At 40.1% G+C, this 144179-nt stretch overlaps 6 protein-coding genes across 15 annotated transcripts in view; 3 read left to right on the forward strand and 3 right to left on the reverse strand.

The window, feature by feature from the left end:
- The window catches only part of hps5 (HPS5 biogenesis of lysosomal organelles complex 2 subunit 2), a 47528-nt gene extending 27340 nt beyond the window's left edge, over positions 1-20188 (forward strand). For all 4 annotated transcript variants that reach the window (XM_062035940.1, XM_062035941.1, XM_062035939.1 and 1 more), the window contains 12 exons: positions 5275-5434; positions 5775-5892; positions 6158-6298; positions 6375-6443; positions 10090-10568; positions 11766-11886; positions 11951-12100; positions 12173-12292; positions 13971-14084; positions 14165-14271; positions 19626-19911; positions 19989-20188. In XM_062035940.1, coding sequence (XP_061891924.1) covers positions 5275-5434; positions 5775-5892; positions 6158-6298; positions 6375-6443; positions 10090-10568; positions 11766-11886; positions 11951-12100; positions 12173-12292; positions 13971-14084; positions 14165-14271; positions 19626-19911; positions 19989-20049 — 1926 coding nt within the window. In that variant the 3' untranslated portion in view covers positions 20050-20188. The remainder of the gene's footprint in view (positions 1-5274; positions 5435-5774; positions 5893-6157; positions 6299-6374; positions 6444-10089; positions 10569-11765; positions 11887-11950; positions 12101-12172; positions 12293-13970; positions 14085-14164; positions 14272-19625; positions 19912-19988) is intronic.
- A 23059-nt stretch (positions 20189-43247) lies between these two features.
- epx (eosinophil peroxidase) lies at positions 43248-56907 on the forward strand. Its single transcript, XM_062036021.1, is given in 17 exon segments — positions 43248-43339; positions 47318-47372; positions 47440-47524; positions 47600-47775; positions 47945-48077; positions 51012-51141; positions 51228-51507; positions 51510-51854; positions 51918-52078; positions 53857-54115; positions 54221-54391; positions 54462-54699; positions 54764-54975; positions 55051-55215; positions 55295-55378; positions 55587-55683; positions 55753-56907. Coding segments are annotated over 17 exon segments (2733 nt in total). The 5' UTR covers positions 43248-43255; the 3' UTR covers positions 55811-56907.
- rab3il1 (RAB3A interacting protein (rabin3)-like 1) lies at positions 56288-80379 on the reverse strand. Of its 3 annotated transcripts, XM_062036024.1 has the most exons (12): positions 71906-72334; positions 68178-68275; positions 67371-67554; positions 67169-67264; positions 63033-63110; positions 62494-62730; positions 61958-62086; positions 61741-61853; positions 57799-57822; positions 57358-57457; positions 57194-57260; positions 56290-57121 (listed from the first exon to the last, which is right to left on the reverse strand). In XM_062036024.1, the coding sequence occupies exons 2-12, from the start codon at positions 68213-68215 to the stop codon at positions 57036-57038; spliced, it is 1152 nt and encodes a 383-aa protein (XP_061892008.1). In that variant the 5' UTR covers positions 68216-68275; positions 71906-72334; the 3' UTR covers positions 56290-57035. The 3 variants fall into 3 exon arrangements, with proteins under 3 accessions (XP_061892007.1, XP_061892006.1, XP_061892008.1); XM_062036022.1 differs by lacking the exons at positions 68178-68275; positions 71906-72334 and adding an exon at positions 80162-80379 and having other exon boundaries at positions 56289-57121; XM_062036023.1 differs by lacking the exons at positions 57799-57822; positions 68178-68275; positions 71906-72334 and adding an exon at positions 80162-80379 and having other exon boundaries at positions 56288-57121.
- A 723-nt stretch (positions 80380-81102) lies between these two features.
- Positions 81103-87368, forward strand: best1 (bestrophin 1). Of its 2 annotated transcripts, none has more exons than XM_062036097.1 (10): positions 81103-81201; positions 81293-81549; positions 83688-83782; positions 84336-84569; positions 84905-85059; positions 85125-85202; positions 85464-85616; positions 85687-85767; positions 85836-85987; positions 86057-87368. In XM_062036097.1, the coding sequence occupies exons 2-10, from the start codon at positions 81398-81400 to the stop codon at positions 87108-87110; spliced, it is 2154 nt and encodes a 717-aa protein (XP_061892081.1). In that variant the 5' UTR covers positions 81103-81201; positions 81293-81397; the 3' UTR covers positions 87111-87368. The 2 variants fall into 2 exon arrangements, with proteins under 2 accessions (XP_061892081.1, XP_061892080.1); XM_062036096.1 differs by having other exon boundaries at positions 81114-81201; positions 81296-81549.
- A 534-nt stretch (positions 87369-87902) lies between these two features.
- Positions 87903-101800, reverse strand: fth1b (ferritin, heavy polypeptide 1b). The gene is made up of 5 exons (XM_062036037.1): positions 101478-101800; positions 94654-94757; positions 94434-94580; positions 92462-92587; positions 87903-88373 (listed from the first exon to the last, which is right to left on the reverse strand). Exons 2-5 carry the CDS (start codon positions 94753-94755, stop codon positions 88209-88211), a joined length of 540 nt encoding a protein of 179 aa, XP_061892021.1. The 5' UTR covers positions 94756-94757; positions 101478-101800; the 3' UTR covers positions 87903-88208.
- A 7447-nt stretch (positions 101801-109247) lies between these two features.
- Positions 109248-137916, reverse strand: LOC133641561 (inner centromere protein-like). Of its 4 annotated transcripts, none has more exons than XM_062035366.1 (21): positions 137718-137916; positions 135001-135170; positions 132237-132344; positions 129394-129974; positions 128313-128349; positions 128198-128231; positions 127982-128093; positions 127852-127891; positions 126055-126139; positions 125825-125965; positions 120707-120724; positions 118985-119094; positions 118784-118904; positions 118588-118698; positions 118224-118381; positions 118011-118128; positions 114726-114815; positions 114492-114530; positions 110389-110451; positions 110132-110288; positions 109248-109637 (listed from the first exon to the last, which is right to left on the reverse strand). In XM_062035366.1, exons 2-21 carry the CDS (start codon positions 135138-135140, stop codon positions 109462-109464), a joined length of 2439 nt encoding a protein of 812 aa, XP_061891350.1. In that variant the 5' UTR covers positions 135141-135170; positions 137718-137916; the 3' UTR covers positions 109248-109461. The 4 variants fall into 4 exon arrangements, with proteins under 4 accessions (XP_061891350.1, XP_061891348.1, XP_061891349.1 ...); XM_062035364.1 differs by having other exon boundaries at positions 128313-128352; positions 137718-137915; XM_062035365.1 differs by having other exon boundaries at positions 114726-114812; positions 128313-128352; positions 137718-137914.
- Positions 137917-144179: the final 6263 nt, after the last annotated feature.

Raw genomic sequence — 144179 nt, forward strand, 5'->3', positions numbered from 1 at the left:
TATAATTTTTGTTTTGAAAAATGTTTTCAATATGCAAACAGCGTTTATAATTGTAAAATACTAGATGTACAATATCTTTCAAATCAGCTCACACTTTCATAGAGCTGAGGAAATATGTAATTCTAACACATTTAGTAATCAGTAAAGTGATTTACATTACGTGTGCAGTGGAGTGTACATCTTATTTCTCATAAGACCCCAGCCCCACCATTGCTGAAGACACTGAACCCTGTCGGCCAGCAGACCACCTGTAGCCAGGGTTTGTACTTCCGAGCTGCCGCTATTTTTCGGATGTGTGATTGCCAGCAAAATACAACAATATCACTACACTCTTGTACACACTGATAGATGGAAATAAAGACATAAGAGTCACTACTGATTTAAGGATGTGCTGTTCGTTCTACATAAATAGTGATGTCATGTTTTGGTTTGGACAAATTTACAAGTACAGTTTGTCATATCTCTAGGAATGGGTTACGAATTTGGTACTTCTTTAGGCACCGACCAAATTCTGTCAGTACTATCGGGTATCGATTCACATAAAATCGAACAGCACCATATTTTGATACCTTTGTTGCACTTCACATAACATCCAGTTGCAGACTGCTCAAGGAAACAATCACTCAAGCAGGAATATAAATATTTGGGTTTTGGCACCAGCCGCTAGACTAGATCAGACCAATCTAAGCCTATGAGCAGGAACTGATGAAACCTACTCGGATGAGCGGCGAAACGTCTTCCAAGACAAACCAAACAGTCCAGTTGCGATGGATTGAATACCCTGAGATGACAACGACCTGGATGAATGAGAACATTCACAGACAATCACTCAAGCAGTACTTTGGGCGGACGCGGCCACACTCCCTCTAAGTAATGTTGCAATTTCGAACACCAACAAAGCAAGTATACTTGGTAGAAAACACTCAAACGTAAAGTAATGCGCTAGCTTGATGCTAATGTACATTGGATTTGTCATACACAGGCTACTATTAGCATCAGTGATTTTACGTGGCGATTTCACAACCTCCAAACTTGGTAATGAAAACTACAACTAAGATGAATGTTACAATCAAACAGCTGGTGTGTAATAAGCACTATATTTACAGTATAGACACTTTGTAGGGCGCAACATAACACAGCTTCATTGAAAAAGCTACTGCCTAGTTAGACAACATGCCATAAATAGCTTATACCAGGGGTGTCAAACGTTGGGCCCACGGGCCGTATCAGGCCAGCGAACAAGTTTAATCCGGCCTGCGTCCCGCAAAATCAGTTTGCTAAATGTAAAAATGAGCTTAATTTTTTTAATGAAGGAAACTGCTGTTAGAAATGTGTCCATTGGGTGTCGCAATAGCAATTCAAGTGTAACCCACGTCACACATGACAGTGTTTAAAGAGGACATGTCAGCTGACTTTAAATGCCCTCTGGATTGGCTGGCGCTTCTCCAATCAGCACAGGTGCAAGCAATCAGCTGCTCCTGTTGTGGCGGCAGTAGCAACGCACAATACCTTCTTTCAATGTAAATTATCCACTCAACAGATAAAATAACGAAACGGTAAGATGCAAAGACTTAAATCAACATGACCATCATCTTTGTAGTTCGAGTTTTGTGCAGCGCTTGCTATTGGTTGACAGCACGATGTGCACCCTGAGCTCCGTTGTAAAAATGTATTTCTACATTTGTTGTGTTTGTTCTATTTTTTTTTATACTTAAATCTACCATGTTCACATTGGTTAAGTTGATAGTTATGTTATATTATAATTGTAATATTTGAATGATGATAAATGAATGTGTTGTGGCAGTTGCGGATTTCACCAATGCGGCAGCGAGGAAACACTCGATAACTTTTCCAAACGTTTTTAATTAACTGCCAACATGAGAATCCTCAACAGGAAGTGCTTAAAGTTTAATGGCTTTGTAAAAACACTGCGACAAAGTGTAAGTTCATTGTGTTCTTCATGGTGTTTCTGAAACTGCACCATTTTTTTCCATCAGAATTTACAACTAACTTGAAATGTTTTGCCAAGAGGATCATTTGTAATGTGTAGATTTTCAGAATGTGCTTGATCTATTTTTGGCCAAAGTAAGACAAAAAAAAAAACAATCTGAAGTTGTCTTTTTTTAAAGTTTTAATGCTTTTCCTCCATGCGCCCCTGAGCTAAAAGGAGTTTGACACCCCTGGCTTCTACAGTTCTGCCATCTAATGTCTTGGAAGTGTAACTGCAGTACAAATTAGTTTTAAATGTAACAAGAAAACAAGATATGACAACCGGACTGACAAACTGTGTATATGTATGTGTGTGTGTATGTATGTATGTATGTATGTATGTATGTATGTATGTATGTATGTATGTATGTATGTATGTATGTATGTATGTATGTATATATATGTGTATGTGTATGCATGTGTATGTGTGTGTATGTGTACATGTGTATGTTTATGTGTATGTATATATATATGTATGTATATTTCTGGGGGTACGTTCTGGGCCTGCCTGTCGGGTGGGGGTCGGCGCCTCAGGCTACTGCATCCGGGCTGCGTGTCTGGAGCTCCTGGGTCCCGCCGTCCATCCCTTCCGGGTGCCCGTCTTGGTTGGGGCCTGCTGGGTCTGGTCCCTGCGTCTACTGTGGTGGCTTGGTGCTGCAGGGTATTCCGAGGTGCTGCGAGTCGGCCAGTTGTTGGGGTAGCGACCTTGTGTGTCAGCATGTCTGTGATCTTCTTTTAATTCTTTTTTTTAAATTTTTTAATTTATTATTATTATTTTTTTTCATAAATAGATTTAATTATTTTATTTTTTTTTTTTTTTTTTTTTTTTTTTTTAAATTTTTAAAAATATATTTTATTAATATTATTATTATTATTATGTATTTATTTATTTTATTTATTTATTCCCCTACCTCAGGGGGGGAACTCGGCGGGGCGGTTGCTGGTTGTTCCATCTCCATCGTTGGGGTCCCTGCGGGTGGGGTGGGTGGTTCCTGTGGCCCCGTGCTGGGTGGTCCTGTGGCGGCCGGCTTGGGTGGGGTGGCCGTGGGCTGGCCTCGCCGCGCTCTCCGGCGGTGGGGGGGTGGGGGGGCTCGTGGGGGCCCTGTTGCCGGTGGGGCGGGGGCGGTCTTCCCGTCCGGTTGCGGGGGGTCTCCGGGCCCCTCGGGCGGGGCGTCCCGCCTTTCTGTCCGTGTGGGGTGTGGTCTCTCGCTGGCTTGGGGTCTGGCTGCCCCCTGCTTTTCTCGTGCCTTGTCCTCTGCCGGGTGCGTCTGTCTGCGGCCTGCTGCTGGCCCTTGTGGGCGGCGTGGTGGGCCAGGCTCTGGGGTTCCTGTCGCTGTCCGGCTTGGCTGCGTGGGGGCGGTGGCCCCTGGTTCCCTGGGCACCACACCTACTGTTTGTGGGATGGGTTCTCGGGGAGGCTGGGGCCGTACTCTGGCTCCCGCACACACTGGGAGTCAAATGTATTGTACATGCAAATTCACATATACTCACACACATACATACAGACATACATAGGTACCTACGCTCCCACATACATATACAAATAAATACAGTACATATTTACACACTCAAAGTTCGTACATCCACACGCACATTCATTACACAAACATACTGTATACACATACTGTACATATACATTCACTGTAAAAACATACATGAACACATACTGTACATATACACTCACTGTACAAACACACACATACACATACATTCACTGTACAAACACACACATACATATACTGTACATATACATTCACTGTACAAACACACATATACACATACTGTACATATACATTCACTGTACACACATATACACATACTGTACATATACATTCACTGTACAAGCACACATACACATACTGTACATATACAAGTACATATGCACACATACACTCATGCACATAATCACGTTTCATCAAACATATATTAACGTTGTTGCCCTAGGGTAAACTGGGTATAACACATGGCACACTGACAAAGCTTAACCTATTGTTACTATAACAATCTACTAGGTTAATGTAGGTTGTTTCTCTTTCTTCCCCTCCATTTTTCTGCATTCTTTCGTATCTCAAGTTATCATTACGTATATGTATTGTTGCATTTGAACAATTGTATTGTTGATAATAAAGGTAAAGTACTGGTATTGTTTATTATCAATAGCACTATTTCTATTGATATTCATATTGCTCCATTTTTAGTGTAATAATGATCATTGTCATTTCTGTATTTTTTTTTAAAATTTTCGCTAACTGCTTATTTGCTATTACTTTTACCATCATATTTGTACATGTCGTATTTGCTGATGTTGCTCTGTTGTTGTTGTTGTTGTTGTTGTGTTTGCTGTTGTTGTTTTTGTCTCTCTGTCTAATCCCCCTCTTGTCCCCACAATTCCCCCCTCTGTCTTCCTTTTTCTCTCTTTCTATCCCCTCCTGCTCCGGCCCGGCTGCACCAAATGATAATATAAATACATTTAATAAAGTCAAAATACAAGTAAGGCAACAAGAGAAGTATCCTACACTTCTCTTTTGTAAAGTAAATGTGAACAGCCGATATGGGCATCTACATCTGCTATATGATCATCTACATCTACATCTACATCAACTATATGATTTGCCCGAGAAGCTGGGCAGGACATTATAAAAAAAAAAAAAAAAAAGATATGACAACCGGACAGCAAAGTTATCAGCACCAGCTAATTTTCAAATGTTACACAAAAAAAATAGTAAAAAGTTTTATCATCAAACAGTTAACATTTATTAACAGGGAATCTGTACCATGAACAAAAGCCATCCCTATCATATACACTTTTGTTTGAGTCGTTCTTACCTTCAGCTGTTCACACACTACATTTAAATCTAGACTAAAAAAAAAAGCGGTAAATAAGTTATCGATATCAGTCCTGAAAAGAAAAGGAGAAAAAGAAGAAATAAGAAAAAAAAAGTTGTGCATCCCTATCAATAACACACAATAGTCAGTGTTCTTATTTTCATTTTTCATTGTATTAGTTTATTTGAACAGGGACAACTCACATTGATCAACATTGCTGTAAATGTGCAAGTTTTAGCCACAAAGCTAGTTTCCAACCATAGTCCCTGGGCAAGATGTAGATCGCCAGGAGCAAACAATAGATGATCAATAATTGATTATTATGCCCATCCCTCATTGTACCTTGTTGGGAAGCTGGTCAACGTTCGGTAAGCTGTTATTTAAACACAAAATACAAATTCAGTGCTGGTGCTGATAGGTCCTAGTTTGAGCCTCAACACTTGTCGTTTCCTCTAACAGGAGAGCTTCAATGTCCTGGACTGTGGGATCTACCGAGTGATTAGTCGCAGAGGAAGCCAGTCTGACGAGGAGACCTGCTCCCTCATTAACCCTTCCACGTCTGAGGAGGAGCGGCTCAAGGAATTCAGCTTTGTGCAAGAAGAAGACCAAGTGGAGCACGGTAAGCCATGGACAATGAAACTATTGCTGGAATGACTTTATTACTAATTGAGTGGTTTATTTGTACATTTTAGAAAAATGTGATATTCTTTATGAATTCCCCTTTCCCACACGATTAATATCAAATATCTTCTGTCATTGTGTCCTACACACATCATCATGTGTTCAGTTTTATTTATATCGCTCAACAACCATGTATCCACCTCCTCCTCTTCATCGTCTTCCTCCCTCCTACCGATGCTGCAGCTGCTTGCATGTTGTGTCCTCCCTCTGATCACACACCACCAGTGCTCCATCCATCTTTGTGTTTCTCCTCTGGCGTTGTCCCCACTCTCCATCAGATCCACAGAGCAGCGAGCGTACAGAAGCTGAGCGATCCGAGCAGGGCCTGCAGTTCCACCTGCCCCTCTCCTTCCGACCCCGACCCCCTCGCATGGCGCTGCAGGCCGTCAAAGACAGGTGAACACACCCACGTGTCCACAAACCGAAAGGAGGCTCTCAGCAGCTGCGTTGCGTGCTCTTAAATGGGGATTATTTTGGACATTTAGTGTGAACTGAAACCTTGACGATAACTGAGGTGCAATGGAGCATTTTTAACTTCCCTTTTCTAGTGAAGACACACACACCGCTTTGGTTTTCTGCAGCATTCACGTCATTTTGGACAGGTTTCGTTTCCAAACACTTGCGCTGCTCGTTACTCATTCAGGCTTTTTGTTTCTCCCAGTGTTTCTAGTTTTGTTAAGAAGACAACTGAGAAGATCAATACGCTGCAGATGAACTCTGAGCTTTGGCAACGACCCGACTCCAGCTCGCCGGCGGACATGTCTGCCACCTCTGCTCCTTTCTCAGAGGACGGCGATACTGAGTGAGTACACGGAACATTCCACCACAAACTAATCAGACTTTTGGTGCCATGATTGAAACTACTGATGTCTTCACAGGGTTTATGTTGACATGCCCAACACAGAGTGTGACCTACTGGAGCTTCAGTCGGCCACAGAGCGAGCGATGTAAGTACGGAGCATCGTTAAAAATGAAGTGTATGTACAGAAGTACCTCCACTTACGAGCTTAATGGGTTCTGTGAAAGAGCTCTTAACTCAAAACACTTGTATCTCAAATTAATGTCGCCCATTACAATTAATTGAAATCAATTTATCTGATGCTTGATCCACCCGAAACAGCACAATTTAACATTTAACATGGATTTTAAAAAGAAAAACAGACTTGTATAACTATTGTGTAAAAACAATATACTTGTTAGAATTAACTTAACAAATACAGTACTTTTATGAAGTAATGTAATTATGACGTACAGTATTAACCTTGAAGAGTGGCTTCAATGGTATTTCTGTAAAGATGCTTCTCCGTCAAACACACCATCAGCAGCTTTTCCATATTTTCATAGATAAATGTCAGCCACCTAGATATAATTTTAACATGGTGCAGAATAGTAGTGACATGCTCAAATTGTAATTTTTCTGATGATTTCTGTCTTTAATTCAGAGAATAACATCCATTTTTTTTTCTTCTTTCCCATGGTTGGAAAACAAATTAATGTTGCTCTTTAGTTATAAGCTAATACATACTTGCCAACCCTGAGACCTCCTTGGGAGATGGGGGGGGTTTGAGGTGGGCGGGGAAGGGGGAGGAGTATTTATAGCTAGAATTCACTGAAATTCAAATATTTCTTTTATTTGTATATATATATATATATATATATATATATATATATATAAATATATAAAATAAATATTTGAAATTCAAGTATTTCTTTTATTTATTTTTATATATATATATATATATATATATATATATATATATATATATATATATATATATATATATATATATATATATATATATATATATATATATATATATATATATATATATATATATAAAATACATACTTGAATCTCAGTGTTCATTTATTTACACGTATACACACACACATAACACTCCTCTCTACTACTTGCCGTAGTTTTGAAGCAATGCATGATAGGAATCCGGATGTTGTTTGTCAGTGTATTAACGTGCAGGCTGCAATAAACACACGCTGAGCAATAGCTCCGTGCCTGCCTACTTTATGGGTTATAGATAAATCTATGGATAACGGACACATATAAAATAGTCTCCTTCTTGTTGTGTGTGCAGTTGCGCACTGAGCTCCAAAAGCCGTAGATGTTATAACGTGACTGGGCCGGTGTTGTACCGAAATCTGTTACCTATCGGAATTTGTAACTCCAGGGGGCGATGTTCCCATGGCGTTTGTTTGATGGTTAAACGGCAAGCCCAAAGAGGAGAAGAAGAACGCGTGCGTAAATGGCGTAAACTATCCTTAATGCTGAAACGTCAGTTGTCAGAATTTCAGCATTAATAAATTACACATATTCTGGAAATCAATGACTTACTTTCATTATAGTATGAGTCCATTGTATCAGCTGTTGATTATGCAGAATTTCAGCATTAATAAATTACGCATATTATACTATACTATAATGAAAGTAAGTCATTAATTTCCAGAATATGTGTAATTTATTAATGCTGAAATTCTGACAACTGACGTTTCAGCATTAAGGATAGTTTACGCCATTTACGCACGCGTTCTTCTTCTCCTCCTCTTTGGGCTTGCCGTTTAACCATCAAACAAACGCCATGGGAACATCGCCCCCTGGAGTTACAAATTCCGATGGGTAACAGATTTCGGTACAACACCGGCACGCTCTTTATATGGAGGACAGGTGGACGTGACGACAGGCTGTCTTCACTCAGGTCTGGCTGGAAATCGGGAGAAATTCAGGAGAATGGTTGAATGGTAGAAGCACTGAAATTCGTGAGTCTTCCGGAAAATTTAGGAGGGTTGGCAAGCATGAGCTAATGCTAGTAAGACCAATGATCTGAGTGGATCATACAGGGTTCACTGCGACATTTGCCACAGCAACTCATGGCGGGGATGCTGAGAGACTGCTCTTGCTGACTCTCAAAACATTCTTAAGTGGAGGTACCGTTGTAATATTAAGTGTCTGTATCAACTATTGTATGCATTTTTACAAATTTACTTGAACAAGTTGATGTTCCATTTTTAAAAAATTTTCAATTGATTTTTAAAGGAAGAAAATATGTCGTTTATTCCACAAGACACAAAATGTGTATTTCAACCATCAAATTAGCAATTGGACATTAAATTACTTCACAATATACCATATTTTTCGGACTGTAAGGCGCACTTAAAATTATTTTTTTCTCCTCAAAACTCGACAATGCGCCTTATAACCCGGTGCGCCTAATGTACGGAATAATTCTGGTTTTGCTTACCGACCTCGATGCAGTTTTATTTGGTCCATGGTGTAATGTAATAAGTGTGACCAGTAGATAGCAGTCAAACATAAGAGATATGTGTAGACTGCAGTATGATGGCAATTACTCAAGTAAACAACACCAACATTTTATATGTTCCATTGAAAATATAGTACATTACACACGGCGCTAAAAAATCCATCAAAATGTTTTAGTACGACTTTGGTAAGCTATGAAGCCGCACCGTATTATTATGGTGTGTGTATAAGGTAAGACATATTATCTGGCGTTTTGTTTCGCAATATTATACAAAAGCATCTTCTCTTACCTTCTGGTACCTGCTGATCTATATATGAGATGTGCATGAATCCTGAAAAATTGCGCGCTTTGTAGTCGATAAGCTTCTTCTTTTTCTCTATCTTCTTCTTATGTGACATTCATCCTCCGCTGTTGCCATTTCTAACAAAAAGTAGTGTAAAGTTCTTACTTATATCTGTCAGTAAACTCGCCATGAAAGCGCTAAAACATACCGGTGTAGTGAGTGTACATTATTCACCCAAGGAACTTTAGTTATTAGAGAGTTCCGGTCGGACGGTTTTTCACGGGACACATTTCCGGTGTTGTTGTTTCTGGATGAGGAGATGCTGCTCCGTTATTGATTTAGGAAAGTCCATCTTTACTTAAAGACACTTCTTCCACTCCCATCCTTGCACGCTACACCGCTACAACAAAGATGACGGGGAGAAGACGCTGCCGAAGGTGAGCCATGTAAATAAGAGCGCCCACAAAACGGCGCATCCTGAATCAACTGTCAGAAAGCTACTTGAAGATGATCTGTAAAACATCATCTATGCAACATTTTGACAAAGAACCACCATTACATGTTATGTAGACCACAAGGAAGTGTTTTCAATTTAGAAAAAAATATATATAATATGACTCCTTTAATGCGCCCTATGATCCAATGCGCCTTATATTTAAAAAATGATCAAAAATAGACCACTCATCGGCAGTGCGCCTTATAATCAGGGCCGCTCTATGGTCCGGAAAATACGATAATCATAATAGATAAATAACACAATTAGACGTATTTTGGTTTTATTTAACGTTACAATTTATTTAATGCTTTTAGATAGGCTCTGGCACCCCCTGCGACACTGAAAGGGACAAGCGGTAGAAAATGGATGGATGTTCAAAATGGTCTTTCAGCAAACTTTTCAGTTAAATAGCGTTAGGATCAGCAGCTTTCATGCAGCAAAACTACTGTAGACTGCCTCATTGCTAGCTACCACTACTATTTCATTATAAGTTTCATCTGACTGACAATATTCTTAGTTGCTTTTTTTTGGTTCATCAGCTCTCAGAGCCAAGATCCCTTGATGCTGCTGGATCCAGATGTCCTGGTAGAAACTCTGCAAGAGTGGTTGAAGGTGCTGGAGCGCGTCTTCGGGCCCGCTGAGCTTGTTGAGTCAGCTGCTGGAGGTCCTTCAGATGTGGACCCAGCAGAGGAGTGTGAGAGAGGAGGAGCTGCAGAGAACCTTCCACAAGTGGAGCGTGACAGTCTGCTGACCTCAGAGAGCAAGACTCCTCCCCCAGAATCTATACGAGTGGTCTCACCTAAACCTGTACCACCTGATCTGCTGGCTCATCTCACCCAGCTGGCAACACTTTACACAGAAGTGAGCTGCTTCAGGAAGCAGGCAGACGAGCAAACACTCAGCTGCACAACCTTCATGCGACGTTACTTCTTCCTGCTGGACCAGCAGCGTGTTAGAAACATGTGTCTGATGCAGGAGAAGCAGGAAGTGTACGCCTCCTTCATTGAAGCCATGATAGGTCAGTCAATATCAATCTGTCCAAAGATCTTTATCACTATTTATTTGTCTCTATCTTCAGCTATCTATACCTGTCATCCTATCTAAATTTCCATTTATCTTTATATCTCCATCTACAGCTATATATCTAACACTCTATATCATTATTTATATCTATTTATAGCCTTATACTGTATCTTATATATCTTTATAGAGTATCTATATTATCTATTTATATCTGTATCCATTTATATATTGTATCTTTAGCTCTATAAATCTATCTATACCATATATCTTGCTTTATTTCTGTATCTTTATCTCTATATCTATAACTTTATAGTTATTTATACCTCTATCTTTAACTATAGCTCTCTATTGCTCTATAACTCTATTTACAACTTTATCTGTATCTCTATTTATATTTATATATCAATCAATATAGTTACAATATTTTATTAAGTATATAAATACGTTTGTAATAAGAATTTACTGTACAATGACTGTTGAATTATTTTGAGTGCAACTTACAGTATGTAAACATTTGAAGACTATGATAGTGACCACTAAAGAGATTACAGATTTAAATATGTAAATTGTATGCAGTAAAATTTAAATTAGTATATTCAATAAGAATAATATATTTCCCTATATTAAAGGGGTCATAAAATGTTTTTTTTTTCTACATTTAAAACACTTAGAAATAGCATCAGTGGAGGATGCATGTGTGAGCCAGTCTGCCCCACAACAAGAGGATAGAGCAAAATGAGCTTATTAACTCACGCAAAGCTCTTTGGGCAAATCTCTACCATATATGGAGATATCCGCTGATGTCACCAATTGAAAAAAAACGTAAAATTGGGCAAATTTCTAAATTTCAAAAAGCACGTTGTGAAGGAAGGTAAGATTTTAAAAATACTGTAAATAACTACTCCATGGTTTGATTTTCTGCACTTATGCAGATCCCAAATACACAAAAACAGGTACCAATAAAAAGGTTTTGCTTTATGGGCAACAAATTAACATTTTAGACTAATAGTATTCATATCTTGGTAACTTAAAACCTTTTAATCAAATATCTATAACATTTACTGTCAGAACTTTGCAATATAAAATAACTGAGGTGTGAACTAATCTAATTTACACATTTTAGAAAATGGTGCGAATGTTTAGTACAATTATTTTGCTTGGAGTCTCAAAAGAACGTGTTTATTTCCTACAGCTGTCACTCAGTCCAGTAAGGTGGCAGAAGTCATTCAGAGAGGAGATTTGCTGAAATCACTTCGCTATCTGAGAGAACTGCATCCATGGAGTGCTCCTCATCTCCTGGCTCACTGCCACAGGTCAGTAAGAACTTGTTTGAAGTACCAGCACAAGTCATGTAGACTAAAAGACGTTGACATGTAGGTTGTATGAGAAACATGGCGAGGCAGCTGTACGCTCCTTTCCACGGTTCTATCCCACCATCATGCCTGCAGATGTGAAGGTGATGTCCCACAGAAGTCACTTTGTGGCCTACCTGAATAACTTGGTTCTGGCCCAAGCTGAGGAGCACAAGTAAAGTCTCAGATTTACACTTCCCTCAAAATACATTTATAAACATTATTTTATATGTGCGACCTCCTTTAGGTTGCCATTCCTGCAGTCTCTTCTTGAACCTGAATCACTGCGGCAGGAGTGGCTGGAGCTGGCACTTACCCATGATGCTCCTCAGCGCTGTGACACCCTCACACCTGACGGACACCCCAGGTCTGATATTCCACACCCTTTAAAGGCCTACTGAAATGCCTTTTTTTTTTTTAAACGGGGATAGCAGATCCATTCTATGTGTCATACTTGATCATTTCGCGATATTGCCATATTTTTGCTGAAAGGATTTAGTAGAGAACATCGACGATAAAGGTCGCAACTTTTGGTCGCTGATAAAAAAAAGTCTTGCCTGTACCGGAAGTAGCGTGACGTCACAGGTTGAAAGGCTCCTCACATTTGCACATTGTTTACACCAGCAGCGAGAGCGATTCGGACCGAGAAAGCGACGATTACCCCATTAATTTGAGCAAGGATGAAAGATTTGTGGATGAGGTACGTGAAAGTGAAAGACTAGAGTGCAGTGCAGGACGTATCTTTTTTCGCTCTGACCGTAACTTAGGTACAAGGGTTCATTGGGACGGTATAGCTCAGGTGGTAGAGTGGCCGTGCCAGCAACTTGAGGGTTGCAGGTTCGATCCCCGCTTCCGCCATCCTGGTCAGTGCCGTTGTGTCCTTGGGCAAGACACTTTACCCACCTGCTCCCAGTGCCACCCACACTGGTTTAAATGTAGCTTAGATATTGGGTTTCACAATGTAAAGCGCTTTGAATCACTTGAGAAAAAGCGCTATATAAATGTAATTCACTTCACTTCATTGGATTCCACACTTTCTCCTTTTTCTATTGTGGATCACGGATTTGTATTTTAAACCACCTGGGATACTATATCCTCTTGAAAATGAGAGTCGAGAACGCGAAATGGACATTCACAGTGACTTTTATCTCCACGACAATACATCGGCGAAGCTCTTTAGCTACGGAGCTAACGTGATAGCATCGTGCTTAAATGCAGATAGAAACAAAATAAATAAACCCCTGACTGGAAGGATAGACAGAAGATCAACAATACTATTAAACCATGGACATGTAACTACACGGTTAATGCTTTCCAGGCTGGCGAAGCTTAACAATGCTGTTGCTAACGACGCCATTGAAGCTAACTTAGCAACGGGACCTCACAGAGCTATGCTAAAAACATTAGCTATCCACCTACGCCAGCCCTCATCTGCTCATCAACACCCGTGCTCACCTGCGTTCCAGCGATCGACGGAGCGACGAAGGACTTCACCCGATCATAGATGCGGTCGGCGACCCGGACACGGAGGAAGTCAAGGTGAGGTCGGCGGCTAGCGCGTCTGCTATCCATCTCAAAGTCCTCCTGGTTGTGTTGCTGTAGTCTGCCGCTAATACACTGATCCCACCTACAACTTTCTTCTTTGCAGTCTTCATTGTTCATTAAACAAATTGCAAAAGATTCACCAACACAGATGTCCAGAATACTGTGGAATTTTGAGATGAAAACAGAGCTTTTTTGTATTGGATTTAATGGGGTCCGAATACTTCCGTTTCAACGATTGACGTCACGCGCATACGTCATCATGCATAGACGTTTTCAACCGGAAGTTTAGCGGGAAATTTAAAATTGCACTTTATAAGTTAACCGTAGTGTCATGTGTTGCAATGTTAAGATTTCATCATTGATATATAAACTATCAGACTGCGTGGTCGCTAGTAGTGGCTTTCAGTAGGCCTTTAAATAGTGTTGATGATGGAGCTCACATGGTTGTGCAGGACTGCCTCTTCACTGGTGTAAATGTCAACTAACCACGTCTGTTCCAGGTGTAACGCTCATTGTTTCACCTGGGGTTATGGCCGCTTCCTGTCTCTGCTGATCCGACTCCCTGCAGACTTGGCGTCCAAGCAGAAGATGGCGGAGACCTGCCGCAGTCACGGGTACTTTGTTTATCTCCTTGTTGACAGCACAGGTGAACGCAGAATTGAACGCTACGTGGCTGGTGTTTGTGTGCGAGCAGGTACTGGACAGGATATCTCTCTCTCTGCTGTCAACTGCAACACTGCTCTGAAGCTTTTGCAACTATTTGTCAGCTGGATGACATCAGCCTGCTGAAGGAGCCTGAAGGTGAGTCGGGGAAGGTCTCACCTTTTCTGACACACCTATCTAGCAAACACCCATGGAGAAAATATAAAGCTCATTCAGGCGGTGACCACTTTTGCAATTATTGTACCTTATTGTCCTAAAAAAGTGTTTGGGGTCGTTTATTTACTCGATAGTGGATGGATGGACGTATATTTCTGGTCTTGTCATCCTCGTCCGGACAGAAGGATGACACGGCAGTGTGGCTGGATCAAAAGAGACGTCGGAGATGCTTTACTGAACCAAAAGTTGCTTTGTTACAAGCGAGCGTCACTACTCAGGACTGCAGTTCCTGCTAGTAGGTCAGGTCAAATATAGAGGACTCCTAATTAGGGCTGGGCGATATATGGAATATACTCGATATATCGCGAGTTTGTCTCTGTGCGATATAGAAATTGACTATATGGTGATATTGGAGTATACGTCCTCACGCAGTTGCTTTTAGCGGCTGGCATTACACTACAGGCTCTTCTCACTCTTTCTTGTCTCTGCTTCTCACAAAGACTTAAAACAAGCGCACCTTCTTACATACTGACACGCGTGCAACGTCACACGCCCTCCTGAGCAGAGAGGTAGCGACATGAGTAACGTTAGCAGTGGTGCTAGTGGTAATACGAGAGAAAGAGAAAAGTAGCAGTACTACTAATTTGTAGCACCATTTGAAAAGTCACCCGCTAGAGAATGAAGAGTGCTTGAAACTCCGCATGTCAACATCTCGGCCGGTATCACACCAACAAAATGCCCAAGCAACCATTTCCAGATCAACACCGTATGAAACAAATAGTCAACAACAGAAGGAGATAACGTCCGCAGGAACCTACCACATAGTGAAGGACATACACTATTTGATCTCCTATTAAGCAGCTCATTTTTATTTGACAGTTATTGAAATATCTTGTGTGACATCATGCACAAAAGTGCACTTTATATGTTTTAAACTATTGTAGTGGCGTTCTGTACAAAAAGTACACCTTAATTTAGTGTTGTTTTGGTATGTCATCTTAGTGACATCATGCACAAAAGTGCACTAATAGCTTGTTTTAAAATGTCTCTGACAATCTTACACTTTCTGTTTTGGAATTTACATGAATGTTTGTGCCACTGCTTAATAACTGTTTAATAAATACAGTTTTGCTAAATTGACTTAGTTGTGATTTCCCTCTCTGCATGAAAGTTTAAAAGTAGCATATATTAATGCAGTATGAAGAAGAATGTTTGAATGTAGACACATAGAATCATCATACTGCTGGGATTATATGCATCAAGTGTGCATTCAAGGCTAACGCAAAATATCGAGATATATATTGTGTATCGTGACATGGACTAAATATATCAAGATATTAATAAAAGGCCATATCGCCCAGCCCTACTCCTAACTAGAGAAGCCAAACCACCAGTCTTATATTCCTACTGTGTGTGTGTGTGTGTGAGAGAGAGAGAGAGCTGGTCCATTAAAGGTAAGGTCTTTGTTGGTCCGTAAGATACTGTCAGAATCAAATGAAAGGAAAAAAAAGAGTACAAAGATATGTCATGAGAAAAAGCTGATATTTTCATCCTAATGAATAGGGGAGTGAATCTTTGGGCACGTCACAATTCAAATCTGATTCTTGGGGTAACGATTCGATTTAGAATTGATTCTCGATTCACAAACAATACTTTTTTAACAAAGGGTGCCAGTTCTATTATTGACTACATTCTACATTCTATTATTGACTACATTCCTTCATAAAATAAACAACTCTGAGTTGTTGAGCTGGAGTTTATTTGGAACATGCATGCATACAACATGATACGTCACAATTTCCAGTTTCTCTATTCAACATGTTCGAAAAGGAGTAGGAAGAAGCAGAGCTTATTTAATCCTACCCCTTTTCCTTTACATAGCATTTGCTAAAACTTTTGTTCACTTCCTGTTCTCAATTTATTCACAATATACTCCATGAGTAATAACAATAAAAATAAATAAATATTAATTAGTGAAGTCAGTTATATTTCATATGGTGAGATGAGTAAAATAATCTTGAAAATGAATGGATGGATGAAATAAATTCAGAATGTTTATCATGGTTCTTCTCAGGGCTGGGCGATATGGCCTTTTATTTATATCTCAATATATTTAGTCCATGTCACGATACACGATATATATCTCCATATTTTGCCTTAGCCTTGAATGCACACTTGATGCATATAATCCCAGCAGTATGATGATTCTATGTGTCTACATTCAAACATTCTTCTTCATACTGCATTAATATATACTACTTTTAAACTTTCATGCAGAGAGGGAAATCACAACTAAGTCATTTTAAAACAAGCTATTAGTGCACTTTTGTGCATGATGTCACTAAGATGACATATCAAAACAACACAAAATTAAAGTGAACTTTTTGTAAAGAAAGCCACTACAATAGTTTAAAACAAATAAAGTGCACTTTTGTGCATGATGTCACAAAAGATATTTAAAAAACTGTCAAATAAAAATGAGCTGCATGATAGGAAATCAAATAGTGTATGTCCTTCACTATGTGGTAGGTTCCTGCGGATGTTATCTCCTTCTGTTGTTGACTATTTTTTGTTGATGTGGAAATGGAAGGCGCCAGGCTGATTTGGGTCAGGGCTGGTTGATTCGGCATTTTGTTGGTGTGGCACCGACCGGAGATGTTGACATGCAGAGTTTTAAGCACTCTTTAGCGGGTGACTTTTCAAATGATGCTACAAATTAGTAGCTCTGCTACTTTTTGTAGCAACGCTTTTGCCGCATACTTGACATATTACGGTTGTCTGTTCGACATCTTCCCGCTTGAAGCCAAACCACCGCCAGACGATGGACCCAGTGCTGTTTTTCTCGGGAATGAATTCTTCCTCCATTTGTTACCAGATTTGCATATTTCTCTCTCTCCTATTACTGTGAGAACGTATACTCGAATACTCACGATATAGTCATTTTCTACATCGCACAGAGATAAACCTGCGATATATCGAGTATATTCCATATATCGCCCAGCCTTAGTTCTTCTTTGTACTTTGTAAACACTTGAAGTTTGAAGAGTTTCTTGAAGTGGATCATATTAGTACATTGTTAGATTTCTTTGCTTAATCCATTCCATCATTTAATTCCACATACTGATATACTGAAGGTCTTAAGTGTTGTACGTGCGTACAAATGTTTTAAATTACATTTTTCTCTAAGATTATATTTCTCCTCTTTTGTTGAGAATAATTGTTGTATATTCTTGGGTAGCAGATTATAGTTTGTTTTGTGCATAATTTTAGCTGTTTGCAAATTCACTATGTTGTGGAATTTCAGTATTTTCGATTCAATAAATAAAGGCTTTGAATGTTCTCTATATCCAACATTATGTATTATTCTAACTGATCTTTTTTGTTACAAGGTTAAAGAATGAAGTGTACTTTTGTAATTATTTCCCCATATTTCTACACAATAACTCAGATATGGTAACACTAGTGAGCAGTAGAGAATGTGGAGTGATTTTTAATCTAGAACATGGGTGTCAAACTCTGGCCCGCCGTGTAATTTCACTTGGCCCTTTAGGCGATATGAAATGAACACTAGAGCTGGCCCGCCGATTATATACAGCGGCTGTGTCACGGTAACACTGCATTCACCGCTAATTCTCATACTTGCCAACCCTCCCGGGAGACTCCCAAATTTCAGTGCCCCTCCCGAAAATCGTCACGTCCGCTTTTCATCCAGTCCAACAAGTGCTGGCCCAGTCACATAATATGTGCGGCTTTTGCACGCACACACAAGTGAATGCAACGCATACTTGATCAACAGCGATACAGGTCACACTGAGGGTTGACTTGTGTGTGCGTACAGAAGCCGCACATATCTTGTGATTGGGCCGGCTTGTTGTTAGAATGGATGAAAAGCGGACGTGACGACATCTCGTAGAGGACGTTAAAGGCAGTGCCTTTAAGGCACGCCCCCAAGACTGTGGTCCGGGTGGACTACGAGATATAATGACTGATGAACAACTTCGTTCGATAATGAAGGTTGCCTCAGCTCAAAGCCTGAGCCCCGACATGAATGAACTAGCATCCAAGAAAAGATGGCAGGTATCTGGCTTGGGCACATCACATTAGATCAGTGTGTTGCAAACTGAGCAGTTTAAAGTCCTGAATGGTTGCTTTATTCATTATTTTATTTTCAAATGTATTAGCCTGTGGAAAAAGTTAATGTTGATATTTACCTCAAAAGGTGCAAATAGAAAAGAGGCATTCAACTTTTATTTAAATTGTATTTGATATGCCAATGATATTTTTTAATTATTATTATTATTTGAAACTGGATTTTGCATGTCACTATAAAGTTATATAAGCCTTGCTTGTTCAATATTCAATGCAAAACTTGTTGGTCCCTATTAAAAGGTTACTTTTTTCAACATTGGCCCGCGGCTTTGTTCACTTTTAAATTTTGGCCCACTCTGTATTTGAGTTTGACACCCCTGCTCTAGAAAATGTTTTGCTTTATTCATTATTGACGTGTTTCTTGCTACTTTATGATTTCCAGTTCAATTTATCATCAATCCTTATACCTAGAAATTTGGTTTCATTTACTCTTTCAATTTCTATTCCGTCTATTTGTATTTGTGTTTTTTCTTATATTACATTTTTATTAATTGTTTTACTTCAATGAATATCACTAGCTTCTTCTTCTCAGCACTTCTTTCACACCGACTCTTCCTTCAAATGGTTGGAAAATCAAAGTCATGTCATTGTAGCTTTTGGAGCATGGAGTTCAAATCCCAGCCGAGTCATGCCAAAGACTATAAAAATGGGAGCCATTACCTCCCTGCTTGGCACTCAGCATCAAGGGTTGGAGTTGGGGGTTAAATCACCAAAATGATTCCCGGGCGCGGCGCCGCTGCTGCCCACTGCTCCCCAAGGGGATGGGTCAAATGCAGAGGACAAATTTCACCACATCTAGTGTGTGTGTGACAATCTATTGGTACTTCAATCTTAATCAAAAACTAGCCAGGAGACAGCTCATAGCTCAAAACAACGAAGGCCACTATGTGAGAAAATGTGTTAATTTCCCTATCAGTGAGTCAGTAGGAATAAAGGTTTGGAAATAGTGTTTTACACCAGATGTCCCTCCTGACACACATCTGTATGGAAATGGAACCCATGTGCTCTGCCATGAAAGGCAGGCCAGGGATATTGTGTGTGTGTGTGTGTGTGTGTGTGTATATGTCAATGTTATTAGTACTGTAGGCAACCTCCCCAAAATGGAGTTTTAATACACAAGTTCACCCGGAAGCAACTAGGTAAATACATCAATCATGTCCTCACCATAATTGTATCTTCGTGTCCAGGTGTGACACCTCAGAACTTGGACGAGTGGAGGCTCCTTATTCAGTTGGCTCAGGACAGCAGCCGTGCAGCACAACAACTCGCCAATGTCAACGGAGGCACTTTATCCAACGGTTCAGCCGACTCGGCCAGAAAGGTCAGCCTGGAGAACCTGACCCTGCGTCTGGCCGGCACAGTCGGACCGCAGAGAGCCATGGCCGTCCTGGAGGAGTGTGGACTTCACTTGGTACTTTCTTCTCACTCGCAACTGGTGTGTGAGCTGCTCAAGGTTGCTGAGAAAAGGCAGCGGTGAGTCAAGCTAATATGATAAGGTTTGATGCAAAAAGATAATCAGATATTCATGTCACTCGTATGTTGTTTCACAGAGCGACCATTCAGACTTTGCTTGAGCGCTGTGATCGCTTCTTGTGGTCTCAACATGCATGAAGATGATCAACAATGCCAACATCTTACCTTCTAGTAAAGCTGTGCATTCATTTATTTGAATGAAGGTACTCGCCCATAAAACTTTCATTATTTGCAGTGACAATTTTCTTTTTGTTTGCAAATAAATGAATGTACAGTTGCTGAAATGCTGGCTTTAAAAGTTGCGCACAAGACAAAATGTCTAAATTTTAATCAATATCGATGCCACAAAAAAAAAATTCTAATGTTATTCATCAGGTATTATTTAAATAAAAAATATATAAACTACTTGTTTCATTCATGTTGAACTTTGTTCCACCTGAAGTCTTAAAAGGTGAATAACAGCTGCCTCATTAAAGTTAAAGTACCAATGATTGTCACACACACACACACACCAGGTGTGGTGACATTCATCCTCTGCATTTGACCCATCCCCTTGTTCACCCCCTGGGAGGTGAGGGGAGCAGTGGGCAGCAGCGGTGCCGCGCCATTAAACTTGGCTACGGACATGTCATTTACAGTAGAATAGTAATATGCAAGGCAGCACGGTGGAACCAGTGGTCAGTGTTGGTGCATCACAATAAGAAGATCCTGGGTTTGATTCCTGGTCTCAGGGTCTTTCTGTGTGGCGTTTGCATGTTCTCCTCGTGACTGCGTGGCTTCCTCCCACATCCACAGTAATTATTAGACGGACAACATTCACACTCACAGTCACACACTAGGGACCATTTAGTGTTGCCAATCAACCTATCCCCAGGTGCATGTCTTTGGAGGTGGGAGGGGCCTATCCCCAGGTGCATGTCTTTGGAAGTGGGAGGGGCCTATCCCCAGGTGCATGTCTTTGGAGGTGGGAGGGGCCTATCCCCAGGTGCATGTCTTTGGAGGTGGGAGGGGCCTATCCCCAGGTGCATGTCTTTGGAAGTGGGAGGAAGCCGGAGTACCCGGAGGGAACCCACGCAGTCACGGGGAGAACATGCAAACTCCACACAAAGATCCCGAGCTTGGGATTGAACTCAGGACCTTCGTATTGTGAGGCACATGCACTAACCCCTGTTCCACCGTGCTGCCAGATTATATATATATTAGGGGTGGGCAAATTAATGCGTTAATTTTGAGTTAACCCATCAATCTATTAACGCCGACAAATATTTTATCGCACGTTATTGAATGTTTTTTTACATGCTTTTATTTTGTTAACGCCTATTGCTGGCTCCTGCGGAAAAGGAAGGAGAACGCGGAAGAAAACAAAACAAGCATGGAGAAGAAGGGTAACTCAACAGAACTTTTACAGGGTCATTTTCATTATAAATTACTTCTAGGCGGCGGAATTGACAGAAGCAAAGTGGTTTGTAGCCACTGCCAAGCTGAATGTTCTTATCACAGGAGTACTTCCAGTCTAAAATATCACCTTAACGCGAAGCACACTGTTGATGCGAGCAAACCATCCAACAAAGCAGAAAGTGGAGCCAGGCTTCGGCAGACTACGTTAAATGCAGCGTGCGGGAGAAATATAGATAAACCAGAGCAAGAGAAGCTAACAAATGCCATAGCGAAGTGGATAGTTACAGACTGTAGGCCCATTAGTGTTGTGGAAGACGCCCGCCATCGCAACAAGTGACAGCACGTGTGAGCCGCCATCAAGACGCACCAAGAATACACGACTTGTATGAAAAGGAGAGGACTGTAAAAGTGACAAGTTTACAACGTGCAGCTGTAGTTGCTCTCAGTGGGGACTACTGGACATCAATCGGTAAGCATAATTACCTCGGAGTTACAGTGCATTATATTGATGAAAGGTGGGTGCTGCATTCACATATAATGAAAACAGAGGAGAGGCATTATGGAAAGGAAAATTAGAGGAAAATGTTTCTGCTGTTACCTCAGAAATTGCCTGTTCGGATGTTATGATTGTGGCTCAGGGATTTGTATGTAGATTATATTTATTTTCCATAACAAACAGGATAACTAAAATACCCTGGCAGTGGCAAAAAACTTGAATGTTTCTATTGACATTTTTTGAGTTGATTTTCAAAATATGCTATTTAACTGCTACTGTTTAACAAGTACTGATTTAAATTGTGTTTGCACAACAAATGTATATATATATATATATATATATATATATATATATATATATATATATATATATATATATATATACACATATATATATATATATATATATATATATATACATATATATATATGTGTATATATATACATATATATATATATATATACTGTGTATTTATATACATATATATATATATATATATATATATATATATATATATATATATATATATATATATATATATATATATATATATATATACTGCAGGGGTCACCAACGCGGTGCCCGCGGGCACCAGGTCGCCCGTAAGGACCAGATGAGTCGCCCGCGGGCCTGTTCTAAAAAAAAAAAAATTTTTTTTTTTTTTTTTTTTTTTAAATTAAATCTACATAGAAAAAACACAAGATACACTTTCAATCAGTGCATCAACCCAAACAACCTCCCCCATGCACACTCATCCACACCCACTCACACAAAAGGGGTTATTTGTTTCTGCTACCAATATTCTGGTTCCCACAACATAGACAACACATCTGCAAGGGACACAGTCCCTGAACACAACATAGACAACACATCTGCAAGGGACACAGTCCCTGAACACAACATAGACAACACATCTGCAAGGGACACAGTCCCTGAACACAACATAGACAACACATCTGCAAGGGACACAGTCCCTGAACACAACATAGACAACACATCTGCAAGGGACACAGTCCCTGAACACAACATAGACAACACATCTGCAAGGGACACAGTCCCTGAACACAACATAGACAACACATCTGCAAGGGACACAGTCCCTGAAGCACACATGATTGTATAGGCTGCTGGTCCACTAACATTTTCATTAATTACTATTTTTTATGTAATTATTTTTATATTGTTTTACTTTCTTTTTTATCCAAGAAAATGTTTTTTATTTATTTATCTTATTTTATTTTATTTTTTTAAAAAGGGCCTTATCTTCAACAGACCAAGTTGTCAATGAAATTAGATTTGTTTGCACAGTGAAGTACATATTCCGTACAATTGACCACTAAATGGTAACACCCCAATAAGTTTTTCCACTTGTTTAAGTCCGGGTCCACTTAAATCAATTCATGATACAGATATATACTATCATCATAATACATTCATCACACAAGATAATCATCAGAGTATATATATTGAATTATTTACATTCTGGGATGGGGGGGTTAGGTTTGATTGATATCAACACTTCAGTCATCAACAATTGTATCATCAGAGAAATGGACATTGAAACAGTGTAGGTGTGACTTGGTAGGATATGTACAGCAAGTAGTGGACACACAGAGAGATCAGAAAGCATAAGAAAAAGTATCTACCTTTGATTGTTAACATTTGATTTTTTTTAAATGAATTTATTAATCAACAAAACAATACACAACAATGCAATCCAATTCCAAAAGCAAACCCGCCCCAGCAACACTAAGAACAACAATAAACAGCAATTGAGGACACAAACATGACACGGAACAATCCAAATGTAGTGAAACAAAAATGAACATCGACAACAGCAATACTAATAATTTCAACATAGTGATTAAAAATCCCTCATTGATATTAAAAACATGAATCAAAAATAATAAAATGAGAAAAGAACAATAGTGTGACAGTGGCTTACACTTGCATCACATCTCATAAACTTGACAACACACTGTGTCCAATATTTTCCACAATGATATAATAAGTCATATTTTGGTTCATTTAGTAGTTGAAACAAATTGAAATAATGGATCCCATATTCCAATATATGACTCATTATCTAAACTAAATGCAGTTTGTTCTACTGACATCTCCATAGCTTGTGTGCACCAGTCAGTATGAGTTGGACTATCAACATCGATCCATTTTTTAAATATTACCCTTTTTGTTATGATGCATATTGAAAGAAAAGCATTTTTACTCTTTGATGACACGTTACTAAATTGATGGAGATCCCCAAGAATACAAGTTTGCAGTGTCATTGGGATGTTTATATTAAGGACTGTGATTGCTTCTTTTGTTGTTTTCAACCATAACTCTTTTATTCTCTGACATTCCCACAATAAATGAACAAGAGTTGCCTCACTTCATACATAACTTGCTATCTACCACACTAATTTTAAACAGCTGAGAAGATGTCAAATACAATCTATTCAATATCTTAAATTGAGTCAGCTTATCTTTAATGCTTCTAAAGGGCTTGTGTGTCAGCATGTCTGTGATCTTTTAATTCTTTTTTTTTTTTTTTTTTTTTTTTTTATAAATAGATTTAATTATTTATTTATTCTTATTTTTTTTTAAATATATTTTATTAATATTATTATTATTATTATTATTATGTATTTATTTATTTTATTTATTTAATCCCCTACCTCAGGGGGGGGACTCGGCGGGGCGGTTGCTGGTTGTTCCATCTCCATCGTTGGGGTCCCTGCGGGTGGGGTGGGTGGTTCCTGTGGCCCCGTGCTGGGTGGTCCTGTGGCGGCCGGCTTGGGTGGGGTGGCCGTGGGCTGGCCTCGCCGCGCTCTCCGGGGGGGGGCTCGTGGGGGCTCTGTTGCCGGTGGGGCGGGGGCGGTCTTCCCGTCCGGTTGCGGGGGGTCTCCGGGCCCCTCGGGCGGGGCATCCCGCCTTTCTGTCCGTGTGGGGTGTGGTCTCTCGCTGGCTTGGGGTCTGGCTGCCCCCTGCTTTTCTCGTGCCTTGTCCTCTGCCGGGTGCGTCTGTCTGCGGCCTGCTGCTGGCCCTTGTGGGCGGCACGGTGGGCCAGGCTCTGGGGTTCCTGTCGCTGTCCGGCTTGGCTGCGTGGGGGCGGTGGCCCCTGGTTCCCTGGGCACCACACCTACTGTTTGTGGGATGGGTTCTCGGGGAGGCTGGGGCCGTACTCTGGCTCCCGCACACACTGGGAGTCAAATGTATTGTACATGCAAATTCACATATACTCACACACATACATACACACATACATAGGTACCTACGCTCCCACATACATATACAAATAAATACAGTACATATTTACACACTCAAAGTTCGTACATCCACACGCACATTCATTATACAAACATACTGTATACACATACTGTACATATACATTCACTGTAAAAACATACATATACACATACTGTACATATACATTCACTGTTCAAACACACATACTGTATACACATACTGTACATATACATTCACTGTACAAGCACACATATACACATACTGTACATATACATTCACTGTACAAACACACATATACACATACTGTACATATACATTCACTGTACAAGCACACATACACATACTGTACATATACATTCACTGTACAAACACACATACTGTATACACATACTGTACATATACATTCACTGTACAAACACACATATACACATACTGTACATATACATTCACTTTACAAGCACACATATACACATACTGTACATATACATTCACTGTACAAGCACACATACACATACTGTACATATACAAGTACATATGCACACATACACTCATGCACATAATCACGTTTCATCAAACATATATTAACGTTGTTGCCCTAGGGTAAACTGGGTATAACACATGGCACACTGACAAAGCTTAACCTATTGTTACTATAACAATCTACTAGGTTAATGTAGGTTGCTTCTCTTTCTTCCCCTCCATTTTTCTGCATTCTTTCGTATCTCAAGTTATCATGACGTATATGTATTGTTGCATTTGAACAATTGTATTGTTGATAATAAAGGTAAAGTACTGGTATTGTTTATTATCAATAGCACTATTTCTATTGATATTCATATTGCTCCATTTTTAGTGTAATAATGCTCATTGTCATTTCTGTATTTTTTTTTTAAATTTTCGCTAACTGCTTATTTGCTATTACTTTTACCATCATATTTGTACATGTCGTATTTGCTGATGTTGCTCTGTTGTTGTTGTTGTTGTGTTTGCTGTTGTTGTTTTTGTCTCTCTGTCTCAATCAATCAATCAATGTTTATTTATATAGCCCTAAATCACAAGTGTCTCAAAGGGCTGTCTAATCCCCCTCTTGTCCCCACAATTCCCCCCTCTGTCTTCCTTTTTCTCTCTTTCTATCCCCTCCTGCTCCGGCCCGGCTGCACCAAATGATAATATAAATACATTTAATAAAGTCAAAATACAAGTAAGGCAACAAGAGAAGTATCCTACACTTCTCTTTTGTAAAGTCAATCTGAACAGCCGATACGGGCATCTACATCTACTATATGATTTGCCCGAGAAGCTGGACAGGACATTATTAAAAAAAAAAAAAAAATTAAAAAAAAAAAAAAAAATTGTATTGGGCTTGTAACCTTGCCTGGTTGGTAAAGTAGGAGTTGTTGATTGAAAAAATGGCAGCCTGTGGACATAAGTGGACCCCGACTTAAACAAGTTGAAAAACTTATTGGGGTGTTACCATTTAGTGGTCAATTGTATGTAATATGTACTTCACTGTGCAATCTACTAATAAAGTTTCAATCATTGATTGAAACATTTGGAGTATCAGTTGTGTGTCTATATTTGGTCATTGCTACACACCTGCTTGTGTGCTTTCCTTCAAATGTCATCTGGACAACAAACATATCTTTGGAGAGACAGTGTGTATTGTAACCTTTTCTGACCGTGATGAGGTGTTCATTTTGTTGAGAGTTCTCACTGTTAACTATTTTGATGAACACCTTCACACTTATGTGATTAAAAAGACTCATTTCAAGTGATGAATCTGAAAGATGCAACTGATGCTTTGCCACTTGATGTATATGAGCTAGAGATGTCCGATAATATCGGTCTGCCGATATTATCGGCCGAAAAATGCGTTAAAATGTAATATAGAAAATTATCGGTATCGGTTTTTTTATTAGTATCGGTGTTTTTTTTTTGTTTTTGTTTTTTTTTATTAAATCCACATAAAAAACACAAGATACACTTACAATTAGTGCACCAACCCAAAAAACCTCCCCCATTTACACTCATTCACACAAAAGGGTTGTTTCTTTCTGTTATTAATATTCTGTTTCCTACATTATATATCAATATATATCAATACAATCTGCAAGGGATACAGTCCGTAAGCACACATGATTGTGCGTGCTGCTGCTCCACTAATAGTACTAACCTTTAACAGTTAATTTTACAAATTTTCATTAATTACTAGTTTCTATGTAACTGTTTTTATATTGTTTTACTTTCTTTTTTATTCAAGAAAATGTTTTTAATTTATCTTATTTTATTTGATTCATTTTTTTTAAAAAGTACCTTATCTTCACCATACCTGGTTGTCCAAATTAGGCATAATAATGTGTTAATTCCACGACTGTATATATCGGTTGATATCGGTATCGGTAATTAAAGAGTTGGACAATATCGGCATATCGGATATCGGCAAAAAGCCATTATCGGACATCCCTAATATGAGCTGAGAGATTCTGAATTGCACTTACTGACAAGATACAGACTTATTTCCTAAATGTTGTGACTTGTAATGAATAGAAGGAATTTTTGAATTAAATGCCAATTAAATTTCAATTATGTTGTTTTTTTATATAGCATAGCATGCACACACACACAAGTGTTGCCAATATACACAAAATGTGTTTAATTTGAGTAACACAAACATTTGTTACTAAAACCTACACATTTACTGTGTTAATATAAGTAACAAAGTTAATGTGTTAAAATTGACAAATTGAGTTGTCCCCCTCTGGACATGGAGATGTGTAAAAAAACAACACAAATTGTGTTATTTCCTACACATTCGTTTTAAGAGTGCACCTCTGGCTATTGCGCAAGTGTCTTTTAATGGCAGCAATAGACTCTGGAAGGGAACGTGCGCCCTCCTGTGGACTTCTGCCGCAATTGCACACAAAGAAATTCATTATTTCCAAGTGTGCCTTATTTAGCTTCTCAGACTTCACAGTACTTATATAGCCCTAAATCACGAGTGTCTCAAAGGGCTGCACAAGCCACACCAACATCCTGAACTCACATCCCACATCTGGGCATAGTGTTGCATCATCCCACGCATCACTCCGTCACCCCACATTATATATATATGTATATATATATATACATATATATATCACTCCGTCACCCCATATATATATATATATGAAAGTGGGAATAGAACCCACACAGTCACAGGGAGAACATGCAAACTCCACACAGAAAGATCCAGAGCGCAGGATCGAACCCAGGACCTTCGTATTGTGAGGCAGACGCACTAACCCCTCTTCCACCGTGCTGTTCCTCAGTCGCTGTTGGTAAATTGCAGCTCCTCTTCAGTGGATCTTTCTGATCGCCTAAAAAAAAAAAGATCAAAAAAGCTCTTGAACTTGAGGTTTGAGAGGCTTAAGCGCGTTTGTCCTAATAACAGGCCTCACTTATATTATCCCGGCCGACCTTCGGTGGGTACTCCAGATTGTTCCAAAACAGCAAATGAGGAAAACATGAAGGATTAGAGAGATGTTGTAATTGTATGTCACATTTTCCCACACCCCTAATATATATATATATATATATATATATATATATATATATATATATATATATATATATATATATATATATATATATATAATTAAAAAAAATGCTAGAAAAATAATCTGTGATTAATCACAGATCTAGAGTGTGATTAATCTGATTAAAACAAATTAATCACTTGACAACCCTTAGATATACGGTGTAAATGTTAATTTTTGTATATGTATATATACATATACAGTATGTACAGTATATATATGTAGCTGAGTGGTTAACACTGGTAACTGTGCACCAAGGGGTACTGGGTACAAATCCTGGTCAGGTTACAAGACTCCAGCCAAAAGAGTCAGTGTTTTTTTACACGTCCATTTGTAGTTAACTGAGACAGGTTCTCATTTAATATGTCATTGGGGCACGACAAAGGGTAGCTGAGTGGTTAAAGCAGCTAGCTTCCGATCAAAGAGGACTGGGTTCAAATCTCAGTCATGGCCGAGCAGTGACTGGGTAAACTCCGGCTGGAGGAGTTACTTTTTTGTATCATAGTTTACTGAGACAGTTTCTCAATTAAATATGTCATTGGGGCCCGAAGTCTTGGCTCCAGCAGACCAATGATAGTTGAGTGGTTAAGGCAGCTAGCTGTCACTCAAAGGGGATTGGTTTCAAATCCAAGTCATGTCGTGCAGTGACTAGGAAAGCTCCAACTGGAAGAGTTGCTGTTTTATATCCTAGTTTACTAGGACAGGTTATGTCATTGGGGCCTGAAAACTGTGAAATGGCAGACAAAAGATAGCTGAGTGGTTATAGCAGCTAGCTCCCAATCAAAGGGTACTAGGTTCAAATCCAAGTCATGGTCCCGCAGTGACTAGGAAGGCTCCAGCTGGGGAGTTATTGTTTTATATCAAAATTTTCTGAGACAGCTTCTCAAATAAATATGTCATTGGGGCCTGAAATCTTGCCTCAAGAATAATTTGTTTCAACTATTAAATAAACCAAAATATGACTTATTTTATCTTTGTGAAAATATTGGACACAGTGTGTTGTCAAGCTTATGAGATGCGATGCAAGTGTAAGCCACTGTCACACTATTGTTCTTTTTTTTATATATATAAATGTCTAATGATAATGTCAATGAGGGATTGTTAATCACTGCTGTTTTGAAATTGTTACTAGTATTGATGCTGTTGTCCATAATGTTCATTTTTTTTTCACTACTTTTGGATTGTTCCGTGTCATGTTTGTGTGTCCTCAATTGCTGTTTACTGTTGTTCTTAGTGTTGCTGGGGCGGCTTTGCTTTTGGAATTGGATTGCATTGTTGTGTATTGTTTTGTTGATTGATTAATAAATTCATAAAAATATTTAAAAAATAAACATATATAAATCAAATGTTAACAATCAAATGTAGATACTTTTTCTTATGCTTTCTTTTACACCTGTTGGGAGCGCATTCCACATTGATGTGGCATAGAAAGAGAATGAGTTAAGACCTTTGTTAGATGGGAATCTGGGTTTAACGTGGTTAGTGGAGCTCCCCCTGGTGTTGCGGTTATGGCGGTCATTTACGTTATGGAAGTAGTTTGACATGTACTTCGGTATCAGGGAGGTGTAGCGGATTTTATAGACTAGGCTCAGTGCAAGTTGTTTTACTCTGTCCTCCACCTTGAGCCAGCCCACTTTGGAGAAGTGGGTAGGAGTGAGGTGGGATCTGGGGTGGAAGTCTAGAAGTAATCTGACTAGCTTGTTCTGGGATGTTTGGAGTTTAGATTTGAGGGTTTTAGAGGTGCTAGGGTACCAGGAGGTGCATGCGTAATCAAAAAAGGGTTGAACGAGAGTTCCCACCAGAATCCTCAAGGTGCTTTTGTTGACCAGAGAGGACATTCTATAGAGAAATCTCGTTCGTTGGTTGACCTTTTTGATTACCTTGGTTGCCATTTTATCACAGGAAAGATTAGCCTCTAGAATGGAACCTAGGTAGGTGACCTCATCTTTCCTGGTGAGAACAACGTCACCCACTTTTACAGTGAAGTCATTGACTTTCTTAAGGTTGATGTGGGACCCAAACAGGATGGATTCCGTTTTACCCAAGTGGATGGATAGCTTGTTGTCAGCGAGCCAGGTGCAAGTTCTACAGAGTTCAGCACTGAGGATTTTCTCCACCTGTGACTTGTCCTTGCCGGATACCAGCAGGGTCGAGTCATCCGCAAACAAAAACAATTCACAGTCGCATGCCGATGACAAGTCGTTTATGTATACCAGGAACAGTAAAGGCCCCAATATACTGCCTTGGGGGACTCCACAGCTCACTGAGAGGGGGGGGGACACGGTGCCGTTCACCTCTACCACCTGTTTCCTCCCCTCCAAGTAAGATTGCATCCAGCTCCATGAGGTTTTGTTAAATCCGATTGCTCTGAGCTTATCCAACAGTATCTGTTAGTCTGTCTCTACCCCCCTCGGTGAAGCGACATCCGGTGGTCCATGTATCCCAGAGTAAGCCTGTCTCCAGTTCTCCACTCTCTTCCCCTGACCCTACCCCTCCTAGAATTCTGGATAACGGTGACCCAGTTTGGACCGTCAAGGAGATCCTTGGGGTCCGTCGGCAAGGTAGGGGCCTGGTATTTTTGGTACATTGGGAGGGTAATGGTCCAGAGGATAGATCCTGGGTGTCGGCCTCCTACCTTGCTGACCCCACCCTTCTGGAGGACTTCTATCATGTCAACCCTGGAGCTCTCCGGCGCTCGTCGAGAGCCTCGCATAAGAGGGGGGGCACTGTTACGGCGCTCGCGCAGTCTGCTTCTCCCTCCTCGGCAGGAGCTCCTCGAAGCTACGCTGCAAGCACCGCAGGACACGCCCCCGCACACGCCACGCAGACCGCGGCCACGCGCCTCCACAGCCGGCGGCAATCATCAATCAACGCACCTGGTCTTGACGAGAAGCAGCAGCATAAAGGCTCACTCCACTGACTACTCCACGCCGGAACAAAGCCCTGATTCAGTAAGCTTCACGTCTCTGGCTCCTCACCTGTGTCTCTCTCTTTTGCTCGCTTTGTCTCCCTCGTGCCTAGTCCTTATTTGTCCTTGTCATCTCCTGTTCCCACAGTACCTCCGTGTCTCCGCAGTGAGCCGTGCGCCTCACCTGCCGATCTTCCCCCTGGACTCTGACTGCCTTCCTCGACCTCCGCACTCGGACCTGGACTTCTGGACGCCTCTCTCCTGCCCCCACGGACCTCGCTCGGATCACGAACCTCTTTTGCTTCGCCCCTCTGGACTTCTTTGCTGCCACAACCAACACACACTTACAATAACCTCTGGTAACTTATATCTGGTTAACTTCTACACATAGCCCTGCATCCACACACATAGTAGCATACACACCCGACGTAATCATCAAGTTTAAATAAAACCTGTTGAGCTAGACCTCCTGCTGTCGTACCGTCTCCTTCCCCCTTCGTCTTACGTAACAGTACCGGTACCAAAATGTATTTTGATACTTTTCTAAAAAAAGGGTACCACAAAAAATTGCATTATTAGCTTTATTTGAACAAAACATCTTAGTGTACATGAAACATATGTTTATTATTGTCATTTAGTCCTCAAATAAAATAGTGAACATACTAGACAACTTGTCTTTTAGTAATAAGTAAACAAACAAAGACTCCTATTTAGTCTGCTGACGTATGCATTAACATATTGTGTCATTTATACACCTATTATTTTGTACACATTATGAGGGACAAACTGCAAAAATTGATTATTAATCTACTTGTTCATTTGCTGTTAAAATCTGCTTATTTTCTGTTTCAACATTTTCTATCTACACTTTTGTTCAAATGTAATAATCACTTATTCTTCTCTTCTTTGATACTTTACATTAGTTTTGGATGATACCACACATTTAGGTATCGATCTGATACCAAGTAGTTACAGGATCATACATTGGTCATATTCAAAGTCCTCATGTGTCCAGGGACATATTTACTGACTTTATAAACATAATATACATTTACAAAAAAAAGGAAAAAAGATTTTGTGACGATAAAAAATATCGATGTAATCATAGTAGTATCGACTAGATACGCTCTTGTACTTGGTATCATTACAGTGGATGTCAGGTGTAGATCCACCCATGGCATTTGTTTACATTGTGACGGCGGTGAGATATTGTATCCTCCTACGGTGTGTAGTGAAGCATGTTTAGGTATTCCTCGTCCTCCAGTGATAATGCTACTTGTAAAAAACGTACTTTATTTGTCGCCATGGAGGCCAGGATTAGTGATTTAGAAGTAGCTGAAACACTGTGGATGTGTGTTAGCTGTGAGCTAGTTAGCCATGTCTTAAAGCAGCTCTTCCTGAGGGTGTTTCAGTGTTATAACTTCACCTTTATCTTGACTTTTTACATCAAAATGCGTCCATTCTCCCTTTTCTGTCTACACACTGTGTCTGCTTGTAAGTACTCTGTGTGTGTGCGCTGCCCAACAGCAGTAAAACCAGCAATGTCATGATTGACTATTTGCTTGATCAGTAACTTAACAAAGCTCCAAAGTTTTGGTTCACCTCCATCGTAGTTCACTAAGACGGGTCCTTGATTATATTTGTCATTAGGGCCTAGAATCTAGCTCTGCAAGACCTGGGATAGCTGAGTGGTTAACACTGTTGGCCACCAAGCAAGGGGTACTGGGTTCAAATCCCAGTAGGGAGTTAGTGTTTTGTTTCACTATCATTGTGATTTAGTGAGACAGGTTCTCAATTAAATATGTCATTGGGGCCCGAAATCTAGCTTCAAGAAGAACAAGAATAGCTTAGGGGTCAAAGCAGCTAGTGCCCAATCAAATGGGACTGGGTTCAGATCCCAGTCAGATCGTTTGGTGACTAGGAAAGATCCAGTCAGAGAAATTACTCTTTTATATCATAGTTTACTGAGACAGGTTCTCAACTAAATATGTCATTGGGGACGGAAATCTCCTTTCAAGAAGACCACAGATAGCTGAATGGTTAAAGCAGCTACTTCCCAATCAAAGGGTTCTGGGTTCAAATCCCAGTCAGGTCACTCTGAAGGTAGTAAAGATCTAGTCAGAGGAATAAATCTTTTGTATGATAGTTTAAAGAATCTCAATTATATATGTCATTGGGGCCCAAAATCTAGTAACAAAAGGACTAAGGATAGCTGAATGGTTAAACAGCTAGCTCCCAATCATAGGGTTCTGCGTTCAATCCCAGTCAGATCAATGATCTTTGATTTGTGTTTTGTAACATGTATTTAAAACAACAGAGTGCTCCTGTCACAGAAAGGATCTTTGACCTGCATTTTTCCACAGTACAGTGCTCCCGTCAAACAAGATCTTTGATTAGTGTTCTGTGACAGGAGCACTCCACTGTATTATCCTGAATCAGATGCACCTGTGTGAGGTCGTTAGCTGCATAAAGACACCTGTCCACCCCATACAATCAGTAAGAGCCAAACATTCAGCATGGCTAAGAGCAAAGAGCTGTCCAAAGACACCAGAGACAAAATGGTACAACTCCACAAGGATGGAAAGGGCTACGGAGAAATTGCCAAGCAGCTTGGTGAAAAAAGGTCCACTGTTGGAGCAATCATTAGAAAATGGAAGAAGCTAAACATGACGGTCAATCTCAATGGGAGTGGAGCCCCATGCAAGATATCACCTGGTGGGGTCTCAATGATGCTAAGAAAGGTGAGGAATCAGCCCAGGACTACACGGCAGGACTTGGTCAATGACCTGAAAAGAGCTGGGACCACTGTTTCCATGGTCACTGTTGGTAATAACGTCATGGTTTGAAATCATGCATGGCCCGGAAGGTTCCCCTGCTTAAACCAGAACATGTTAAGGCCCGTCTTAAGTTTGCCAATGACCATTTGGATGATCCAGAGGAGTCATAGTAGAAAGTGTTGTGGACAGTGTTTTATCACATCTCTATCATAGTTTACAGACAGGTTCACCATTAAATCTGGTCTTAAGAAAACCCAAGGTAGCTCAGTGGGTAACATCAATACTGTTAGCCAAGGGGTACTGGGTTCAAGTCCCACTTACAGTTTTATATCATAGTTTACTGAGACAGGTTCTCAATTAAATGTTTCATTGGGACCCGAAAACTTTGTTCTAGAAGACCAAAGATAGCTGAAGGGTTAAACAGCTACCTCCCACTCAAAGGGTTCTGGGTTCAATCCCAGTCTGGTCACTCTACAACTAGTAAATATCGAGTCAGAGCAATTAGTCTTTTAAATGAAAGTTTACTGAGACAGTTCTCAATTATATATGTCATTGGGGCCCGGAAATCTGGTAATTGTATGGCCGAGGATAGCTGAATGGTTAAACAGCTAGCTCCCAACAAAGGGTTCATGGGTTCAATCCCAGTCCAAGGTCCAAGCAAGGGTGGGGAGTAGCGTTATGTGGGGGTGTATCACCTCCCCCACACAGAGTAAAGTCAAGTGGTAGCTGGTTAATTAACTTATAGTTAAAAAGGTAAGTATGAGTAATAATAATAACAAATAGTCTATAGTCCAAAAGTCAAGGGTAACCTCGGGGGTTAGCTCCTCCTCCTTGCCGAGGCTAAAGTTGGCTGGGATGGGCGGGAATAGAAAGATAGATAATTAATTCATTGTGAGTGTTGACCAATCAGCTCTCCTGGTCTGACTAATTGCAGTTGAGATAATAAAAAAAACAAAAAAAACTGCAATTGATACAATAAAAAAAAATAATAATTGGATAATAAAAAAACAAGATTAATAAAAACATGTCTGTCATGTAATTGCAATTGAGATAATTACAATTGAGTTAATTGAGATAATTGGAATGGAGATAATTAATTTTAATTATCTCAATTGAGATAATTAATTTTAATTATCTCAATTAATTGAGATAATTGCAATTGAGATAATTAATTATCATAATTAATTGAGATAATTAATTATCTCAATTGAGATAATTAAAATTAATTATCTCCATTCCAATTATCTCAATTATCTCAATTGCAATTGCATGACAGACATGTTTTTATTAATCTTGTTTTTTTATTATCCAATTATTATTTTTTTTATTGTATCAATTGCAGTTTTTTTATTTTTTTATTATCTCAACTGCAATTAGTCAGACCAGGAGAGCTGATTGGTCAACACTCACAATGAATTAATTATCTATCTTTCTATTCCCGCCCATCCCAGCCAACTTTAGCCTCGGCAAGGAGGAGGAGCTAACCCCCGAGGTTACCCTTGACTTTTGGACTATAGACTATTTGTTATTATTATTACTCATACTTACCTTTTTAACTATAAGTTAATTAATCAGCTACCACTTGACTTTACTCTGTGTGGGGGAGGTGATACACCCCCACATAACGCTACTCCCCACCCTTGCTTGGACCTTGGACTGGGATTGAACCCATGAACCCTTTGTTGGGAGCTAGATGTTTAACCATTCAGCTATCCTCGGCCATACAATTACCAGATTTCCGGGCCCCAATGACATATATAATTGAGAACTGTCTCAGTAAACTTTCATTTAAAAGATTAATTGCTCTGAGTGGATATTTAGTAGTTGTACAGTGACCAGACTGGGATTGAACCCAGAACCCTTTGATTGTAAGCTAGCTGTTTAACCATTCAGCCATCCTTGCTCTCTTTGTTACCAGATTTCCGGGCCCCAATGACATATATAATTGAGAACTGTCTCAGTAAACTTTCATTTAAAAGACTAATTGCTCTGACTCGATATTTACTAGTTTTAGAGTGACCTGACTGGGATTGAACCCAGAACCCTTTGATTGGGAGGTAGCTGTTTAACCCTTCAGCTATCTTTGGTCTTCTAGAATAAAGTTTTAGGGCCCCAATGAAACATTTAATTGAGAACCTGTCTCAGTAAACTATGATATAAAACTGTAAGTGGGACTTGAACCCAGTACCCCTTGGTTAACAGTATTGATGTTACCCACTGAGCTACCTTGGGTTTTCTTAAAACCAGATTTAATGGTGAACCTGTGTCTGTAAACTATGATAGAGATGTGATAAAACACTGTCCACAACACTTTCTACTATGACTCCTCTGGATCATCCAAATGGTCATTGGCAAACTTAAGACGGGCCTTAACATGTTCTGGTTTAAGCAGGGGAACCTTCCGTGCCATGCATGATTTCAAACCATGACGTTATTACCAACAGTGACCATGGAAACAGTGGTCCCAGCTCTTTTCAGGTCATTGACCAAGTCCTGCCGTGTAGTCCTGGGCTGATTCCTCACCTTTCTTAGCATCATTGAGACCCCACCAGGTGATATCTTGCATGGGGCTCCACTCCCATTGAGATTGACCGTCATGTTTAGCTTCTTACATTTTCTAATGATTGCTCCAACAGTGGACCTTTTTTCACCAAGCTGCTTGGCAATTTCTCCGTAGCCCTTTCCATCCTTGTGGAGTTGTACCATTTTGTCTCTGGTGTCTTTGGACAGCTCTTTGCTCTTAGCCATGCTGAATGTTTGGCTCTTACTGATTGTATGGGGTGGACAGGTGTCTTTATGCAGCTAACGACCTCACACAGGTGCATCTGATTCAGGATAATACAGTGGAGTGCTCCTGTCACAGAACACTAATCAAATATCTTGTTTGACGGGAGCACTGTACTGTGGAAAAATGCAGGTCAAAGATCCTTTCTGTGACAGGAGCACTCTGTTGTTTTAAATACATGTTACAAAACACAAATCAAAGATCAGACTGGGATTGAACGCAGAACCCTATGATTGGGAGCTAGCTGTTTAACCATTCAGCTATCCTTAGTCTTTTTGTTACTAGATTTTGGGCCCCAATAACATATGTAATTGAGAACCTTTAAACTATCATACAAAAGATTTATTCCTCTGACTAGATCTTTACTACCTTCAGAGTGACCTGACTGGGATTTGAACCCAGAACCCTTTGATTGGGAGGTAGCTGCTTTAACCATTCAGCTATCTGTGGTCTTCTTGAAAGGAGATTTCCGTCCCCAATGACATATTTAGTTGAGAACCTGTCTCAGTAAACTATGATATAAAAGAGTAATTTCTCTGACTGGATCTTTCCTAGTCACCAAACGATCTGACTGGGATCTGAACCCAGTCCCATTTGATTGGGCACTAGCTGCTTTGACCACTAAGCTATTCTTGGTCTTCTTGAAGCTAGATTTCGGGCCCCAATGACATATTTAATTGAGAACAAGTCTCACTAAATCACAATGATAGTGAAACAAAACACTAACTCCCTACTGGGATTTGAACCCAGTACCCCTTGCTTGGTGGCCAACAGTGTTAACCACTCAGCTATCCCAGGTCTTGCACAGCTAGATTCCAGGCCCTAATGACAAATATAATCGAGGACCCGTCTTAGTGAACTACGATGGAGGTGAACCAAAACTTTGGAGCTTTGTTAAGTTACTGATCAAGCAAATAGTCAATGATGACATTGCTGGTTTTACTGCTGTTGGGCAGCACACACACACAGAGTACTTACAAGCAGACACAGTGTGTAGACAGAAAAGGGAGAATGGATGCATTTTGGTGTAAAAAGTAAAGATAAAGGTGAAGTTATAACACTGAAACACCCTCAGGAAGAGCTGCTTTAACACATGGCTAACTAGCTCACAGCTAACACACATCCACAGTGTTTCAGCTACTTCTAAATCACTAATCCTGGCCTCCATGGCGACAAATAAAGTAAGTTTTTTACATGTAGTATTATCACTGGAGGATGAGGAATACCTAAACATGCTTCACTACACACCGTAGGAGGATACAATATCTCACCGCCGTCACAATGTAAACAAATGCCATGGGTGGATCTACACCTGACATCTACTGTAATGATACCAAGTACAAGAGCGTATCTAGTCGATACTACTATGATTACATCGATATTTTTTACCGTCACAAAATCTTTTTTCCTTTTTTTTTGTAAATGTATATTATGTTTATAAAGTCAGTAAATATGTCCCTGGACACATGAGGACTTTGAAAATGACCAATGTATGATCCTGTAACTACTTGGTATCAGATCGATACCTAAATGTGTGGTATCATCCAAAACTAATGTAAAGTATCAAAGAAGAGAAGAATAAGTGATTATTACATTTAAACAAAAGTGTAGATAGAAAATGTTGAAACAGAAAATAAGCAGATTTTAACAGCAAATGAACAAGTAGATTAATAAACAATTTTTGCAGTTTGTCCCTCATAATGTGTACAAAATAATAGGTAGATAAATGACACAATATGTTAATGCATACGTCAGCAGACTAATTAGGAGTCTTTGTTTGTTCACTTATTACTAAAAGACAAGTTGTCTAGTATGTTCACTTTTTTATTTGAGGACTAAATGACAATAATAAACATATGTTTCATGTACACTAAGATGTTTTGTTCAAATAAAGCTAATAATGCAATTTTTTGTGGTACCCTTTTTTTAGAAAAGTATCAAAATACATTTTGGTACCGGTACTGTTATGTAAGACGAAGGGGGAAGGAGACGGTACGACAGCAGGAGGTCTAGCTCAACGGGTTTTATTTGAGCTTGATGATTACGTCGGGTGTGTATGCTACTATGTGTGTGGATGCAGGGCTATGTGTAGAAGTTAACCAAATATAAGTTACCAGAGTTATTGTAAGTGTGTGTTGGTTGTGGCAGCAAAGAAGTCCAGAGGGGCGAAGCAAAAGAGGTTCGTGATCCGAGCGAGGTCCGTGGGGGCAGGAGAGAGGCGTCCAGAAGTCCAGGTCCGAGTGCGGAGGTCGAGGAAGGCAGTCAGAGTCCAGGGGGAAGATCGGCAGGTGAGGCGCACGGCTCACTGCGGAGACACGGAGGTACTGTGGGAACAGGAGATGACATTTTTAGGTTTTGTAGGGACTCCTGATGACGTTTTGAGACATCTCCTACAACTACAGCACCAGAATTGTACTGTTGAAGCAAGTCCGTTTTTTGGCATTTTTACGACATTTTAGCAAAAAAATGTTTTCTTAAAAAATGCATTTTCTTACATTTTCTTACATTTACGGGTTTAGTCGGGACTCCTGATGACGTTTTGAGACATCTCCTACAACTACAGCACCAGAATTGTGCTGCTGAAGCAAGTCCGTTTTTTGGAATTTTTTTTACGACATTTTGCAAAATATTTTTTTTCGTAAAATATGCATTTTCTTCTAATTTCTTCCATTTTCGGGTTTAGTCGGGACTCCTGATGACGTTTTGAGACATCTCCTACAACTACAGCACCAGAATTGTGCTGCTGAAGCAAGTCCGTTTTTTGGCATTTTTACGACAGGGTCCCCCCTTACGACATTTTAGCAAAAAATGTTTTTCTTAAAAAATGCATTTTCTTACATTTACGGGTTTAGTCGGGACTCCTGATGACGTTTTGAGACATCTCCTACAACTACAGCACCAGTATTGTGCTGCTGAAGCAAGTCCGTTTTTTGGCATTTTTACGACAGGGTCCCTCCCCCCTTACGACATTTTAGCAAAAAATGTTTTTCTTAAAAAATGCATTTTCTTACATTTTCTTACATTTACGGGTTTAGTCGGGACTCCTGATGACGTTTTGAGACATCTCCTACAACTACAGCACCAGAATTGTGCTGCTGAAGCAAGTCCGTTTTTTTGAATTTTTAGGGTTCACATGTTTGTAAATCTGACTGTGATGAAGTCAGTGCCTCACCAGCCATGAACCTCACCGCACGTCACTGATATATATATATATATATATATATATATATATATATATATATATAGCACACCAGTTCCAGATTGCCAGGGCTTGATCATTATATCCTGTTTTCAATTGCATGTTCCCTGCATGTGCATTTCCCAGTTGCACTATTTCCTTTTGACAATAAAGTCATGTTTACCTGCTCTATGCCTCAAGACCAACAGAACCTAACACTTAAAAAGAAACTCCTTTATTGTGCCATTTGGCTTTGAACATAATTCAAATTGAATGTCCCCAGAAAGTTGATAACACAATCACTATTAATACAGTAACAGTTATTAGAGCATAATAATTTAAAGTTATAAAAAAAACACAAAAGCAACAATGTCTCACCTGGTGTGAAGGTCAACACACGTCACTGTTGGATAAGCTCAAACTGACAACTGTGGAAGAAAACTATTTGTTGCGCCTGATACAAATAGAATTAAGGTTCTACATGTATTGACCATACAGTCAATGAAATATTGAACAAGGAGTTTTTCCTCTTTCAAGCAGAAGTTTATTGAACGAAATGTAGTCATTTGTTCATTTTGTAATCCCTTATTTGACTCATCCATGATTGCTGTCTGGATAAAACACTTTTGTTTTGATGGCATTATTGCTCTCCTACTTTATTAGAAAGGTATTTCATCATTTCATTTGAAGTTTTTATATATAATTGGCTACATGTTTCAAATTTCCAATGTCATTACTAGGCAGAAAACTACAAAACACCAACAAAACGAGTAGCTAACGCAGGCCTGGGCAATTATTTTTACCCGGGGGCCAAATTTATAGGGGGCCGGTATGTCTATTTTTAGAAACACTAATACAAAAACTCACAAACATTTCTGATTGAAAGCTAATAACGTTATGACAGACCACCTTAAAACACGGAATGGAATTTAAAAATTGTTTACTGAATGAGACACCCAGAATGTACATGAAAATAAAGAATGTGGGATTTACAATATTAACTATGAACGATAAAACACTGAATATTGACAACATGTGAACGTCACACCCCCTCATGATCGACATATTTTACAATCAAGTGAAACGCAACAAAAATGCAACAAATACAGCGAAATATGAACGTGAAGGGTAAAAAAAAGCCACCTACAATCTGATATATCACTAAGCTTTAGAACTTTGTTGTAAAAATCTCCTTCCGCGTCTGTCCCTGACACCCGCATTTCAGGCTGAGCGCTCTGGAAACACTCTGTGGGAACACTCTGTGGAAACACTCTGTGAGAACACTCTGTGGGAACACTCTCTGGAAACACTCTGTGGAAACACTCTCTGGAAACACTCTCTGGAAACACTCTGTGGGAACACTCTCTGGAAACACTCTGTGGGAACACTCTGTGGAAACACTCTGTGGGAACACTCTGTGGAAACACTCTGTGGGAACACTCTGTGGGAACACTCTGTGGGAACACTCTCTGGAAACACTCTCTGGAAACACTCTGTGGGAACACTCTGTGGAAACACTCTGTGGAAACACTCTGTGGGAACACTCTCTGGAAACACTCTCTGGAAACACTCTGTGGAAACACTCTGTGGAAACACTCTCTGGAAACACTCTGTGGAAACACTCTGTGGAAACACTCTCTGGAAACACTCTGTGGGAACACTCTGTGGAAACACTCTGTGGAAACACTCTCTGGAAACACTCTGTGGGAACACTCTCTGGAAACACTCTCTGGAAACACTCTGTGGGAACACTCTGTGGAAACACTCTGTGGAAACACTCTGTGGGAACACTCTCTGGAAACACTCTCTGGAAACACTCTGTGGAAACACTCTGTGGAAACACTCTCTGGAAACACTCTGTGGAAACACTCTGTGGAAACACTCTCTGGAAACACTCTGTGGGAACACTCTGTGGAAACACTCTGTGGAAACACTCTCTGGAAACACTCTGTGGGAACACTCTCTGGAAACACTCTCTGGAAACACTCTGTGGGAACACTCTGTGGAAACACTCTGTGGAAACACTCTGTGGGAACACTCTCTGGAAACACTCTGTGGAAACACTCTGTGGGAACACTCTCTGGAAACACTCTCTGGAAACACTCTGTGGAAACACTCTGTGGAAACACTCTCTGGAAACACTCTGTGGGAACACTCTGTGGAAACACTCTGTGGAAACACTCTGTGGGAACACTCTCTGGAAACACTCTCTGGAAACACTCTGTGGAAACACTCTGTGGAAACACTCTGTGGGAACACTCTGTGGGAACACTCTGTGGGAACACTCTCTGGAAACACTCTGTGGGAACACTCTCTGGAAACACTCTGTGGGAACACTCTGTGGAAACACTCTGTGGGAACACTCTCTGGAAACACTCTGTGGGAACACTCTGTGGGAACACTCTGTGGGAACACTCTGTGGAAACACTCTGTGGGAACACTCCCCACCCACACTGCTTGGTCCCTCGTCTGAGCTGCTGTGACGTAGATTACCATAGTAACTAATTAGCAGAGGTGTGGACTCGAGTCACATGACTTGGACTCGAGTCAGACTCGAGTCATGAATTTGATGACTTTAGACTCGACTTGACAAAATGTAAGGAGACTTGCAACTCGACTTAGACTTTAACATCAATGACTTGTGACTTCACTTGGACTTGAGCCTTTTGACTTGACATGACTTGCTACTTTCCCCAAAACCTAAAGCTTAAAAAGTTAATTGGGAGCGCTCCGTAGCTTTCATTTTGTACGTGTCTGTCTATCTGTCAGCGTGTGTGCTGCGTGTCAGCGTGTGTGCTCTAAGTACAACAGCCAATCAAATGAGATCTACATTGTTTTCATCACACAGCCTTCATCCAATCAAATTGCAGGACAACCACCGAACAAGAGTTGTCAAACAACGCGCCAGTGAGAAAGATTTATACCAAAGTTGGTTTCGTTCGGGTATAAAAACTACGACTTGGTCAACGAATTGCCGTATGCAAATCACGCAGTTGGAATATTACAGACGGAGACGCAACAACTTCCAACTTCGTTCGACATTTGAAGTTGCACTAAGAAGGGTAAGTTTTGAATGTAAGATAACGTTTATTGGCTAAGTAACATGACTTTTATTTGCTGTGTAGTTAAATCAGTGAGGCTGTAAACTCACTGCTAACGTTATAACCATAGACATCTTTTAAGGGTATGCAGCATCGACGAGACGCGGGGCCGCCATCTTGGAGTGGTGATCCGCTCCACTCAGTGCAATTCATTTAGCAGGAGCAATGAACTGTCAGCGCATTTAATTCATTTTACCTCACTGAATACCACTCATTTTCACACGCTTTTTTGTCATACGTGTAGCTATGATAACGGACACATGTTTTATTATTCATAGTTTGCTTAACAGTAATAGAATATTCTTATACGCTATAAGTGACCAGACGTCCGAGATTAAAACTGGGAATATAATCCCAGAGAGGGGGGGAAAAAACGGTCAGCTATTTTTAAATTGAAGAAACAATATGATTACATTATATATACATGCTACATAAACAATGTATGAATACATTAGATATCTATATATCTTATAGATCTTATCTCTGTTGCTGCAGCAGCAGAGAGTTTATTCTGTCTTGACACTTTGTATTGATATTTTGTATTACATTCTTCCCTTAAATGATCATGTTTACAGTGATTGTTTTATATGTATTTTTTATGTATGTCGCTTTGGATAAAAGCGTCTGCCAAATACTTAAACATATACAAACACCTGAAAGTCTTTATCAGCTAAAACCACCAATCTGTTTCACTGGACTCAGAATAAAACCAAATTCTGTTTTACCCAACAATGTTAGTATTTGAATATTGTTACTTGAAGACTTATTCCTGGTTACAATTATACTGTTAAGAAAGTATTGTCTTATATTTTGCCTAAAATGAGAATGCATTATAATCAGTGGCGGCTGGTGAATTTTGTTTTAGGTGGGGCAGAAAGTTTGTAAACCAAACCCCTGTAGGGGCGTCATCCTTCCCCAGAAGATTTATTTGTGATTTTCACATACAAATATTGAAGATCTTTGCTCCTTCTCAACTCTGTGGTAATGTTATTTTCATAAAATACAAACAATAGTACATTAATGTTAAATCTTACTTGTGAAAAATAATCCCCCGATTTCTATTTTCAACAGTCCGCTCATTTGAGCAGGAAAACGCTGAACCCCAGCCCGGCATCTTTGTTTTCTACCTGTCAACTGTCAGTTTAGGCTGCTCGCCAGCTCCTCATCACCACTTCAAGATGCAAATTGCTCGCGTCACAGCAACCAATATTGCGTCTACTTATAAGATGTCTATGGTTATAACGTCATTTCAAACACGGCAATATGTTGCTTCCACTGCAGTTTGCTACCTTATTCATACTTTTTGTCAAGTGATTTTTTAAGCAGGGTTGCATGAGGTACCTACACATAACGTTACGTTAGTCAATGTATCACACACAGTAACATAACGTTAGACGGTGGTCAGCAGCACCGCGTATTTTAGCCACCTACAAAAAGACAAACATAGTCAAATAAAGGTCAGTTAAAATATATACCATATTAAGAATATGTGTACATATTGCATAGGGCCCTGACATCTAAAAAGTACAACTCTGTTCATTGTTATGTTCATGTATTTGTTATGTTTTTCATGTGTACGCACACATCAACACACATACAGTATGAGATGAGATCAATGAGATAAGGTAAGAACAGAATAGAAACTGCTGTGGAACTAGTTACAATGCAATATGCCATGGAAATACAATGTTATAAATAAATGATAAATGGGTTATACTTGTATAGCGCTTTTCTACCTTCAAGGTACTCAAAGCGTTTTGACAGTATTTCCACATTCACACACACATTCACACACTGATGGCGGGAGCTGCCATGCAAGGCGCTAACCAGCAGCCATCAGAGGCAAAGGGTGAAGTGTCTTGCCCAAGGACACAACGGACGTGACTAGGAAGGTAGAAGGTGGGGATTGAACCTCAGTAACCAGCAACACTCCGATTGCTGGCACAGCCACTCTACCAACTTCGCCACGCCGTTAACACTTTTGTACAAATAAGTACAGTTGCACTTGTTTTTGCAAATGTGTTTATTCTGTAAATGAATGAGTTAAATGTTTAAAATTGTTTAAACTATTAAACTGACTGGTTAATAGTGCTATTATGAAGTGCAATGTCAGCACTATTTTCTTTCCTGCTATTTCAAATGCAGTTGTTTTAATAAATAAATACAGCGTTTTAAAAGCATACACAATCTATGTAAAAATATTAGTCTGTGGTCAAAAGGACTTGAAAGGACTCGAAACTCAAAATGCAGGACTTGTGACTTGACTTGAGACTTTCCAGTCTTGACTTTGGACTTGACTCGGGATTTGCCTGTCTTGACTCGGGACTTGACTCGAGACTTGAGGGCAAAGACTTGAGACTTACTTGTGACTTGCAAAGCAATGACTTGGTCCCACCTCTGGTAATTAGATTACCATAGTAACTAGTATATCATGCAAAAGCGCAGATTCCAACCATTGAAATACTTTGTATAGTTCAAGACTTACGGTCATTTGAAAACATCACTAGTCTGTACATCATAACGGCAGCTACAGTTTCCATCTTAAAGATCTAAAAAAATTATTGAGGGAATGTCCGGCTTTGCGTTCCCTTTCTGATCTAAAACAATTGATGAATTGAGTAAACATTAGTGTGCATATTCTAGACCAGGGGTCTCAAACGCAAATATTTTATGGTCCTCTACTTATCTTCATAGTTTAGTGTAATTGCGGCACGCGCACCCTGGCAAATTGATAGATGACATGTATTATAGTAATCTTGAATCCTCCTAGAAAGAACACAAACTCCAACAATGGTGCACACACAAATTACTGCGCAACCCAGAGAGCAAAATCTTGTAAGCAAGCGGAAATGTCTGACCATCTCCTTGGGAAGTAAACAGTTTAAAAATAGAATTTTTTTATCCGATTTTGCATGTGTAGTGACTTTAGGCCTACCATGGCTGAGGGAGACTATGGCTGCTGGTAGAAGTAGTTAACACATTTAGTCACGTGCTTAAAACGGGATTCTGAAATGAATACTTTGTGTGGCCCAGCCTCACCCAGACTCTACCACCAGCGGCTCTCAGGTAACTTCAGTTTGAGACCCCTGCTTTTTTCTAGAGTGATGCACTGCAATATCTCCCCTGAGGACATAATACATCTGGGGTTTCTTCTACTCTAAAAGAAACCAAAATATTTTCTGTAGCGTACTTTGTGGAGTTTTTTGCTGCCTACTCTCTCACTGTAGGAACTAAAGTCCATTCATCTTGCCAAACTGAAGTTAGCTTAGTAGGTTTTTATCTAATTTAGCTGATGAAGTTATTGGAGGTCAACACTAATAAGGCCATGACACAAGAATGACGACTTCTGCGATGATATCGCACACCTGCAGCATCAAAGGAGTAAACTGGGGATTCACGTTTTTCATTTTTGGTAGCGAACTTTCTATGACTCAGGGAGGTTCTGACCTTTTTATCCTCATTCCTGGATTCAATTTGGCAGACTTCCTTCCTCCTTCTGCAACTTAAGCACAGTCTTGTTCTTGTTTCAACTCCTTAGCTGTCTGTTATTTCTCTGCAAAGATGCGAGCACAATTGACACAAGTTTTCAGAATGATGCAAAAGTGACGAGAGTTTTTCATTAAATTGAATTAAAAGGCTATGAGTTTAAGGTGTGTGTTTGATGTTGCCTTCCTGTCACCAGCAGGGCTGATAAGGGGATTCTGCACATACCTGCAAGTGGATAAATGGACACACACACACACACACACACACACACATTTATACATCTGCTGGCGTTGGCCATGAGCCTCAGTCAGCACAGCAGTAAGATACAACAAGCCTGATTAGAAGTGTTAGCACCGAGTTGAATCGTATGTTTTAGCCATCGAGATGGACCCGACTCGCTTGCAGAGTTTTGTTTTGATAAAACTGCCAGAGTCTTTCAATGTCTTCTTGCAGGTGACCTTGCTCCTGCTCTTGTCCCTTCCTGAGCATGCACCATCTGACACCTCCGGTAAGACAAGGACTGAACAAAGCGGCGATTGACAGTTTAGATAAGTTGTGTTGCTTGGTGTTAACAGCGTGTGTGGGCTCCGCATTTATGGAGGAGGCTCTTCAAAGGGCCATGGAGCTGACTGATGCTGCCTATGCTCACACAAGCGAAAGGTCCGCATGTTGCGTCATGACGACACCCAATAAAAGGTGTTCCTTTTTTTCCAGTCACAATGTGTCTTTTTGTAGGATGGCAAAGTCTCTGTCTGATGGCGCTCTGAGACCGACTGATCTGCTGGCTCACTTCAAACAGACAGCGAGCAGAACCAGGACTCAGATTCGAGCTGCAGAGCTGCTGGACAACACAGTGGAGCTAATCAGAGAAATGGTCTACACTCACACCATGACTCAGCCCAGCACTCACGGTATGCAACCTTTGTTTAGGTGTTATATTATATTAGGTATCATTGTGGTTGTACATTAGTCTTCAACTGCACTGCTTTATACTGTTTCTACTAATATATTTCTAAATATAATACAAAGAATGGAAGGACTGTGTTGAAATACCTTTTTTGTTATAATGATGTTTTCAAGATCTGCTAAGTGAAGCAGAAGTCGAGACTCTACTGAAGGCCACTGGTTGTTTGGATCAGCTGCAAACACCCAACTGTCCTACTGGATGTCTGTCTGAGCGCTACAGGTCCATTACTGCACAATGCAACAACAGGTCAGCGCTTACTTACTTCTACTATACAGCAGTCTTAAAGGCCTACTGAAAGCCACTACTAGCGACCACGCAGTCTGATAGTTTATATATCAATGATGAAATCTTAACATTGCAACACATGCCACATTTTAAATTTCCCGCTAAACTTCCGGTTGAGAACGTCTATGTATGATGACGTATGCGCGTGACGTCAATCGTTGAAACGGAAGTATGCGGACACATTGAATCCAATACAAAAAAGCTCTGTTTTCATCTCAAAATTCCACAGTATTCTGGACATCTGTGTTGGTGAATCTTTTGCAATTTGTTTAATGAACAATGAAGACTGCAAAAAAGAAAGTTGTTGGTGGGATCGGTGTATTAGCGGCTGGCTCCAGCAACACAAGGGTGTTGATGAGCAGATGAGGGCTGGCTGGCGTAGGTGGATAGCTAATGTTTTTAGCATAGCTCTGTGAGGTCCCGTTGCTAAGTTAGCTTCAATGGGGTCATTAGCAATAGCATTGTTAACCTTCGCCAGGCTGGAAAGCATTAACCGTGTATTTACAGGTCCATGGTTTCATAGTATTGTTGATCTTCTGTCTATCCTTCCAGTCAGGGGCTTATTTCTAGTGTTTCTATATGCAGTTAAGCCCGATGCTATCACGTTAGCTCCGTAGCTAAAGTGTTTGGCCGATGTATTGTCGTGGAGATAAAAGTCACTGTGAATGTCCATTTCGCGTTCTCGACTCTCATTTTCAAGAGGATATAGTACCCGACGTGGTTTAAAATACAAATCCGTGATCAACAATAGAATAAGGAGAGAGTGTGGAATCCAATGAGCCAGCTTGTATCTAAGTTACGGTCAGAGCGAAAAAAGATGCGTCCTGCACTGCACTCTAGTCCTTCACTCTCACATACCTCATCCACGAATCTTTCATCCTGGCTCAAATTAATGGGGAAATCGTCGCTTTCTCGGTCCGAATCGCTCTCGCTGCATTGAAAATAATGGGGAAATGTGAGGAGCCTTTCAACCTGTGACGTCACGCTACTTCCGGCACAGGCAAGGCTTTTTTTATCAGCGACCAAAAGTTGTGAACTTTATCGTCGTTGTTCTCTACTAAATCCTTTCAGCAAAAATATGGCAATATCGCGAAATGATCAAGTATGACACATAGAATGGATCTGCTATCCCCGTTTGAATAAAAAAAATTCATTTCAGTAGGCCTTTAATTAATTTGCACAATCAGCTCCTTTCTTTCCCTTGTGGGAATCAGCTGTTTGTTGCTACGGTATTAGTCAGTGTGTATGTTTTTGTTCAGTCCTCTTTGTGTCCTTGTCTAAATGTCCTGTGGTTAGTCTGTTCGTCAATGTGTTGTATGAGGATGCAGTGGTGGAAAACCGGTTTTTACTTAAACTTCAATGGCATTTTTACATTGAATTTCCTTGTATAAAATGTAAAGTGTTCCTCCTTGGTATAGGGAAGAATCATTTGGAATAATTATAAATCATTAAAACTGAAAATGCACTGTAAATATCTGGCAGGCACAGGAATGTCAATCAACTAAATTGCTTAGGTTCTTGGAGTTGCAGCCGCTTGTTGCTAGGTAGAATTCATATGGCTCCAGTGTCAGGCACACCCACTTGTGTTGTAAGTCTAATAGACTGTGTGTACAACTAATAACAAGTGCAAAAGTGGCGTAGACCATTTTCATCCATCCATTTTCTACCGCTTGTCCCTCTCGGGGTTGGGGGGGCTGGCTGGAGCCTATCCCAGCTGTATTCAGGCGGAAGACTGGGTACACCCCGGACAAGTCGACACCTCATCGCAGGGCATCAGACAGACAACATTCACACTCACATTCACACGCTAGGGCCAATTTAGTGTTGCCAATCAACCTATCCCCAGGTGCATGTTTTTGGCGGTGGGAGGAAGCCGGAGTACATGGAGGGAACCCACGCAATCACGGGGAAAACATGCATTCCACACAGAAAGACCTCAAACCCTGGGTTCCAACTCAGGACCTCCTTTTTGTGAGGCACATGCACTAACCCCTGTTCCTCCACATTTATGGCATCACACGATCAAACCTTTGGCGTTTCGTCATGTTGTTGACATGCAGCACACAAATGTAATGTCTACCACTTTTTCTGGGCTATATTGAAGCTTGATCAAGACAAATGAACCTACTTTTAGCACACTTACATCAATCCTACTTTTAGTAGGATTGAGGTGTCTGGAATGATCCAGATGCAGAAAAATATTGTATTAAAGTTTTTTCACATAGGAGATATGTCCATATATATAATAAACTAACCGTTGATAAAAACACCACCAGACACTAAAACAAATCAATTTAATTTGTTTTAATCAGTGCCTTAAGTAATCCGGTAGCTATAAAATTACTAAATATCTATACTGTATAGACAACATATCTAATATTTAAATTTTTTTTCTGACAGCCTAAATATGATGACATGCACATAGAATATTCTCTCTCTCAATAGTCTCTCTCGATCATTGATTTGTGTGTAACTTTTGCACAAACAAAACATAGATGCAATTTTGGTTTTCATAAGTCACATTGCAAATGCTAAATGATGAGATTTGCAATTCCTCCACCCAGAATTGTGTCCGTTTTGATAAGGAGCCTATATTCTATATGTATATGAAGATAAGACACGCTAAATGGATTGTGCTCTCTATATCAATCATTTAAGATTGTAGGAACTTTGTCATACCAGCAACATGAGACACATGAGATGGCATGGAATTTTGTACCCAAGGTCCTATATTTAGCCCAATGAGTACCACAAAACGGTAGTACATAATATTTAAAATAGAACAGGATACAAATATAGTAGGTTATAAATAGCATTGGCTAACAGCAATATATTATAAATAGAATACATTGTGATCCTGAAATTGTTGTATTTTTGGCTTCCCCTTCTGCTCAGACAGCATCCCAGATGGGGCTCTGCAAACATTCCATATTCTCGCTGGCTACCTCCAGAGTATGAAGACATGTGGGGGGCGCCAAAAGGCTGGGACCCACACTACACCTACCACAACTTCAGCCTGCCTCCAGTGAGACCCCAGTAGTGGACTCCTACACCCTCCTCATCGCATCCTGTAAATGTCTTCGTCTCTCCTCTTTTTGGTTGTCTGTTGAGGTCCGTCTGGTGTCGCAGGAGGTTTTGTTCACTCACAATGACAACATCTCACTGGACTCCACTCTGTCCCACCTGCTGGTTGAGTGGGGCCAGTGGATAGACCACGACTTGGTGCTGACCCCACAGAGCGCTAGCACGGCGGCTTTCCGTACGGGAGTAGACTGCACCCGCACTTGCAGCCGGGAAACACCTTGCTTTCCCATTCAGGTGTTTTATAGTCATTCTTTTTCATACAGTTCTTGTATTGAGAGAGCAAATGATCTTAACATGAAGCTTCTACTTAGATCCCACAGTCTGATCCCCGACATGGCACCCAGAGTTGCATGCCTTTCTTCCGCTCTGCTCCAAGCTGCGTGGATAGTGTTCTACTCTATCATCGGCGTGAGCAGCTCAACGCCATCACCTCCTTTGTGGACGCCAGTATGGTGTACGGCAGCTCCGATAGCCAGGCTGCGGCGCTGCGTGACCACTCCTCACCTCTCGGCTCCATGGCCTGCAACTCGCAGCACTCCGATGGGGAGTTGGCGTACATGCCCTTCCTGCCACGCCAACAGGCTCACTTGGACCCTTGCGGCCCTCGAGAGCGGTCTATGCCTCGACGCAACAACACATTTTGCTTCCGAGCCGGTGCGTGTGTCGGTTCATGTCCTCTTTGCCTCAACAGTGGCGCTCACAAGTCATGTTTGACAGGTGATTCTAGAGCCAATGAGCACCTGGGCATGGTTGTCCTGCACACACTCTTCCTACGTGAACACAACAGGCTGGTCAAAGAGCTTCACAGACTCAACCCCCACTGGAGTCCCAACACGCTCTACCAAGAAGCCCGAAAGATAGTAGGAGCGATCCATCAGGTTTGATCTGACTCTTAAAAGAGCAACTGCACTTTTTGGGGGAATTTTCCCAACTGTTTAACATCAAGAACCCATGCATTTTTATCATCTTTAGGATCCTAAAGATGATAAAAATGCTTGCAAAATGCGGCTAATGGGAGTCACCATTGTCGCCTTCAAAGCGCTGCAAAACAACTTCAAAACCCTCCATCAAACATTTTATATACACAATGCAAGTATGTATATATATATATATATATATATATATATATATATATATATATATATATATATATATATATAATGTAGTACCAGACACGCTCAGAACAATATGTAATACAATATTTACCGTATTTTGGTTATTTTTTGCATTACCGGAACTTCTTTCCTCAGCGCATTTATTTCCGTTTCCATAGCAACGCACTTCTGACTTCCGGCAACAAATGTGTGTTCCTACTTCCGGATTCAAACTCAAATGTGTTGTAATAAAGGCAGACTTGGTAAGAGACAACAGAAACGACTATTTTTGGACAAATTAGGATTTACAACCTTATTTTTTTGAAGCTGATTATACAGAGGATGAACTGCTGCTTCTAGAAACGATAGGCAACATTCCAAATACTGTAAGTGCAGTTCCCCTTTAAGCTTTGAAATTGACTGTAGTTGAATTGGCAGACAAATGTTTATATTTAGTGTGTATGTGAATAGACTAACACATATTTATATTATATGTGACAGTGAATTGACTAACTTGTATTTTATGTGTGTATGTGAATTGACATGATGTGAATGGACTGACAACACGTTTAGTGTAAATATGAACAGAAATGTTTACACACAGTAACTAAAATACAGTATATCATGCGTGTATGTTAATTGAGATATTGTATAAATTGGGAATTAGGGTTGTGCGATAAAGACAATCTACAATATAAATGATATTAATTTGGTTGACGATAGAGCTTTTAATACCATCGTCATATCGTGATAATGCATTTGACAGCGATAAGTGATGGCGTCCCCAACGTAATGTAGCGTGCAGCGGGAGCCAGCGGCTAACGTTCCTCCACAGTGTGAATCCTCGCCTCCGTTGCAGCAAATAAATATGTTTTTTACATGTAACCTTATCACTGGAGGACGAGCAACAGCTAAACATGCTACACTACAACCCGTAGGAGGATACAAGAAGTCATGCTAACCCCTAAGCTCGAACTCTTGAGTGTACACAAGGGTGGGCAGATCAATACAAATATCGACAGTAACAATAACAAGTATAATATCAGTTTACCGATATTTTTTATGTCATTATCGTTTACAAACTAAGGAAATAATTCCATGGACACAGCAGTACTTTAAGGGCAGAAACCAAAGGATTTAAATACGAGCCAATAGTTGCTTGTTTAGTTATTTTACACGATTCATTGTCTTTATTTTGTATTTTATGTTAAGGCATAAGGAAATTATTTGAATATTTAATAAATAATTGTAATATTTTTGTTATTATAATTGTGATCAAAATTTGAATGTTCAATGATCTTGAAATAATTAATGTATCAGTATCAGCACCCTGTAACTACTTGGTATTGCTTGATTTCCAAATTTGTAGTCACCCAAAACTAATGTAAAGTATCCAAAGAATAGGTGCTCATTACATTATACTTTACCGGTAGTGTACATAGAACCATGTTACAACAAAAAGTAACTAGATATTAACAGTAAAACATGTAATATATATATATATATATATATATACGAACTACATCCTACAATGTCTGACTTAACCCTTTGATGCTCTCCAGATCTTAACATGGGAGCACTACCTGCCACGAGTCCTCGGAGAGAAGGCCATGTCAATGCACATGCCTCCATTTGAGGGTTATGACCCTAACGTAGATCCCAGCATAGCCAACGTCTTTGCCACTGCCGCTTTTCGTTTTGCTCACGTTACTGTGCAGCCAGTTGTGTCCAGACTGGGGCCAGGGTATACCTCTAACTCCCAGCATCCCTCACTTCCACTGCATCATTCTCTGTTCGCCTCGTGGAGGGTTGTCCAGGAGGGTAAGCTTTTGTCTCTATCATCAAATCAGGTTGGACTTTTGTGAAGCTTATCGAATAACCTAATGCCGTTTGTTTCTTGGGATTTAATGCTCTTGTTGTCATCAGGTGGTATAGACCCTGTGCTACGTGGCCTCTTGTTGTCTCCTGCAAAGCTACAGACACCAGATCAGATGATGGTGGAGGAGCTAACTGAGCATCTATTTCAAGCTCAAGGAGGGATGTCTCTGGACCTCGGGGCCCTCAACCTTCAGAGAGGCCGGGACCACGGCCTACCAGGTACTAGCTTAATCACTGCTTCATTTTACACAGAAGCTATACATAAACATCTTCATCTAATCCCCATCAGGCTACAGTTCATGGCGGAAGTTCTGCGATCTCTCTGTTCCCAATACAACATCTGAGCTTGCAGAAATTCTCAGCAACTCGGCTTTAGCACACAAGTTCCAGCAACTGTACGGGACGCCGCACAACATTGATGTGTGGGTGGGGGCCATCTCTGAACCTGCTCTACCCGGAGGCAGAGTGGGACCACTGTTGTCTTGTCTCCTGGCCAGACAGTTTCGCACCCTTAGAGATGGAGACAGGTACCAGCAACAAAATCTCAACTGAAGACTCTTTCATATACTGCAAGACATGTCTTGTGTGAAGGTTTTGGTGGGAGAAAGAGGGAGTATTCACCAGTTCACAGAGGACACACCTCCATGCCATCTCTCTATCTCGAATCATTTGTGACAACAGCCACATCAGCAACGTGCCCAAAGACCCCTTCTCACGCACAGAGAGCCCTGATGCCATGCAGGCCTGCTCCAGCCCCTTCATCCCCCACCTCGACCTCAGCCCATGGAAAGAACCACACTCAGGTGAGAAAGAAACAAATAGAACAGAAACAAATCTGTCCATCAGATTTTGGTGAACATCGTAACCTTTTCCCAAAGATCCAAAGTGTGGTCCCATTCCCAGAATGCAGTGGGGCTACTCTTTACTGTGTGAATCTGTAATCATCTATGAGTGTCAGTTTGGCTTCAAGCTGCAAGGTTCTCCATCCATCAGCTGTGACAGTCACAGTCTGCAGTGGAGCCCATCACCACCAACATGCCAAGGTACAAAAATATGACTGTAAATCACCCTCAACTGAACTAGACTGGGACTGTACTAAAAGTATTTGACTTTTTGTTGCAGATATCAATGAATGTGAACAGCAGATTCCTGTGTGTCCACAAAACACAGAGTGTCTGAACTTGCCAGGTTCCTTTTCCTGCTCAGGTTGGTTCACAGACTTGCGCATCAGTACTTTCTTATACTATTGTTTAAAATCCTCTCTCGAAAACACATCTATGATACTGTGCTATGGGTTGTTTAGCATATAGCTTCTTTTGTTGCAGTCCTACAAGAGTAAAATCTGAGTCAAGATTGTTGCTAACCTTAATGATGTAGATGTGAACACAGTTGCCGTTTGTGTGCACTGATCCAGAACTTTCTCCAACGTCTGATGTGTCAGTTGTGACTGCGGCCATAGTAGTGATTTGTTGTGTTGCCGGATTACTGATCATCATCAGCTGTTTTCGAAGGTAAGTCACAATAAAAGTACACCAGTCTGAAAGCATTTAAACAATATAATAACAGAAAATGTGTTTCAGGTATTTACCCAGCAAAGAAGATATAATCTGTGCGGGATGTTGTCAAGGGAAAAGCTGAACAACCACTTTAAAATAATCTGTGAACTAAATGAAGCTTTTATAGTAATGGAAACTTGTAACAAGAATGTTGATTTCTAGTTCAACGTGAGTATGAAAAGACGAGGTCATGTTTTGTCCTTTGTGCTGTATATTATGTCACCAACCACACTGTACTCAATTATTAACAGAAACAAATGACTTATTGAGGGCAACTGCAAACTGTGTAGAGGACTGAATTTACAAAGGTATTCTCAAGCCGGAAACCAAAGGCTTACTGGCGGGTCTACAATCATTTTCTTTCCATACAGACCCTCTGAGTGGGATGTGGCCTCAAGTGTTTATTCAGTATGCCTGAGTTGAATTCCTTTTTACAAACCTGTGAAACCACTGTGGGTGTGTCTTGTGTTTTATGTTGCTATACACAGGCCAGTCACAGTGTTGACCTGAGGCTTATGGGTCACTTGAAAATAATTACAAAGAACTTTTAGAAAATGTATGGCATATCAGACTTTAATGGAATGTTGTTAAAAGTTACACTAGGTTTGAAGATCTCAAAACCCTATAGAGACCAATAAGTGTTTATTGCACTTTTGTACCGAGACATTTCTTCATTTTCAGTTTCAAAATAGAGTTTTCTTGAGTTGACGGTTAAAAATAATACGTAAATTAACAATTCTACAACATAAGGTAAAACAGCCAATTCAAATTGCATAATATGGCCTTGGACTGCATTCATGCTCAGTTGTAAATGGCTCATACAGTACAGAACATACAAAATCTAGTGTTGATTTGAGAAGTACAAAACGTCACTCATCTGGTTTATTAAAGCGTTTCCAATACATGTCAGTTGCACAGCACAGCTGTAGAGGACGGAACATTTCATCAATTAAATAGGGCGAGCCAACACGAGACTGCAGCTGCTGCTTCTTAACAAGGCATCAAGAACAGGAAGTTCAAGCTTGCAAAATTCCAGACAATGCTGGCTCATGGCACATATTTTCATGGCTGAATTTGTGTGTTGATTGTACCTTGAGGTAATATTTACAAAGCAACGTGTGGTGTAAGGCAGGACTCAATATTGATGTAAGTCTTTGAGCATAATAAAAACTACTTTTTCCTTCCATTTTCTTCTTGTGATGGGGTATTTTTTCAGCTGACCTCTCCAGCACTAAAGCTGTGATTAATTACCACATTTTAAGCCTGATGTGTTGTGGTCATCTCCTCACGCTGGTCCACTGGGTGCCCTAACCCTGCTCCGTAAGGTAGAAACCCAACTTGGCCCCAGTCATTTCTCTTCGGAGACGCATCACCTCCCAGAACATCTGCTCCGCTGGATTGCAGCAACAACACATTTTGTTAGGTCTAGGTAAAGCAGAAACTGTGAGTTCATGAATTAACTTACCATCGTGTCTGATCAGGCCCTGCTGAATGTAGCGGATATAGGTAAAAAAATTGCACACCGCCGTGATCTGTAAAAGGATTAAATGAGGCCGTGTAAAATGGCAGTAGTAGCAGTGCATAGTGGCAAACCTCAGAGAAACATACCCGTGCTCGAGAGACACTTACCCGTGCTCGACTTGATGGGGAGATGTAGTAGTAACTCCCATTGTCGCCAAGTTTAATGCGATGTCTGCACAGTCGTGACACGCCACTTAACGCACATTTTCTAAAAGCAGACCAATATTGATGATTGTTAAAACAACTGCAGCTACAATAATGGTTGCATGCGGTTTCATTTCAGCAAACAATAAACACTCAATTGTGGGCTTTTAGGTAAAAAGGCAGATCCTGGCTGGGAATGATGCAACGTAAGGCAAAAAAAGAAGTGTAAGAGATTCAGTTAGTCCCTGACTGCAATGCTAGCATGGTTAGTTTATACACATGCGTCTGTGGCATTTATTGACATATTTGAGCACAAAATGAGCTGTGTCAGCACAAGAGTCATCTTATTCTGCCGTGAACACTATGTGTTAGTGAAAAGTTAAAAATGTTCCCAAGAGGACTTACGTCTCTACTGCTGCCCTACAGCCACTGGAAACACAAGATTTGGAAGTGAGACAGTGATTGGTAAAATGCCTGCTAATTAAAGCTCCCTGGTGGTGACAAGTGGTAAAGCAGCAAGAAACCCAAATAACAGTGAAACATCTGAAGTCATACAATTCGGAATCTGACCCCAATTTCGAGGGAAATACAAGTAACTTTAACTTTCAGGTTTGCTTATTCTTCGGCTTTTTTTCTGACACAGATAGTGTAGTTGTAGTAGTAATTTATGTCGAACATGTTGAAAAAAAGAAAAGAAATACAACCATAATAACAATACAGTATAGTACAGATATAGAAACAAATACTTTACGATCAAAACCCTTAAAAATTAAAACAATACTTAATGATTAGGTTTTTCATACACAAAAAGGAGTGTGATAAGTGAAGCTTAATTACTACTATGATATCCCTTATTCATTAATTAACTACCTAGCATTCTTGTCATTATTATCTCTCTATACAATGATTTATTTGTTAGTCATATTTTAATATACAAACCCCGTTTCTATATGAGTTGGGAAATTGTGTTGGATGTATATATAAACGGAATACAATGATTTGCAAATCATTTTCAACCCTCCCTGCTTGGCACTCAGCAACAAAGGGTTGGAGTTGGGGGTTAAATCACCAAAATGATTCCCGGGCGCGGCGCCGCTGCTGCCCACTGCTCCCCAAGGGGATGGGTCAAATGCAGAGGACAAATTTCACCACATCTAGTGTGTGTGACAATCATTGGTACTTGAATCTTTAATCTTAAAATTATTCAGTTGAATATGCTACAAAGACAACATATTTGATGTTCAAACTGATAAACATTTTTTTTGTGCAAATAATCATTAACTTTAGAATTTGATGCCAGCAACACGTGACAAAGAAGTTGGGAAAGGTGGCAATAAATACTGATAAAGTTGAGGAATGCTCATCAAACACTTATTTGGAACATCCCACAGGTAAAAAGGCAAATTGGGAACAGGTGGGTGCCATGATTGGGTATAAAAGTAGATTCCATGAAATGCTCAGTCATTTACAAACAAGGATGTGGCGAGGGTCACCACTTTGTCAACAAATGCGTGAGCGAATTGTTGAACAGTTTAAGAAAAACCTTTCTCAACCAGCTATTGCAAGGAATTTAGGGATTTCACCATCTACGGTCCGTAATATCATCAAAGGGTTCAGAGAATCTGTAGAAATCACTGCACGTAAGCAGCTAAGCCCGTGACCTTCGATCCCTCAGGCTGTACTGCATCAACAAGCGACATCAGTGTGTAAAGGATATCACCACATGGGCTCAGGAACACTTCAGAAACCCACTGTCAATAACTACAGTTGGTCGCTACATCTGTAAGTGCAAGTTAAAACTCTCCTATGCAAGGCGAAAACCGTTTATCAACAACACACAGAAACGCTGTCTGCTTCGCTGGGCCTGAGCTCATCTAAGATGGACTGATACAAAGTGGAAAAGTGTTCTGTGGTCTGACGAGTCCACATTTCAAATTGTTTTTGGAAACTGTGGACGTCGTGTCCTCCGGACCAAAGAGGAAAAGAACCATCTGGATTGTTATAGGCGCAAAGTTGAAAAGCCAGCATCTGTGATGGTATGGGGGTGTATTAGTGCCCAAGACATGGGTAACTTACACATCTGTGAAGGCACCATTAATGCTGAAAGATACATACAGGTTTTGGAGCAACATATGTTGCCATCCAAGCAACAATACCATGGACGCCCCTGCTTATTTCAGCAAGACAATGCCAAGCCACGTGTTACATCAACGTGGCTTCATAGTAAAAGAGTGCGGGTACTAGACTGGCCTGCCTGTAGTCCAGACCTATCTCCCATTGAAAATGTGTGGTGCATTATGAAGCCTAAAATACCACAACGGAGACCACCGGACTGTTGAACAACTTAAGCTGTACATCAAGCAAGAATGGGAAATAATTCCACCTGAGAAGCTTAAAAAATGTGTTTCCTCAGTTCCCAAACGTTTACTGAGTGTTGTTAAAAGGAAAGGCCATGTAACACAGTGGTGAACGTGCCCTTTCGCAACTACTTTGGCATGTGTTGCAGCCATGAAATTCTAAGTTAATTATTATTTGCAAAAAAAAATAAAGTTTATGAGTTTGAACATCAAATATCTTGTCTTTGTAGTGCATTCAATTGAATATGGGTTGAAAAGGATTTGCAAATCATTGTATTCCGTTTATATTTACATCCAACACAATTTCCCAACTCATATGGAAACGGGGTTTGTATTATTAATAATCTTTATCTCATAAACACATTCTTAATTGCTAAGAGAAGATGAATATCCACTGGAAGTTCTACATGTAAAGCAGTAAGATCCAGAGTCACCATGTTTATACATTTAAGTGGTTGACTTCTTTTTACATTTGTAAAGGATAGGTATAGTAGGTTGAAAATGGGGAAGAGTCAGATGCGCTAGGGCTGGGCGATATGGACGAAAAAGTATATCTCAATACATTTTTTTACTTAAACTCGATATGCGATATATATCTTGCTATATTTTCCGGTGTAAGTATACATACAATGATATTAAATTTTGAGCGAGATTTACTGAAATTGAACTGAATGACAACTGTACTGTAAACAGTCAGTGGCACTTTTATTAACCCAGTTAGTCAAGATGGGCATTAACAGCACAGTAAATAAACTGTTTAAGTAGCACATAATTACATAACATAAATAAAATACAAATATATTATTTCTACGTAAACTAAAATAACAACCATCCCATCCATTTTCTACCGCATGTCCTGTTCGGGATTGCGGGGGGTGCAGGAGCCTATCTCAGCTATAGCTGTGCAAATGATTCAAAATGTATCAAACTCAGATAAAAAATACATTTGCAGGCAGGCACTTTTTAATTCCCAGTGGAGGATGTAATGGACGTCACACACGTACGGATCTGGCCAGCGCCAAGTAAGTGACTTTAATTAATTGTGCGGCTATGATCTTCCTCACTTCGGCATACATTTTTGGCAGCATTTGTCGTGCGAAATGGCAACTTGAGAACAGTTTTGATTTGGGCTTAAATGGTAAACAACTCAAAAGAATGTTTTATCCAGACGCATACATTTGTCCAAATGTGGCCAAGTAGACGCATTGTGGGTTTCCTGGACGTCGTCTACATCGCTAAAAGAAAAATCTAAAGAAGAGAATCCCTCTGCCATCTTCCACTAGTTGTTTTAATATATAAATCGCCCTCTTGAATATCCCCTCTTCTCTTCTATGATTCTCTCGCCGTCATTTGGGATGTCTGTTGTGATTTCACTTCCTGGTTCCATGACCCGCCCTATCTTGCCCTGTCTCTAATGTTTTGCCCTACTCTTAACCAATCGTGACTCATCATAGTAAACAACCAACCGATCATGGATGTTCTTATACGTGTCTTGGAAGGAGGAAGGGGAGGGGTTTAATAGCCCTGACTGGGAGGGGGAGCGGGGAGAACAAGGAACACAACAAATAAGTGTTTTTTTGGTCATTTCAATGTGAAATAAATTATATTGATATTGCGATATTTTCTTAATTCATATCTTGTTTAAAAATATATCGATACATCTAACAAACTCGATATATCGCCCAGCCCTAAGAAGCACTGTATTACACCATCTTTTGTCATTTAAGTTAAACTGTTGTATAGTTATGTCTTTAGCAGTGTATTTTGCATAACAGTTAAGCATGTTTAAATGTGACATTGTACATTTAAAAAAGGTTTCATGCTGGTGAACCTTTGACTATTATTTCTCATGGGAAAATTGTTTCAAAAAACAAATTTAGACCGCATTTGACCTCAGAGGTTCCACGTAGAAAAGGAATTCTTCACGTGGCCCCAGCTTAGTAGTGAATGGTGAAAGAACAATATGGTTGTTGTTACAGAGACAACTCACTTAGGGCCTCCACACCCTATTGCCGAGACTTTAACCATTGGTAACGCTGACAAGGCCACAGGCTCAATAGTCAAAGAGTTGTTTTCCACAGCACTCTGCACAAGCTGGGACAGCTGTGTGAACAGAAGCAGTCACACAGATTACACTTCTATCCATCCATCCATTATTTACCGCTTGTCCTTCTAAAGAAAAATGTAAGACAATGGAAGATTCTAACCTCTGAGCGCGTAAAGGAGAGGGAGGGTGTTATTTCCTCTCTGTAGATCCGACTCATGAGGGCAGACGAGCGATCCAGGCTGGGCTTTTCCTTCCACATCAGGAATTCGGCAAAGAGAACTGAATCTATCTGCAGAAAGACAATAATCTCTCACTCATTTAGTCTATCAACACAAAGTGCAGGGTGTTAGGGTCACTTTGGCTCCATCCACAGCCTAAAAACAACAAACTGAGAAGCTCAGCATGATGGAGGGACGAAACTTTTACCTGTCTGCTGTCAGTCCCTAAACAATTCCTCTGCTCCTGACAATAGGAATCAAAGGTCACACTAAAAGACTGACCAGGAAGCAGGCAGAGAATCAAAGAGAGGAGAGCAGGGACATCAGGCTGATAGACAGACAGAAGCAAACAGAAAAAGGATAAGTTATAACCGAGAAAGGAAAGAAACAAGCTCAGTCCAGTAGCTACAGATGAAAGTTGAGAGAAAAACAGGAAGAACAATGTGTTAGAATAAGAGTTGTTGACACCATTTCTTACCTCGCTGTCCTCTTTGACTATAGTCTGAAGAGAAACAGATGATGTTTCGGAACTTCCAGGTGGGGACGGGTAACTGCCGTTCACACTCTTGTTGCGAGTATGACCTGCGATCATTTTATGCGCCCCCCAGGCGACTGGAAGCTGCAGCTGGGGATGCAGCTGGGGATTTGGAGAGGACGGCGTGGACGTCAAGACCAGAGACTTGAGCACTGTCACTTCTGCTTGCAGGACGTCAATCTGACAGCCAGTTACAGGAATGTATGAATGAACCGGAGATGACAATGATGCATCCTCCTGGACATTTTATGTATGTTCTCATTCCATACAACAAGTAAAATAATGAAATGGAATTTTTTCTACTGAGGAACTTGGTACCTTACAGTTCCACTGTTACGAATAAGACATACTTTTTTTATGTTGAGATCAAACTCAAACTGAGACTCATTATAAATCCAATAATAACTCTACTAAATGTTCATTTTTGCCCTTACTGAACGTGCTCTAAATATTCTAAAATAGCATAGAAGAACATAACACACCTTGCCCTGAGCCTCCTTCAGTTGTTTCTCTGATGCTGCTTGTTTGACATTTGCTTCACGCACCATCTTGTGAGCTTCCTGATGCAAATATAGAAAACAACTGAAGTTGATTACACAGTTAAACCAGCAGTTTTATGTGTACATGTATTAGGCCTGGGCCGATTACAAATTCACTGACCATGAATTATTACACGATAAACAATATTATTGCCATTATTTTTTATGAGACCAAATTAACCATTGACGTAATAATAACACACAATAATAATGCATGTATATCCTTTCAAATGCAATAAACTTGTATTTCTTGTGTGTTTTAACATTATAATTGGAATGACAATGTTTAAATCTTCAAGTTAAATAAAACAAACAAACAATAATAATTAAATATATTTTGTCTGTTAGCAAAATTTTGCACTTGAATAATAATTACAACCAAAAGCAATAAAATATTTTCAAAAGATATTCTCAAATATACACAACCATACCATCACAATAAATAAAATAGCTCAATAAAGTATTGACAAACAAAGGGGCACTTCAATATTGGACACACAGGCCAGACCTATTCAAGTGGCGGCTTTCATTTGGCCCACCGAACATCACCCACATATAAAACCATTCAAACTAGGGTTGATCATGTCTGCAATACTCCCGCCACCCCGCAAGGGGCAACAGCGAGGCATGTGTCACAATGAAGCAGCAGTGGCGTGCAGAGAAGAAGATTACTCTTCAACTCTGAAAAAAAATCAAAATAAATAGCAAAAATTTGAATTTTAACATTCCACTGGACAACAAGGTATGAATGTTCTATCTAGAGCAAGTGCTCGAGTGATTGTTTCCTGGCGGACCTTTTAAGCTATGGACTCATTGATCTAGACAGGCAGCAACACTGGTAGAAATCCCAGCGTGTAAGCTTCATTACAAAACTTGGATAAACATTTGTAAGTAGATATTGTGCATAAAGATATTTAGTTTGTTTTTTATTGCAATTGCTGACTTTGTGATGTCTTTTGTATTCGAGGTATTTTTGTTTTTTTGTCTGAAAGTAACTTTGGGCGATCAGAGCTCGTTAAAAACACGTATCGCTAAATTTGACCAGTAGGTGGTGATAACGCTAGACCTTAAAGGCCTACTGAAATTAATTTTTTAAATTTAAACGAGGATAGCAGATCCATTCTATGTGTCATACTTGATCATTTCGCGATATTGCCATATTTTTGCTGAAAGGATTTAGTAGAGAACAACGACGATAAAGTTCGCAACTTTTGGTCGCTGATAAAAAAAAAGCTTTGCCCCTACCGGAAGTAGCGTGACGTCACAAGCTGGAGTGCTGCTCACATTTCCCTATTGTTTACACCAGCAGCGAGAGAGATTCGGACCGAGAAAGCGACGATTACCCCATTAATCTGAGCGAGGATGAAAGATTTGTGGATGAGGAAAGTGAGAGTGAAGGACTCTAGTGCAGTGCAGGACGTATCTTTTTTCGCTCTGACCGTAACTTAGGTACAAGGGTTCATTGGATTCTACACTTTCTCCTTTTTCTATTGTGGATCACAGATTTGTATTTTAAACCACCTCGGATACTATATCCTCTTAAAAATGAGAGTCGAGAACACGAAATGGACATTCACAGTGACTTTTATCTCCACGACAATACATAGGCGAAACACTTTAGCTACGGAGCTAACGTGATAGCATCAGGCTCAAATGCAGATATAAACAAAAGAAATAAACCCCTGACTGGAAGGATAGACAGAAAATCAACAATACTATTAAACCCTGGACATGTAAATACACGGTTAATGCTTTCCAGCTTGGCGAAGATTAACAATGCTGTTGCTAACGACGCCATTGAAGCTAACTTAGCAACAAGACCTCACAGAGCTATGATAAAAACATTAGCGCTCCACCTACGCCAGCCAGCCCTCATCTGCTCATCAACACCCATGCTCACCTGCGCTCCAGCGATCGACAGAAGGACGAAGGACTTCACCCGATCATCCGTGCGGTCTGCGGCTAGCGCGTCTGCTATCCAAGTCAAAGTCCTCCTGGTTGTGTTGTTACAGCCAGCCGCTAATACACCGATCCCACCTACAACTTTCTTCTTTGCAGTCTTCATTGTTCATTAAACAAATTGCAAAAGATTCACCAACACAGATGTCCAGAATACTGTGGAATTTTGAGATGAAAACAGAGCTTTTTTGTATTGGATTCAAAGGTGTACCAATACTTCCGTTTAACTAGTGACGTCACTCGCATACGTCATCATACAAAGACGTTTTCAGCCGGAAGATTAGCGGGAAATTTCTAATTGCACTTTATAAGTTAAACCGGCCGTATTAGCATGTGTTGCAATGTTAAGATTTCATCATTGATATATAAACTATCAGACTGCGTGGTCGGTAGTAGTGGGTTTCAGTAGGCCTTTAAATGTACTGTTTGGTGTGTTTGTTGTGTAATTTCTATATGTGTAAACATTTGTAGTTAATCTGGCCCTCCGTGACCTTCGATCCCTCAGGCGGTACTGCATCAAAAAACGACATCAGTGTGTAAAGGATATCACCACATGGGCTCAGGAACACTTCAGAAAACCACTGTCAGTAACTACAGTTCGTCGCTACATCTGTAAGTGCAAGTTAAAACTCCACTATGCAAAGCGAAAGCCATTTATCAACAACACCCAGAAACGGCGTCGGCTTCTAAGATGGACTGATGCAAAGTTGAAAAGGGTTGGGTGATCTGCCGAGTCAACATTACAAATCGTTTTTGGAAACTGTGGACGTCGTGTCCTCCGGACCAATGAGGAAAAGAACCATCCGGACCAGCATCTGTGATGGTATGGGGGTGTATTAGTGCCCAAGGCCTGTGTAACTTACACCTCTGTGAAGGCACCATTAATGCTGAAAGGTACATAGAGGTTTTGGAGCAACACATGTTGCCATCCAAGCAACGTCTTTTTCATGGACGCCCCTGCTTATTTCAGCAAGACAATACCAAGCCACATTCTGCATGTGTTTCAACAGCGTAGCTTCGTAGTCACGGGTACTTGACTGGCCTGCCTATAGTCCAGACCTGTCTCCCATTGAAAATGTGTGGCGCATTATGAAGCGTAAAATAAGACAACGAAGACCCCGAACTGTTGAACAACATAAGCTGTACATCAAGCAAGAATGGGAAAGAATTCCACCTGAGAAGTTTCAAAAATTGGTCTCTTTATTTCCCCAAATGTTTACTAAGTGTTGTTAAAAGGAAAGGCCATGTAACACAGTGGCAAAAATGCCCCTGTGCCAACTTTTTTGCAAGTGTTGCTGCCATTAAATTCTAACTTTATGATTATTTGCAAAACAAAATTTAGTTTCTCAGTTCAAACATTAAATTACTTGTCTTTGCAGTGTACTCAATTGAATATAAGTTGAAAAGTATTTGCAAACCATTGTATTCTGTTTTTATTTACGATTTACACAACGTGCCAACTTCACTGGTTTTAGATTTTATAGATTACGAATGAAGAACACCAACAAGACATGACAACACTTTCAAAAATCCTAGTTTTATAACCGTATTAAATGGCAACATGTCTTTGGCGATATACTTAACCACACTGAACGCACACCATTTTGCATTGTTTTGTTTACAATGACCTGGCTTGTTCACCAAAGCCGAAGTGAGTGCGGACTGTCGGGTGTTGTGTTTCAAGTGGGCGTGCAGGTTTGTTGTAGTTGCGCACCATCAGCAAACTGGCTTCTTGTTCCAAAGGTATAAAATTAAATATTCCCACATTTGTGCAGTGACATTTGGTTTGGTGATGATTTTTTCCATGTTAGCTACTACATGCTTACTAGTTGCACTGTGCTATGCTAGCGGGCCAGCTGCCCGCGTCGCTTCACAGTGAAAGATGCTTAATGAAGACAAGATAATTCACCCTCTTATTTTCATTCCACTATGGCACAAACGCTCATAGCCGCTAAAAGCGACAAAAGGCATAATTGCTCTTGAAGCATGCACATAGTGATTTATCGACGCTGGAAAACTTAAATGTTATCGTCGGTTAATTGACTTATCAGATATCGGCCCAGGCCTAACATTTACCTTCTTACATTGTTAAATTAAGTTAGCTTAATGAAGTTGCTGACCTCAAACAGACTGGCTGTCAGTTCCTCCAGCTCTTGTTCCAGCTGATTCCTGACCTGAGACAGACGCTCACACTCCTTATCTTTGAGTTTCAGTTCCTGGAAAGAGAAGAGACGAGAATTCAATAGCAGTACACTGAACACTGTAACCTACTTTTTACCCCCATGTAACACAATACAGTGCGTATTAAATAGATTACAACACCCTCTTTGCAGCATCCAGTTGTTCGCGGAGGATCTCCGAGCCCTTTTCACGAATTTCTTTCCCTCGGATTTCCAGCGTAGAGCTACGCAGGCAGGAGTCGATATCATGGTCTAGTCCTGATGAGGGCTCACCTTTGCCTCTTCCCCCCAACCTGGGCTCTGGCTCTGGATCCAGATCTACCAACCTTAACATGATCACAAGCATGTTCACCGTTAACATTCCCTCCTCAAACTTATATGAATTATTTCTCTTTTTCAACAAATGTATGATAGAAACATTGCAGAGAAGCAGGTTTAGGAACGTTAAATGATTTTGCCAGATTCCATTGCCCACTAGTTACTCAAATTAAATTAAGTAATTAGTACTAAAGTGATACTTTTACTTCTGTGATGTAAAAAATTGGCAGCTACCCACTACCAGGCGTAAAAGATAGGTTATTTGTATGCATGTGTGTCATTACCCTAATGTTTTAATGTTAAACCATGTATTTCAACCTATCAGGCTTTTTAAGAGTCTGACCATTGCGTAAAGCAGGGTTATTCAATTAAATTGTTCTCGGGGCCACATTTACAGAAAGCTAAAGAATAGGGGGCCGGACAGCTCCCTTCACTAGTATTCTTATTTTGAAAACCAGCATTCTCTGTAGTGGACATTTGTTTTTGGTCTGTTTCTTTTGTCAGAGTTTCCAGAAAAAAAATGCAAAATACAATTGTCCACTCCTTTAGGTTAAAATCAATGCAACGATCTGCCAAGTTGGTTACACTGGTCCAAGTTCATCTATACAACAAAAATGTTCAACTCTCTCACAAGTTTTGAAATGAACTCGGGAGCCAGTCTGTCGTCATTCCAGGGTCGTTTTCGGCACCCGGGCTGCCAGTTGAATAGCCCTGGTGTAAAAGTCTTCCCTAGCACGCAGACAACATGCAAACACAACACATAATTGATCTTATGACTGAGAGTTATTGCTCCAAGTAAATACTTCATGCTCCTGGGAAAATTGGAGCCCTGTTGCCCATTAGACTAACTCAGTGTTTTTCAACCTTTTTTTGAGCGAAGGCGCATTTTTTTCTTTGAAAAAATCCTGACGCACACCATCAGCAGAAATCATTAAAAAATGAAACTCAGTAGACAATAAAAAGTCGTTGTCGCATTGTTGGATATGAATTTAAACAATAACTATAGCTCTTGTCTGAAAGTAGGTCTACCGCCACGACCTGTCACATCACGCCGTGACTTATTGAGTTTTTTGGTGTTTTCCCGTGCGTAGTGTTTTAGTTCTTGTCTTGCGCTCCTATTTTGGTGGCTTTTCCTGTTTTGTTGGTATTTTCCTGTTGCAGTTTCATGTCTTCCTTTGAGCGCTATTCCCCACACCTGCTTTGTTTTAGCAATCAAGAACATTTAAGTTGTTGCTATCTTTTTGTGTGTGGATATGGTTAATTTTGTCATTTCATGTACAGATGTACTTTGTGGACGCTGTCTCTGCTCCACACGCTGTAAGTCTTTGCTGTCGTCCAGCATTCTGTTTTTGTTTACTTTGTAGCCAGTTCAGTTTTAGTTTTGTTCTGCATAGCCACCCCTAAGCTTCAATGCCTTTTCTTAGGGGCACTCACCTTTTGTTTTTTTTGGGTTTAAGCATTAGATACCTTTTTACCTGCACATTGCCTCCCGCTGTCGCCTGCATATTGTGATCACAACAAACCATTGTCGTCTCACACGACCTGTTCCCGACATCTACAAAGCAATTAGCTACCGGCTGCCACCTACTGATATGGAAGAGAATAACATGGTTACTCTGCCGAGCTCTAGACCGCACCGACACTCAACAATGGCACATTATTTGCGGATTATAATTACAGGTTTGCAAAAACTATTTTTAACCCAAATAGGAGAAACTACATAATCTCACACGGCACCCCAGACTGTATCTCACGGCACACTAGTGTGCACAGTGGTTGAAAAACACTGGACTAACTGATGTTTTTCCAAATGTTATGCAACTGTAAATTCACAATAAGTTATTTCTGCATTGTGCATTATGCACAATTGCTATTGTTTCGACAACAAAAGTGTTTTTTTAGTTATTTTAATTTAACTAAAATATGAGTTTGTTAGGATTCAGCACTATATTTTCAGGTTTCTATAACATTTTGGAAACATCTTAAATTATGAGTTTTAGTAATATTTGTGGTTTAGTTGGTCCTCCACTTAAATGGGAACCACGTGACTTGAATATCTGGTTTTAAATAGAAATGTTAATAACTTACATGCATGGTCTTCGAGTCTATACCGTAAAGGTATGTTTTTTTCTTCGTCTTCCATAAATAGTTACCACGAACCATGAATACATTAGTTGTCAAGTTTGCCCATTAGACTAACTGATGTTTTTCAAAACGTTATGCAACTGTAAATTCTTAATTAGATATCTCTGCATTGTGCATTATGCACAATTACTATAGTTTCTACTACGAAAGTGTTTTTTTATTTTTATTATTGTTTAACTAGAATGTGAGTTTGTTGGGATTCAGAACTATAATTCCATATTTCTATACAATTTTGTAAACATCTTAAATTGTGAGTGTTAGTAATATTTGTGGTTGAGTCAGTCCTCCACTTTAAATGGGAGCCACGTGAATCGAACATCTCGTTTACATACAAATGTTAACTTACATGTATGGTCTTCGAGTCCATACCGTAAAGGTATGTTGTTTTTTCTTCGTCTTACATAAATAGTTACCACGAACCATGAATATATTAGTTGTCAAGTTTGCCCATTAGACTGATGTTTTTCAAAACGTTACGCAACTTTAAATTCACAATCAATTAGTTATCTCTGCATTGTGCATTATGCACAATTACTGTTGTTTCTACTACAAATTTTTTGTATTTATTATTGTTAAACTTAAATGTGAGTTTGTTGGGATTCAGCACTATAATTCCATATTTCTATAAAATTTTGTAAACATCTTAAATTGTGAGTGTTAGTAATATTTGTGGTTGAGTCAGTCCTCCACTTTAAATGGGAGCCACGTGACTTGAACATCTGGTTTACATACAAATGTTAATAACTTACATGTATGGTCTTGAAGTCCATACCGTAAAGCAGTGGTTCTTAACCTGGGTTCGATCGAACCCTAGGGGTTCGGTGAGTCGGGCTCAGGGGTTCGGCGGAGGTCAAGACACACCCAACTCATCGTGTAAATAAAAGCTTCTCCCTATCGGCGTATTACGGATACGACAACAGCAGAAGTCACACTGATTTGCAGGTGTGTAATTTGTAGTGAGTTTATGCACTGTGTTGGTTTTGTTGTTTGAACAAGGTGATGTTCATGCACGGTTCATTTTATGCACCAGTAAGAAAACATGGTAACACTTTAGTATGGGGAACATATTCACCATTAATTAGTTGCTTATTAACATGCAAATTAGTAACATATTGGCTCTTAACTAGTCATTATTAAGTACTTATTAATGCCTTATTCGGCATGGCCTTATTATAACCCTAACCCTCTAACCCTGACCCTAACCGTAACCAAATAACTCTAAATATTATATACATTATATATCACTATAGATCAATACAGTCTGCAGGGATACAGTCCGTAAGCACACATGATTGTATTTCTTTATGAATTTTTTTTTTTTAAATCCCCCCCGGTCCGTGGGACAAATTTTCAAGCGTTGACTGGTCCGCAGCTACAAAAAGGTTGGGGACCACTGACTTACAACATGTTCCCCTAGTGTCCAAATAACTCTGAATTAAGTCTTTGTTACTTAGAATACGTTCCCCATACTAAAGTGTTACCAAAAACATATAACTTTGTCTTGGAATTGAAAAAAAACATTTTATTTTTCACTAAAGAAGGGTTCGGTGAATGTGCATATGAAACTGGTGGGGTTCGGTAACTCCAACAAGGTTAAGAACCACTGCCGTAAAGGTATGTTTTGTTTTTTCTTCGTCTTACATAAATAGTTACCACGAACCATGACTATATTAGTTGTCAAGTTTGCCCATTAGACTGATGTTTCTCAAAACGTTATGCATAATGCAACTGTAAATTCTCAATGAGTTATCTCTGCATTGTGCATCATGCACAATTACTATTGTTTCAACTACGAAAGTGTTTTTTTATTATTATTGTTGATTAACTAAAATGTGAATTTGTTGGGATTCAGCACTATAATTCCATATTTCTATACAATTTTGTAAACATCTTAAATTGTGAGTGTTAGTAATATTTGTGGTTGAGTCAGTCCTCCACTTTAAATGGGAGCCACGTGACTCGAACATCTGGTTTACATACAAATGTTAATAACTTACATAAAAGGTTTTCGAGTCCATACCGTAAAGGTATGTTTGTATTTTTCTTCGTCTTACATAAATAGTCACCAGGAACCATGAATATATTAGTTGTCAACAACAAATTATTATAATGAGCGGCTAACATTACTAAGTTAAAGCCAAGCATTCACACGTTAAGCTAGCCAAGCTACTCGCAACTTTAGGAGCTTTTCTGTCCAATAAGAGTCATATTTACCCTGCCAGCGTCCACGAGAGAAGACACAACCGTCACCTCAGCTTCTCCGCCGTCCTCCAGCTGTTGTTGGCGTTAAGTTGGCGAATAAACGGCGAGCTGCGAGTGTAGTCGAGTGGACATTAGTTTGAAATCAGTGCCGCAGACAAGAGCGCGAAGGAATGCGGACGCTGACGTAAACAACCACGGGCTGACGTAAACAACCACGGGCGCAGCAGCGGCACCGCGCTAACAAACAAACAGACCGAGTTGCACAGCAAATATGATTGTTTTTCCTGTTTCTTTCTGTTCCCCCTGCCAGGCAGTCATTACAAGTTTACTGTCATTTGTGAAAAAGGACGAAAGAAACACTTCACGGGTCTGTCCGCTGTCATGTCACGTGACAACACGTCACCACTTTCCAGGATTTCACCGACACTTGTCTTTTACTAACTTCCTTCTCTCGGCTTCAACATGTCAACATCTTGTGGATGCTGAGGCAATCACCGTGTGTGATAAAAAGCTTGTACAAAACCCAAAACCAGTGAAGTTGGCACGTTGTGCAAATCGTAAATAGAAACAGAGAATACAATGATTTGCAAATCCTTTCCGACCTATATTCAATTGAATAGACTGCAAAGACAAGATACTTAACGTTCGAACTGGTAAACTTTTGTTATTTTTTGCAAATATTAGCTCAATTGAATTTGATGCCTGCAACATGTTTCACAAAAGCTGGCACAAGTGGCAAAAAAGACTGAGAAAGTTGAGGAATGCTCATCAAACACTTATTTGGAACATCCCACAGGTGAACAGGCTAATTGGGAACAGGTGGAAGTGAATTATATTTATATAGCGCTTTTCTCTATTGACTCAAAGCGCTTTGCATAGTGAAAACCCAATATCTAAGTCACATTTAAACCAGTGTGGGTGGCACTTGCAGCAGGTGGGTAAAGTGTCTTGCCCAAGGACACAACGGTAGTGACTAGGATGGCCGAAGCGGGGATCGAACCTGGAACCCTCAAGTTGCTGGCACAGTCACTCTACCAACCGAGCTTGTGGGGCGGTGCCATGATTGGGTATAAAAGAAGCTTCCATGAAATGCTCGGTCATTCACAAACAAGGACGGACAGAGGGTCACCACTTTGTCAACAAATCCGTGAACAAATTGTCCAACAGTTTAAGAACAATGAGCTATTGCAAGGAATTTAGAGATTTCACCATTTACGGTCCGTAATATCATCAAAAGGTTCAGAGAATCTGGAGAAATCTCTGCACGTAAGCGATGATATTACAGACCTTCCGTCCCTCAGGCGGTACTGCATCAAAAAGCGACATCACTCTGTAAAGGATATCACCACACAGACTCAGGAACACTTCAGAAAACCACTGTCAGTAACTACAGTTGGTCGCTACATCTGTAAGTGCAAGTTAAAACTCTACTATGCAAAGCGAAAGTCATTTATCAACAACACCCAGAAACGCTGCCGGCTTTGCTGGGCGTGGGCTCATCTAAGATGGACTGATGCAAAGTGGAAAAGTGTTCTGTGGTCTGACGAGTCCACATTTCAAATTGTTTTTGGACGTTGTGTCCTCTGGAACAAAGAGGAAAAGAACCATCCGGATTGTTCCGGGCACAGAGTTGAAAAGCCAGCATCTGTGATGGTATGAGGGTGTATTAGTGCTCAAGGCATGGGTAACTTACACATCTGTGAAGGCACCATTAATGCTGAAAGGTACATACAGGTTTTGGAGCAACATATGTTGCCATCCAAGCAACGTTATCATGGACGCCCCTGCTTATTTCAGCAAGACAATGCCAAGCTACGTGTTACAACAGCGTGGCTTCATAGTAAAAGAGTGCGGGTACTAGACTGGCCTGCCTGTAGTCCAGACCTGTCTCCCATTGAAAATGTGTGGCGCATTATGAAGCCTAAAATACCACAACGGAGACCCTGGACTGTTGAACAACTTAAGTTGTACATCAAGCAAGAATGGGAAAGTTCAAGTTAAAGTACCAATGATTGTCACACACACACTAGGTGTGGCAAAATTATTCTCTGCATTTGACCCATCACCCTTGATCACCCCCTTTTTGGTGATTCAACCCCCAATTCCAACCCTTGATGCTGAGTGCCAAGCAGGGAAGTAATGGGTCCCATTTTTTGAATAGTCTTTGGTATGACTCAGCTGGGGTTTGAACTCAACCTACCGATCAGTGCCCCATGTGCCAACTTTTTTGCAATGTGTTGCTGCCATTCAATTCTAAATTAATGATTATTTGCCCCAAAAAATTAAGTTTCTCATTTCAAACATTAAATATCTTGTCTTAGTAGTCTATTCAATTGAATATGAGTTGAAAAAGATTTGCAAATAATTGTATTGTGTTTTTATCTAAGACACAACTAGCCAACTTCACTGGTTTTGGGGTTTGTATATAAATGGTCTTAGGCACAGTATTCACCAGTGCTGCACATGTTGCTGAAATCCTCTTCATCTCTTCCATGACAACATATAGCGCCTGCAAATGTTAGACATGTTGCCCTTCTCAAACCTCTCTTTCACTGAGGAATGAGCAACAGCCGTATCTCCTTGCCGCTCATCGCCAACAAGTGTCCAATAAATGTAAACAGGATGAAATGTTTATTTGTCCAATTTATTTGAACCCTTATTTATCGCTGTTAATTGAATGAATGAATGTCCGCAAAGTAAGAATCATTCATTATAAATCAAATCTTTTCACAGAGCATAACAAACTTGTAAATGAACTTCTGAATACTGTTTTCAATATTATGAGAGCCCTCCAGACATGAAATAACACCCTCTCCTCACCTTTACACTCTTCTAATCCAATATAGCAACACTGCCTGAGGCTGAGCCAATCAGTGGCCACGATACTGACCAGCGCACTCTGATTGGTTTGGTCTCCTATAGTGGCCAATACTACTGGTAGTACAGGTGGTAGTATTGATCATTTTACTTCAATTAGCCATTTTTATCATTTAAAAATGCTTGAATTGAGACAAAAAATGGTGAGTGACGACGTGCATTTGCTTTGTTTACTACATGTAAAACTATAGTTATTCTCTATAAAAAGTGCTATGTGTCAACATTTTTCGGTGTTGGGGTAATTGGATTATGATTGTTTTCTAAAGGCAAAATTGTTTTCAACCAACTGTTTTAAAATAATAACAAAATAAACCCAGGTACCGCTGTCACTTGCATCATATACAAAAACTTAAATCCAACATTTGAAAATGGTTGTGGAACTAGATTGTGATATGGCTTAATACATGTATTTAAAAAAAATAAAGTATATCCTGCCCTATCTGTGAGACAGGCCCCTTCTTTGGCTACTTTTAAGACCCTTCTTAAAACCCATTTTTATTCACTGGCTTTTAACCCAGCATGAGACTTTAAACACTTTTTAACTGTTTTTTACTTTTTAACTGCTTTTTATCTAACAAATTGTTCTTAAGATCATTTGTATTTGCTTTTTCAATGTGTATTTTACCTCTGTTTTAAATGTTATTTTTAGTCTGTCCTTTGCCTGTATTTATTTGTAGTGTAAAGCCCTTTGTTCTTCAACTGTGGTTGTTTTTAAAGGGCTTTATAAATAAAGTTGGTATGGTATGGTATCCAATAGCACGGGTGTCAAACTTAAAGGGGAACTGCACTTTTTTGTGAATTTTATCATTCACAACCCTTATGTTAGACAAGAACACATGTTTTTATTTTCTTTATGCATTCTAAAAAGTAAATAAATGCGAGCAAAAGTCAATGAGAGTCGCTCTATTCTGCCTATAAAGCGCTTCAAAAAATCCAAACACTTCCATCAGTGTAAGTATATGTAAGTATACAGTATATACAGTATACATACATCATACATACACTATATTGCCAAAAGTATTTGGCCACCAATCTAAATGATCACAATCAGGTGTCCTAATCACTTGGCCCGGCCACAGGTGTATAAAATCAAGGCATGGAGACTGTTTCTACAAACATTTATGAAAGAATGGCTCGCTCTCAGGAGCTCAGTCATTTCCAGCGTGGAACTTTCATAAGATGCCACCTGTGCAACAAATCCAGTCGTGAAATGTCCTCGCTCCTAAATATTCCAATGTCAACTGTCGGTTTTATTATAAGAAAATGGAAGAGTTTGGGAACAACAGCAACTCAGCCACAAAGTGGTAGGCCAGGTAAAGTGACACAGAGGGGTCAGCGGATGCTGAAGCGCATAGTGCAAAGACTTTCTGCACGGTCAGTTGCTACAGAGCTCCAAACTTCATGTGACCTTCCAATTAGCCCACGTACAGTTCTCTGGAGTGATGAGTCACGCTTCTCTATCTGGCAATGTGATGGACCAGTCTGGGTTTGGAGGTTGCCAGGAGAACGTTATATTTCGGACTGCATTGTGCCGAGTGTGAAATTTGGTGGAGGACGAATTATGGTGTGGGGTTATTTTTCAGTAGTTGGGCTTGGGTCTTTAGTTCCAGTGAAAGGAACGTTGAATGCTCCAGGATACCAAAACATTTTGGACGGCGTGGTGTGGCGAAGTTGGTAGAGTGGCTGTGCCAGCAATCGGAGTGTTGCTGGTTACTGGGGTTCAATTCCCACCTTCTACCTTCCTAGTCACGTCCGTTGTGTCCTTGGGCAAGACACTTCACCCTTTGCCTCTGATGGCTGCTGGTTAGCGCCTTGCATGGCAGCTCCCGCCATCAGTGTGTGAATGGGTGTGTGAATGGGTAAATGTGGAAATACTGTCATAGCGCTTTGAGTACCTTGAAGGTAGAAAAGCGCTATACAAGTACAACCCATTTATCATTTAATTATTCCATGCTCCCAACCTTGTAGGAACAATTCGGAGCGGGCCCCTTCGTCTTCCAACATGACTGTGCACCAGTGCACAAAGCAAGGTCCATAAAGACATGGATGACAGAGTCTGGTGTGGATGAACTTGACTGGCCTGCACAGAGTCCTGACCTGTACTCGATAAAAACATCTTTGGGATGAATTAGAACGGAGACTGAGAGCCAGGCCTTTGCGACCAACATCAGTGTGTGACCTCACTAATGCGCTTTTGGAAGAATGGTCGAAAATTCCTATAAACATACTCCGCAACCTTGTGGACAGCCTTCCCAGAAGAGTTGAAGCTGTAATAGCTGCAAAAGGTGGACCGACATCATATTGAACCCTATGGGTTAGGAATGGGATAGCACTTCAAGTTCATATGTGAGTCAAGGCAGGTGGCCAAATATTTTTGGCAATTTAGTGTATATACATCCATACACATACATATATATATACACATACATATACTGTATATATATATATATATATATATATATATATATATATATATATATATATATATATATATATATATATATATATATACACACACACACATCCATATATATATATATACACACACACACATCCATATATATACATACATATATATATATATATATATATATATATATATATATATATATATATATATATATATACACACATCCATATATATATATACATACATTATATATATATATATGTATATATAGTATATATATATATATATATATGTATATATATATATATACACACACACATATACAGTATACATACATATATACATATATATATATATATATATATATATATATATATATATATATATATATATATACATATATATATATATATATATATATATATATATATATATATATATATATATATATATATATATATATATACACAGTATATAGTATATACATATATACAGTACAGGCCAAAAGTTTGAACGTACAGTACCTTCTCATTTATAACACAACTGATGGTCCCAACCCTATTGATAAAGCAAGAAATTCCACTAATCAAACCTGATAAGGCACAACTGTGAAGTGAAAACCAGTGACTACCTCTTGAAGCTCATCGAGAGAATGCCAAGAGTGTGCAAAGCAGTAACCAGAGCAAAAGGGTGGCTATTTTGATCTGGCCCGCCACATCATCTCATGGCCTGCGAATGCTTGGATATAATATACTGTATAAAGTACTTCATCTACTAAATGTATTTGTTTTCCATTCTGACAGAAATAAAATACATGTACTGCATGCAACTAGACACTGTATCTTTTAGGCTTTATTATAGAATAATTCAACAAATATACAAGCATTATTTTTGTTGAAAAAAAAATTAATAATTATATCTGCTTGACTTATGTTTTTTAAAACAAGTACACTGTTGAAAAACCGTAATAAAAAAAAATAAGGTAGCTTAATTGCCAGAATTTTCCAATTAAAAAAAAAAGCGGTACTGTTTTCCCATTTACAGTAATACGCTATAAAAAGAACCGTAGATTCTACCGTAAAAACAAAGGTACCGTTTTTCTATTAACAGTATCATGCTGTAAAATTCTGGAACCTGAGCTTCCAGCTTTTTATTGGAAAATCCTTAGATTTTATTCAGTGTACATAAAAATATATATAATGCAACAGCAATCGTGTAATGATATAATTTATATTCATATATTACTTACTGTTACAAGTAGCCATAACTGTGACGTGGCCCTTAATGTAAACAAGTTTGACCCCCCTGGCCCGAGTCGTTATAGGAGTGTAGCATCCATCCATTTTCTACCGCTTGTCTCTTTCGGGGTCGTGGGGGGTGCTGGAGCCTATCCCAGCTGCATTCTGGCGGAAGGCGGAGTACACCCTGGACAAGTCACCACCTCATCGCAGGGCCAACACAGATAGACAGACAACATTCACACTCACATTCACACACTAGGGACCATTTAGTGTTGCCAATCAACCTGGAGTGTAGCATGTTTACAGTAATCAGATGACAATCAACCTGGAGTGTAGCATGTTTACAGTAATCCAATGACAATCATCAACCTGGAGTGTAGCATGTTTACAGTAATCCAATGACAATCATCAACCTGGAGTGTAGCATGTTTACAGTAATCCAATGCCAATCAACCTGGAGTGTAGCATGTTTACAGTAATCCAATGACAATCATCAACCTGGAGTGTAGCATGTTTACAGTAATCCAATGACAATCATCAACCTGGAGTGTAGCATGTTTACAGTAATCCAATGACAATCATCAACCTGGAGTGTAGCATGTTTACAGTAATCCAATGACAATCATCAACCTGGAGTGTAGCATGTTTACAGTAATCCAATGACAATCAACCTGGAGTGTAGCATGTTTACAGTAATCAGATGACAATCATCAACCTGGAGTGTAGCATGTTTACAGTAATCCAATGCCAATCAACCTGGAGTGTAGCATGTTTACAGTAATCCAATGACAATCATCAACCTGGAGTGTAGCATGTTTACAGTAATCCAATGACAATCAACGGGTCTACGTATCTGTGTTGGCCTAGTGATGAGGTGGCGACTTGTCCAGGGTGTACCCTGCCTTCCACCCGAATGCAGCTGATAGGCTCCAGAACAGACCACCCCCCCCCCCCCCCCCCGCCCTCGACCCCGAAACGGATAAGCGGTAGAAAATGGATGGATGAAAGTATGTTATAAACTAGGGGTGTCAACGTCAAGGTCCGCGGGCCAGATCCAGCCTGTGAATTAATTATCTGTGGCCCCCGGGATGCTATTTGATTAGTATTAGAACCGGCACGCAGGCCACACCCATACTCCATCAGTGTTGGCGCTGGGAATTTTCAAAATCAAGTCATAAAAGTGGGGTCCCACAGTAAATTTTTGGGGTCCCACTTTTTTGTAACCGTTTTGAAAACAAATGATAAATGTATGCATTATCCTGTTATATCTCACATTCTATATTGTGTTTTGGAAAAAGGTTGTCATAAACGTTACTTAATTAATTTAAAAAAAATTTATAGAAAATAAATCTTATTTGTATGTATATGTACATTTACTCAGTTGTAAACATTCATTGACTTTCTTCTTTCCTTCATGGATCTAAACTTTACCACTGCCGGTAGTTTTTTCTATTATAATATTTTCAGAATGTGTTTGTTCTATTTTGGCCAAAGTAAGACAAAGAAAACAATCTGAAGTTGTCTTTGTTTTTTATTTTTAATGCCATGATTTTAATAGTCCGGCCCGCGTGTGCAGATTTCCCGCCATGCAGCCCCTGAGCTAAAATGAGTTTGACACTCCTGTTATACACACACACACACCAGCAATGCCACCAGTAGATCACAGCACTTACTAAGCATCCAATCATATTATTGTGATATACTGCAGACATGCCGTGACGAAATGCTGGGTTTGCTTACCTTCCTACCACACAGCCTTGATCGTCAGCCCCTCTCCTCCTGCTGGACAGGTTCTTAGAGCGTGAAGGCGCCCCAAAAAACACTGCAGAGGAATACACAGCGATTCCCGACCTGCTCTTTAGGACTTCATAGGCTGGACTGGAGGTTGAGGGTGGTGGGGAGGACGAAATGTGAACACTGTGAATTCCCTCAAAAGCATCCATGTTCTGCTCTCTTAAATATGTTGTCCGATGTCTCAACTGGCTCCATATATATATATATATATATATATATATATATATATATATATATATATATATATATATATATATGTGTGTGGGTGTGTAGGGCCCTTTGCTTTCTGCTGGCACCTGAAGAGAGGTAACCGATACAATGATCAGTAGTGAATACAATGAATTATTTCCTGCTGACTCAGATCATTCCAGGAAACAAAGGCATGCAACATGCTTCCTCTACCTTTAATTAAACGATCGAGCACACTCACCAAATGTAGCCCAAAACTATGTCCTCTTGCTTGTAGCTCATAAGTGACTGATCGGCAAGTGTTAAGAAAGTTGAAGTGTGTCCGCACTCCGACCCTGCTGCTGCTTTGTATGTGTGGACTTGACAGCAAGGGTTAATCACTAACACCTTCTTACACTTTCTGGCCAGTATGCACATTTTTTCCAGTGGAGGGCGCAATGGCACAGTTTCGGTTTTGCACAATATTACTGTTATGGGGGGAAAAAAACATTAAGGAAGTCATAAATGCAAAGTCCTTAAAAGAATATGAGAAATCCAAGCATGAATAAATAAAGAAGCTGGAATAAAGCCACCTGATTGTGTGATTTGTTGAGATTAACACAGCCTGCGGTTGCTCACAATGCAGCTTTGTTGCTCAAACAGATTAAGCCATCAAGTGACCGGAGGTGTAGCAGCTCCTCGCTCTCCCTTTTTCTATTCCTGCTTCTTCCTTCTCCAACATTCTCTCTGCGGAGGCCGACCGCTTGCCTCCAGCCCTCCACCCTGACGGCCATGGGCAAACTTTTGCATTTTCAGCAGTAAGTATGATAACAAGCAGTATTATTATTGCTCACCTTAAGTGCTACAATACAGAATTGTTTCTTCCGAGTAATTCCGTTTTGGTTTCAGAAGCCGGACCCAGCAGGCCGATTGCTGACAAGTACTCCAGGGAGACATCCTTCATGTCAGCCCACAGTCCTCCAGGACGTTGGCCTTTAAGCAGCAGCAGCAGCAATGACAGTGACCTACTCTCGCAGGGTGGCAGACGCAGGCCTCGGGACCTTCTTCCACCTGCTCCTACGCTGGAAGGGCAGCATCTATAAGCTGCTCTACAGGGAACTCATCATCTTCACACTCCTGTACACCGCCTTCAGTCTTGTTTATAGGTACACATTTCTTCTTAGCTTGTTGACAATCATTATAAGACTTAGAAATATTAATTGCATACAACGTCTCAAACTTAGGCCTCTGCCCACTTGGGAGTAGATTTTTCTCCGTGTGGCCCCTGATCTATAATGAGTTTGACACCCCTGGTCTAAATTGTCCTATTGTGAGTGTGAATGCTGGTCTATTTGTGTCCCGTGATTGACTGCAGTCCAGGGTGTAGCTGGGATAGGCTCCAGCTCAGCCATGATGCTAAACAGGATACCGTACAAAAAGAATGATTACGTAGATGCACCTCATCATTCCGGAGGATTGCTTCTAATATTTCGCATACATCATTGGCCTACACCAGGAATATTCAACTAAATTGTTTTGGAGACCACATTTGACAGAAAGCTAAAGACTTCACTATTAGTCTCACTTTGTATATTCTGGAGACTACACGTCCTCTACAATGGAAATTTGATTTTTGTCTATTTTGTCAAGAGTGCCCTGTTTTTAAGGAGATTCCGGGAAAAAAAGCTAGTCAACGATAAACTCTGTGACAGCACTCTAGTTTTTAAGAATCTGCTGCAAAAATGTTTGTCTCCCAAGTTTGTAACTAACTATGATTCCCCCCAGGCCACCAGTTGAATAGCCCTGGCCTACACTAATGATGGACAAATCGAAATCACCTTCCGGGATCTAAGACAAACCTTTCTATCTTTTTAAAGACAGTGTTTTTGAACAGGAGGTAGATGTGAAATTGAATATCAAATATCATAAATTATTAAATTCTCTCAAAGCAGGCCTTAATTTGCATGACCCCAGAACACTACAGGATACGGGAAGCAGCAGCTTGAGTAAAATAAAAACAAATACAGAGTGTACCCAGCCTACCGCCCGGATGCAACTGAGATAGGCTCCAGCGACCCCCCGCGACCCCGAAAGGGACAAGGGTAGAAAATGGATGGATGGATCTTTATCAAACCTGACAAGTTTACTTCAGTATTGGTTAACAAGGATGTCAAACGCGGCCTGCGAGATGAGTTTGCTAAGTGTAAAATCTAGCTGCATTTTTAAAGTAAAAATACTGCAGTTTTAAATGTGTCCACTGGATGTCGCAATAGAAATTCTGTTAGGCAAGCAAATAGTTTATACCGGGGCGAGCAAGTATACCAAGCAAGAAGTACATAGTAAAGCAGGGCTGTGACTCCTCCCCCTCGACCCAACGTAAAACAGGAGTAAAATAAACAATTGGTAATCCATCTTCAAATGCTGCATGAGACACTGCACATTGATAAAAGTTCTACTGTCTTGTGTGCAAATGTAAAGAAAGTGAACAGTGTGTGATTTACTGCAAATACTATCTTTTAGCTTTTTTGTTGAAAATGTTCACACATTGCACAGCTTTTATGTTCCTATCAATACAACAATGATGCCTAGAAGGCAGGGAGTAACTCAACCCTCTTGATTAGTTTCTACCTCAGTTTGTATGGTTTGTTGAGTTAGCACAGGATTAATATGTGGAAATGATAAATGAGGTATTTGATACAAAGAATAGTTTTTATTTATTATTTTAGTTTTTTGTTCAATCCTAGATGGGCTGTGACTTCAAATTGAATTCCTTTGTCGACACATTGCAATTAAGTCTAAATTCATTGTGTTCTTCATGGTGTTTTTGAAACTGCACCAATTTTCTCCTCAGGATTTTCAACTAACTAGAAGTGTGTTGTCAAGAGGATTATTTGTGATATGTACATTTTCAGAATGTATTTTGGGCCGAAGTTAAACAAAGAAAATAATCTGAAATTGTCATAGTTGTATTTTGAAGTTATTAAACCATGATTGTACCCGTCCGGCCCACGTAGGATTACATTTTCCTGAGCTAAAATGAGTTTGACACTCCATGGTTTAAAGGCAATAATCAAGCGATTTCTAGTTGCTAAGGTGAGAGTTTGAAAATACCGGATCTAGATTATCAAGAAATGTATTCTAATGAAAACTAATTAAAAATAATGTATATTTGAAATAGAACCACTTCTTTGGAGTTGAATCATTTTGAGTGCAACTGTATTGGTAAGGTATGTCAATAGTTTTTAGTAATTTGACTGATATGGCACCTTTACTGAATAATTCAATGTTTTTTCCCCCATTATAGGTTTGTGTTAAACATTGAGCAGAAGAGGCTGTTTGAGAAGCTTTCCATATATTGTGACCGCTATGCCGAACTCATTCCGGTCTCCTTCGTTCTTGGTAAATGGAGAGATGCACACACAAACACTGGACACTTCCTTAGGTACACCCAATCAATAATAAAAAAAGATAATTGGTTTCCTTAGGTTTGCGAAGGCAGAAAGTTTAGCTGGGGAACTTAGATCACATCCTGTGTTACATAATAGAGAATGTGTAACAATAGATATATCTTATGGAGTAATGAAGGAAAATAAAAGTGTCAAAAAATGTAATACGTGAATCAATTAAGAGTAAATAAAGACAACAAATGTATAACAAAATAAAGAGATGAGATAAATGAATAGGAGTTACCGATATAACAGTATCTTCATCATTGTTGTCATAGTGGTGTAAAACTGTACTGCATCATGCTGACAATTGTGTTTGATAGTTTTAAGGCTAAATTATTAGGAAGAATTAAAAAACAAACACATTGTTAAATGATGATACCTGAGAGTCCCAACAAAGTGTTAATGTGCTTGATGTGTGTGTGTGGGTAGAACATTTGAGAATGAAGCTACCTTCTAGTAAATGATGATACCAAGTGGTTGCTATCGTCCTTATTGGTTTCCAGGATTCTATGTGACCTTGGTGGTATCCCGTTGGTGGGGTCAGTTTGAGAATGTCCCCTGGCCTGACCGCCTGGCGGCACTAGTGGGAGGTCACGTGCGCGGAGCGGACGAGGCTGCCAGGCTAACCCGGCGCACTCTGATGCGTTACGCTAACCTCTCCGGTGTGCTCATCTACCGCTCGGTCAGCACTGCAGTCTACAAGAGGTTCCCCACGATGGAGCATCTGGTGCAGGCAGGTACGCTGTCAAACTAGTACGGCGTGACAAAAACCCGGCACAGAGTGCTGGTACTCATGGTGCTGTAGAATTGTTCAAACCTGGTGATGTAATACGCGATGGTGAGATTAGGGGTGCTGGTGCTGCTTGCTGGTCACAACTAAAAACACAAAACTACATAAATACACAGGCAGGTTCACTAAATTGTAGCCAAATCTATAAACCTCGCAACAACTAATTAAACAGCCATCATCAACCACTTTTAATAAGATCCAACAAGAGTTGAAACAGATATTTTATTAAAATGTACTGACCAGCCCATGTGGGTCCACTGACACATTTTGTGTACCCATCAGGTTTGATGACTTCAGAAGAACTAAGGCATCTGGAGGACTTGCCCTCCCCTCATAATAAATTTTGGATTCCCTGCATGTGGTTTGTCAGTCTGGCTCTGAGGGCCCGGACAGAAGGTCGCATCAACAACGACGTGGCTCTCACAGCCATTCTCACTGTAGGTCTTTGAGTATCTGTAGAGGTAACACTTCTTGACAAATGACTTTGTTCTTCTGTCTTCAGGAGTTGAACAGTTTGAGGGCGAAGTGCATGAAGCTGTACGGATATGACTGGATCAGCCTGCCTCTTGTCTACACTCAGGTTCTTGTTCGTTCCCTTGCTTTGCCAAATCATTTGGACATAGAGTAATAACCAAGTAATGAACTCATGCAGGGACAGTTCAGTTCAGTTGATTTCAAACATGCATACGATACAATGTAATGCATCACACAATTCCAGTTGTTTCATTGCAGCACGTCCGAAAAGGAGAACCATGTACGAGTATTGGCTGCAACATAGCAAATATAGAACCAATTAAAAGTGGTCTGCTGCTTTCTGAAGTGTGACTGATATAATGATTAGGTGGTGACCGTGGCAGTCTACAGCTTCTTCCTGGCTTGTCTGATTGGTCGTCAGTTCTTGGATCCAGCCCAAGGCTACCATGGTCACGATCTGGACTTTTACCTGCCCGTCTTCACTTTGTTGCAGTTTTTCTTCTATGTTGGTTGGTTGAAGGTTGGTGAATAATGACATCTGTTTAGTTTTATGATCGGTCCATGTCTGATCTGCATAGTCCTGGTTTCAGGTGGCCGAGCAACTCATAAATCCTTTTGGCGAAGATGATGACGACTTTGAGACCAACTGGCTCGTCGATCGCAATTTACAGGTTTTGATACTGTTTTACTGAAGTGTGAACAGAAGCTGTGCTGTACTAGCTGGGTTTTATTGTTCCAGGTGTCTTTGCTGTCTGTAGATGAGATGTACAACAGCCTGCCTCTGGTTGAAAAAGATATGTACTGGAATGAATCTGACCCTCGACCTCCCTACACAACTGCCAGTGCAGACCATTGCAAACCTTCCTTCATGGGCTCTGCACTGAATATCAGGTGCACATAAACACTACCAGTGAGGCATGAATGTTACATTGTCTTCATTTTATCCTTGTTGTACTCTAGTGTTCCTAAAGAGGAGATGGAGTTTCAGTCCAATCTGGAGCAGATTAAAGAAAATGAGGAAGCTAATTACTCCACCCCATTGCTTGGAGGCCTGGGTCGCCTTCTCGGTGTCCAATCGCCCAGTTTCCCTCGCTCATCTCGGGTTTCTCTGCTGCGGCGCCGCCCTGGAGCTCCAATAAGTCGATTCCCCCTTTACTTACACACAGGCGCTCAGTCTATCCAAAACCAAACACGCCAGCCCTTGAACTCAGAACAAGACCACTATAGCTTCTCCGGGCTACCCTTGTATGAGAGGCCGGGCTTCTACAGTTGCCCACAGACGCCCATTCACTGCGTGCCCCCAGCCGTGCCAAGACCAAGACCTGCCAGGCGATCTCAGAATGAGTGGAACCGGAGCTGCAGCTCCCTGGCTCCTCCGACAGTGGGCTCACAGCTACTGCCGCCTGACACACCTAACCACATCCAGCCACCATCATCCGCTTTCCCCTGGCTTAGCGAAGATGGTGGGATGCCCACAGCCCCAGCCTTTTCCTTTCCAGACGCTGCACCTGAGCTTTGCCCGATATCGAAACTTAGACGCGGGCACGGCCTGCTGTCACGCCGGCCTCCACCACCGTGCCTGACGCTGGACGCCTTGCCGTCCGCAGATAGCCAATCCGGACCCCTAAGCGCTCGCACGATGGGAAGCGGGGGAGAAAGAGTGTTTTCCTTCACCCCTCCCTCTCGTCCTGCGCAAGCAAATCCAAGTAATCCCAACAGCAGCTCCAGCAGCATTAACGTGACAAGCGGCAACAGCGCTGGCACAGCGGCAGGTCTCTGTAACAGCACCAGTCTCAGTAGCTTCAGCAACCACTGCAACTTTAACGCCAGCGTAAAGGCGAGCAACGGCGGGCTGAATAACCTGAGCGCTTCCAATTCAGCATCTTCACCGCAAGAAGTCAATCAGCCAAATTCCCCCAACGATTCTGGAATCTCATTGGCTGAGGGAGACCTGCTGGGCGTGCTGGTGGAGGGAGGCCGGAACAAGCCGGCAGCGGGAAGGAAGCAGGATTGAGAAAATGCTGTTTGTATCACGCTTGTTCAACACACACACAAATTGTTTTGAGGTGGATTACTACACTCAAACAAGTGTGGGAATTAATCTCCACTTCCTAGTGAGCTCTTACAGAACATTTAACCTATTTGTGAGCCACAAAGCAACTTAAAGGATTTCAGTGCTAACATATGGGGGAAAAATAAACATATGAAGCCTAAATTTGTAGTATTTAAATACCGGACCTTGAGATTGATGCTCACATCATAAAATGCATAACACCTTAAAACCATCTTTTGTTTTTCAATAAAAACTTCAAACCCGAGTAAGGTTTATTGTTGCTTTCTTTTTATAAAAAATCAATGTGTATACACTTTAGCCCCCAGTGCTAACAGAGAAAATGACCTTATTGTACATCTGCACCTATGACATGAGCATTCTTTACTTCAAAAAGTGTACTAATAGGATCCTAGCTTAAAAAAAGACTGTGGGCCAACATTCAGTCACTGATCTTTACTTTTCAATCAGTTACATACTGTACATTTGTTTTGGTTAGATCAACACAGGAACATTAGGCTCATTGAATGTTTGTGTTTTACAAAATGTAATGTAACCTCTTGGAAAACACATACTAGCCAAGTGATTTTCAGGAGTTGCCCAATAACAAAAATAATATTCATGTTAGCTAATGAATATTTACCTGACAGGATGTGGTGGGTGTCATTATTGTCAAAATACCAGAGTAAATTTCTTCAACCTTGAGTTTAAACACTTTTTATGTTGGCCAATGATGTAAAATAAAACAAGTAAAAATGATGTCTTAGTAATTTATTATATCTACTGCCATCTAGTGGCTCTCTCTCAAAGTGCATGATTCCAGACATACAGTGAAAAGGATCGAACAATTTTCTCACACTAAATTCACCAAAAATGCAAATAGTGACAGTAGGATGGTTGCAAATGTTCATTTTGATTCATTTGGAATGCTTTTAAACCTTTTAGTGACGCACGTCAGCAGAATACAGTACTAGTCAATAAGTGCTAGCATTTTATGGCTTTGTGCTCTCCAAATAACAGCTGTTTTGATTGAGGAGAGGAGATTGATTTAAAATCATCTGCTTATGTTTGACTGGCCTCCTCAGCCATGGTGTGTTTGTCAAAGAGGTACTCAGCCATGCCGTTCTGTGGTGCTCCCATGCGCTGCAGGTTGGAGATCCAGTCAGCAAGCTGCTTGATGGACTTGACCTGCTCATCCAGATAGTGAGTCTCAATGAAGTCACACAGCTGTGGGATGGGGCAAAGGAGAACTATTTGAAATTAAAGAGCCAGTGGAGAAGGTCATGCTTAGGTTCTTATACATCATATACAGACTTACTGTTAGAAAATAAAAAAGTCAAATACTGAAAAAGTAGTGACAAAAGGCACATCTGCATCTTACGAGATCCACTAAAAGAGCTGTATCACATTTTAACACTTGTTAAAAAAAAAAATACTAATCTTATTAAATTTCTCTTAGCATTTTTAAAAAACAACAACACAAACAACACATTCAAAATGTATGTATGTACCTCAATAATTGTTTTATGTACATATGAAAGCAATACAAGCATTATAAACAAAGTAATATGGCAGAAACAAAATAATAACAAAAATAAAAATAAATGTGAAAATTGTGCAGGACGGCGTGGCGAAGTTGGTAGAGTGGCCGTGCCAGCAATCGGAGGCTTGCTGGTTACTGGGGTTCAATCCCCACCGTCTACCATCCTAGTCATGTCCGTTGTGTCCTTGGGCAAGACACTTCACCCTTGCTCCTGATGGGTGCTGGTTAGCGCCTTGCATGGCAGCTCCCGCCATCAGTGTGTGAATGTGTGTGTGAATGTGTGTGTGAATGTGGAAATAGTGTCAAAGCGCTTTGAGTACCTTGAAGGTAGAAAAGCGCTATACAAGTATAACCCATTTATCATTTATTATCAAGATGGCACCTAATGGACAAATGACATAACTGCACTTTTTGTCCATATAAATAAAAATAGTGTTCATATGTAAGATTTAGTCGTACAAAAAGGGCTGCACGATTACAACCAAAATAATAATTGAGATTACTGTGATCAATATTGAAATGCAGCTGAGCTCCAGTACCCCCCCCCCCCCCCCCCCCCCGATCCCGAAAAGGACAAGCGGTAGAAAATGGATGGATTGAATATTGAAATCACAATTATTAATCAGGATTATTTATTATGTAAGGTAAACAGTGTTGGGGTTGGGTGTGAACACAACGCCGTTATGTAATTTGTAGAACAAATACTCCTAGTAAAAAAGGCTATATATAAATGTTATCCATATATTTAAAGGGAAACTGCACTTTTTATTTTTATTTTGCCCGTTCACAATCATTATGAAAGACATGGCTATGGATAGGGTCCTAAATGGCTGTCAAAGTGTACCAAACTTGTCGGAATACGCCCTAAGCCATCTACTTTGCAGGTGGGAGGCATGATTTATGATCTACAATAAACTTCCAAGGAGCAGGGAAGTGAGGAAACAGCGGACCACTCGATGATGTAAACATAGGGACCCAGTGTGGGAATCTTTGGGTACCTCCCGATTCGAATACGATTACAATTCAATAGCTATGATTTAATTTAAAATCGATTATTGATGCATCTTTCTTTAATTATGCAGTTCACATTTCTTGTTTCACTAAAACGTTTATAACTTGAAACTTAAAAAACAGTGCATTTGTAATTAGAAACAGTTAAATTAATTCCCACATTTATTAAATTAATGGAAATGTGTTCAAAACTGTAATAAAAAGGAGCTGGTCGGATCTCTCGGTGAGGTGGCTCTCTGCAGTCAGCCAAATCTTCCGTTACTCGGACTTCGTCACGCGCATACGTCATCATACCGCGATGTTTCAGCCGGATATTTCCCGGGAATTTTAAAATGTCACTTTATAAGTTAACCCGGCCGTATTGGCATGTGTTGCAATGTTAAGATTTCATCATTGATATATAAACTATCAGACTGTGTGGTCGCTAGTAGTGGCTTTCAGTAGGCCTTTAATAGTATTGTTGATCTTCTGTCTATCCTTCCAGTCAGGGATTTATTTATTTTGTTTCTATCTGCATTTGAGCCAGATGCTATCACGTTAGCTCAGTAGCTAAAGAGCTTCGCCGATGTATTGTCGTGGAGATAAAAGTCACTGTGAATGTCCATTTCGCGTTCTCGACTCTCATTTTCAAGAGGATATAGTATCCCAGGTGGTTTAAAATACAAATCCGTGATCCACAATAGAAAAAGGAGAGAGTGTGGAATCCAATGAGCCAGCTTGTACCTAAATTACGGTCAGAGCGAAAAAAGATATGTTTTGCACTGCATTCTAGTCCGTCACTCTAACGTTCCTCATCCACAAATCTTTCATCCTCGCTCAAATTAATGGGGTAATCGTCGCTTTCTCGGTCCGAATCGCTCTAGCTGCGTTGAAAACAATAGGAAAATATGAGGAAGCGAACAACTGACTACGTCACGCTACTTCCGGTAGGGGCAAGGTTTTTTTTTTTAAGAGACCAAAAGTTGCAAACTTTATCGTCGTTGTTCATACTAAATCCTTTCAGCAAAAATATGGCAATATCGCGAAATGATCAAGTATGACACATAGAATGGATCTGCTATCCCCGTTTAAATAAATAAAAATCATTTCAGTAGGCCTTTAAACTGTATTACTAACCGTCTGGAATTTTACAGAGGTTTATATATACACACTGTTTACCGGTACATCACAAAGTACTGTACATGTATTGTGCATCTATTTGAAAAACAACACATACCAAAGTTATGTCACTATTAGGGATGGAAGTATGACACAATTTCATTGACTGACTATTGAGAAAATTTATGTTAATAAATGAGCAAATCTCAGAATGTTTTGAACTTCTTTTTTCTATGACAAAATTAGACTGAACAACACATTTGCTCTTCAGAGAGCAAACATTTTCTGACTAAATCCTTACTGATTAAACATCTTAAAGGGGTACTGCACTTATTTGGAATTTTGCCTATCATTAACAATCCTTTAATAAGACAATAACAAATGACGCTCTTTTTTTAGGCATTCTAATTTGTAATATTCAGTAAGTATGAGGTGGCTAATAATGAACGAAAACTTTTTTTTTAAAACCAACAATACTCCATTTACATGATATGACCTGCATATTGACCAAGCATTAACGATATTATTATAACTGCTAGCCCAAAATAACGACTTTTAGCGGTGCCGTGATCACAGAAAGGTAACCAACTTATGCAGCTATTGACATACTGGAGCCAGTGAGCTGCTGCATCGCCTCAGAGTTCATTAAAAGTTAATTCTAGATTATAAATCATGCCTCTCACTTGTATAGTAGAAAGTAGTGGCCAGTAACCCAGAAGTTGGTCAACTTTGACATTCAACTTAGAAAATGAGAATGCCTTTTATTGTCACTATACACAGGTACAATGAGATTAAAAGCAACTTCAGTATCAGTACGACAGTCTACAAATATGCAAAACAAAGGAAGGAAAGAAAAGAAAAATAGTGCAAAAGGAGGTAACGTGCATAGACCAGTCCTGAGAACGAATGTTGTGAATGTGTTGTTTAAAAATGTAATATTATACTATACACATATTTACAGAAGCATTCAGACTGTGGGTGGAAAGTAAAACTATAAAATCAGTGCCTATGAGAGTTCACCGTGGTTATGGCGTTAAGACACGGGGATCGCTTGAAAGACACGTTTGCACCCACTTTTTACATTTATTTTTTATTTACCTGACAGGATTATTATTTTTTCATCTAATCGGGAAGACATAACATCCCCATCAGTCGGCATCCCGCTGAGAGCAGACTGTGCAGTTAGTGATTCTTTCATTATCTTCATGTTTAGCACTTAGCAATAGTACGGCAACATTTTGGCCTAATTTGAGGAAATACAAGAAACGGTAGGATAAAGTATTAGTCTTTGCGTGCGCAATATAACAGACGTGCGACATGCAGTGAGAGAAATGCTGCTAAAAGCATCTTTTTATGTGTATCAATCGGAGAGTGGGCAGGTGTAACTAATGTTGTAATCGGGTGACTGTACACACTTTTTTTATGAAGTTTATTCTTGACCGTGCCTGTGACAAAATATATTTAGTGAACATTTTAAATGTAAACACATCTAGCAGACATACGCAGAAAGTGGGTTGTACATGTGACTGTGGAGCAACATGTACACCAAATCATATCCAAAGTAAACACAAGAAAGTGTTTTAAATGTAAACAAAATCATTATAGGGCCCTATTAAGTAGAGACAGGACAACTTAAATATGTGTAAGAGAGTGAAAGACATACATGAGGATCGTTGTGCTGTGTGCCCATTTCCTGTAGCTCCAGCAGGGATTGGTTTACACTCTTCTCCAGCTGCAAAGCACACTCCAACGCCTCCAGGCTGGTGCCCCATTCATCTCGCTCAGGTTTCTTATAAATACAAAGACATGCTATTGGTATTTGCTCGCATTTCACCTACATGTTGTCTTTGTCTCAAGGAAACAGAAATGAGGATATTTTACGTTAGTCAAGATTTAGTCAAAGTAAAGACATTTTTATTCAAGTTGGGATTTAAAAAACCTGCTCTATTCACTGGGGGTGTGTGGGGTACAAAAGCAGATAAAGGCATTAAAAACGGTTAGTTTAGTTTGTCATTTGTTTTTTTTAAATGAGTTTCAAAAGAGGACAACAGTTGCATTTAAAATAGTAATAATCAGCAACCAGCAGTTTTTTACTAGCTCTGCATGTGCTTTAAAATGTTGCTTGAAATTAGGCTGACTTATCTGTGTGAAGTTGTGTTGCTGCTCTGTTGTGCAACATATAGTGGTCAACAAATGACCATGCATTGAAAGAGTGCTTTATTTCCCTTTCACATACACTCCAACTTGATACATACACTATATTGCCAAAAGTATTTGGCCACCCATCCAATTGATCACAATCAGGTGTCTTAATCACTTTTCCCGGCCACAGGTGTATCAAATCAAGCACTTAGGCATGGAGACTGTTTCTACAAACATTTGTGAAAGAATGGGCCGCTCTCAGTGATTTCCAGCGTGGAACTGTCACAGGATGCCACCTGTGCAACAAATCCAGTCGGGAAATTTCCTCACTCCTAAATATTCCAAAGTCAACTGTCGTTGATATTATAAGAAAATGGAAGAGTTTGGGAGCAACAGCAACTCAGCCACCAAGTGGTAGGCCACGTAAACTGACAGAGAGGTCAGCGGATGCTTAAGTGCATAGTGCAAAGACTTTCTGCAGTCAGTTGCTACAGAGCTCCAAACTTCATGTGACCTTCTAATTAGCCCACATACAGTACGCAGAGAGCTTCATGGAATGGGTTTCCATTGCTGAGCAGCTGCATCTAAGCCATACATCACCAAGTCCAATGCAAAGCGTGGGATGCAGTGGTGTAAAGCACGTCGCCACTGGACTCTAGAGCAGTGGAGACGCCTTCTCTGGAGTGATGAATCACGCTTTTCCATCTGGCAATCTGATGGACCAGCCTGGGTTTGGAAGTTGCCAGGAGAATGGTACATTTCGCACTGCATTGTGAAATTTGGTGGAGGAGGAATCATGGTGTGGGTTTTTTTTTTTCCAGGAGTTGGGCTTGGCCCCTTAGTTCCAGTGAAATTAACTTTGAATGCTCCAGGATACCAAAACATTTTGTACAATTCCATGCTCCCAACCTTGTCGAAACAGTTTGTAGCGGGCCACTTCCTCTTCCAACATGACTGTGCACCAATGCACAAAGCAAGGTCCACACAGACATGGATGACAGAGTCTGGTGTGGATGAACTTGACTGGCCTGCACAGAGTCCTGACCGGAACCTGATAGAACACCTTTGGGATTATTAGAACGGAGACTGAGAGCCAGGCATTCTCCACCAACATCAGTGACCTCACCAATGCGCTTTTGGAAGAATGGTCGAAAATTCCTATAAACACACTCCGCAACCTTGTGGACAGCCTTCCCAGAAGAGTTGAAGCTGTAATAGCTGCAAAAGGTGGACCGACATCATATTGAACCCTATGGGTTAGGAATGGGATGGCACTTCAAGTGCATATGTGAGTCAAAGCAGGTGGCCAAGTACTTATGGCAATATAGTGTATATAATGACTTTTCAAATATCAGAAATAAAAAGACTCAACTTTCGCCTCGCCTTCTTTGGAAGTAAACACTTTGGTACGTGCAATCTGTATGCAGTCACTTCCCAACAAAAACATTTGAATTAGACAACAGTGTAATAACGTGAGGTAGTGATGCCAATACCTTAATATCCTGTAAAAAAATCCTGCCTCCCCTCTTGTTCTGGAAAGTCATCAGCTTCTCGGCGTGCTCACGCTCCTCTTTTGACTGGCCACTAAAAAACTTGGCAAAATTTGGTAGGAATATATCATCCCTTTCAAAATAGTATGCCTAGAGAAAGAAAGGGAAATAATTGCTTACGGTTTAAAAAAAATATACATCTTTTGCTTGAGGAATATCTTACCATCGAGAAGTACACATAGGAGGCATAAAGTTCAAGGTTTATCTGTCTGTTAATGGCAGCCTCGCAGTCCTGGTGAAAGTTTTGACGGATTTGGGAAGCCATTTCTGCATTTGTCATACAATAAAGACAACAAAAGTGAGCTACCAAGAATGAACAGAGACATCTTACTAAAACACATGTCCAACACTTGAAAGTGTCTGCAAGTACAACAAGAAGAAAAGGGCAGAACACTTCAGGTCAACTCTTCGACACATGCAGGTGAAAATGTCCTCACTTCACCATCACCTGCCAGCATCATCAATGAAGGAGCTCTTCAAAGCACATTTAGGTGAATGCCACTTGTTTTGTTAATGCTTGCAGAGAGAATAGCTTTGGTACATCATTTACAATTCACTAAATGTTTGGGATATTTAGCTTGTTGTAAAATTTCAGGATGAAAGCTAAAATGCACTAGAACCTTTATAGATTAATTTATTTCTCTAACTTTTGAATGCACATGTCCAACTCTTCAATGTTTCAAGGATTCTCATTGTATCCCATTGGGTTGACTTTTTTCTTTCCCTGATGTGGGATCTGAGCCGAGGATGTCGTTGTGGCTTGTGCAGCCCTTTGAGAGACTATTGATTTAGGGCCATATAAATCAACTTTGATTGATTGATTGAAATGGACCAATACATATCTGGGTTCATTCAATCAGAAGAATAACATTATGAGCCAGGATGACCTTCAATAATCACCACTGAAGGCTTCAAAAGCAGTACATGCTCATAGGGAAGTGTCTCCTGGTTTTTTCGCATGTCTCAGTGAAATCAGTAGGTTGCAAAATACATTTGGATTGGTTTGGATTGACTCATGGATCACACACCTGTTAATTTTGAAGTACAGTTCTTGCAAAAAGTGCTGAAACAATTAATAGACATGTGCATTCAAGTTGTGAAATAGCTCAACTATATTCACCTAAAAGGTTACAGTATAATGCATTTTATGTTCATCCTGACAAGTACACAGGATACATTTGAACACTTTTAACAGCCACTTTCCACATAATTCAGCTACCTTTGAGGTGTATGGCCTTGATAACTGCCACCACTATATTGATTGAAATAAGACAAGAACATAATTGAACCTTTTTGCAACTCACATCTATAAAAATCTATTCAAGTGACTTCTCCAGAAAATAATGTCATTTATGAATATCCAGTTTTTCAGTTAGTTCGGACCCAAGTATCTGTTTTAATACATACATACATATACTAGTACATTAATAGATTAAAACAATAGGAAATTGACCGATTTCGATGATTCAATTGTTATAAAGAATTAAGAAACGTTCCAGAGGGGCGTCATGTTATCCAAATATTCACTTGTTTTTATTCTAAATTAAAACATTTTAATAACTCACTAAAAAGGTAACAAACACACTGAAAGCTATTCAAACTTCCAATGCCCTTTCAAAAACATTTCCAGGTTCCCCTTATTTTTCTCTCCGTTAATTTTGTGTTGTATCTTACACACCTAATTATTGCACCTTTGTTGGATCATGTAAATCAGCCGGTCCGTGACGCATTTGCTGCCGGGCCACAGAGAAACATGAAATAATTTGGCCTGTCCCACCAATACGCTTGTTTATAGATGATACATTAATGAACTTATCAAATATAAATGTGACAGTTTGTAGCCAAAGGCTGATTTCCATCATTGCAAAGAATCAAGCCCAGGGCTCCCACTAATTCGGTGTTCTAGTGTCCTGGGCATGACGTTAAAGTGCATCCGGTAGTGGAGGCTCCTCTATGGAGTCTTGGGGCACTAGGAGGTTAACCCCTTTACTACTGTGACCCCAGGTGGCCCTTGGCAAAGGCCTAGTACCTGACTGCCCCCTAGCCAGGGATACGGTGAAGACCTCAACGGCGGAGCAGGCGGAAGACGGTAGCTTTTAAGAACTACCACAACGGCTGCGATGGCGGAGGAAGGCTGCAACAGAAAAGGGTCCCCAGTCGTCTTGGACTCCATGCCTCTGGACCCGATTCTGTCAAGGATGGTGTGGTGACTGTCTGTGCACCAGTCACCCCACGTAAAACAAAGTCACACACAAGCATCCTCCATAAAGGGATACACCCCTACCAGGAGGATCGTCATACTCGTCCGAGTGACCGCCGATAATAAGTGACTTGTATTTTTCATGCACTTATTTTTGCTGTTTATCTGGCACAAGTGAAAACAATGCCTAAATTAAACCGGTGCAAAAAAGGTTGGGGACCCCCGGTCTAGTGCAGAGGTGTCAAAGTCCTTTTCACTGAGGGCCACATCGCAGTTATGTTTGGCCCCAGAGGGCCGCTTCTAACAGTGAATACTATTATTACGCCATTTTTAGTCGATTTTTTTAAAAACTAAAATGTAAAAAAAAAACTAGTTAAATTGCAATAATTTCACCTCAAAATGTTGTGTATATTACTGTAAATGGAAAAACAGTACTGCTGTTTTTTATGGTAAAAAAAAGGCAGCTCAGTTGCCAGAATTGTACTGTAAAATTTAGATTAAAAAAAAAAAAAAATTGGCACCTGAACTGCCAGCTTCTTTTTTTCCGCAAATCAACAACTGTAGATTTTTCGGTGTGTTACTGTAAATGCCAAAACGGCACCACAGTTTATTTTAGTAAAAAAAGTTTAAAAAATTTAATTTAGAGAAAAATGCTGTAAAAACCACAGTACATTTCACAATGTTACCATGACAACGGTCCGTGGCGCAACAAAGGTTGAGGACCACGGATGTAAATAACCATTTTACAGTCATGACTACTGATTTGTCGGATGGCATCTTTTTATGTAATGTTATATTTTATACAATCTTTTGCACATATAGGTAAAAATAATGAAACAAATATGAGATTGGCTCCAGCACCCCCCGCTACTCCATAAGGGACAAGCGGTAGAAATTGGATTGATGGATGAATTGAAATAATAAACGCCAGAGGTGTGGACTCGAGTCACATGACTTGGACTCGAGTCAGACACGAGTCATGAATTTGATGACTTTAGACTCCATCCATCCATCCATTTTCTACCGCTTATTCCCTTCGGGGTCGCGGGGGGCACTGGAGCCTATCTCAGCTACAATCGGGCGGAAGGCGGGGTACACCCTGGACAAGTCGCCACCTCATCACAGGGCCAACACAGATAGACAGACAACATTCACACTCACATTCACACACTAGGGACCATTTAGTGTTGCCAGTCCTTTAGACTCCTCGAAGCATCTCGATAGACGTTACAATAATTGAACGGTGTTCAATTGAACGGTGTTGACGAACACCGTTAGGGCCGCTTGTTGTCACTGTCACTCAGAGTTGCATTGCAAAATTACATAGAATAAATATGTTTATTTTGTTTAGAATTCAGATGGGATTTGATTTGCTGCGCGCAGCAGACGCTTGAGCAGTGCGCAATTGCGCAGGCACGCACCTTCGAGGGAACGTTGCTTGGCAGTCCATGTCTTGTTGGAAACACGCCATTCTTCATCAACTTTTCTCTTTTTAGCGTCTCGGGTGTAAACCGTGCATCACTTGTCGCTGCATGTGCACCTTCACTCGCAGGTTACACACAGACACACGCCCATAAATAATACTTTTCAAAATAAAAGCAGCACAGTTGTATTGCGTGCACGACATAGATGTTTTTTCAACTTTATTTTGTAATTAATGATTGCAGCTGTTCACATTCACTCACAATCACGCACACGCATACGTTCACACGGAAGTAATACAAATAACGATTTTCAAAACAAAAGCAGCACCGTTGTATTGCACACTCGACATAGATACTTTTTAAAATGTATTTTGTAATTTATAATTGGCCTCACGCGGGCCGGACAGGGAAGCCCAAATTGCCTGATGCGGCCCGTGGGCCGCAGAATGCCCAGGTCTGTTCTAAGGGTACGCAGCATCGAGCGCTGCTGCCTACTGGCGCAGACGAGACGCGGGGCCGCCATCTTGGAGTGGTGATCCGCTCCACTCAGTGCAATTCATTTGGCAGGAGCAGTGAACTGTCAGCGCATTTAATTCATCTTACCTCACTCAATACCACTGATTTTCACACGTTTTTTTGTCATACGTGTAGCTATGATAAAGGACACATGTTTTGGCGTGTTTTATTATTCATAGTTTGCTTAACAGCTTAACATAACCCACTGTAACAGTGGGTTATGACCGAAAGGACAAGATCACGGGTACAAGCGGCCGAAATGAGTTTCCTCCGCCGGGTGTCGGGGCTCTCCCTTAGAGATAGGGTGAGAAGCTCTGCCATCCGGGGGAGCTCAAAGTAAAGCCGCTGCTCCTCCACATAGAGAGGAGCCAGATGAGGTGGTTCGGGCATCTGGTCAGGATGCCACCCGAACGCCTCCCTAGGGAGGTGTTTAGGGCACGTCCGACCGGTAGGAGGCCACGGGGAAGACCCAGGACACGTTGGGAAGACTATGTCTCCCGGCTGGCCTGAGAATGCCTCGGGATCCCCCGGGAGGAGCTGGACGAAGTGGCTGGGGAGAGGGAAGTCTGGGCTTCCCTGCTTAAGCTGCTGCCCCCGCGACCCGACCTCAGATAAGCGGAAAAAGATGGATGGATGGATGGATGCTTAACAGTAATATAACATTCTTATACGCTATAAGTGACCAGACGTCCGAGACCAAAACTGGGAATATAATCCCAGAGAAGAGGGAAAAAAACGGTCAGCTATTTTTAAATTGAAGAAACAATATGATTAGGTTATATATACATGCTACATAAACAATGTATGAATACATTAGATATGTATATATCTTAGGGACCTATAGACCGTATCTCTGTTGCTGCAGCAGCAGAGAGTTTATTCTGTTTTGACACTTTGTATTGATATTTTGTATTACATTCTTCCCTTAAATGATCATGTTTACAGTGATTGTTATATATGTATTTTTTATCTATGTCGCTTTGGATAAAAGCATCTGCCAAATAATTAAACATAAACATATATAAACACCTGAAAGTCTTTACATCAGCTAAAACCACCAATCTGTTTCATTGGATTCAGAATAAAACCAAATGCTGTCTAACTCAACAATGTTAGTATTTGAATATTGTTACTTGAAGACTTATTCCTGGTTACAATTATACTGTTAAGAAAGTATTGTCTTATACTTTGCCTAAAATGAGAATGCATCATAATCAGTGGCGGCTGGTGAATTTTGTTTTAGGTGGGGCTGAAAGTTTGTAAACCAAACCCCTGTAGGGGCGTCATCCTCCCCCAGAAGATTTCTTTGTGATTTTCACATTCAAATATTGAAGATCTTTGCTCCTTCTCAACTCTGTGGTAATATTATTTTCACAAAATACAACCAATAGTACGTTAATTATAGTAAATCTTACTTGTGAAAAGTAATCCCCCGATTCCTATTTTCAACAGTCCGCTCATTTGAGCAGGAAAACGCTGAACACCAGCCCGGCATCTTTGTGTTCTACCTGTCAACTGTCAGTTTAGGCTGCTCGCCGGCTCATCATCACCACTTCAAGATGGCGGCCAAATTGCTCGCACACAGCAACCAATGCTGCATCTACTTATAAGATGTCTATGGTTATAACGTCATTGCAAACACGGCAATCTGTTGCGTCCACTGCAGTTCGCTACCTTATTCATACTTTTTGTCAAGCGATTTTTTTTTTTAAGCAGGGTTGCATGAGGTACCTACACATAACGTTACGTTAGTCAATGTATCACACACAGTAACGTAACGTTAGACGGCGGTCAGCAGCACCGCGTATTTTAGCCACCTACAAAAAGACAAACAGTCAAATAAGGGTCAGTTTAAATGTATACTATATTAAGAATATGTGTACATATGGCATAGGGCCCTGACATTTAAAAGGTACAACTCTGTTCATTGTTATGTTCATGTATTTGTTATGTTTTTCATGTGTACGCACACATCAACACACATACAGTATGAGATGAGATCAATGAGATAAGGTAAGAACAGGATAGAAACTGATGTGGAACTAGTTACAATGCAATGTGCCACGGAAATACAATGTTAACACTTTTGTACAAATAAGTACAGTTGCACTTGTTTTTGCAAATGTGTTTATTCTGTAAAGGAATGAGTTAAATGTTTAAAATTGTTTAAAGTATTAAAATGACTGGTTAATAGTGCTACTATGAATTGCAATGTCAGTACTATTTTTTTTCCTGCTATTTCAAATGCACTTGTTTTAATAAATAAATACAGCGTTTTAAAAGCATACACAATCTGTGTAAATATATTAGTCTGTGGTTAAAATGACTTGAAAGGACTCGAAACTCAAAATGCAGGACTTGTGACTTGACTTGAGACTTTCCAGTCTTGACTTTGGACTTGACTCGAGACTTGCCTGTCTTGACTCGGGACTTGACTCGAGACTTGCCTGTCTTGACTCGGGACTTGACTCGAGACTTGAGGGCAAAGACTTGAGAATTACTTGTGACCTGCAAAGCAATGACTTGGTCCCACCTCTGATAAACGCAGGAAATTCCAACAAAATGATGTACCATGAAAGCATCACTGTACTGCTAGTGGTCGTGCCAGCAACTTCTCAGCTTGTTTTTTTTTCCAGAATCAGATTTTTGGCCAAGTATGTTTCACACACAAGTAATTAGACATGATAGACTGTGCTTTCTTCGTTAAATACAAGAAAGAAAGAAAAATGCAGCAACGACGAGAGCAAAGTAGCGTTTTGAGAGTTAGTCAGCGAATAGTGGACTGAATGGATAGAAGGACATAGCAGCCATGCAGTGAAAAAGTTGGCAATAAAGCATGAAACGTACCTGAGTTGACTAAATAAATGGAAGTCCTTGTGGCTCGTTAGCGTACTTCGTTCACCTACTGTTGTTTGACTGACGTAATAAAGAGTTAACCTGCACCACAAAGATGTTCTACTCGAGCGAGACGCGCCACTATATGACGTATAAAGGTGACGTGTGGAGTTAGGGGAGGAGTCTTTCGGTCTCTCTACTCCTAAACAACTTTATTAACCGTGTAACTGTAAGCTTTAACTAAATATTAACAGATGCCTTGCTAATGTACCGGAAATATCAAGATCAGGGGACCCCAAACTTTTTGAATCCGGGGCCGCATTGGAGTAAAACAATTTGGCTGGGGGCCGCGCTATATATATTGTAGCGGCTGGCTACGGGGTGTTAGCCAATGGCGTTGGCTGGGGGGCGGGACTTCCGGGGAAGTTAGGGAAGTGACATTGTTGACAGGAAGTGTGGGTTCGAGTTTTGCCGGGAAAGGAGATAGACGCATGTTGGAGCTGTTGTAATAATAATAATAATAATAATAATAATGGATTAGATGTATATCGCGCTTTTCTATTGTTAGATACTCAAAGCGCTCAAAGAGAAGTGGGAACCCATCATTCATTCACACCTGGTGGTGGTAAGCTACATTTGTAGCCACAGCTGCCCTGGGGTAGACTGACGGAAGCGAGGCTGCCAGTTTGCGCGTAAGGCCCCTCCGACCACCACCTACCATTCATTTCACCGGTGTGAGCGGCACCGGGGGCAAAGGGTGAAGTGTCCTGCCCAAGGACACAACGGCAGCGACTTTTTTGGATGGTAAGAGGCGGGGAGCGAACCTGCAACCCTCAGGTTTCTGGCACGGTTGCTCTACCCACTACGCCACGCCTTAAATGCATCTAGTGCAATGAATGCAAGATAACTGAAGAAGTCTCTGAGCCTACATTCCTGAGATTATTACACTGGTGTCAGAAGTAAAACCGACCATTTTCGGAAGATACTTTGTCGCGGTAAGGACACGCTGCGTATCGCGCATTAGCAAGTTAGCTTCAGTCTGTGTTAGCTAGCTAGTCCTAGCTAGCTAACGGCTAGCTAGGACCGCTAGCCGTTTAGCATGTTTAGCTCCGGTGAGCATAAGTTTAAAGTTGAGCGGGATGACGCTGTTTTGGAGCGGGTGACCGTCGAACAGGCGCGCTCCTGCTCGCACACGAGCGGCTCGTCGGCCCGTGAGGACGTAAAGATGTCGCCGCCGCCCACAGCTTCCCCGCACGGCGCGTCCCCCCCACCGTCTGCGGCCTCAGTGAAGACGCCAAAATTTGCCAGTGGATCAGATTGGGAGGCGTTCCACGCTCAATTTGAACTGTTGGCGGACGCTAGAAGGTGGGAAGAAAGGGACAAAGCATTGCAATTGGCTTTGTGTCTGGAGGGAGAGGCTCTTTCGTGCCTTCTGCTGCTGGACCCTGAACAGCAGCAGTGCTACACAGCCCTGGTGGGGGCACTCAAGAGGAGGTTTGGGAGATGGTCTCAGCCAGCTCTTTTAAAAACTGAACTGAGAGGGAGGTGCAGGAAGCCTGGCGAGCCACTCCGGGGGCTCGCTAATGACATTGAGGGCCAGGTGCGCCGTGCATATGGTCACCTGCCTGCTGATGCACGGAATGAGCTCGCAACTGACCTGTTCGTTGGAGCCATTACTCCTCCTGATCTGCGCGTGCAAGTGCAGCTTCAGCACCCGAGGTCCCTGCAGGAGGCACTGGAAGCTGCCGTGGAGAGGGAGATGCTGGGGAGTGCAGCTGCAGCCGGGGAACTGGAAATGATACCCCATCCAGTGAGGGCGGCATCGTCACACCCGTCTAGTGACGGGGCTCCGGCTTGGGCGAAAGAAATTACCGAACTGCTGAGGTCGGTGACTCTGCAAAGTCAACGTGGCCCGCGCCCCATGCAGGTCTGCTGGGGATGTGGCCAACCTGGACACTTTCGCAGGGAGTGCCCTGCCACTCGTCGTGAGCCAGGACACGGCGCCGGGCCCGCATAGTCAGGGGTATGCGGGCCCCTACGTCCACCGCGGACCCTGACTCGCCAGCCCAGGCTCGTCAAGCAGGGGAAGGAGCACATCAGCACAGCCAGGGGGGAGGGGCTCCGTCACCCCCAGAAGCAGACGACGACTCGCCTTCTACTCCTTCTTCTCGCTTTCGGGCACCCGGAGGAGCCCAGCGGCACAGCCAGGGGGGAGGGACTCCATCCCCCCCAGAAGTAGATGACAGCAGTGTGCCACCTTTGGCGGTGGGCTGGACACAGGGGGGGGGGGAACCAAAAGTGGGGGCTCCTGCCATGTTGCTGTCTCTGTCCAGGGGGTGCCTACCGTGGGTCTGATGGACACAGGGTCATCGGTAACGCTGGTAAGACCGGACGTTCTTCCCAGCAGTACGCCACTTGAGCCCACAGCAGTACAGCTACGCACAGTCACGGGCCAGCTAGCTCCTATGGTGGGGAAGGGGTTCCTGTGGTTGTGCGTGGGGGGAAAGCGAGTTCGCCATCTAGTTTGGGTGGCAGACGTGCAAGACTGCTGCATCTTAGGGCTGGACTTCCTCCAAGTTACTGGGTGCCTGCTAGACATGGGGATGGGTACACTTAACTTCCCGGGGGGCCCTACAGTTGCCATGGGTACCCTAGTTCCCGGGCCCCTGCCCGTTTCACCGCATGCCTCTACATTCTTGTTGCCTCACACCTCACCTAGTTACTACCCCTGCCCTCACCCTGTCTCCCCTCAGCCAATGAGGGGGGAGACAGAGCTGTGTATTACCCGGGGATGCCAGCCCTGGGCATCCCTACCCACGGGCCCGCAGCCAGCACCCCCGGTCATAGGGGGAGGGGTGTGGAGAGAGGAGTACAGGGACTTGGAGAAACAGCAACAGGAGCAGCTGAAACAGCTGCTGGTGGAATTCCAGGGCAGCTTTGCAATGAACGAGAGTGAAGTGGGAAGAACCCACTTGGCAGAGCATGTCATAGACACTGGCTTGGCACGGCCCATCAAGTGCCATGCACGCCGCATCCCCCTCGCTCGACAGCAGGTATGCGACAAGGCCATAGATGACCTGCTGCGGGCCGACTTTATTGAGCCGTCTGAGAGCCCCTGGGAGGCACCTGTGGTCATGGTCGCGAAGAAGAAGGCTGGGGATGGCGATTCTGTGTGGATTACAGACGGCTGAATGAAGTGACCACAAAAGACTCTTACCCCCTCCCCGTATTGATGAGTCCCTGGACCTAGTTTCCGGCTCCTCGTGGTTCACCACTCTGGACCTTAAAAGCGGGTATTATCAGGTACCCCTCTCTCCTGAATCTCGCCCTAAATCCGCCTTCTGTACTGGCCGGGGCTTGTGGCAATTCAAAGTCCTCAGTTTTGGGCTCTGTAATGCCCCCGCCACTTTTGCCCGGCTTATGGACAAAGTGCTGGCTGGTATTTCCCGTCAAGAGTGCCTGGTGTACCTGGACGACATCTTGGTACATGGGCGTTCTTTTGAAGCAGCCCTGGGGTCCCTGAGGAGAGTCCTGGAGAGGATTCGAGCAGCGGGCCTTAAACTGCACCCCGAGAAATGCAGTTTCATGCGGCGGGAAGTAACTTTCTTGGGACATGAGCTGGGGGAAGATGGCATTGGCGCCATGGGGGAGAAGGTGAAGGCTGTGAGAGATTGGCCCGCCCCTCGGGACCAAGGACAGCTGAAGAGCTTCATTGGGCTTGCCTCGTACTATCGGAGGCACGTGCGGGGTTTTGCTACAATCGCTGCGCCCCTATATCGATTGCTGAAAAAAGGCAAAGACTTTGTGTGGTCCGAAGGGTGCCAGGAGGCATTCTGGGGGCTGAAACGGGCCTTGTGTGAGGCCCCGGTACTCGCCCCACCAGATTTACAAACATATGAACCTGCAGTGCAGGTGTACCTAATGTTGTGTCCCTGCGGTCGTTCGCGGCTCCTGCAGCGCGAGCATTGTTGTTTTTGCACTTTTTGGCTTCTTGTTAAGTGACTTTTTTTGGGTGGATTCGGTCTTGCACGTGGAGGGTTTGGGTGTGGGCTTTGGTTGCTGTGGCTGCGGCGCTCCCGTCGGGCGGTGCATTCTGCGGCGGAGATGCTTGGCACCAGGAGGCGGGGTTATGAGACGAGCCTCCAGTTTTATGATCGCTCAGCACAATAAATACGTTACACACATACAGTTGTTGACAAAATACACTGTACATTACATACCTCAGCTAACTCAACTATGGAAATGTATAATATAATTCATATAGCAATACAGTCTCACTGCACAGCAGGCCAGCAGTTAGCCGAGTCATTGCCCACAATCCATGTTGAGGCACAACGCAGTGACGTGCCTCACCTGGCTGCTGATCACCGCACCGTCTCTTCTCAGTATTTGAACGGCAAATGTGAAAATAAAAATAAAAATAATCTAAAACTGGTGAAGTTAAATGGAAAATAGCTTTAGTATAATCACTGGATACATATAACAATTTATTTAATTTTTTTTTCTTTCCATCATGGCAGGTGAGGCCGTGCCTCCCCTGCCTCAAGTGACGGCACGCCACTGGTGTGTGTATATGTATATGTATATGTCCATGTCAGTGACATTAACCTCACCGCACGCCACTGGTCCATGTATATATATATATGTATGTGTGTATATATATATATATATGTATATGTGTATATATGTCTATATGTGTGTATATATTAGGGCTGTGAATCTTTGGGTGTCCCACGATTCGATTCAATATCGATTCTTGGGGTCACGATTCGATTCAAAATCGATTTTTTTTTTCCAATTCAACACGATTCTCGATTCAAAAACGATTTTTTACCGATTCAAAAGGATTCTCTATTCATTCAATACATAGATTTCAGCAGGATCTACCCCAGTCTGCTGACATGCAAGCAGAGTAGTAGATTTTTGTAAAAAGCTTTTATAATTGTAAAGGACAATGTTTTATCAACTGATTGCAATAATGTAAATTTGTTTTAACTATTAAATGAACCAAAAATATGACTTATTTTATCTTTGTGAAAATATTGGACACAGTGTGTTGTCAACCTTATGAGATGCGATGCAAGTGTAAGCCACTGTGACACTATTGTTCTTTTTATTTTTTTTTATAAATGTCTAATGATAATGTCAATGAGGGATTTTTAATCACTGCTATGTTGAAATTGTAACTAATATTGATACTGTTGTTGATAATATTCATTTTTGTTTCACTACTTTTGGTTTGTTCTGTGTCGTGTTTGTGTCTCCTCTCAATTGCTCTGTTTATTGCAGTTCTGAGTGTTGCTGGGTCGGGTTTGGTTTTGGAATTGGATTGTTCTGTTATGTATTGCTGTGTATTGTTTTGTTGGATTGATTAATAAAAAAAAATAAAAAAAATTTAAATAATACATTTAAAAAAAAAAATCGATTAAAAAAAAAAAGAGAATCGATTCTGAATTGCACGTGAGAATTGCGATTCGAATTCGAATTGTTTTTTTCCCACACCCCTAGTGTATATATATATGTATTCATACATATATTTTCCTTGCGCACTAATTGACTTAAAGAGCGCACTTGCTGCATGTCACGTTATCGGTGGTAAAATGCATTTTTAGACAATATGATTTGCCTGAGTGGCTAGGAGACGGTACAAAATGGACTAGTAAGGACAAATAAAAAAAAAAAAATACAACAAAAAATAAAATAAATGTTTTTTTGTTTTTTTAATTTGGGACTTCCTGTGGGCCGGATTTTGGACGCTGGGGGGCCGTATCCGGCCCGTGGGCCGTAGTTTGGGGACCCCTGATCAAGATGGCCCCCATGCGTCAGCGTAAACCATACTTGCCAACCCTCCCGACTGGTATTCAGCGCCTCTCCCGATAACCTCCCGGCAGAAATTTTCTCCCGACAAACTCCCGGAATTCAGCCGGAGCTGGAGGCCACGCCCCCTCCAGCTCAATGCGGACCTGAGTGGGGACAGCCTGTTCTCACGTCCGCTTTCCCACAATATAAACAGCTTGCCTGCCCAATGACGTCCTAACATCTAGGGCTTTTAGAGAGTAGAGTGCACAACTGCGCACACAACAAGGAGACGAAGCAGAAGAACGAGGAAGTTACAGACATGGCGACGCCGTCGACGAGCAAGATGAAGAAATACGCTTGCAAGTTCCAAAACGAATGGAAACAAGAATTTCAGTTCATCCGGGACAGTTCGAAGGGGAAGGGGTATGTTGCCTGTACATTTTGTAGAACAGACTTCTCCATTGAACACGGTGGCCGAAATGATATACTCATTCATGAACGGAGAGTGAAGCACATGGCGGCGGCAGTGCAGCACCGTTCACAGCCCAGTATTATGGGCCACCTCGCAAAATGGAGACCCGATGGTGTAACATATGCCGAGACAAAGAGTAGATGATTGTTGTGTGTATATGTGTAAATAAATGAACACTAAAATTCAAGTATTTAATTTATATATATAATATAATAAATATGTATATATATATAGCTATAATTCACTGTAAGTCTAGTATTTTTTATATTTTATACATATAAAATACTTGAGTTGGTGAATTCTAGCTGTAAATATACTCCCCTCTTAACCACGCCCCCTGCCCCACCCCCCGTATCGGAGGGCTGAAGGTTGGCAAGTATGGCGTAAACAAAACAACTTGTGACGTCACTTTTGAAAGTCATTTACTTTCAGTGTCATCCTATATTGTCGTTCCCTAACACCTGCTGCTTTACACTTTGTTACACACACACACACACTATATATATATATATATATCCATCCATCCATTTTCTACCGCTTATTCCCTTCGGGGTCGCAATATATATATATATATATATATATATATATATCCATCCAATTTCTACCACTTGTCCCTTTCGGGGTTGCTGTAGTTTTATTCCACTGTACTTGATAAAATATCCTAAATTAAGATTTAGATCTAGAAATTAGCAGGACTTAAATTAGAAATAAGTATTTTATTCTGAAAACCAGCATTATTCATTCAATTTGTAATTTTTAAATTAAGCATCCTTGGGATATTGCTGAATCTTCAAACAAGATTTATGGTGGAAAGCTGAAATATATTCGAAGTTATTTTCTCAATTTGAACATTATAACTTGAATAGAAAAAATAACTATTAATGCTAAAATTAAGATTTGTCAATGAATAAAAGTAAATAGCTCCTAAAACTAGGAACATTTCTAGAATTAAATTTTAAATCTTGGCAAGTGGCAAATCATTTGCAATGAGGCATAAACCAAGCTGACGTACATTTGCTGGCCAGACGTGTTCATACAAGCCCGCCGCCTCGCTTCTTTGTATGGGGGATTCTCTCGCTTCTTTTTGTATGTCAAATACACACCACAGTGTGAAAAATGGCGACATTTTTTTATTTCCAAAAAAAACCCCAAAACATTTCATAACAGAAAAAATGACATCTGTTCATATTGAACGATTGCCTTGGAAACGGGTTGCACAATGTGGGCTTAAACTGGTCAAAGAATATCTACAAATCGGGCGAACCCAAAAAGTATACATTTGAAGGAATTAAGTGTTGTCTCAAAATAATCAAATAAAAAAATGTGGGCAGGAAACGAGGTGCAATGTTTTTTGTAAATATCAATCATTGTCATGATGGGAAAATAATGGCTAACACATGATTTGTTCCATGAGGCTTGACAGAGACGCAAAGAGTGCAGAGTGCATCCACCACTGATTGTGGAACAGACTCCCGCATCTTCTGTGGCTCTAAAAACAACCGTCTTCAAAGTTGAATAAAAACAAATTGGGAACAAACACCGATGGTGTCATTCTTTATATTTTAATGTTACAAGATGCTAAACATTTCCCATCTACAAACATGCAAGACGCACATTTACTGTAATACTCTAAAAACATCCCAAACATACATTTTTATTGAAAAGCCAACCTAAAACAGAAAAGATTTGTACAGCGAGGCCTCACTATAATAATCAGTGCACCTGTTACTTATTCCCAACAGGAGGTGAGTGCCACACAGCAGAGCTGGTGCGTTTAAAGTAGCGAGGTTTGCTCTTGTAAAAGATGTTCTCCAGCTTTGGTGCCTCGATCGAGCCAAAGAAAGAGTCCAAGTCAGGAGGATTGAAGTACTGTTTCATAATTATCGTTTGTAGATTGTGACCTGAAAGGACAAAAATATTCAATTGAGACAACACATTTTGGGTTAAGACATGGGTCCTCAAGTGTGACGTTCCTCCAGAACATCATAATAAAAACATACATTATGAGTCAGTCCCAAAAATGTTCAACAAGTAATCGTCAAATAAAAGATTAAAATGCACTACATATTTGTTGTTCATTTCACACGGATCTTAAAGAACTCATGAAATTGTTCTTCATGTTATATAGATGTTGCGTTTACAGATAAACAACCTGAACACTGTAACTTTAGTACTCTACAAAAGTACAGTTTTACTTCTGGATGAAACACTATTGATTTGAGTCTTGTCATGTGGGTGGAGTTACATGTGCTGACAATTACTAGCAGAAAAGCAGCACTGATTAAAACTACATGACAACATAAACATAGTTATTCTGCTTCAAATACAAAAATAATCCAACAGTTGTCATTTTCAAACAACTATGTGTTTATCTTCTAAAAAGGTTAAAACATACCTTCTGCCCAAGACGGAATTTGCTTTTTTGGAGCAGACTCGTCATCAGTAGAATCATCGCTGTTTTGGTCCATACCGTAGTCGTCTGAATTTTTGGACATAGTCTTCGCGTTCTTGCCACCCTTTGGAGTGATCAAGTACGTCGTATGTGGGGATTTCTGAACAGGGAGATACAATTATTATTTGAGGATTTATACCATTTAAATATATATAGGAAAAAAGTATCAGTACGGCAATACAACATTCTTCCACATTTACCTCCATATCTACAGTGACATTGAGTCCACAGCCTTTTCCTGCAGGTGTGGTCATTACAGAACGCTGCAGAGATTGAGAAGACAAAAAAACTAATTATGAAGCTGATTTAACATTTATGCCCAAAAGTAGTGTCTAGTTTTAGGCTAATTATGTTTGTTAGAAAGCATCATTTTGTGAGAATAGATGAACGTATCTGACAAATTCACATTTTAGATTTCTTTTCATCTAGTCCAGGGGATCCCAAAGTCAAGATTCAAGATTGTTTATTGTCATATGCACAGATAGACAGTTTGCCATACAATGAAAATCTTACTTTGCTAGTCCACCCATCAACAAGTCACACGGTACTTGTATATACATTTTTATTTTTATTTTAGCCAAGGCACAGTAAGTAACATTACATTATTGCATTACTGCCAAGTCTTTAGGTTTGGCTCGGCAAATGGTGGAATCCAATTTTAATACATATTTATTTTGACCTCTTTCAAGCTCACACAATCATTTATGGAATGTGTGCTATGCTAACAAGTTGCCATCATCAATCTTATTTGCAGCAATTAAAGGGTCTGGTTGCGCTAACTTTTCAATGTATTTTATGCTGCCCTCTTGGACGCAATGACCTACACTTAGACTTGGACCAATATTCGATATGGCAGTTAATTGAACAATAAATGAAAATTAACTTGATAACTTAGCCATGTGCATGTGTGTTTATGGGCTGCAAGAGCGCTCACTCTTTGCATGGGTTTCAGCAGCTGCAGACATTTGTATCATAGCGTAATAAAAGGAAGGCAGTGAAGCCTCTTCATTAGGTGTCTGTGTGCTGAGAGCCGGGTTGGCCAACATGACAGAGTGCAACAAGTTAGCTCATGACAACCAACGCAACAGTTGCGATAATATAAATCTGAAGAAAAAAGATGATGAAACAAATGCCACTGGACCAGTGTGGGAATATCTCAGTTTTAAACCTCTGGAACAAGATGAGCTAACCAACACTCAGGAGACAGTTTTTTCTAAAGTGGTGCCAACAAAACAATCAAATAGGACAAAGTTGCATGCCCACTTGAAAGCGAACCACCCGATAGCGTTGAAAAACTAGCATTTTGACAAACGCTGACAGATATTTGTAATGTCACGTCATGATGGTGTTCCTCACTCGGAATCTGCCAGACTTCATTTTTTTGGCATATTAATACATCTGCTTGTAATGTAGGGTTTATATTGTTACTGTGTACTTTTGTTTACAAAGGTCCTAACTTGACTGTAAGTTAAGCAATGTACAACTCTACCTCTGCCTGCATGTTCAACATTGAAGTCCAACTTTGTTTGTCAACACTTTATATTTAGCCATTTTATTGAAGGTTTTGGTTGTGTATGTTTTAAGGTCCTCAAACCCTCCTTAACAGAGACATATTGTATTGCTTTTGGTTGTGATATGTATTCAAGTGCCAAATTTTGCTAACAGAAAGAATATACTTTGTTTGTTTTATTTAACATGGAGATTTAAAAGTTTACATCCCAAATACCGGTACAATGTTAAAATATAGAAAACATACAAGTTTATTGCATTTGAAAGGATTTACATGCATTATTATTATGTATTATCATTACATCAGTGGATAATAATGTTGACAATATCTTTTAACGGCAACAATTTGTAGGTCAATATATATCGTCGAGCAAAATTTGTTATCAGTTCACGCGCATTAGCTTTTAATGCTGTTAGCTAATAATAGCAATTTGGATAGTTAGCATTAACTGTCATTTAATGTATATTCTATTACAACAACATGACTGTTGGTTACTTCTCTTAGACTGTTTTTGTATGTGTGCACACGCTGCCTGTACTTACATGATGACGAGACAGGGTGAGTGACCGCCATAAACATCATTCATTTTCATTTGAAAGTTTCTTACATAAACTTAGTAATTGTGAAAAATAGACTAGGGGTGGGAATCGAAAACCGGGTCTTGTTCAGAAGTAAATCAATTCCTTGGAATTTCTTGCTATTTATTCAAACGGTTCTCTTATCAATCCTTCCCGGTGGGGATGACGTCATTACGCCATGTGAGTAATGACGTGAGATCTCAAAATGGCAAAACCCTGGCGCAACAAACGCTCTAAAGTTGACTACAGTTTACAAGAAAAGATTGCAACAGTGCTACTTGTAATAATTATAAGGCTGCAAGTTCATCAAGAGAAGGACATGCGAGCAATGCTGAAACATTTGAAGCATGCAATTATTTGAAATGAAAGTCACATTTTTAACCGCTCCTATCTAATTCTAGCAGCAGTAATGCTAGCACGTCATCTGAAAACAACAGATACTAACACCGCCTATTATGTTGGGGCTATTATTTGTTAAGTTGAAATGAAAGCCTTCTCATTTAGATGAGCATGACAAGAGACAGATTCTGACTGGCTCCAGGGCTTGCAGCCCCAGTTCACGTATGCCGCTAGACCAGACCTGGGCAAACTAAGACCCGTAGGCCGCATGCGGCTCGTTAAGCTTTTCAATCTGGCCCACCGGACATTCCCAAATAATTTTTTTACATTTTTAAGATGGAAACTGTAGCCGCCATTATGATGTTTTCAAATGACCAGAAGTCTTGAACTATACAAAGTACTTCAATGGTTGGAATTTGTGCTTCTGCATGATATACTAGTTACTATGGTAATCTAATTACCGTAGTTACTATGGTAATCTAAGTCACAGCAGCTCAGACGAGGTACCAAGCAGTGTGGGTGGGGAGTGTTCCCACAGAGTGTTTCCAGAGCGGCCAGCCTGAAATGTGCGTGTCAGGAACAGACGCGGAAGGAGATTTTTACAACAAAGTTGTAAAGCTTAGTGATATATCAGATTGTAGGTGAAGTTTTTTTTTACCCTTCGCGTTCATATTTCGCTGTGTTTGTTACATCTTTGTTAAGTTTCGCTTGATTGTAAAATATGTCGATGGAGAGGGGCTGTGACGTCCATATGTTGTCAATATTCAGTGTTTTATCGTTCACAGAAAACATTTAAATTCCATTCAGTTTTTTAAGGGGGTCTGTCATAACGTTTTTAGCATTCAATCAGACATTATTGAGAGGTTTTGTATTAGTGTTCCTAAAAAATAGATATACCGGCCCCCAGACATTTTTTTCTCTAAATTTGACCCCTCCGAGTCAAAATAATTGCCCAGGCCTGCGCCAGACGAATGTCACCGAGCAGCAACAAAGTTTGTGGCCAAAAGTTTGCATTTTCGGTAGGTAAAGGTTCAATTATAGTCAGAAAAAGCTGCATGTTTTCCTGCAACCAGAGTTTCTCTCAGTCATTATATTATACAGCTGAAACTCGTATAATTAGAATGTGGTGTAAAAGTCCATTCATATCAGCAATCAACTTCAAATGTGAAACTAATCTATGATAGCTCATTACATGCAAAGTGAGATATGCCAAGCCTTTATTTGTTATAATTCTGAACATCGTGGCTAACAGTTTTTGAAACCTTGCATTTTCTGAGATTTTCAATTCAAAGTTTTCACAAACTGTAAGCCATTATGATCAAAATTATATCTGACTTTTCATGTAATGAGTTAATATCACATGTTACTAAATGTTACATTCTTGTGTAATTGGCACATGATTAAATCCTACAGAAGAATATACAGTTCTTATATTTACAAAAAAGTTATTTTATTTCTATGCTACGTGTGTACCTCTTGAGAACTCAGTCGGCTTTGTAAGGTCATGTTACCTCTAAACTAAACCAAACAAAATCAATTCCCATCCCTAGTGTTCTATTAAACCACATAATGTTAACATAAGCTAGCCAATTGTGTTCTTGTTGTATTTCTGGGTTTGAAAAATGTAACTGAGCAAGTTGTAAACAAACCCTTTACCTTATTAATTGATTAATTATTTACATTTAGGCCATTTGTGTTTTACGCTGAAAATATTTGTTTTTGGCTCTCGGCTCAATGGCCCAATTTCACTTTGGCCCTTGGAGGCAAAAAGTTTGCACACACCTGATCTTGTGTTAGGGTTACCTCTAGTATTACATAGGATGTTTAATTTATAGAATTGAAACATTTTTACAGAGTAAAATTAGATTAATGTTACCTCAATATCCACAGTCACATTCAGGTTTGCAGCAGTCTTCTAAAATCAACAAGTGAAAGAGAGGGAAAAATATTTTAATATTTCAATCTACTATGAAGACAATTCAAACAAAATAATAATATGGTTTAGGTCATACACAATTACCAATAACCAGTCGTGTTGTGTTTAGAAGGGTGCCTTGTCTTTTATCAAAACACAGATCACATACACTAATTAGTATATATTAGTAGTTACATGTGTGTTGGCAGCCTGTAGAGCAGCAACAGCAGCTTCTCTTTCTTTAGCAGCTTTCTCCTCAGCAGCTAACCTCTGCTCCTCCTCCTCCTGGTGGAACAATACAACCTTCATAACATGAAATGACAAATCCGTAGACTACTACTACTTCTAAATACTAGCAGTTCCTGTGTTGATCTTTCAGGACGTACTCACTAAACCATTTGTGCTGTGCTGGACTTCGGCGTTAGCCGAGCTTCACATATTTGCTCCCTGTTGGTTAAGTAGCTTCTTACACAATTCAAGACCAACCCTCTGATGCCATATTGTTCTAACTTGTTAAGATATAATTCATTGTGCCAAACCTTTGTTCAAGTAATAAACACTGCAGCTATTGTATTGGTATACTCTTCCGTTATTTCGATTAATACCATCGATGTTGGCTTCATATTGTAGTGGTTGTTCGCGAGGGTTCCACTTTTATGATTTTGTCCAATCTGTTAAACAATTTTTCAATGTTTTTTGAAAATTGTGGCATAAGTCTTGTAAATCGGTACAACTTTAGCTATTTTTATTTTGTTTGGGAATTTGCCTATTTAAAATTCCATCCATCCATTTTCTAACGCTTGTCCCTTTCGGGGTGGCGGGGGGTCGCTGGAGCCTATCTCAGCTGCATTCGGGCGGTATGTTAAATTATATACCGGTACATTAAAAGTTGTAAAATCTCTTCAAATAGCTTTTTTGTCCTTTCCATATTAAAATCCATTACAATCAGTTGAGATCTTGGATTTACATTTATTCACAATTTTGATTATATGCCCTTCTGTCATGTCAGTGAGGAACATCGAGTTGGGATTTCTGTCTTTGGTGTCATACTTGTGAAGTAGTTATTAAGGCTTTTAACTACTTGGTTCATATTGTCATTTTTCAGGGGGCAGATAAATTGAAATTTGAGATATTAGTAGGGCTGGACAATTAATTGAATTAAAATTTCGATTATGGCTTGTCACAATTATTAAAATATAATAATCACCACGTGCAAATTCCGAAGCTCGTGTCGGTGAAACAGATGAGGAGCGAATGAGTAAAAAGAGCATGTCTACTAGAAGTCTGGGCCTCACCATGGTTGCTATTTTTTATTTGACACAGCGCAAGTATGCTTAATCAATAATCACTAAACTCGATAGAAGTAAGGCATATGATTTCTGGATTCACATAACCACGTCACATAATTGGGCAATAAAACGGAATTCACTGATAAGCGCAAAAATATCAGGGAAATTGACATACATGTAAGTGAAATGTTGTCATTGTGAGCAGAAGAGACAAGCAGGAACAATCCATACACCCACAACTCATCTCATCTGCTTGTTTTGTTGTAACAATATTATTTATGTTACATTCATCTACAAACTGTGGTCGCAACTTGAGCGGCTCGCTCTTTTTTTAACAGCCTAAGTCAGGGGTCGGCAACCCACGGCTCCGGAGCCGCATGCGGCTCTTTGACCACTATGATGCGGCTCAGCTGCATACTTGCCGACCCTTCCGATTTTCCCAGAAGACTTACGGATCTCAGTGCCTCTCTTAGAAATCTCCCGTGGCAAATATTCTCCAACTTTCACCCTAGCAACTGAATTAAGAGCGTGCTGTGATGGCCTGCATTTATTATCGTCTATAGACTGTACAAACAGCGTACCTGCTCCGCCACATGGTGAATGCAGCTTCTGCTTGCACACGGAGGAGACAGCAAGGCATACTTGGTCAACAGCCACACAGCTTACACTGACGGTGAAGGAATATTACAACTTTAACACTGTTACGTTACAAATATGCGCCACACTGTGAACTCACACCAAAAAAGAATGACAAACACATTTCTGGAGAACATCCGCACCGTAACACAACATAAACACAACAGAACGAATACCCAGAATCCCATGCAGCCCTAACTCTCCCGGTCTACATTATACACCCCCGCTACCACCAAACCCCCCCACACATCAATCCCACCACCCTCCGTGCGTCGGTTTAGGTGGGCGGGGTTTGGTGGTAGCGGGGGTGTATAATGTAGACCGGAAGAGTTAGGGCTGCATGGGATTCCGGGTATTCGTTCTGTTGTGTTTATGTTGTGTTACGGTGCGGATGTTCTCCAGAAATGTGTTTGTCATTCTTTTCTGGTGTGGGTTCACAGTGTGGCGCATATTTGTAACGTAACAGTGTTAAAGTTGCTTTATACGGTCACCGTCAGTGTAAGCTGTGTGGCTGTTGAACAAGTATGCCTTGCTGTCACTTATGTGCGCAAGCAGAAGCTGCATTCAACATGTGGCTGAGCAGGTACGCTGTTTGAGCAGCCTGTAGAGGGCGTTTTAGGCAGTGTCATCACGCCCTAAATGTCGGGTGTCTCCCGGAAAAATCGGGAGGGTTGGCAAGTATGGCGCTGTCAAGCGCCATTCATGTAACACTTGCGGGCCGCACTAACATTTAATTGTCATATTAAGGTGCGGGCCGGGGCGTGTGTCTGAGACCCCTGGTTATAACATAACACAAAGCAAAAAAAAAGCTTTGTATGCAGTGTTATTTCATTATAAATTTCAAAAGAGTTTTGTGGCTCCCATTGTTTTCTTTAATTAGTGAAACTCGTCAAAATGGCTCTTTGAGTGATAAAGGTTGCCGACCTCTGGCCTAAGTCGTCTCTTTACTCGTCAAGCTGAGAACAACAACAAATTTCCCCCTTCACAATAATAACCTGGTGCGCCACATCCGGTCTGACGGGGCTAACAAAAAAAACATACCTTACACAAGCATATGTATTACTTAGTACCTGAAGCACTTATTGATACATTTACACAATTATTATGCTTTGACCTAAAATACTGGTCAAAATTGTCCAAACTGTGAAGATTTTTGCATTTAAATTAAATTTCCTTTGACACAAAAAAATCATACTCTATGGTGGTAAAATAGGTGTAAATGGTAAAAAACTGAATTAAAAACAAACTGAAAAAACTAAATGTTTTTGTTTTCTAAATTGCTGTTATTGCTATTATTTTACGTGTGGTTTATATTTGTTACGAATTTTTATCCCGTTTTTAAAAACTATATTTAAAGTTGAGTTTTGGTGGTACAATAAATACTCATGTTTTCAAATTAATGAATAATCGTGATTACAATATCAATCAAAACAATTATGATTATTATTTTTGCCATAATTGTCCAGCCCTAGAAACTAATAAATTGAATTTATTGATAGCCTGGTAATATGTTGGCACTGCAAAAGATTCTGGACAATAGCCCAGGTCTCCTCACCTGTCTTTTTTTCTCAAGCGCTTTTATTTTTTCTTCCATTTCTCTTCTCTCCTTCTCTCGAGCAGCTCTCTGCAGTTCCCGTTGCAGAGTGAGAGCCTTCTCTTTTTCCGCTTGCTCCCTGAAAATTAACATTACATTAGATGTATACCACATCCACCAAAGCGCAAAAGTTCAAGTCTATTCCCTGACAACTATGTAAAAAATGATCATAACCTTTCAGCAGCAGCTTGGCGTTCTCTTTCCAGCTCCTTTTCACGCTCCTGCTCCCTTTTCAGCTCCAACGCTCTGCGAGCTTCAGCCAGCTTTTTAGCTTTTATTTCTTCCTCTTTGGCCTTCTTAACCAGCAACTCTTGTTGGCGCTTCTCCTCCTCCTAAAATTAAAAACACACACAATTACTAAAACATGGAGTTGGCGAAGAGTGATGGATACAAATCTGCAGTCATAGGAACAAACTCCTGCAGAAAAAAGGGGGACGTTTTTCAAAACAAGTGAAAATTCTATTTGCCTTGAAATATCAAAAATCACCATGAAATGGGACTGTCAAGCACACAATTGTAAGTCTAGTTGTTCTTTTACCGCTTGCTGAATCTTCTTCTTTTTAGTTTCTTCTTCCAGCTTGCGTTTCTGCTCAAGCTCCTCCTGGCGTTTGATGGCAATTCTCTTTTTGGCCCTCTCCTCAGCCTGACGCTGCATTCATTGACCATCAACATTGTAAATTGGCATGTTTTTATTCCACTCGCCACAAAGAGCACTTTTGAAGAAACATGCTAACCTTATCATTTTTCCCATCAATATTGGCCATTTTTTGTTCAACCTTCTTTTTCTTTTCCTCTTCTCTCTGTTCTTCTTTTATTTTGGCCTCAAACACCTTTCTTAGTCTCTCATCCCTCTTCCTGTAGAGCAATCGTAAAGCTATAAAAACAGCAACAACACATTTCTTTAAATTTAGGAGATATCTCATTGGAGCGTCAACCTTTTGAATTCTTCTTGTTTCTTTTTCTTCTCCTCTTCCATTTTCCTCATTCGTTCCTCTTCTTGTTCCTGCTTCTTTTTAAGTGCCTCCAGCTTTTGACGCTCTTTGGTCTGTGAAAGAAAAGTTGTTTCAATAGTACAATTAAATGAAACACTGAGGCAGGTGAAAAGTATTTAAGAAAGTATTGGTGCAGTACTATGGGAACCTTTCACCTCCTGAAGTTAAATAGCTGACAGCAGGCATATGAGTGCACCATTATAGACATTGTTGCATTTTTTTGATAAAGTCATTCTATATGGTGTTTATTCAAGTGTACAGAGTAGACTTATTTTCTCTGAAGGTGCAGAAACACAGTGGCTTAGCTATATGAAATACAGTATACATTAGCAACATATACAATGGAGAAAAATTGGATTTTGATACCCTGATGATTCTTGTAAATTTACCCCATTAAAAAGTTATGAACGTTCCAGACTTTAAATAAAAGGTTAAAGAATATTTTAATTTGTTGATAAAAAAATAAGTACCGGTTTTTGATTCCAAAGCAAAATGTCAGTACTTGATGGAGAAGACCTTGTGGGCAAGCACAGGGGTAAGATTTTTCTTGTGGTTGTTCACCAGGGTTGCAAACATTTTGGTCAGATAAACAACCCAAAAGAGTTTCCTCATCCATGTTTGACAATAGGCCCAATACTGTTGTTGGGCTTAAATTGACCATTTCTCTTCTTCCAAACACATTAAGTGATTTGATGCAAAAGAGCTCAATTTTGGTCTCGTGTGACCACATCACGTCCCCTTAGTCTTGTCTGGGTCATTCAGGTGTGGGAACTTGAAGGTGTTGGGGATCTTGCAGACACAATCTTTAACAGCAAAGTGTGTTCCTAATGTTTTTCTTGTTGACTGAGATCATTAACCAGCTCCTATTCTGTAATTCAGGGCTTATCCCACACCTTCCTCACAATCATCCCTATTAAATCTTACATGGCGTTTCAGAGCGAGGGCGATTGATTGATATTTCTCCCATTTATGAACTATTGTGCCAATATTGGCCTCAAATACGAATACATTTATAACCTTTATTTAATGTTATTTTTAAGGATTTTTTTTTTTACATTCTGTCTCTCTCTGTTACAATTAAACTGCAATTAAACATCTGGACTATGTATACCTTTTAAGGGGTAAACTTACAACATTTACAGGGGATCAAATAAGTATTTTCCTCACTGTGTAAAAGTATACATTTTATTAAGCAAATATATTCTCCAATTGAATTCAAATGAAACTTCTCTTCTGAGACACTATCTATTATTAATTGTAGTGTATGAACTGTACATACTGTAATAATGTATTGATGTTACAAACCAATAACCACTTCAAAGTATGAAGATCATGGCACATAATTTACTGTATTATTGTATACACTAAAAGTTTGGTTTGATGCAAAAACAGTTTTGATGCTGCAGATAATGAGCATTAGTGTCCCACAATCAGATGCCATTAGCTAACAAGTGCAGTTAGGGATAAGAGTGTAAGGCCTCTCACATATGGACGCTGCAAAGGCAGTGCTCGATAACAGACAAATTGAAGAGTTTAGACGTCTATAAGTTAGCAACAGGGAGAAGTGTGGCTTTTGTTAGGTGGCAAATGAGGAGGCACAACACCAAGCTAGCCTATGACAGAAATCACCAAATGCCCACCAACACACAGTGCTTTGACACTTACCACTATAGTGGTGCTCAACTGTGGACAGATTAAACAACAAATATGTTTCAGGAAGCAGTACTCATTAAAGCTAGATATAAACAATAATCAAAATCCCATAGGCATTATCATTTCAAAAAGTTAGTGCGCAAATTTACTTTGAATGTGCAGTGAAATAACACTTCCTTTCAGAAAAATACCTCTAAAGTTGCTCAATAACTTCAAAATCTGAACTACTGTCCTGCATACAGACCTCATCATTAGGACTCAGGAGGGCATCACAGAATATCATTGTGTGTATGTTTAGCTTATTCACAATTTTTATTTTTATTTTAACATTGATTTCATGTATAAGTGTTTCATCTAAAACACCAAGGCTTCAGTGACAATTGTACACATTATGGAACAGTACGGTTTTCTATTTTCATGTTTAAAGTGGTTCACTTAATTTTACACAAGGAGCCATATCTAAGAATAGCATGTCAAGTCATCATTAAATGGCCCTGATATGTCAAAAGGCATTAATGGGGACGGCGAAGTTGGGAGAGTGGCCGTGCCAGCAATCTGAGGGTTACTGGTTCAATCCCCACCTTCTACCATCCTAGTCACGTCTGTTATGTCCTTGAGCAAGACACTTCCCCCTTGCTCCTGATAGGCCTGGTTAGCGCCGTGCATGGCAGCTCCCGCCATCAGTGTGTGAATGTGCAAATAGTGTCAAAGCGCTTTGAGTTCCTTAAAAAAGGTAGAAAAGCGCTATACAAGTACAACCCATTTACCATTTAATAAATAATGTTATTTTTGAATACCTCTATAACTGATAACAGTAGTTCAGCCGAGATATGCTCATTTCAAAATTAGGTTTAATGCCTCGAAATCTTATTGTTTTAATTTCGATGTCCCGCCCTCCACCATTTGACCAATTAGAAAGTCTGCGAGTGTGTTACATCCAGGTTGCCAGTTACGCACAGCCATCTTCGTCTAGCTACTGCCACTGGTAAAGTTACTAAACATGTCAGACTTACTAAACCCAAAAGGCCTCGTTACGATTCTCAATGTATTCATGACAAAGCCAGGAACAAAAGAAGGATTTGTATCGGATGTCTAGGAAAGATGGAGACGATTGAAGGCGGAGAAGATTTTTTCATCTGATGCCAAATTTGCCAATATCCTCCTTGATAGGTAAGTCAGGTATTTAAGTTTTCTTATTCCTTGTAATACATGGAAATGGACATTTCGTATGTAAACTATATTGTCCAATACAGTCTATGATCTTGTCTAACAAAGCTAGTATGTTCGTGCAACTAATGCTTAGCATGCTAGCCCGGTCAATTGGAGCATACGTATTGCCCAGTTCGATGACACATCGACATATAGGCTAACGGGGAAATATATGCCCGTTAGCCTGTATGTCGATGTGTAATCCAACTGACAGGGCAAAATATATTTTTGGATATGTGGATATGGGTAGTGTCAGTGCCTATTTTGTTCTCAATACGCTGAGGAAATGGGTTGCAACATTAGCTTAGTTGCCGTGGCAATGTGAAACGTATGGAGACGGCCAAATCTCATTCGCGTTTGCATATTGTGGACCAAGTTATATGCCAATCTGAAACGTTTGAAACAGTAGCCTGTAGGCCAGGGGTGGTCAATTAATTTTCACCGGGGGCCGCATGAGCAACCCGAGCACTGCTGGAGGGCCACACGACAATATTCAAATTAAATTTTGCTCAATATTATTTTTGATATACCGTAAGATAAATAATGATGCTAATAATAATAATAATAATTAATAATAATTTAATGTAACCTAACTTAACTTTATACAAAAGCAGATTGCTTTTGATGGTTTTATTTTTAACACTGTTTTACACAACACTTCCTGATGTATTATACAATGCAAAAATGTCCATTTCTGCACAGGGTTAATTTCTGTCACTTTATCCTGCATTATCCAACATTTTTCCCCGTCAGATTTGGACAACCATCTGTTGTTAAAAATAGTTTTTAATCATATTTATTTTATATTGTTTTTTATATTGGTTTTATATGTAATTGTTTTTTCTTTTTATTCAGTCATTGGTGGAGCTAAGGATAATATTTATATATTGTTTTTAATATTGTTGTGCAGCACTTTGGAAACATTTTGTTGTTTAAATGTGTTATATAAATAAAGTGGATTGGATTGGATTGTCAAACCTGCCAGCTTGTCCCATTTCAGTCCTAACATGTCCAAACACGCATTTACCTATGTGAACAAGTCATTACCTGTGGTTGTCTCTTTAATTGACTGCATGGCTGCCAGCTACTCCGTGATTTGAAAGTCTGCAGTTATCCCACGTAAGAATATGAGCAGCTGGGCGGTGTCACGTACATCGCAGATCTCCTCCAATTAAAGCCAGCGAAAAACAGTCCATGTCTCCGGGCATAACAGCGCAACAGAGTCCAATAAGCACTCCATAATAAACTCTCCATCAGAAAACGCCTTACTTTTTCTGGCGCTTTTGTGAGAAATGACGAAACTTGTCCTGACGGCTGCATCTCTGGGGGTGTGAAATATGGCAAAAAGTCCTTGTTGGGTTTGCAGTTTTACCAACAACGCATCAGCCTCGCTTGCGCGCGCTTCATAAGACAGATTCCGGTATTTTCCCTCGTGCTTCGACGTGTAGTGGCGATTCAAATGATATTCTTTAAACACAGCAAGCTGTGTACCACAAATTAAGCACACGGCTTTACCTTTAATTTCTGTAAAGAAATACTTGGCAGTCCATGTCTTGTTGGAAACACGCCATTCCTCATCAACTTTTCTCTTTTTAGCGTCTCATCACTTGTCTCTATGCACCTTCACTCACAGGTTCCCCCCGGACATACACTCATAAATAACACATTTCAAAATAAAAGCAGCACAGTTGTATTGCGCGCACGACATAGATGTTTTTTAAACTTTATTTTGTAATTTGTGATTGCGCCGTTCAATTCACTCACAATCGCACACGCGCATACGTCCACACGGAAGTAATACAAATAACGCTTTTCAAAACAAAAGCAGCACCGTTGTATTGCACACTCGACATAGATACTTTTTGAAATTTATTTTGTAATTTAAGATTGGCCTCACGCGGGCCGGACAGGGATGCGCAAAGGGCCGGATGCGGCCCGCGGGCCGTAGAATGCCCAGGTCTGCTGTAGGCATACCTTGGTAAAATGTCTCCTCTTTAGTTTTGGGCGTACATTAGGCTGCTAAGCATGCTCTACTTATTTTCACCAGTATAACCATACTGTTTGTTGTAGTTCGTTTTAGTCTTTTCTGAAAGTACTGACAATAACCATATGATTGCCATTTGTTGTGATATTGTACGCAGGTATGACATACTTCTTCCTGAGAATAGTCTAATTTCTGTGTAAAATGTGTTGGTTATATCGAGCTGGATTCAGCTGCGTATCTGGGAACCTCAGTCAGGGAGAGGGGAGGGACTACAGAATTTAGACCATGATTGCAGTACCATTTCTGGCCAGATTCTTACATGTGGCTGTTTTAAAGGCCTACTGAAATGAATTTTTTAAATTTAAACGGGGATAGCAGATCCATTCTATGTGTCATACTTGATCATCTCGCGATATTGCCATATTTTTGCTGAAAGGATTTAGTAGAGAACAACGGCGATAAAGATCGCAACTTTTGGTATCTGATAAAAAAAAACCTTGCCCCTACCGGAAGTAGCGTGACGTAGTCAGTTGACAGGCTCCTCACATTTTCCTATTGTTTTCAATGCAGCTGAAAGATTCGTGGATGAGGAACGTTAGAGTGAAGGACTAGAATGCAGTGCAAGACATATATTTTTTCGCTCTGACCGTAACTTAGGTACAAGCTGGCTCATTGGATTCCACACTCTCTCCTTTTTCTATTGTGGATCACGGATTTGTATTTTAAACAACCTCGGATACTATATCCTCTTGAAAATGAGAGTCGAGAACGCGAAATGGACATTCACAGTGACTTTTATCTCCACGACAATACATCGACGAAACACTTTAGCTACGGAGCTAACGTGATAGCATCGTGCTTAACTGCATATAGAAACAAAATAAATAAATCCCTGACGGGAAGGATAGACAGAAGATCAACAATACTATTAAACCATGGACATGTAACTACACGGTTAATGCTTTCCAGCCTGGCGAAGGTTAACAATGCTGTTGCTAACGACGCCATTGAAGCTAACTTAGCAACCGGACCTCACAGAGCTATGCTAAAAACATTAGCTATCCACCTACGCCAGCCAGCCCTCATCTGCTCATCAACACCTGTGCTCACCTGCAATCCAGCGATCGACGGTGCGACGAAGGACTTCACCCGATCACAGATGCGGTCGGCGAGACGGAGGAAGTTAAGGTGAGTTCGGCGGCTAGCGCGTCTGCTATCCATCTCTGTCCTCCTGGCTGTGTTGCTGTAGTCCGCCACTAATACACCTACAACTTTCTTCTTTGCAGTCTCCATTGTTCATTAAACAAATTGCAAAAGATTCACCAAAACAGATGTCCAGAATACTGTGGAATTTTGAGATGAAAACAGAGCTTTTTTGTATTGTATTCAATGGGATACCAATACTTCTATCAACCGTTTACGTCACGCCCATACCTCATCATATCTAGACGTTTTCAACCGGAAGTGTGGCAGGAAATTTAAAATTGCACTTTATAAGTTAACCCGGCCGTATTGGCATGTGTTGCAATGTTAAGATTTCATCATTGATATATAAACTATCAGACTGCGTGGTCGGTAGTAGTGGGTTTCAGTAGGCCTTTAACAAAATAAAGTGTAAGATGTGTCATTGATCATTTAAGTAAAGACAGTTTTTCTTTATGTATGCCTTACCAAGATAGATAACTAAAATGTCTTAAAATTGTTTTTACACTTATATGACTTGAAATGTTTAATCTCTATGGTTACATTTTGACCGTGGAATTTTTTTTATTAACTATTTCATTCAATTTCAATTGAGTTAACTGTTTTAAAATCTTAACAGAGTTGCAGCAAAATATTATTGAATAAGTTCCACTGTTCACTAGAGTGTAAATGAGGTCGCTGGCAAGCTTATTAAGCAGCTGTGTAGTTATGCAAAGGTGGAAATTTAAACATACCTTGGGATCAATCTTGAGAGGAGTGTTGTACCTAATGAAAGACTTTATGACAGGATTACGACTGAAAGAATTTGGAGTCATCATCAGCATCTGATTCTTCTGCACAGTGTGGAGGAAAGATCTCATATTCGGTCTGGCTGCCTGTTTAATAAAAAACAGAAAAATCATAAGGAGAATTTTTTACAGCATTATTGGTGTGTTTTTAATTTTGACATATTTGTGCAACGTACGCTGTGACTCTTCTTGGGAGGCGAGAATCTCTTAGGACTATCCTCCACAGTATATGGTGCTTTGCGTTTGATGCTCTGACTTGACCTACAAGATTTTTTTATGAAATAAAAAACAGTGACATGTCTTGAAGGCGAAACCAGTGAGATACTGCTTACCACTGAACCAAGAACAGTTACGTAAAAAAATCCTTAAACCCCTACTCTATTCCTGAACCATGCATGCCCAGGGGCCTGCCCAAAAAAACATTTGCTGCTACATGTCTGCCCTTGCTTTGACACAAATTTTACCGCACCTGGTCTGCAAGAGAATAAGAAGACTAAGGTGGGATCGGTGTTGCCAACTTAACCACTTTTTTTTGTGCTATATTTAGTGAGTAATCAGAGCATTCTAGAACCTGTGTGAAGTTGCCCTCCCACAATTGTAAATATTAAAATAACACTGCCATTTGTTTGTACTAAGTTTGTGCTGTAAAAGAAGTCCATGTGTGCTGTTAAGGTTTTTAACTTATTCTAAAATACATTTTCTGACTAATGACGTTATCAAGCTCCCGTACTTGTCAAGGGGGGGGGCGCTAATGTCACTAGTCATAAATTGCGTTTTAGAAAAACTTTAATAACTTTACGGCACCAACTACAACAAACAAACGGCAGTTTTATTTTAATAATTGCAATGATATAAGGGGCCAATTTCACAAAGGTCCCTCTCGATTTTAAATTTCAAAAAAGTGACTGGCAAATTGAGTGATGAAACTTTTGGGGACAAAATAAAAGGCATGTATCAATCTTCTCAATTGGCACAGAATGCTTCTGTGGGTCCCTCCCCGACTAAATGGCCCCCACAACAAGCTCTGTCATGTAACATTACCGGTAACAAGAAAGCCATAAAAAAAGTTTATAGTTCTAAACATACACTACCGTTCAAAAGTTTGGGGTCACATTGAAATGCATTTTTGAAGGAAAAGCACTGTACTTTTCAATGAAGATAACTTTAAACTAGTCTTAACTTTGAAGAAATACACTCTATACATTGCTAATGTGGTAAATGACTATTCTAGCTGCAAATGTCTGGTTTTTGGTGCAATAGAGGCCCATTTCCAGCAACTATCACTCCAGTGTTCTAATGGTACAATGTGTTTGCTCATTGGCTCAGAAGGCTAATTGATGATTAGAAAACCCTTGTGCAATCATGTTCACACATCTGAAAACAGTTTAGCTCGTTACAGAAGCTACAAAACTGACCTTCCTTTGAGCAGATTGAGTTTCTAGAGCATCACATTTGTGGGGTCAATTAAACGCTCAAAATGGCCACAAAAAGAGAACTTTCATCTGAAACTCGACAGTCTATTCTTGTTCTTAGAAATGAAGGCTATTCCACAAAATTGTTTGGGTGACCCCAAACTTTTGAACGGTAGTGTACTTGTTTATGATTACATCATTATAACATCCCGTGCAGAGGTAGACATGCAGGCAGCTTCCAACAATTACAGGCAATAAAAACATCCATGTTGTGTTCTGAGCTCCATGCAAGCAAGCACAATTTTAAATATAATGTACACTGCACTGCCGTTGGAATTGAGGGTCAAGTCATGTCTGCTTTTTGATTGGCCAAAATGCACACATCAGGTGAATTAGTTTTCATGTGGACAGATTCCTTTTTTTTAAAATTTTTTTTATAAACGCCACCACAGTGGGGGAAATGTGCATTATTTTAAAAATATCCTAATTTGTGTGGACATGGCCTTAGTTTGTTGCTCCAATAGAGGTACAATACTGAATGCATTTAACACTCAGGCTCACCTCCGGCCTGTCTCAGACGTATGAAGCTTGTCAGGGACAACTGAAACAAGAAAATGCAAAGCTTTTTAACAAAAATTGCTGCATACAAAACAATTTAACAGACATAATTGTTAAAATCGTGAGCAGATACCTATTCTCTTGTCCATGGTGCTCCTGTCTGGGGTAAACAGCGATGGCGGGGCCAGTTTGGGTGAGTTAGCAGCCACAGAACGAGTAACACGTGCCAAAGACAGCTCTGCACCCTGCGTATACATTAATATGGTACAAGATATAACGATAAAAGGATATAATTTGCCCTCCCAAACGGCAGAAAGAAAGGGCGTGTATGCGATCTATTACTTATTACCCGAGTTTCAGGCCATGTGTCTTCTGGAACAGCCCTGTTAATTGTCACAAAAACATTTTTTTTCAAAGTGAAGTTTTAGACTTTCGTTTGGCCATGAAAATATCTTAATACTTACACTTTTTCCGCAGTCTCTTCCGTAGAATCATTTGAAACATCTGCAACAACCACAAAAAAAACAATGTAACAAATATATCCATCCATTCCCAATAAGACTGACTGAAATCAAGACTAGATGTTTTGAAATCCAGCCATCCATCAATTTTCTACATCCTTTGTCCTGATTAGGGTACACCTCTGTCTGGTCACCAGTCAATCACAAGGAATATATAGACAAACAATTCACACAAAGAAGTTTTAAATAGAGATGTCCAATAATGGCTTTTTTGCCGATATCCGATATTGTCCAACTTTTAATTACCGATTACGATATCAACCAATACCGATATATACAGTCGTGGAATTAACACATTATTATGCCTAATTTTGTTGTGATGCCCCGCTGGATGCATTAAACAATGTAACAAAGTTTTCCAAAATAAATCAACTAAAGTTATGGAAAAAAATGCCAACATGGCACTGCCATATTTATTATTGAAGTCACAAAGTGCATTATTTTTTTTAACATGCTTCAAAACAGCAGCTTGGAATTTGGGACATGCTCTCCCTGAGAGAGTATGAGGAGGTTGAGGTGGGCGGCGGGGTTGAGGTGGGGGGGCAGGGAGTAGCGGGGGGTGTATATTGTAGCGTCCCAGAAGAGTTAGTGCTGCAAGGGGTTTTGGGTATTTGTTCTGTTGTGTTACGGTGCTGATGTTCTCCCGAAATGTGTTTGTCATTCTTGTTTGGTGTGGGTTCACAGTGTGGCGCATATTTGTAACAGTGTTAAAGTTGTTTATACGTCTAGCCTCCCTGTGACCTGTATGGCTGTTGCATTCACTTGTGTGTTTGAAAAGCCGTAGATATTATGTGATTGGGCCGGCACGCAAAGGCAGTGCCTTTAAGGTTTATTGGCGCTCTGTACTTCTCCCTACGTCCGTGTACCACTCCGCACAGCGACGTTTTAAAAAGTCATACATTTTACTTTTTGAAACAGATACCGATAATTTCCAATATCACATTTTGAAGCATTCATCGGCCGATATTATCGGACATCTCTAGTTTTAAACATATTTGATCATATTATTTTTTTACTTTCTCACCATCAATACTGCTGCTACATGATGAGTTGCCCATACGAGCCACCTTTCTCTTCATCATGGATCGTTGTGAGGCACGGAGAAGAGATTCCTTCTTCATACTGTGACGCAAGCCTGTCAGAGAGTGACGCACCTTGAGGGAACACCTAACAGAGCTTTGGCGGGACCTTCTGGCGTTACCCGCTATGGCAATTTTAGCAGCTTTACGTCCAGGAGAGGGCTCAGGTTGTTTTGCATACTCAGCAGACAAACGCTCTGATGCAGGGATGCTGACAACAACATTAGGTGATGGGATCTTCACTGGAGACTCGCTTGTGTGACATGGCTCATCTATTTTGGCATCGCTATTTGTATCCACACCTTCATCCTCAACAACCTTTTTTTTATTCTTACATTCCTCTATGCTGTCACTGCTTGTAAGAGGCACCTGGTTTACATCCTCTTCTACTTGGGTTTGTTTGTTTCTCCGAGTAGTGCGTTGAGGTCGTGTCCTGCTTTGAGCTGCAGAAGATTCATCTTCAGCAATGAAGTTCAATGACTTGACAGAGGAACCTCGAAGATTACTGCGTCTTCCCTTAGAGAACCTGCATCACATTAACAACAATGGAGCAGGAGTCACAATAATAAAGAGGTATTAAAGGAGAACTGCACTTTATTTGATATGTTGTCTATCATTCACAGTCCATGTTAAGGATAAGAACACGTCTTTCTTTTTTTATGCATTCTAACTTGCAAGTCTGCAAACAATGGAGGTAATGGGAGTCACTACATTATAGCGTCTTGCGCCCATAAAGCCCTCTAAAAACATCCAAAATCCAACAATCCTCCATTTACATCTCATGACCTGAATATCAACCAAGTATTAATGATATTATTATAAGTGCTGACGTTAAGGAACTATGCTTAGCGAAGCATTGATCACAGACAGGTAAACTAGCTTATGCAACAACCGTATTGACATATTGAGTTGATGAGCTGCTGTATAGCCTTTGAGTTGGCAAAAGTTCATTCTAGATTATAAATCATGCCTCTCACTTGTATAGTAGAAGGTTGTGGCCATAAACCGAGAAGTTAGTCAACTTGTGCATTGGACGGCGTGGCGAAGTTGGTAGAGTGGCCGTGCCAGCAATCCGAGGGTTGCTGGTTACTGGGGTTCAATCCCCACCTTCTACCATCCTAGTCACGTCCGTTGTGTCCTTGGGCAAGACACTTCACCCTTGCTCCTGATGGGTGCTGGTAGCGCCTTGCAGTGTTAAAGGGAGCCTCCATCAGTGTGTGAATGTGTGTGTGAATGGGTGAATGTGGAAATACTGTCAAAGCGCTTTGAGTACCTTGAAGGTAGAAAAGCGCTATACAAGTATAACCCATTTATCATTTATAACTTTGACATCCAACTTATACACAGAGATGGCTAGAAAGACACAAAGAGGTGCCCATTTTGTTTAGTTTTTTTCCTGTGTGAGGATTATGATTAATTCTTTACCTAAACGGGAAAATATAATCATCCTATCAGTCGGCATCTCACTAAGAGCAGACATTGTACAGTAAGTGTTTGTTTTATTTTGTTCGTAGTTTATATTTCTTGTTCAACACTTAGCAATAATGCTGCATGATGATTTTTGTTTCATTAGAGCTGGATCTGCTTATCTCTCAGCTTCTAAAACTCATCCCCCATACATTCATGCTCAAAAATATAAGGTTCTGCTACATCATTTGTCCCAAAGTAGTCATTGTTGGCCCTCAGGAAGTCTGCCACGAGTGAGTGTTGCTGTTGTTCAAGGAAATAGCAGAAAAATTGCAGAAATAGACTTAATTTAATTAATGCGCTGCCGTATGCTTAAAATGACTGAAATACGTAAATATTTCATTATTATTATTAATGTGCCTGTTACTATATTACATACACACTGTAGGGCTGTCAAATCAATAAAATAATTAATTGCATTTTGTTCATGGTTAACTCAAAATTAACTGCTATTTATAGATATAATTTTTCATCAATAATAACTGTACCGGAGACAGATAATTACGTTTTTGAAACTATGACTGGACAGTGTGTTTCATTTAATTACATTTTATTAAACAAAGTTTTTTTTAAAAACAGCTCAACACAAAATGGACAAACACGCTTTTAATGACTATTTTAAAAAATGACCCGTAGTGCGTTGGTGTGTCTAACAGAATTTAAATTCCTGCTGTTTAGCAACTTGTTTTTTGGAGGAGAGGAGCTACACTTTCGTGTTTAGATACTAGTCTCCTGCATTACTAACACAAAATGTGAATTGTTACAATCATGATATTATTGTCACAGATGTTTTGTAATGTAATCTGTGATATTTCTGCCTGAATAAACGCTTTTGATATTCTGTACATTACATGTTGTACAATTTAATGGTATTCATATCGCTTCATGACAATGTCTTAACCTTCTCTATTTACTAATAAAGTGTAAAATTCAGCCTGCCAAAACATACTGTAATTGTAGAATGCCAACCATAAAATGTTATCAAAGAACATACACAATATTTATGCCAACAATAATTTGCACCATTAAAGGAAATAATTGTTAACATGTTATTATTGCGTTAACTTTGACAGCCATAACTTACTTACATCATGTATATTTTTTATGTTTTTGGGGCTCTTTATGAGCGCAATAGATGCAATGACTCCCAATTGTTGGCTGACTTATGTGTTTATTTACGAGTTAGAATGCATAAAAAAGAACAAAACGTGTGTGCTTGTCTCACATAAGGATTGTGAAAGATAGGGTAAATACCCCCCAAAAAGTACAGTTCTGTTCCCCTTTAAGAAATACGGCAAAAAGTAAATTTCAGCAAACAAACCTCCTGGTTTGACCTTCTTCCTGGCGCCCCACAGACACACGCTTTCTGCGGCTATTCTTTTTTTGCGATGGTGTCTTGGGCATCAACTCTAGCTCTGTGTTAAAATCTCTGAAATTGAATGACAGCACCATTAGAATATTGAAGGCAACACATATATACGTACATATATACAGTACAGGCCAAAAGTTTGGACACACCTTTTCATTCAATTAGTTTTCTTAATTTTCATGGCTATTTACATTGTAGATTGTCACTGAAGACATCAAAACTATGAATGAACACATGTGTAGACTTGCTACAAAAAAGGTGAAATAAATGAAACATTCCTCCTTTGCTATAGCAAAGGGTGGCTATTTTGAAGAAACTAGAATATTATATTATAGTTTTTTCAAAATAGCCACCCTTTGCTCTGGTTACTTTTTTGCACACTCTTGGCATTCACTCGATGAGCTTCAAGAGATAGTCACCTGAAATGGTTTTCAGTTCCCAGGTGTGCTTGAAGCTCATCGAGAGAATGCCAAAAGTGTGCAAAGCAGTAAGCAGAGCAAAAGGAGGCTATTTTGAAGAAACTAGAATATAAAACACGTTTTCAGTTATTTCACCTTCCAAAAAGAAAAAACATGAAGATTTCTGTTTGGTACATCATCTGGATGACACAGCAGGTACACACTTGTCCAACTAACTCATCAGGTGAGTTTGCAAAGCTGATAGTTGTATTATATATTTAATTTGATCTAAAAACTTACAAATTAAGCAATCACCATCACATTTCTCCATAAACTACTCAATAACTATTTGCTTCATGAAGAGAATCACAGTCCATCGATCCAGTTAATAAAAATTAATTAACGCATAGCTATCCATCCATCCACCCATCCATCAATTTTCTTCCGCTTGTCCCTTTCGGAATTTGCGGGGGGTAGTGGAGCCTATCTCAGCTGCACTCGGGCGGAAGACTGGGTACACCCTGGACAAGTTGCCACCTCATCGCAGGGGCAACACAGATGGACAGACAACATTCACACTAATACAAACAAAATGTAATAAATAACATCCTAAAAACCTTTATTGCTGATATACACTGCATATCTAAAGCTATTTTAAAAAATAAAGTTGACCAGTGTACTTTACAATTCAGGTTAGTTGCAGTGTAAAGTAGCTCACTATGTTTACAAATAAAATATTTCTCTCTGAGCACGAGATAAATCCCAGAGAACAACACATATACACACTATAAATATAAAACAACTTTTGCTTCATAATTGAATACTTTGTTAGCTTTCTTTCTCTTCTTTTCTCAACTTAGTAGACCTGACCGCAAGTCGAGGGGCATTAACACGTGACAAAACCAGGAAGTGTTGCGAAGGCTAGTCCGTCCCATTTAACATCGCTCCAGCAGCAGCTGAAGAACTCTTTCCAGGACCCACACTCCCTCGACCACATGGGCTAAGTCCTTGGAAGGATGTAGTAATTGACTCAATCAGGCGCAAACTAATGCTTCCGGGATAACATAACAAGCGATCTCATTGGAGACCAAGCATCCAATCAGAGCAAACATTTGTCTTACGGGGTCTTAACTTGGGCGAGCGCACAGCGTAAATCTGAGCAAGTGTAGAAAAAAAGTTGAATGCTCAGAAAGGTGAGGAAGAGAGGGGGCCTGGGAGAGTGCATCGGTCTGACTGCAGACAACAGTAATTATTTAGTGTTCATATGGATAATAAAAAATAAGCAAACACTTATCTTGTGCACAAAATACTTTTACATTTGCTCAAACATTTTAAATTTTTCGCTTGAGTTCAATTTATTTTCAAAATGTAATGACTGTGCTTGCAAAACATTTTTCTGACCTCAGCATTAAGACACAAACTATAACGCCTTAGTAGATGCGCTATCATGCACGATGTGTCTTCTCTTTCTGCCACTGCCCGCAAGCACATTTGGCGATCTTCTTCCTACAAACCGTTGACTCTTTTTACGGTCGGTGAAGCATTCCCAAATACCCGATTTTATCGTTTTAAATTGGAGGGAAAAGTTGAGTAAGCGAGCCTCCTTCATCCACCATAAATTGTGCACAGCTGTGTGCAGGGAGTGTGGTTGTGAGCCGCACAGGATCTGAAGGATTTAACTTTTACTTTTTCATACCACGGTATACCTTAAAATCGGTAACCGGCACGTGCCTATTTGCAACTATGAACTAGGGCTGCAACAACTAATCGATTAAAATCAATTATAAAAATAGTTGGCGATTAATTTAGTCATCAATTCGTTGGATCTATGCTATGCGCATGCGCAGAGGCTACTTTTTTTTTATTTTATTTTTTTAATATAAACCTTTATTTATAAACTGCAACATTTACAAACAGCTGAGAAACAATAATCAAAATAAGTATGGTGCCAGTATGCTGTTTTTTTTCAATAAAATACTGGAAAGGATATAAATGTAGTTTGTCTCTTTTATCCGATTATTATTCGATTAATCAAAGTAATAATCGACAGATTAATCAATTATCAAATTAGTTGTTAGTTGTAGCCCTACTATGAACCGTTCCATTATTAACATACAGTAAATTAACCCACGTGGACGGTGCAGGGCATGCTTATTAGGGGCTCTGTGGAAATGTGACCTTTTTTATGTTTTATTTGCACTTTTGGCATCACACAGAGATGCTCCAACTAATATTTTTAACCTCAATCTCCCATCTGTGAGGCATACGAGCTAACTATGTCACTGTGCAACTCAGACAAAGGTAAATAAAACACCTACCTTGAAAACATGCGGTTGGCCTCTTGCTGGATCTCCTCAAGCCAAACCATGTGGACATTATCAATTTCACGAATAAATTCATCTTTTTTCTCATCGAACATCTGCATGAGAGTCTGTACAGAAGACAGTACAGAGCTCATGGTGGCAGCTGGGCGAGTGAAAAGCTCTTTCTGAAACAAAAAGTTTAGGAGAACAGAATCATTAAAGGCTTACTGAAATGACATTTTTTTATTTAAACGGGGAATTCCACCTGAGATATATATATATATATATATATATATATATATATATATATATATATATATATATATATATATATATATATATATATATATATATATATATATATATATATATATATATGTATATATTAGGGCTGGGAATCTTTGGGTGTCCCACGATTCCATTCAGAATCGATTCTTGGGGTCACGATTCGATTTTTTTTTCAATTCAACACGATTCTCGATTCAAAAACGATTTAAAAAAAAAAAAGAAAACAATACACAACAATACCATAATAGTGCAATACAATTTCAAAACCAAACCCAATTTTGGAGTTCTGAACTTGTGATTTCTTGCAGTGTTAAGTGGTAATATTTCACATTTGTCCCAATTGGCTTTATACCCTGATAAACAGCCATATTCAGTGATGACATTATTGATATAGTGTAGAGAGGAGTTAACATGTGACAGGTAGAGAATTATGTCGTCACAATACATCGATAGCTTATTATACTGAGAGCCAATTTTTATAACATGAATATTATTTTCACTTCTTATTTTTGCAGCTAAGGGTTCAATAACCAAATTAAATAATAATCCAGATGCAGGACATCCCTGTTTTACTCCTCTTTTTAACGAAAAAGGTTCTGAAATATGATTATTGGTTTTGACTGATGCCATGGGCCTAGTATAAAGCATCTTAATCCATTGTATAAAATTATCTCCAAATCCAAATTTACATAATGTGCAAAACATAAATGACCAGTTTATGCGGTCGAATGCCTTCTCTGCATCAACAGTACATACTGCTGTGGGATAAGGGAGACTTCTAGCATAGTAAATAACATTAAACAATTTCCTTGTATTGTCTGAAGATTGTCGACCTTCCATGAAGCCAGTTTGGTCAGTATGAATTAATTTTCCTATTACATTTGATAATCGTGTGGCTAAGATTTTTGCCAAGATTCAAAAGGATTCTCTATTCATTCAATACATAGATTTCAGCAGGATCTACCCCAGTCTGCTGACATGCAAGCAGAGTAGTAGATTTTTTGTAAAAAGCTTTTATAATTGTAAAGGACAATGTTTTATCAACTGATTGCAATAATGTACATTTGTTTTAACTATTAAATGAACCAAAAATATGACTTATTTTATCTTTGTGAAAATATTGGACACAGTGTGTTGTCAAGCTTATGAGATGCGATGCAAGTGTAAGCCACTGTGACACTATTGTTCTTTTTTAAATTGTTTTTATAAATGTCTAATGATAATGTCAATGAGGGATTTTTAATCACTGCTATGTTGAAATTGTAACTAATATTGATACTGTTGTTGATTAATATTCATTTTTGTTTCACTACTTTTGGTTTGTTCTGTGTCGTGTTTGTGTCTCCTCTCAATTGCTCTGTTTATTGCAGTTCTGAGTGTTGCTGGGTCGGGTTTTGGAATTGGATTGCATTGTTATGGTATTGCTGTGTATTGTTTTGTTGGATTGATTAATTTATTTAAAAAAAATAAAAATAATTATAAAAAAATAATTTAAAAAAAATCGATTTTTTAAAAATGAGAGTCGATTCTGAATCGCACAACGTGAGAATCGCGATTCGAATCAATTTTTTCCCACACCCCTAATATATATATATATATACACACACACACACACACACATACATATATATACACACATACATACATACAACAAAGTGCAAAACAATAGGCTCACACAAATTCAGTAAATAATTTAAATTTGGAAAACAGCATCATCGTTTTCACAGCTTTTTGACAACCCTAATATATTCACACAATAGTTTGGCCCAAAATGACTTCACCAACGTAGCTGAAGGCTTGAGAAAAACTCAGCTCAAAGTAAACTCAATTTATAAGTTAACACTTGGCACTCAGCATCAAGGGTTGGAATTGAAAATGATTCCCGGGCGCGGCCACTGCTCCTGCTCATTGCTCCCCTCACCTTCCAGGGGGTGAACAAGGGGATGGGTCAAATTTCACCACACTTAGTATGTGTGTGACAATCATTGGCACTTTAACTTAGCTTAACTTGATTGAATGCAGACGACACCGGATGTCCCCTCATTGTTGACTAGGTTTAAAGTAGGTGCACACACCAACATCCGAAACTGACAGAACAAGCAGAAATGTTTTGATAGAAAGACGGCATACACACAACAATATCATACTTAGCCAGACGTTTTAATTAAAATAACTTTGGAATCTTATTAGCTTGCGCTGTTGATGCTTTCACGCGCGTTGCCATCGTCTTCACAAATACTTTAGTATACATTTAAAACACCCTCAGCATTGTTCTAATAATTAAACATAACACCACAAACCACACAATTGAGCAGCAAACATGATCAGTAATTGTGAGCATTTTCCGAAGCCACCTTTCTTCTGGCGGCAAAAGTTTTTTTTCCCACCGAAGCTAGCTGACTTTAGCTAAAGCTAGTCATGCTCGTATAAGTCAGATTCTTTACCTTTAAAAAATGGGAGTCACCGTCTGTGGCATCCAACGTGCGTTGCTCCGTAAATCGTTAAAATATAATCTTTGTCATATTTGACCGAAAATACTGATAAAATCTCTGAAATAACACGCACAATCCACTGCTTGCAGTCAACAGGCAGTCATCGCGACTTACACTCAGCGAGTCCCGACTGTTAAACTTTTCAAAACTGCATCGACCTATCCCGTGTGCGCGATTCAGTGACGTCAAACAAACCGCGTTTGCTTTTACAACTGGCTACTTCAGAAGGGGCGGGTACCTCACTAGAAACAGTGTGTGGAGTTAGGTAAGGGTTGCAAGTACATTAAATCAGACAAACCCCAATGGCAAAGAGAAGGCGCGGTTAGTAGCCCAGATTTAAATCAACAAACCATGAGTCGGGAATTTCGTCTTGAGTTTGACTCTGCGCACTTAAAGAGTGCGGGTACTAGACTGGCCTGCCTGTAGTCCAGACCTGTCCCCCATTGAAAATGTGTGGCGCATTATGAAGCCTAAAATACCACAACAGAGACCCCCGGACTGTTGAACAACTTAAGCTGTACATCAAGCAAGAATGGTAAAGAATTCCACCTGAGAAGCTTGAAAAATGTGTCTCGTCAGTTCCCAAACGTTTACTGAGTGTTGTTAAAAGGAAAGGCCTTGTAACACAGTGGTGAACATGCCCTTTCCCAACTACTTTGGCACATGTTGCAGCCATGAAATTCTAAGTTAATTATTATTTGCAAAAAAAAATAAAAATGTATGAGTTTGAACATCAAATATCTTGTCTTTGTAGTGCATTCAATTGAATATGGCTTGAAAAGGATTTGCAAATCATTGTATTCCGTTTATATTTACATCTAACACAATTTCCCAACTCATATGGAAACAGGGTTTGTATATTCTGTATATATATATATATATATATATATATATATATATATATATATATATATATATATATTTCAAGCAGAAACACAAGCTAATGTTCTTTTGCAATGCTTATTGAAGATTACAAACTATGTCGATTTTTATATATATATATATATAAATATATATATATATATATATATATATATATATATATATATATATATATATATATATATATATATATATATATATATATATATATATATATATATATATATACCAGTGGCGTGCAGTCACTAGAGGCAGGGGAGGCACGGCCTCACCTGCCATCATGGAAAGAAAAAAAAAGGAAAAAGAAAAAAAATTAATTAAATTGTTATATGTATCCAGTGATTATACTAAAGTTATTTTCCATTTAACTTCACCAGTTTTAGATTATTTTTATTTTTATTTTCACATTTGCCGTTCAAATACTGAGAAGAGACGGTGCGGTGATCAGCAGCCAGTTGAGGCACGTCTGCGTTGTGCCTCAACATGTATTGTGGGCAATGACTCGGCTAACTGCTGGCCTGCTGTGCAGTGAGACCGTATTGCTATATGAATTATATTATACATTTCCATAGTTTAGTTAGCTGAGGTATATAATGTACAGTGTATTTTGTCAACAACTGTATGTGTGTAACGTATTTATTGTTTTAGCGATCATAAAACTGGAGGCTCGTCTCATAACCCCGCCTCCTGGTGCCAAGCATCTCCGCCGCAGAATGCACCGCCCGACGGGAGCGCCACACCAACCAAAGCCCACACCCAAACCCTCCATGTGCAAGACCGAATCCACCAAAAAAAAGTCACTTAACAAGAAGCCAAAAAGTGCAAAAACAACAATGCTCGCGCGGCGCGCCGGAGGAGCCGTGAACAGGGACACAACATTAGGTACACCTGCAGACTGAAGCGCGGATTTCATATTTCATTCATTCACAACTCTTCCAACACGAACACCACTGCTCCCGCACTTATAAGTAAAGGTAAGACCATAATAACGTTTTTTTTATTAAATGTGCTTTTTTGTGTGCTACAGTTTGTAAGTGTAAAGTTAAAGTTAAGTATACCAATGATCAGGGGCGCCGAAAAGGAGGGGTAAAGGAGACGGATTCTAGGGGCCCATGATGGAGGGGGGCCCATGATGGAGGGGGGCCCAGAGAGGCCCCTAATGATGATGAAATTATAATACAGAAAAAATAATGACACTAAGTTATTAACTAACATATAATCACACATGTTTTATTTTCCATGTCCTGGTAACAATACCTTTATTTGTTTTGGAAGCATCAACACCTGCAGGGCCCTCCCTTCCCCCCTCTATTTACGTAAAATGGTTCAGTCCGACTGGATCAGCTGCAGGTAGAGCACCGGCGACTTGTCCAAGACAGACAGCGCCACAGCGGGCAAAGCGGAGGAGGCAGCAGTATGCCTCAAAAATCAGGCAGCCAAAAAAGAAAGGAAAATAAAATAAGAGGAGAAGGAGTTGAAGGGTCGACAATATGTCACAATATTTCCAAAAAAAGGTGGGTTTGTTAGTTGTGGTGGAAAGTTATGCAGATTAACTTTGTCCCTGTCTGTGGTAATAATTATTACCACAGACATCAAAGTGGCTTCATAGTAAAAGAGTGCGGGTACTAGACTGGCCTGCCTGTAGTCCAGACCTGTCCCCCATTGAAAATGTGTGGCGCATTATGAAGCCTAAAATACCACAACGGAGACCCCCGGACTGTTGAACAACTTAAGCTGTACATCAAGCAAGAATGGTAAAGAATTCCACCTGAGAAGCTTGAAAAATGTGTCTCCTCAGTTCCCAAACGTTTACTGAGTGTTGTTAAAAGGAAAGGCCTTGTAACACAGTGGTGAACATGCCCTTTCCCAACTACTTTGGCACATGTTGCAGCCATGAAATTCTAAGTTAATTATTATTTGCAAAAAAAAAAAAAAAATGTATGAGTTTGAACATCAAATATCTTGTCTTTGTAGTGCATTCAATTGAATATGGCTTGAAAAGGATTTGCAAATCATTGTATTCCGTTTATATTTACATCTAACACAATTTCCCAACTCATATGGAAACAGGGTTTGTATATTCTGTATATATATATATATATATATATATATATATATATATACACAGTATATATATATACACATGTGTATATATGTATGTAACATACTACATGTTAAAATTGTGCTGTTTTGGGGGAACCCAAGCACCAATTAAAATGATTTAAAATCATTCAATAGTAGACGTTGATTGAAGATAAAAGTGTTTTGAGTTAAGAGCTTCGTCACAGAACCGATTAAGCTTGCTAGTTGAAGTACTACTACTAGAGACGCATATTATATTTAGTCCTTTAGCTAGTTCTACACCCCAGTCTACCGGGCACCACACCTTAGTCATAGGGGACTCCATCACACGAAACATAAAGCTTAGCAAACCAGCCACAATGAAGTGTATTCCCAGGGCCAGAGCACCTGACATTGAAGCTAATCTTAGGGAGCTAAATCGCAACAGGTGTAGTAAAGACGTACGACAGGCTAATCGCACCACTAGTTATGCAAACAGCTGGGCGGTGTCACGTACATCGCAGATCTCATCCAATTAAAGCCAGCAAGAAACAGTCCATGTCTCCGGGCATATCAGCGCAACAGAGTCCAATAAGCACTCCTTAATAAACTCTCCGTCAGAAAACGCCTTACTTTTTCTGGCGCTTTTGTGAGAAATGACGAAACTTGTCCTGACGGCTGCATCTCTGGGGGTGTGAAATATGGCAAAAAGTCCTTGTTGGGTTTGCAGTTTTACCATCAACGCATCAGCCTCGCTTGCGCGCGCTTCATAAGACAGATTCCGGTATTTTCCCTCGTGCTTCGACGTGTAGTGGCGATTCAAATGATATTCTTTAAACACAGCAAGCTGTGTACCACAAATTAAGCACACGGCTTTACCTTTAATTTATGTAAAGAAATACTTGGCAGTCCATGTCTTGTTGAAAACACGCCATTCCTCATCAACTTTTCTTTTTTTAGCGTCTCATCACTTGTCTCTATGCACCTTCACTCACAGGTTCCCCCCGGACATACACTCATAAATAACACATTTCAAAATAAAAGCAGCACAGTTGTATTGCGCGCACAACATAGATGTTTTTTAAACTTTATTTTGTAATTTGTGATTGCGCCGTTCAATTCACTCACTCACTCATTCATACCCGCGCATACGTCCACACGGAAGTAATACAAATAACGCTTTTCAAAACAAAAGCAGCACCGTTGTATTGCACACTCGACATAGATACTTTTTGAAATTTATTTTGTACATTATGATTGGCCTCACGCGGGCCGGACAGGGATGCGCAAAGGGCCGGATGTGGCCCGCGGGCCGTAGAATGCCCAGGTCTGCTCTACGGAGACAGCCCTCGCAAAAATGACTAATGCTCTATTGCTAACGATGGATTCTGATGCGTCATCTATGTTGCTGCTTCTTGATCTTAGCGCTGCTTTCGATACCGTCGCTCATAATATTTTATTAGAGCGTATCAAAACATGATTGGTATGTCAGACTTAGCCTTGTCTTGGTTTAACTCTTATCTTACTGACAGGATGCAGTGCGTCTCCCATAATAATGTGACATCGGACTATGTTAATGTAACGTGTGGAGTTCCCCAGGGTTCGGTTCTTGGCCCTGCACTCTTTAGCAAGTACATGCTGCCGCTAGGTGACATCATACGCAAATACGGTGTTAGCTTTCACTGTTATGCTGATGACACCCAACTCTACATGCCCCTAAAGCTGACCAACACGCCGGATTGTAGTCACCTGGAGGCAGGCACGTGCACACATAGGGCCCTATGGGTGCTTAAGCCCCTGCCCTTTTTTGCCTCGTCTTAAAAAGTGCCCTCTGCCTGTGTGTTTTTTTTCTTTTTTTTTCTTTCTTTAAACAACATTAATAAATTCCTGTCAGGGATGTAAAAAACAAAACAAAACAAAAAACAGCGGTACAAAAAGTCCACGTTTTCTTGTAATACCGGGTTGTTTGAGCCTGCCGCTTCTGCCAGAGAGAGAGAGAGAGAGAGAGGGTGAGTGAGTGAGGAGAGAGAGCCAAGTTACTGCGCCCCTGAGACGTGACAGTGGAGCAACTTGAACCTGTGAGTTATGGTCTACTTATTCAGCATCTAATATGGGTAATATTGCAGAAAAACGCTGTATTATTGTAATGTGTCAGCTTCTGTTTTTGCCGGACGTCGGAGCACGGCACATCAAGTCCGCACAGAGCAGAGCGGATCGTGCGGGACAGGAATAGTGTACAAAATACAAAATAAAACACCGGGTTAATTTTCAAAATATAATGCACTGTGTTTACGGCGGATCACATTTTTCTCACAGTAGAGTTTTAGATATAAAGTTTATTGTGACTTTGCTATTACTGTGTGGGTTAACAAAATAATAATAATAATAATGATAATAATAATAACAATAATAATAATAAGAAGAATGTTAATGATAATAATAATAATAATTATTATTATTATTAATAATAATTTCAGCCTTCTGGGGATATAAGATGTAGGTTATCTGTTAGGAATATTACCATCTGTGTTTAAACTCGATTCATGTTGATTATGCCTGCAGCACAATGCCAAAAAAAGAAAGGATACAGCCCTCTACTGGCCACTGGTCCATATTTTTGGCCCTGTATTGCGTTTCAGTTGTTTAGTCTGAGCATTAAGTGGGAAAGACCATAAGTTACAACTTGATGGTGTTTTCATCAAGTTAAGGGAAGAAGGACAGATTTTCACATTGAAGTTTTTTCCATTTGGGTATTTATTTTTGTATTTCTTTTCAAAGTTCATGTTGCACTGTTCAATGTTCAATATTAAAGTGCTTATCTTTAACAATAAATAGCCTAATAATAAACCAGTGTTTTGTTGCTTTTCATGTCTTCCAAGCCTATGATAATGTGAATTAACTCATTATGACCATAATTTGTTGACACAAAATAAATGGCAATCACTTTTACCTACAAATGACACACAGCTAAGTAGTTAACTTCCTATTAGCAAATTTAATTTTACATTAATTTCCATATTGTGTAAAGGACAAAAAAAAAAATTCCTGCCCTTTTCTGACTTTGAGCCCCTGACCCTCTATAATCATGTGCACGTCCCTGCCTGGAGGCGTGTCTTAATGAAATTAAACAATGGATGTCCGATAACTTTTTGCAACTCAACGCTAAGAAAACGGAAATGCTGATTATCGGTCCTGCTGGACACCGACATCTAATTAATAAGACCACCTTAACATTTGACAACCAAACAATTACACAAGGCGACTCGGCAGAGGTGGGACCAAGTCATTGTTTTGCAAGTCACAAGTAAGTCTCAAGTCTTTGCCCTCAAGTCTCGAGTCAAGTCCCGAGTCAAGACAGGCAAGTCCCCAGTCAAGTCCAAAGTGAAGACTGGAAAGTCTCAAGTCAAGTCCCAAGTCCTGCATTTTGAGTTTCGAGTCCCTTCAAGTCATTTTTACCACAGACTAATATAT

Source organism: Entelurus aequoreus, linkage group LG24 (assembly GCF_033978785.1).
Source record: "Entelurus aequoreus isolate RoL-2023_Sb linkage group LG24, RoL_Eaeq_v1.1, whole genome shotgun sequence".
NCBI classification, from domain to species: Eukaryota; Metazoa; Chordata; class Actinopteri; order Syngnathiformes; family Syngnathidae; genus Entelurus; species Entelurus aequoreus.

Bases quoted from the DNA above. Each gene is read 5' to 3' on its own strand.
- best1 (XM_062036097.1), top strand. From the start codon at position 81,398: ATGACAGTGACCTACTCTCGCAGGGTGGCAGACGCAGGCCTCGGGACC. The intron at 85,203-85,463 runs GTTCTTGTTCGT...TATAATGATTAG, and splicing joins TGCCTCTTGTCTACACTCAG to GTGGTGACCGTGGCAGTCTA. The intron at 85,988-86,056 runs GTGCACATAAAC...GTTGTACTCTAG, and splicing joins GGCTCTGCACTGAATATCAG to TGTTCCTAAAGAGGAGATGG.
- LOC133641561 (XM_062035364.1), bottom strand. From the start codon at position 135,140: ATGAGCTCTGTACTGTCTTCTGTACAGACTCTCATGCAGATGTTCGAT. The intron at 132,345-135,000 runs GTAGGTGTTTTA...ATTCAATTTCAG, and splicing joins GCCAACCGCATGTTTTCAAG to AGATTTTAACACAGAGCTAG. The intron at 128,353-129,393 runs GTGAGAAAGTAA...TGGTTGTTGCAG, and splicing joins ATGTAGCAGCAGTATTGATG to ATGTTTCAAATGATTCTACG.
- rab3il1 (XM_062036022.1), bottom strand. From the start codon at position 80,364: ATGGATGCTTTTGAGGGAATTCACAGTGTTCACATTTCGTCCTCCCCA. The intron at 67,555-80,161 runs GTAAGCAAACCC...GATCATGTTAAG, and splicing joins CAAGGCTGTGTGGTAGGAAG to GTTGGTAGATCTGGATCCAG. The intron at 63,111-67,168 runs GTCAGCAACTTC...TATTTGCATCAG, and splicing joins TGACAGCCAGTCTGTTTGAG to GAAGCTCACAAGATGGTGCG.
- fth1b (XM_062036037.1), bottom strand. From the start codon at position 94,755: ATGGCTTCCCAAATCCGTCAAAACTTTCACCAGGACTGCGAGGCTGCC. The intron at 92,588-94,433 runs GTATTGGCATCA...TGTATTTATAAG, and splicing joins TTTTTTTACAGGATATTAAG to AAACCTGAGCGAGATGAATG. The intron at 88,374-92,461 runs GTATGTCTTTCA...CCCATCCCACAG, and splicing joins CACAGCACAACGATCCTCAT to CTGTGTGACTTCATTGAGAC.